The sequence below is a fragment of the Aotus nancymaae genome, unplaced genomic scaffold (assembly GCF_030222135.1).
Source record: "Aotus nancymaae isolate 86718 unplaced genomic scaffold, 86718_ANA_hifiasm-v0.15.2.pri h1tg000059l, whole genome shotgun sequence".
Taxonomy (NCBI): domain Eukaryota; kingdom Metazoa; phylum Chordata; class Mammalia; order Primates; family Aotidae; genus Aotus; species Aotus nancymaae.
The window spans coordinates 26,290,284-26,434,462 of record NW_026988473.1 but is presented as its reverse complement, the minus strand read 5'-3'; the positions used below and the strand labels follow the sequence as shown (position 1 = coordinate 26,434,462).

General features: G+C 37.6%; 2 protein-coding genes and 1 non-coding gene across 3 annotated transcripts; 1 reads left to right on the top strand and 2 right to left on the bottom strand.

Moving 5' to 3' along the window:
- Nucleotides 1-28,001: 28,001 nt before the first annotated feature.
- APIP (APAF1 interacting protein) lies at nt 28,002-59,742 on the bottom strand. The gene is made up of 7 exons (XM_012452338.2): nt 59,592-59,742; nt 39,273-39,373; nt 34,029-34,077; nt 32,316-32,433; nt 31,857-31,992; nt 28,953-29,120; nt 28,002-28,438 (listed from the first exon to the last, which is right to left on the bottom strand). The coding sequence occupies exons 1-7, from the start codon at nt 59,646-59,648 to the stop codon at nt 28,339-28,341; spliced, it is 729 nt and encodes a 242-aa protein (XP_012307761.1). The 5' UTR covers nt 59,649-59,742; the 3' UTR covers nt 28,002-28,338.
- A 224-nt stretch (nt 59,743-59,966) lies between these two features.
- Nucleotides 59,967-136,189, top strand: PDHX (pyruvate dehydrogenase complex component X). The gene is made up of 11 exons (XM_012452337.3): nt 59,967-60,168; nt 80,298-80,378; nt 96,259-96,359; nt 102,576-102,775; nt 104,582-104,680; nt 110,862-111,036; nt 113,995-114,142; nt 120,055-120,113; nt 124,735-124,893; nt 133,021-133,085; nt 135,346-136,189. Exons 1-11 carry the CDS (start codon nt 60,006-60,008, stop codon nt 135,602-135,604), a joined length of 1,509 nt encoding a protein of 502 aa, XP_012307760.2. The 5' UTR covers nt 59,967-60,005; the 3' UTR covers nt 135,605-136,189.
- A 2,251-nt stretch (nt 136,190-138,440) lies between these two features.
- On the bottom strand, nt 138,441-138,604 carry LOC135270351 (U1 spliceosomal RNA). Its single transcript, XR_010338506.1, has one exon. It is a non-coding gene; the product is annotated as a U1 spliceosomal RNA (small nuclear RNA).
- Between the last annotated feature and the right edge of the window lie 5,575 nt (nt 138,605-144,179).

Sequence of the window (144,179 nt, the reverse complement as noted above, 5' to 3'; positions counted from 1 at the left end):
CGCAGTGACACCATCCATGCTGGCTTGCCAACCACCAAGAGAAGTATGCTCCTGAGTGATATACAGTGTTGTCTACTCAGTATGTCTTACTCTGTTTCCCATCCACTGTCCAGATTCCACAAAAGCAAACATTAGCTCCATTCTAGAGAGTATATTGCTACTCTTCTCAGGTACTGATAGGCTTTTTGTGAGAAAGTGGACCAGAAGTCAAGAGATTCCGTTCTGCCCAAAAATAAGACCACACACCTACAGCTATCTAATCTTTGACAAACCTGACAAAAACACACAATGGGGAAAGGATTCCCTATTCAATAAATGGTGCTGGGATAACTGGCTAGCCATATGCAGAAGCTGGACCCCTTCCTTATACAATATACAAAATTAACTCAAGACAGATTAAAGACTTAAATGTAAAACCCAAAACTATAAAACCCTGGAAGACAATCTAGGCAATACAGGATATAGGCACGGGCAAAGATTTCATGATGAATACACCAAAGACAATTGCAACAAAAGCAAAAATTGACAAATGGGATCTAATTAAACTAATGAACTTCTGCACATCAAAAAACAGAAACAAAAAAAACTATCAACAGAGTATACAAACAAGCTACAGAATGGAAAGAAAATTTTGCAAACTATGCATCTGACAAAGGTCTAATATCCACTATCTATAAGGAACTTAAACAAATTTACAAAAAAAAAAACTTCATTAAAAAGTGGGCAAAAGACATGAACAGACACTTTTCAAAAGAAGACATACATGTGGCTAAAAATCAAATGAAGAAAGTTTAATTGATCATTAGAGAAATGTAAATTAAAACCACAAGAAGATACCATCTCCACCTGTCAGAATGGCTGTTATTTAAAAAGTCAAAAATATTAATAACAGATGCTAGTGAGGGTGTAGAGAAAAAGGAACACTTGTACACTGTTGGTGGGAGTGTAAATTAGTTCAACCATTGTGGAAGACAGTGTGGCGATTCCTCAAAGACCTAAAGAAAGAAATTCCATTCAACCCAGCAATCCCATTACTGGATATGTACCCAAAGGAAAATAAATTGTTCTATTATAAAGACACATGTACATGTATGTTCATTGCAGCATTATTCACAGTAGCAAAGACATGCAGTCAACCTAAATACCCAACAATGGCAGACTGTGTAAAGAAAATGTGGTATATATATACCATGTAACACTATGCAGTCATAAAAAACAATGAAATCCCCAGCACTTTGGGAGGCCGAGGCGGGTGGATCACGAGGTCAAGAGATCGAGACCATCCTGGTCAACATGGTGAAACCCTGTCTCTACTTAAAATACCAAAAAATTAGCTGGGCATGGTGGTGCATGCCTGTAATCCCAGCTACTCAGGAGGCTGAGGCAGGAGAATTGCCTGAACCCAGGAGGCGGAGGTTGCGGTGAGCCGAGATCGCGCCATTGCACTCCAGCCTGGGTAACAAGAGTGAAACTCCGTCTAAAAAAAACAAACAAAAAAAAAAACAATGAAATCATGTCCTTTACAGGGACAATGAATGGAGCTGGAGGCCATTATACTTAGCAAACTAACACAGGAACAGAAAATCAAATATCACATGTTCTCACTTATAAGTGGCAACTAAGTGATGAGAACACATGGACACAGAGAGGAACAACACACACTGGGGCTCTTAGAGGGTGGAGAGTGGGAGGAGGGAGACATCAGGAAAAATAACAAATGGGTACTAGGCTTAATACCTATGTGATAAAATAATCTGTACAACAAATCCCCATAACACAAATTTACCTATATAACAGACCTGCACATGTACCTTTGAACTTAAAATAAAGTTAAACAAAACAAAAAACCCAAAACATCCAGTTCTGCACCTTGCTCTGGCACTAAATAGCAAACCAGGGGTGGCGGACTAAGAATGATATTAATGAAATACAATAATTAAAAATAGTTGTGTTTGTGAAATGAGATGATGTTTTTTAAATACTGTTCAGATTTTTTTTTTTTTTTTTTAGACGCAGGCTGATCTCCAACTCCTGGCCTCAAGTGATCCTCCCACTTCAGCCTCCCAAAGTCTTGGGATTACAAACATGGGCCCCCATGCCTGACCTAGGGATGTATTTTTTAAAATAAAATAAAGCAGCTATCACATTTCCAGGTATATAGTCTGTGAGCATCTTGAAGATGAGAACCTGGAGAGTAATATTAATTGTCCCATTTATTAAACATTCTACGCCTGAAATACACTAAGTATTTTTCATTCAGATCTTTGCTCATATGCCACCTCATCAAAGCGGGCTTTCCTAACTATCTTACTATCTTTTCTCAAATACCTTCCCTTCCATACCTCTCCATCCCTAATCAGATTTATGTTTTATAGACTGTATCACTGCCCAACATTTTATTCTATTGTATTCCTGCTTATTATCTATCTCCCCAACTGGAACGAAAGCTCCATGAAGACAGATATTTTGTATGTTTTGTTGTATGTTGTATCCCTAACACCTAGAATAGTGGTTGGAACATTACAGATCCTCAATAAGATATTTACACAAGGAAGTAATCAATGAATGATCTTGTAGAATTCTATCCACAACCCTATCAGCTAAGTCTGTTACTGTCTTCATTTGGTAATCAAGGAGACCAGGCCACAAAGCAGTTATGTCACTTGCTCAAGGACATAGTATGAAGAAGTAGAGCCTGTATTCAGATCCAGGTCTGACTTCACAGCTTCAACCACCAGGCCATTCAGTCTTTTAATGAATACATCGTTGCTTCTCAGAGGCGGTATCTGTACTCCCTCCAGGAGGGAGGCTCATTAAAGTGTAGATATAGTGAAACAGAATGGGTGGAAGGAGAGTAAGCCATAAGGAAAGGGATGAGGTGAAAAGAAAAGAATCATCTGTCACAGATATCAATTCCCAAATGGATGAGTCTGGCTCTTTGACTCCTGTCTGAACCAGAGAGAAAGAGATGCAGAAGCAGCAGCAGAAGCTGTTTTCACAGCAGATTCCATGAGATCTGGGATGCTTTAATTCCCAGGTAGGAAGATAAATACCAGTCTGGTTCTTTTTGAGTTACTGGCTCTGGGACCACCAAGAGACACAGCTCGGGCTGATACTAGATTTACTATGAAGGGCATAGAGGGACTCCCAGGTATCAGACTTCAACACAGAGGCTGGAGTGGTAAACAATAGGGATGTGTGCAAATGCCTATAAAACATCACCTGGGACTCCCGGAAAGCCTTGGAAGGTGGGCAGAATTTGCCAGAATCTGAGTTTCCATGTTTAAGTAAGTGTGGGCAAGTGCTAGCTATGGACATTAGAATTATTATTGTGATTGTGATTTCACTAGTAGTTATGAATATTGCTTTTCCTCTTTCAAGGTCTGTGTTTTCTTCGCATGGTTGAGTCTGGGGTGGTTCTGCTCCCTTGGGCCATACTGGCCTACAGGGCTTTCCCCATCATTTGAGCCAGAAGGGAAAGCCCAAGGTGCAACATTAATCTTTTCTTCTCGAGGACTATCTGTTTTCCTCTGGTGGCTTTAAACAGAAAACACAAAAGCCTTGAATAACAAGTACAGGGGAAAATTCAGAATCCACTCTGAAGTCCCACCTCCTGGTGTTCTATCTCTCTGGACATGGGTGAACTGCAGAGAGAGAAAGGGGCCTTTTGTCCTTCCATCGGTCCAGGCCTAAGCATCTTGCTATGCCTAAATTCCACAGTGTCATAGGATTTGAGTGAAGTTGCCCTTCATTTCTAGTAGCCAAGCTTTCTTGAGAGGCCGCTCCCGAGGATTGAGCTGTTAACCTGCCACTCCTTTATTTATATATCAGTTAGATGAAGTTCACCCACTCAGATTGTGAAACACCTTTCATTGTTTTTGGCAAGTTGCTCTTCAGGCGCAGTTAAGAAGTCTTCGTTCTGAGGGGTTCAAAAGTGTTTCATACCAATGTCAACCCCATAGTTATGGCCTTAAGTAAAAACTGTGACCTGAGAGATGAGAAAAAGTCCCAATAGGCGAGGTAAGTAATTAAACAAGGGACTGCATTTTATTGTGTAAATTGCACTACGTTTACTGTAAAGCTAAACTTCCAATAACCCTTATAAAGTCTCACAGGCAATGACTTAACCATGAATAGTGAGTTCCAAGGCTGCAGAACAGAACACGTTTGTCTTTTAAGTGCTATTGGGAAAGAGAAACTAGATTTGAAAAAGGCATCTTTCCCAGTCTCCAGTCACTGAAGATTTGGCTTGGCTTCAGGGGTGGAATTCTGGTTTCCCCCAAAACCTCCCCAGAACTAAGTTATGCAAATCTTGGGTGTAGCAAGAGTTGGGCATGAATCAACAGTAGTTGTGGACTGTTGGTAGGTTATGTGCGACTTGTTGAATGTTCTTTCTCTTCTTCTGGGCCATTTTGCTCCTTATTTCCCTGGATATGATAGGCGGGTAATGATCACTCTCAGGCCTATGAATTTACAGAACTCCAGGGAGCACCATAACCATAGAATGCAATTCAATGTTGCCCCCTAGAGTTGGACAGTACACCAACCCTGATTCCTTTATAATGGGGCTATTCATATAACTGCCTGCCAAAAGCAATGTCCGTAGCTGGTTGGATATTCCATTCTAGCATGCTTTTCCTACCATCTGGTTCAGGTTAAATGATTATTTTAGCTTCAGTTTTTTTGTTTAACTTTTCCATTTCTTCATTCAGATTGGGACCTTTCATCCAGTACCAAGGGTTATGATATGCAACATATATCACAAAGAAGGTTGGAGAGGGTGAAAGAAAGACTATTTTCTTTTTATTATTATAAGTTCTGGGGTACATGTGCAGATCATGCAGAATGTTACATAGGTATACACATGCCATGGTGGTTTGCTGCATCCATTCCCCCGTCACCTACATTAGGTATTTCTCCTAATGTTATCCCTCCCCAATCCCCCCATCCCCTGCTATCCCTTCCTTAGCACCTCCAACCCCCAACAGACCCCAGTGTGTGATGGTCTCCTCCCTGTTGAACAATGAGAACACAAGAAAGACTGTTCTCTAAGCTTTTCTAAAGAGGACGGAACATTTGACCTGAAAAAGGCATGAGAACTGGCTTTGTGATAGAAAATAGTGTCTTGCATTGAGATGAAATAAGGGCATGGTGTTCCTGGCAGGTGATGGAAAAAGGCAATGTGTGCCCCCATATTCTCCAACCTAGATAGGTTGGTTTCTTCTTGCAGCAGGCCTTTACTTACAGGAACAGCTGGTTTCTTTTAGAAGCATGCATCCAACTAATCCTCCACACAGATACTTGGCTTCAACAGGGAAAATAAGTTTGCCATATTCAGCATTAAACTTGATTGCACTTGCCTCTAGGCCCTTAAACAAGCAGGGTTGCTTTATCTATTAGGTTCTATAGGCATAGTGCCTAGGCTAGGGCCCAGGAACATTTCAAGAGATGATTAAAATACTTGAGACCTGGAGGAGAAAAAGAAAGAAAGAAATATTTTAATTCCATTGAACAATGTGATATCAAAATTTTTAAATGCGTAGTGACATAACTGCAAATTGTGACATATTCCAATTTCATCATTATTAAATTCAATATTCATAAACATCTCATTATAGTTGAAAGCAATTTGTGGATTAGTTTTTCTCATTTAAAACGTCTTACAGGTACCCAATGATTGCTAAGAAATCATAACCAATTGTGAATCAAAGGAATGACTAATACAAAAATAATTTGAAAACCAAATTAGAAAATACCTTTTTTTGCCCCCAAATTATGTTGGATGTGTGTACATCTGAATATGTTTCATAAGATATGGGAGGAGCTGCATAGAACTTAGGGGCCCCCACGTGTTCTGGGTAAAGGTCATTCCCCTTCCCTGCGATGCTCTCTGTAATTGTCTCTATAATCCATGGTCTTTCTCGCTTTAAGCTTTTAAAGGAAATTCCCTTTTCTTTATTCTAATCCACTGGGCTCCTTGACTATTTCTTTAGCAACCAAATGTAGAGAGACTTCACATTTGCTTGTGTTATGCACAACTTACATTCCTATATCTTTATTTTGAGGCCTTTCTTGAATCTATTACATGTATTTATGCCATATTTCAACTGAAGTAAGAGACTTGGATGGAAAATCATTTATTTATTTATTCATGCATTCAATGAAACCACCATGTGTTGGGCACTTGAAATATAAAGTTGAATAAAGCAAAATACTTGGCCCCTTCTTTCTGAGACATTCACAGTCTTGGAAACAAGGTAGGCAGGAAAGCAGATAAATTGCTGCACAATCGCCTCCTGGCGGTTGACTATTTGTTGCTCAGACTGCCTCTGGGCTCAACAAGTTTTGTTTATTTAATAAGCATTTTCTGTGTGTCAGCACTATTCTCAACACAGATGCTGTTTAACACTCATGAATTTACTTCTCAAAGCAGTCCTATGAGGCATTACCATTATCCCCATTTTGCAGATGAGGACATTGAGGCACAGAGAAGTCGAGTAATTTGCTCAGGGTCCTTCATGCAACAAATAAGTAGCAGAGGTGAAATTTGAACCCAGCCAGCCTGAGCCCATACTGCTGGTTTGTAGGTTATGAACTAAACCATGTGATAAATACTAATGAGGTTCAGAAAATGTTTCATAACTAATTAGGCACAGGTGAGATGAAATAGGCAGGGAAGTCTCCACTAAGGAAGTGATATTTGAATTGCTTTGTATGAACAGAAATTTGTCCAACAGCTACATGTGGAGTACACGATTACGGAAAGTCATTCCACGTGAAAAGAAACGCCTATGCCACAGTCTGTATAGATGAAACAAACAGATACCAATATTTGTTCTGAGAAATGCAAACAGTGTATATGATTGGAACTTACTTTGCTTAGAGGGGATTGATAGAGATGAGACACGAAAAGAAACCAAGGAAAATCTAATCTTGCTGATCCTTGTGAGGAGTTTGGCTTTTGATCAGTTTTGATTCGAGTCTGTTAATGTTGATTGCCTCCCCTCCATGTTTACTCCTTCAAAACCATGAAAGAAAATATTGATAAATTTAACTACACAGGAAAAGGCTTTTAATATGAATGGAAGAAAATGCCACAAAGTTATGAGTCAACCAACAAATTAGGATAGAATGTTTATACCACATGGCACAGTCCATTTTTCTCAATGTACTAAGTGTGAAGGCAAATCATTACGAGATTTTTTTAAAAAGACCAACAAATCAAGAGACAAGCACCTAAACAGAATTTTTTTAAAAATGTATTTAAACATCAGTAAAGGTGCTTTGCCTACTTACAATAAGAGAAATGCAAATGAAAACAAGAATAAGACATCATTGTCACTGTTGGTTTGGCAAAGACTGAAAATTTGGTAACACCTTGGCCTGGTCGGGGCTTAAGGAAACAGCCACTGGTATTGCTGGTACGATGTGACCTGGCACAACCTCTGTGAGGGTAATTGGCAGTATCTACCAAAATTACACTTGTAAATATTTTTCAGCCTGACAGTTATATTCCTAGGAATTTATTCTGCAGGTAGATTCACACATGGATATGATATACTTACAAGATACATATGTTATGGCATGATTTATTATAGCAAAACACCGAGGAACAAACCTAAATTAATAAAATAAAAAAATTGGTTAAGTCTGTTATAGTGCATTCATACCATAAAATTCCTTGCTATCTTTTTTTTAAAGAGAAAGGAGGTGTCTCACTTTGTCACCCAGGCAGGTCTCGAACCCCTGGCTTCAAGTCATTCTTCTGCCTCAGCCTCTCCAAGTGCTAGGATTACATGTGTAAGCCATTGTGCCCAGTCACTTTGGTGTATTTAAAGAGCAAGTCTGTCTGATATGCATCAATGTGGCAGAATCTTCAACACCTGATTTTAAAGAGTGGAGTACAGAATGATGGGTTAGGTTTGTTACCATTTATATACATGCACGCTTGGAAGTGCATTAAACACTTCTGGAAGAAGTGTAGGAAACTGACAACACTGGTTGCCTCTAGGAAAAGAAACATTGCAGCTAAGAAGAGAAGGGTGGTGCTCATCTACTTCTTATTTATGTTTTAAAATGCTGATCATCCCCCGCCCTTGCATTGTTCTGCATTTGGTAGGAAGGTCAGTTGATATGTTTCATAGATTTAACCTTCCATAACACTCCAGACTAAGATTCTGGGAAGCAGGAGGAGAGTGAAGAACTTGACCATGATACCCTGGAGCTGCAGGTCAAAGATGGCTCTGGAGGTTACTGCTTCATCCCACCTGCTGTTGTGGAGCCAAGGCACCAGGCTCCCTGCAGGACAGGCAGGTGGAAGAGAACATGCATCTAGGGAAAGACGTGCAGTGGAGCTCCTTGGAAGACTTGTGTTTATATACCTTTCCCAGTGCTGGCTCTCTGTTTAATTAAACCCAGATATAAAGGCTGTGAAACTCCTGTCTGGCCTCAGTTTGCTTACAACCCTGAGTATGTGTCCCCTGACACATTCCAGCATGTAAGTAATCTTCACTGACCCTAAGTGGAACAAAACTTTGGCTGAAAGGAATGAATTATGTACCTATTTTTAGTGAAGTATCTGGTATCCATCTGCTTTGATTTAATATGCTTATGTAACTTCTTTGAAGGACTGATTTCCTCAGTTAATAAGGATGAGTGCAAAAGACCAGAGTGCTCACTTGAAAGAGACTATTTTTAGACCTCTCAAGAAATAATTAATAAAGGGAATCAAGGGCCAAAGATTATTTCAACTGACAAGCCCAGGCCCTTCTCATTAGTAAAAACTGCCCAGTTGCCTTGCAGTATTTTCTTTGCCAGGAGACAACTCCTATCCTAAATGTTTAAGTGACTTCTTGTTGAGCTGGTTTCGGAGGATTAAGCTCAGTGTAATTTCATCCTTCCCAGGTGTGAGACACTTACATTGCAGTAATATGATTCTGTACTGTCAGGGAAAAGAGTGTGTCTTTGTCAGCAGCGTTTCACAGTCAACTCCTGAAGCATGACCTCACTTCCAGGTAATCACTCTTCGCAGGCTTAAAACCCCTGGCGTTACCACTTGCCCTTATGCTGAGAGACTCAAAGGTTTGGCTGCTGGCACGTGGCCTGGTCAGCAGATTGGAGATGATCCGTGCTGGCAGCCAAACTGGACTTCAGAAAGCATTCCCTTCCCAGCTCTTTGGATTCAGTTTCTAAGTGCTGAGCCATACTATCTCTATTTTCAAGAAGGGCAAAAACCACAATGAGTAGTAATTATTCGGATTTGCTTTAGCTGGTAATTAGATCAATTCTTTTTCTGATGCTTTGGGTAATGACCTGAAAAATGATTTCCTACTGAATGTTTACAATTTCGACATGTAATATGTACTCTGGATAAAGTACAAACTCACAAATCACCTGATCAACAAGGTGAATCCTATGTCTATCTTTGTCCACCTGGAGACTAGCATGTGTGATTGACAGAAAGATATGGACCGCATTGTCATTTGGCTGCACCTGTCCACACAATGAAGAATTGGAAATGAAAAATGGTTGTATTCTGAGCTGGGGATTATAGAACTGTGTTACTCTAAGTATTGCTGTCTTACGGTAGCAAGGAGCAAAAAGAGTCTTGAAAGAGTGGAGCCTTAATTATCACATGTGAAGCTCCATAATTTCACAGATGAGCAACTATTGCCTCAGAAACAGAAAGCAACTTACACAAAATCACAGAGAAAATGCGAGTGGCCTTGCTGGGGTTAGAGTCAAAGCTTCCTGACACCCACATTGTGGTCTGTCAGCCACGCCTTTTCATTTCTACTTAGTTTTACCGACCCTTGTATTGAAGAAAAAAAAAAAAGATAAAAGAAAATGGTTTAAGGTCAGTTTTGTTCTTCAGCATCAGCACTTTCAGAAGTCTCCATATGGTTAGCCTGAACCAGATGAAATTGCTGCCTTTATGAGTCAAAAAGTTGAATATAGTAGATTTCAGATGGATCTACCTGATAGTTTTTCATTTAGAAAGTAGCGGTTAACATAGTCGTCCTTAAATTTAGTCAGTTAGGAAATCACACTCTCTACTGGATTATTTATTGAACCAAACCCTGCCCTCTAAACCTATATGGATACTTTCTGCTTCTCCCTTTCCATCCAGAGGGAAACGTGAAGCAATGTAAGAAGAATAGGGGAGGCTCACCATAGCTAAGACTCCCAAGTCTACCAAATATGAGGTATTACCAATGTATTCCGTGTTCCTGGCCATTAAACTTTAAGATATCTCTTCCTTAACTCCACTGTTCATACCACCAAGACCAGGTCCAACTTCCTGATAGCACATTCTCGTAGCACCTCATAGCTCTCTCCTGCAGGACTTCTACTTTTCTACTTACTTCTAAGGTTATTTTACTAACTTCTTCCAGATCCATCAGGGCAGGCTCCTGACTGGTTTTGCTTATGCTGCACTTGGAGCACTTAGCACAGTGTCTAGAAGCAAGTATGTGTTAAATGAATGAACAAAAATCAAATAGTCTGATTTATCTCTATCCACTCCACTGAGTGAACCTAATGTCAGGACATTTTTATTTATTTGTTTGTTTGTTTATAGACAGAATCTTACTCTGTTGCCCAGGTTGGAGTGCAGTGGTACAATCGTAGCTCACCGTAACCTTGAACTCCTAGGCTCAAGTGATCCTCCTGCCTTAGCCTTCAGAGTAGCTAGGACTACACGCACACACCATCATGCCTGGCCAAGAATATTTTATTTACATTTAAATCCAACAATGGAAATCTGTGAGAAAACCCCTCATGTCACTTGGAGAGGCTTATCCTGTCCCAGGCCAGCCAGTGACCAACACCTGGTGCCAATGTACTCAGGAGGCAGGGCTCCCCTTGAAATTTCTTTGTATGTTAATGAGACTAATATGTAGGTTAACTTAAAATTTGAATCTTAAGCTTTCAGGGGCTTTAAAAATCCATCAGCAAGACATCATCATAAACATTTGGTCATGATGCTTTCTGACTATTGGGAAGAGCACTCTGGAAGTTCTTGTAACCCCCCAGCTGGTACATATGAACACACAATGGCCCAAAGGAAAGTCTCTAGCTATGTGGATGTCAGCTGGTAGAGCCACTTCAGCAAACAGAGGCAGGAGTTGGAAGTGAGAAGGGCCTCAATGGAAAGTCTGGTCTCCCCCAGTTCATGAGGGTTAGAGAAGGTTTTGTAGATTGGGTTGGAGTTAGAACCAATTGGGGTATAGTAGAAGGAGCTTTATAACAGATTTGAGATGTGGAGCGGTCTTCAGATTTTTGAGCCAAACCAGAGTCTTCACCCCTTATCACTGACTGGTCCCTCTTTGAAGAAAATGATCTGACCATAAGGCTAATCCACAGACTGCCAATGACCTAGGAAGGCCATATTCACACAGACTAACCTAGATGCTGCCCTACCTGCATTCCAGAGTGAGACCTGATATTATACCTGATGTTCTTGCAGAGAATGAGACTTCTAGTTATTGCTTTGTTTACCTAAGCTCAGGCACAGAGAGAGTGATCTTTTCCCAGCTGGAATAAGTACAGTGTGACCTGGTGCCTTAATTCCTCTTAATTACCTTACACTTTTCTAGTCAAGATCATTATCTGCAGGCTGGGCATGCTAGAATGTGAAGTCTTTCCCACTGACATCTCGGCAAGGATTATGATCCTCTCTGCTTATGGAACATGAGAAAGCCGGGCCTTGGGGAACATCCGAGACAGAATGCTTGCTTGAGAAACCAGCTCATCAAATAGTACTTACTTGAAATAACTGGTCTAGGCTTGGGTTGAAATTGACGGTGGCATAGGCAGAATTCCCTGTGTCTCTGTCTTTTCACTTCCAAACTTCTTCAAGAAGTGGTCCCTGTCGCTTCTCAAGGTTTTCTCCTTAAACATCTGCTTTCATTGTTCAGTTTGTCCTCCCAGGCTGGGCAATCTATGCTGTTGGATCTAGGTTGGTTCGAACTTTCTAAGGTTGCTACTGTCCTTGTCTTCAAAGTTCAACTAAAGGCAAGAGGAAATATTCTGTAGACTTCCGACTTGGGTTGAATCTGTTGCTTGATTTATATGAATGCTACACAGACTATGGGAGAGGCAGAGTCCAACTCAATCCTATGTTCTGAATTGTGAGAACCAAGATACATACCTTGTTTAAATGTCCAACTGTGTGTTGGACTACATTCTCTAAATTAATAGGTAGAGGCATCTGAACACGAAATCATAGCCCTAATTTGTTATAACTAAAGTCCCCTTTGATCGTGCCCTTTCTACATCTTATCAGAGGAACATGTAGTGGAAGATTGCTAGTCTGAGATTAATAAACACTGAAAGGTTGATACACAGACATTGGAAGGTTTTGTGAGAAACTGCATGCTGGATTTTAAAGTTTAAGAACTTTAGGCAAATTTCATAGAGTGTACCAATTCTCCTTTTTGCCAAATTCAAGAGTGAAATAGAAAAAAAATTAAAAACCAAACTACTGTTTATTAAGCAATATACTGGACACTTTGCATACATTATTTTCTTGGTCACATTGCCAATGACTGGTGGAGGTAGGACTCAAAGTTAGGTTTTTCTGAAACTAGAATCCATGTACTTAGCACTACTATACTACACTCCTTTTCCCTCAGTCTTATTCTTGATTTTTTGCAGCAGACGATATTTTACATTGTCTCTTCTTTTTGAAACTCTCACAAGTTAAACTAAATGTTATGCTCCTCTGGTTGTCCACATACTTCCTCTTTCCCCATTTCCTAGGTTGGTTCCTTTTCTCTCTCTTGCACTCCAGAATGTGCCCTAAAGCTTAGTGTTTCTTCACATCTTTGGAAAGATTACCTGTACACATGGCTTCAATTTACACTTCCACATCCCACCAGCCCCTGAATTTCAGGACAATGGAAACCTGGTCTATCTTATTCACTGGGAAATTCCTAGCATCTTGCAAAGTGCCTGACACATAGTAGATGTTTAATAAATGGTCAAATGAACGGATGGGTGAACCACAGATCTGCTGAAAATTCTCAGATACTCTCCCAAAGTCTAGACCCATATTCCTAGACAACTACTAGATCTTCCCTCCTTAGTATCTTGCTATTGTTGTGAAATGGTAGTAAGAGTTTGGTGAAGCCATTGAGGGTTTCAACAATTTGCTGGGGCTACCACACCAGCTGGACTCTCTCATGTTTTCCCAATGAAGGCAGCTTTATTTCCTCTAAGCTGGGATATAGACTTTCTACAGAGGAAAACGGCAGCTTGACTCCTTCCAATGGCATGGGTTTGAGACAGGGTCTAGCTCTGTAGCTCAGGCTGGAGTTCAGTGGTACAATCATAGCTTGCTGCAGCTTCCAACTCCTGGGCTCATGTGATCCTCCTGCCTCAGCTCCCTGAGTAGTGGGGACTGTAAGTGTGAGCCACTACACCTGGCTTCTGATCTTTTTTTCTGATAGAAATGGCTGGCTCCATGCTGTGTACCCAAAGCCATATTCACCTGCTCTAGCACAGGTGCCACATCTGACACAGCAGCTGTAATTGTGTTTGTGTAGTCTACTCGCGTGCTCCAGGAGATCCATCTAATTTCTGCAGGGGGTCCAGATTGGATAATTAAGTGGAGATAAAATGAGGATCTCTACTCTGGCCTCCTTTAGATGCTTGAATGTAGCATTAATTTCTGTCATCCCTCGAGGATATGAATTTATTTTGTATTTAGTATCTTAGCTAGGGGCAGGGTGTGAGTAGATGGAAATTTACTTGGCCTTCTCTTCTATCATAGGCTGCTTTTACCCAACAGGCCAAGGATTCAATGTGCGAGCTGCACCATCTATCAGCTATGTCTACTCAAATTATACATTTGGAAATGATCAGTAGGTAGGCCCACTGTGAGCTAGACCTCAGTTAATAGTTCATTTGTAAACTGGTCCCATATGATTCTGTTATAATGGGGGGATCAATATCACATTTCAGGTCTCCAGCTATCAATATCACCTCATAGTCTACGTCCAACAGTAATCACATGCTTGGGTATTCCCCTGCCCTCAGTGTAGAGTTAGTCATAGGCCCCTCGGGGAGAGGAGTGAATCAACATCTCCTGCCACGGTGTTGCAAAGTCATTTTATCTGGAGACTGTCCTTTCTTTTTCATCAGTGGGTTCTGGGGCCAGATATCAGTTGAGGTCATGAAATTGGATAAGAGATTGTGTTTTTACTGGGGTGACTGCACTCAGCCTCCTGATCATCGGGTCTTGATTTCTTCTGAAGGTACAAGTTGAATTCCAGGCCTCTGAATATTTGTAGGGTTTATTTTGGGGTGCCTTCGTTGACCCTTTGCTCCTGTGGATGCTGGGGTTGTTGTTGTTGTTGTTGTTTGTTTTTGTTTTTTGAAAGAGTCTCATTCTGTCGCCCAGGCTAGAGTGCAGTGGTGCAATCTTCACTCACTGCAATCACCGCCTGCTAGGTTCAAGTGATTCTCCCGCCTCAGCTCCCCAAGTAGCTGGGTCTACAGGCATGTACCACGATGCTCGGCTAACTTTTGTATTTTTAGTAGACATAGGGGTTTCGCCATGTTTGCCAGGCTGGTCTCGAACTCCTGACCTCAAGTGATCCACCTGACTCAGCCTCCCAAAGTTCTGGGATTACATCGCGCCTGTCCTGATGCTGTGTTGTTTTAACCATCTATGCAATTCTGCAGATGAAGTCCCCTTGGCTGTGATCTTGACCTTACTACTCATTATGAAATAATTTTATTACCAGGTTTTTGACGGTAAAAAGCTGCTGACAGGTGTCTATTGTTTTCTATTGTTTTGGTGTCTTATCGTCATTGCTGCCTGTGAGGTGAATGCTGTAATGATCTCTCCTACTGTCACCCGGGGTAGTTAGTAATGCTGGGACCCCTGTCACCAGTGCTGTCTGCAGCCTTGATAAATAGCATGTCCAGGCCTTCCCACAGACTACAAAAATCTAGTGTGCTATCTGGCCTTGCACTGTACATCCACTCCAGCCTGCCCACTTTCCTACTTCTTTTAATCTATTCTTCCACCATGTGCTATGGAAATTCTTATAGCTCAGTTTCACTCAGCATGGGTCCTTGCTTTTGCCACACCTCTAGGAGCCATTTATGTAGCAAGTTGGCCCCATCTGCTGGAATCCTAGCCAAAATGTTAAATCCTTATTTTAGGAAAGTAAATAAACTTTCATAACCAGCCTTCTGTCCCAGCTTTCTTGATTGAGCACCCTTGGGATTCATTTCCATGGACTTCCCCTGGGGCCTGCTGGTACCTGCTAGTTAGGCACTGCAGCTTCTTTGGGGTCCCTTTCCTCCCTTGTCAGACCTAGCACAACCCTGGCTGGGTTATTCTGTGAGTTAACCCTAGTTATGCACCTTGTGGCCAGAAGGGGAAGTGGAAACAGATGCTGGGGGGATTATATGCTGCCCGGAGCTGGAGAGGCGAGGAAGGAGGGCTAGCTTTTGATAGGAAGGAATTTCACTTTTGCAGGTTTGGGAAGTGCAAGAATCTGAGAATTAAAGATTTTCAGAGCCATCAATACTGATTTCCCCATCCCATGTGTCAGAGTCCTATTTTTTCCCAACAAGAGCATTGGCCTTGTCATGGTAGACCTGCCTTAGTTGGGAGTATAACATTCTTCTGAATCGCAGGTATTCTGATGATTTAAATCTTGATCCTGTTCTTCAGCTTTCTCTGCTTTTCTACTGCAGAAGCGTCTTTCGGCTATCAAGGAAGCCCTCGGCTTCCACACCTCACTTTTAATTGCCCATTAATCGCTCTCAGCCTTTTGTTATCTTTAACAAAGCAATAATCACAGTAGTCATCCAATCCCACTGTCCTTATTGTGACTATTTCCTCCGTCATTTCAAATGCCTGATACATGGTGTGTACCGGTGTTTTCCCTTCCTTGGTGTGCTATCCCACTTCATCATCGGTGAAAGTTTCAATAATTGGACCATCACCTTAAACCAGGGGCCATCTACCCCACCCACCTCTAGATGGGGTCCTCAATGCCAACTTGGTGGTAAGATATTCAGCTCCAGAGCTATCTTATCACTTACTTCCTTAGACCACTCTTGCTACTGACTGTCACAGGCTGAGTTCCCCAGGGAGCAGCCCCTGAGAGCAAGTTTAGTGTGCAGGATGTCATTATTAGATGGTGTCAACACAGGTGTATGATAGGGTGACTCATTTGTCCCAGTTTTCCTGAAATAGCTGTAGTTTTAGCACTGAAAATCCAGCATCCTGGAAACCCCCTCAGTCTTTGGAAAACCGGAACTGTTGGCCCTACCTGTGGAAGGGAGGAAGCAGAAGCGGGATCGAATAGAGGGAGAAGTCAAGCTGCAGTAGAAGTCTGAGGGCCTCAGCTGCCCCAGGGAGAGTTCTGGAACTAAATTGGCACATCAGTCACGTCCAGCATCAGGCTGAACTGGCTGAGCCCTCGTACTCTGGTCCCTCAGTCACTGGATATGCTGCTCTGGGAAGGGCATGGCCTTGGGTGAGCGGCTCTGCAGCTGAGATCTCTGAATGGGGAGGACAGCACTCCTAGGAGTTGAAGCAATAAGTCCCCATGAAAAGGGATGTGGGTGGTGAATCCTTGTGTCCAATGCAGATATCTGTAGACATATTTTTATATTTGCATAGACTATCTGTGAAGGGATGTACAAGAAATTAATACTCCGGTTGCCTCCAAAGAGAGAAAGTGGGTGACCAGAACAGGGTGGGAGGAAAAATTACTCTAAGGATATATTTTAGATTTTGAATATGTACATTTTGAATTTTTAAAATCATGTTAAATGTACATGTTTATTACACACATGAATTTAAGTTGAAAAAATCCATGCAATAAATAAATGTAGAAATAACTTAAAAGTTTTAACAATTTTAAATAAAAGTCTCTACCATATCCCTTGTTAACCAACGGAGTAAGAATATTTAAATTCTCCTACCAAATTTATGCTCTTATTTTTAAATATAAACCCAAATAGTCAACCTGATAGCATTGACTCCTCAGTAAGGTTCCCCTTTTAATGAAAAGCTGCCCCCAAATTATTTATTTTCTAACAAAAATAAGTCTGAAAAATTGAGCTGTAGGCATCGATAAGCAAGCTGGAAACTTGCACAGTGAATGCCGGCAGCTCTGCCAATAGAAAGGGCTACCTGGGGGCCAGGCATGCTCAACGTGGAGGCTCCATCTTCCCTTTTCTTTGTCACCACATGTGCAATAAAGGAACAGGCAACATGGTGCTGGCCAGGAAGAGAACACAACTGAATAACAAAATATCAGAGTTGGGTGGAAGGTGGTCAGTTTTTCATGTGCTATGCAAATGGCACACCTGGTCTGACCAATGTCTCGTGACCCATGTAAATCAAACACCGCCTCCTCAATATAGCTCATCTATAAAACCTCCTGCACTTCACCGCAGAAGTAGCAACCCACGTCTCTTCTCTTTCTTTTGCCTATTAAACTTCCGCTCTGAACCTCACTCTTCGTGTGTCCGTGTCCTAGTTTTCCATGGCCATGAGACAACAAATCTCAGGTATTTCCCCCAAACAAGACAGTGTTCAGCATGAGATAATTAATAATAGTAATAAACTGGTTTGTTAAGGAATTGCCACTTTATTTGGCACAAAATCTGAAAAGTTTATCTACCAACACGGCTTTAATTTTGTTTTAGCTTTAACCTCACCCTGCAACTTAAGTATCTATATTTCTATTTCTTCCTTTCTTTCCCTTTTCCTCCCACACCTTAATATGTAAATTTTAATATTATCTTATCCTATATTGTGAAATATATATTTGGTCTTTGTCTCAGGTTTCCTGGCATACAATTCCTGAAAATCCCTGGACTCTTCAAAATGATGTGTCTTTTTGTCTGCTAATGATTGACTGATGGCTGGCAGTCTCCAGGTAGCTTCAGATGGGGGTTAGTCACCAGAAAGACCAAGGCAGGATTAGAGGGTTGAAACTTTCAGCCCCACTCCCTAACCTCCAGGGAGGGAAAAAAGGGGCTGAAGGTTGAGTTGATTACCAATTACCAATAGCCAATGACTTAATCAATCATGCTTACATATTGAAGCACCTATAAAAGTCCAACAGGACAGAATTTGGATAAAATTCCAGATACCCGAACAAGTATAGGCTTCTAGAGGATGGCAAGCCTGGAGAGGACATGGAAGCTCTGCACCCCCTTCCCCTGTGCCTTGCCCTATGCATCTCTTCATCTATGCTCTTTGTAATATCCTTTATAATAAACTGGTAAACATATTTCCCTGAGTTCTGTGAGTCACTGCAGCAAGCTAATTAAACCCAAGGAGGGGAAGGTGGGAATCCCAATTTGTAGCAGGTCAGTCAGAAGCACAGGTTACAACTTGGGGCTTGCAATAGGCATTTGAAGTGGAGGGCAGCCTTGTGTGACTCAGCCTTCAACCTGTAGAATCTGATGCTATTTCCAGTTAGATATTGTTGAAATTGGATTAGAGGACACCCAGCAGGTGTCTGCTGCAGAAGTGACTGGTTACTGATGGGGAAAAATCCCCTGCATACATCTTGGTAACCAGAGGTCACAGAAGTTTTCTGTGTTGTTGTTGAGCAAGAGAATGAAAAAACAGTTTGATTTTCCTCTCTGTATCTTCAGAGATCCTCAATCCTTTGCGGAATGAGTATGGGTATATATAAATATAATATAAATGCTCTAACACAGGGGTTCCCAACCTCCAGGCCGAGGATCTGTACTGGTCTGTGGCCTGTTAGGAACCGGGCCACACAGCAGGAGGTGAGCAGCAGGCAAGAGAGCATTACCACCTGAGCTCCGACTCCTGCCAGATCACTGGTGGCGTTAGATTCTCATAGGAGCAGGAACCCTATTGTGAACTGCACATGTAGGGATCTAAATTGTACACTCATTATGAGACTCTAATGCTTGATGATCTGAGGTGGAACACTTTCATACTGAAACCACTCCGCACCCCCATCTGTGGAAAAATTTGTCTCTACAAAACCGGTCCCTGGTGCCAAGAAGGTTGGGGACCACTGCTCTAACACCATATATGTGTTCCTGAAAAATCTATGCTGTACCAAAAATAATAAGATAAATGGAGTAGACAAGGTTGAGGAAGACACTAAAAACTTATGAACTATGTAACCCGAATACCAATAAGAATATTACTAATAAAAATGCTAGCACAGTTAGCTTTCTTCCAGTATTCATGACTGTTAATCATTTGCTTCCTTATAATTTCCTGGACTTGTGTTTTCTCCTTTAAGATGTAGGTATTAGAAGGCATTTTCCTTTAAAAAACTCAATTTTCATCAAGTTTTAAAATCTTATCCAGTCTGTAGTCTTTCTAATTAATCCATTGTTTTATGTAAGTAGAAATATCTTCTTAGTGTCTTTATCCATGCCTGCTCCAGATGGCTTAACAGAATGAAAAATACTGAAGATCCCTAAAGCTACTAAATCAGCCTTTTTTTCCCCAATAAAAAATAAACTTCTGCAGATTTTCAGCTTTTTTTCAAAAGGTTTTCATATATTTCTAAAGCTTTCTCATTAATTATAAGAAATTGAACACCACATGTTCTCACTCATAAGCAGGTGTTGAACATTGAGAACACATGGACACAGGGAGGGAAGCATCACACACTGAGGTCTGTGGAGGGGAACTAGGGGAGGAACTGCAGGGGGTGGAGAGTTGGGGAGGGATAACATGGGGAGAAATGCCAGATATAGCAGATATAGGTGATGGGGAGGAAGGCAGCAAACCACATTGCCATGTATGTACCTATGCAACAATCCTGCATGTTCTTCACATGTACCCTAAAACCTAAAACTCAATAAAAAAAATATATATATATAAGTAAAAATTAAAGAAGAAATCTTGCCATGATTGCTTTAAAACAATGTGCTGAGAAAAACTGGGTATGAATCCATGCAATTTCCATATTATACCAGTGTACCAATACAATTTCTTTATTTACCAATTCTGTATGAAGTAATATGCATAAAAGACTTGAGTCTCATCAAGATTATTGTGAGTTAGCCTTTTATTTCATACAGTTGCATAGCATTTGGTTTGATATACTATTAGACTACTGTATAAGACTCTATTATGAAATAAATCATCTCAAAATAACTTTCAAAAAAGCAAATCTGTTAATCTCTTCTGACTCAAAAAGCTGAAGGTGAATCCAAAGGTACAAGTACTGAAATGGTGTAGTAGAACTATTTCTATATCTTGGCTCTGCTTTTTATAATTTTCTTTGTGTGTCAGTTTCATTCTCTTCAAACACAGACAGGTTTTCTTTATGTGGTAGTGGAGGTGGGTCCTGGCACCTCTCCTTGAGTTAGGAACCTAAGACTTGGAACCCCTCTGTAGGGAAGGGAATGGTGTGCCATGACTGGCCAGGACTGGCCAGGTCCAGGTCATGTGGTTATGGCTGCAGAGAGAGGGCAGGCAGAACACTGTGACTGACACCATCCCAGGGCCTCATGGGATGGGGGTAAGTGGAGGCGGGTCCAATGAGTGAGGGAAACTGGGTAGATACCAACAGCATCTTACCTCTACACAGGTAACAACACTTGAGCACTGAACAAGTACTGAGTACAAAAGAAGATTTGCTGAAATTTGAAGTTACAAGATCCTTAGAAAATGCCAACCAGAAAATGAAAGAAAGTTACGTGATTCTACTAAAGGTCAACGTAAAATTATTAAAAATGCTAATGATATGGACAGGAGGCAGGGATATACTAGGTAGAAGAGGGCAGTTCCCCGGCAAAAAGCCCCACCCGCAAGCCTGGAAACCCATGGACCTAAATGTGAACAGGCATTCCTATTTTTGCGAGCAAATGTTGCCTTTTCTAAGACCACCCTGGCCTGCCACGCCCCTATCCTGTGCCCATATAAACCCGAAGCTCCATGAGCAGAGAAACAGAAGAGTAGCAGAACAACAGAGCAGCAGAGTGGCATGGCAGAGAAAGAGAGAAGAGAAGGAGCGTGTGAACATCAAGAAGCGTTCCACTGGGGACAGTCAGAGAGGAGATCGGCTGTAGAGTGGCCGAACTCTGGGGGAATATCATCTTCCCACTCCATCCTCTTTCCAGCTCCCTATCTATCCCACTGAGAGCCACCTCTTTCACACAATAAAATCCCTGCATTCACCATCCTTCAAGTCTGAGTGACCTGATTCTTCCTGGACGCCGGATGACATGGTTTGGCTCTGTGTCCCCACGCAGATCTCATCCTGTAGCTACCATAATTCCCACATGTTGTGAGAGGGACCTGGTGGGAGATAATTTGAATCATGGGGGTCTTTCCTCTACTATTCTCATGATAGTGAATAAGTCTCAACGACATCTGATGACTTTAAAAATGGGAGTTTGCCTGCACAAGTTCTCTTCTCTTGTCTGCTGTCATGTGAGACATGCCTTTCACCTTCCACCATGATTGTGAGGGCTCCCCAGCCACGTGGAGCTGTAAGTTTAATAAACCTTTTTCCTTTGTAAATTGCCTGGTCTCAGGTATGTCTTTATCAGCAGTGTGAAAATAGACTAATACACTGGATAAGGACCCGGGTACCAAGAGGGTTGGGTGTAAAAGGCTGTCACCCTAACTTTCCACTGAGCTGGACTAACACTTAGCTGTCCACCAATGGCAACTGCTAAATGAGCATTAATTGTAACACATCCCTAGGCACTACCAGGGCTGAAGCCCAAAAGCACTTGCCCCAGCTCTTGCACTGGCCCATCGGGGTGCTTCCCCTCCTGAAGGAGTTTTAGCCTGCCCTGGCTGAGCAAATGAGCCACACCCCTGCTTTTAAGTCCTTTGAGGGGGATCACAGCACTCTCCTAAGTCCTTTGAGGGGATCAGGGCACTCCCCTGTTTCACTAACATATGCTGAGAAAATGGGTGTCAGGTGAGAAAGTATAAGCTTAAGACAGAAAATTAAAAGAATAAAACAAAGATGTATGTTTAAAGATAGAGAAGAGAAAGGGAGAAAAGAAAGTAATAAGGCAAGAAATAAAATCTCTCAAATTAAGAATAAATTGACAGAAGGAATTGAAGGAAAGAAAAATTAGTAGGAAAACCTCAGTCCCAGGGTGTGAAAGCATTAAGGATTATGAATGATAAGTGACATATAGCATTTTAGATTCGGCTTATCGTACAGTTATTTTATTTCATATTGGAACAATAGATGGTGATTAGTGTCTTTAATACATAGGAAAAATGCCTGAACAATATGTGAATGGTATTGAATTATTGAAGATTAAGGTTCATAGTTAAGGCTTATACTTAAAATCACACTTATTGGTAAGCTTGATGAGTCAGAATCAAGCAGTGGTAAATGGTAAATGGCTAAATGGTAACAATTTTTACCAAGTTACTATGGGCCAAAGTAATATCCTTCAAAATGCCAGCTTTCACAGCATAGCAAGGTTTTTAAACGATGTCATTCTTGGCTGCAAAGGGAGTCAGCAACTTGAAGTATGTTTTGCTTTCTGGATAAAAAGAGGTAAGAAGATCAGAATAAAGTTCTGGAGTTTAGGAAGATAGAGGAAAGAAGTCTTTTTCAGAGTGTTTCTATAAGTGGCACACATTGATTGCTGATATGTCATTGATGAATGTTGATCAAAATAAGTTCATTCTATTGTGTGATAAGTGCACTAGAGATATCCTACAATTAAATTAACTGCAATAATTGCTAAAACAAGGAGAATTAAAGGGCAGAATTATACTTGAAATCCTGTAAATGGTTTTGAAAGTGCCTTTGGAAAGTGTCACTTAGGTGCAAAGCCTTTAGAGGTTTTAATTTAAAGCAGAGTCAATGCATTTTTAAGCTACACCAGACAGGGGTTATCAGGATCTTCAAATCTGTGAAGGACTACTAGAACAAAGTAGAAGAGCAGAAATGTGCAGTCTTATCAGTTTAAGTACATTCCTAAAAATCATAGAGGGAGATAGAGAAATAATTGCTTCTTTGATAATATCCTAATATTCTAACATGGTGATGTTAATCACATCTATGAATATTGCTAAAATATGTATGCAGTTTTACTAAAATGTTAGAACATGCCTGAAATTTATATAAGGAATAAAAACAGATAAATCAACCTGAAAATGTCCCTATGTTTATTATCGTGAATAATTTCAAAATGCATGAATAAAATGCATAGATGTGCATTTGCTGAGAGGGATTCATTCATGCAGGTTGAGAAAATAACACACGATTCAGAGCCAAAGGCCTAGGACAAATTCCCAGCTCTCCTGTTCACAGGTCTTGAGTAAGTTAACCTTTCTGAACCTGTGTCTTATTGTTAACATGAGGGTTTATTCAAAAAGCAAGTATTTTTTGATTGTCTACTCTAAGTAGGCACAGGGCTATGGGAATAGATAGGACATGGCCCTGTCTTGCCAGAAGCTCATGTTTTTTGGTGGATGGTGATAACACTAACATCAGGATTGTTGAGAAGATGACTAGAAGGGTGAAAGTGCTTGCTGAACTATAATAATTTCATGCAATTATTAAACACAGTTAATGTGTAAAGTGGTTCACAGTCTGCTACTGGGAAGACCTGTAAAAATTAAAAGACATTTAGTAAAGAGATATCAGATAAGCTTTATTGGCTCAACAAAATTTTATAATCCTACTCTTTCCAATTCCTTCGAGATGTAATATATTACTGATTTATTTATTAACCACCCCTCCCATTCTGTCCCAAACAGGAATTTAAGACTTTCTCAGTCCTACTCCATTAACAATAACCAATTATGTCCCATAAGATATAAGTTAACATGACATTCATTCCTTTTTACTCCTCAATCCCATTTGCTTTAATATTGCTGGAGGACCAAGAGTCATTCATTCAACATTTATTGGTATCTACTTGCTAACAAAGGTTCACAGCAATATTACTTGAGGGATAAAGATTTCCTACCCCACCATGGGCAGAAATATTCGGCGACCTGAGGATGTCTACTCCATTCTCTTGCCTGTTGTACCCTTCTTGGGGTGTCCTTTCGGTCATTCATATCAAACAGATAAGCTTACAGATGGTCCTCAGGGCTTTGACGGGAGCATTTGCACCAACACAACACAACTTACTGCTTCATGAGTTTACTCCTTACACAATTTTTTTTTTTTTGGTCTAGGGTATTTTGCTTTTCATCTAGTTTTTATAAAAGAATGCAACACCAAATGAGCATAAGATTATACACATGTAATACTTTTATGTTTAGAACATGGGAAAGACATGTTTATTAACAGAAAAGTTTAATCATGCATGAGTAAAGAGAACAGAGCCTATCTAGTGAGTTCCAATCACTGTGTATTGAATTATTTTAAAGTTAACCTAAAGGGACTGCATACCAGGAAAATAGTCCCTTTTCTTTACTTATATTAAAAGCAGTAGATGTAATTAAACCTGAACGTGACAATGAACAACTGTGAAACCAATGGAAAAATTTGTGGATGATTTAAAACACATTATTCAAGATAGATAAATGGCTGGTGATGACTTGATCAACATCCTCAAGAAAAGAAACAAAGTATGATTATTGGAGGACATGGATAAACACTATTGAATGGATGAAACAATCTAAATTCACAAATCACATATACAGTACTATATTTAATGGGTTATTTTAAAGGATTTTTAATGATAATTTTGACTATTGGAAATTTTTACTTAACTTTCAAAGCTCTACTGTATATATATATATATATAAATTCCTGGTTTCATTTCCAAAGATGTGGTCCTTATTGCAATAATGAAGTAGAAAAAGTAAAAGGTACTTACTAAAAGTATAAGTAAAATAACAGAACATATTAAAAATTCTGCTAGAACCCTAAGTCCCTAATACCTATATCAGAAGCCAAATATACTTTGAGCATACTTGTGTTTATAACTTAAGACCACAAAAGAATACCTATTTCAGTGATTATCATCCAAAACTTGATGATTCAGTGCTTATAGATTACAGATCAGTGAAATGGAAACAGAAAATCACTCCCCTCCATCACCCAAGCTGGAGTGCAGTGGCGCAATCATCTTGGCTCACTGCATGCTCCACCTCGCTGGTCAAGCAATTGTAGTGCCTCAGCCTCCCGAGTAGCAGGGACTACAGGTGCCTGCCACCATGCCTGGCTAGTTTTCTTTTGTATTTTTAGTAGAGACGGGGTTTCATCATGTTGGCCAGGCTGGTCTTGAAACTCCTTACCTTAGGTGATCTGCCTGCCTCAGCCTCCCAAAGTGCTGGGATTACAGGTGTGAGCCACTGCACTGGGCTTTGTAGTCCTGCTTTAAAGAAACTTGGTGGGAGAATTCAAATTGCCTCTTGAATACTGATGTCAACATTATTAGTCCCACATCTGACCATCTTGACTAGAACTACTGAGACAAGGCAAAATTTTCTCAAAAGAGAAGTATTTGAACAAATTGAGATATAAAATGAAACACTCCTTAAGATTATGACTTTACCTTTCTGATTTTGGGACACTCTCTGGGGAACTATGCTATTTTGAAGTATCTCTCACAAGAAAGTTGGGTGGGATCAAAAGGCTCTAGAATCGGCCGGGCGCGGTGGCTCACGCCTGTAATCCCAGCACTTTGGGAGGCCGAGGCGGGTGGATCATGAGGTAAAGAGATCGAGACCATCCTGGTCAACATGGTGAAACCCCGTCTCTACTAAAAATACAAAAAATTAGCTGGGCACGGTGGTGCGTGCCTGTAATCCCAACTACTCAGGAGGCTGAGGCAGGAGAATTGCCTGAACCCAGGAGGCGGAGGTTGCGGTGAGCCGAGATCGCGCCATTGCACTCCAGCCTGGATAACAAGAGCGAAACTCCATCTCAAAAAAAAAAAAAGCTCTAGAATCATCTGAGAAACAAATGACAGTCTCTGGACTAAAATGTTAATCCCTTATTCAATATGAGAGTGAATGGCCCGTACTGCACTTAATGAAATAAAAATGTGTTTGATCTAGATCTCTTACCAGTTTAATCATGCATCTGCAACTAAATTTTTCTCTTATTTAAACAAGTTGGAATAACTGAGAGAACAACAGTCACAAGGGCATGTGAAGAATGCCTGCTTCCCGCTTCCTCATTCACTGAACTCCTATATGCCAGGCACTGAGGATTAGCTCCTAGCCTGGATTTGCATTCAGCTTTGGACCTCAGCTCCCAGCAGTCACATAGGAGGGATCATATTCTTAAAAAAAAAAAAAAAAAAAGGGACATTAACTAGGAGATATAGCCTTCCACCAGCTGTTCCCCCACCTCTAAAGCAGGTTTTACAATCTTTTCTGCACTCCAGGGAAGAAATATACAATTGATGATGTGCTGCTACTGCTGCATAGTTTAAATGGTTTACTTGCATAACAATTACTTTGAAGATAGCTAGGTGAGGGGTTTTTGGAAAGGAAGTTTATATTTTGAGTACATACATACTATATGACAGGTACTGTGTTGTTTACATATTTTCTCTTATTTAAATCTATGTATTTATTATTCCTATCTGAGCCTCAATTTTCTCATCTAAGAAAAATAGGGATAATATCTATCTCAAAAGACTATTATGAGGATTAAAAGGGATTTTAAAAAACACTAATTTAATTTATTGAACATCTACCCTGGATTAAGCACTGTGGTTTGTTCCTCGACATACTTTATCTTATTCATTAGGTGCATTTTAAACAAGAAAAATGAAGTTAACCAGAGATAACTAAAACTATTTTTCCCCAGTGGAAGAACCTCTGCCAAGAATCCAGAAAATAGGCTGGGTAAGGTGGCTCACGCCTGTATTCACAGCACTTTGGGAGGCCAAGGCGGGCGGATCACTTGAGGCCAGGCATTTGAGACCAGCCTGGCCAACACGTCAAAAATCCCGTCTCTACTAAAATTACAGAAATGAGCTGGGTGCAGCTACTGGGGAGGCTGAGGCAGGAGAATCGCTTGAACCCAGGAGGCAGATATTGCAGTGAGCTGAGATTGTGCTACTGCACTCCAGCCTAGGCAACAGGGCAAGATTCTGTCACTGTCATATACACACACACACACACACCCAGATGCAGGCAAGGTTGCAGAGAAAAGAAAAGAGAACCCTTACACAGTGTTGGTGGGAGTATAAATTAGTTCAAACATTGTGGAAAGCAGTATGGCAATTCCTCAAAGAGCTTAAAGCACAACGACCATTTGACCCAGCATTCCTGTTACTGTGTCTGTGCCCAAAGGAATAGAAAGCATTCTACCATAAAGATATATGCAGACGAATGTGCACTGTAGCACTATTCACAATAGCAAAAACACAGAATCAACCTAAATGCCCATTAATGACAGACTTGATAAAGAAAATATGGCACATATACACCATGGAATATTATGCAGCCATAAAAAAGAACAAGATCATGTCTTCTGTAGAAACATGGATGGAGCTGGAGGCTATTATTATTAGCAAACATACACAGTAACAGAAAACCAAATACTGCATGTTCTCACTGATAAGTGGGAACTCAATGGTAAGAACTTATAACTACAAAGAAGGAAACAACATACACTGGGTTCTACTTGAGGGTGGAGGGTGGGAGGAGGGAGAAGAGCATAATAACTATTGGATACTGAACTTAATACCTGGGTGATGTAATAACATGTACAGCAAACCCAGTGACATGTGTTTATCTATGCAACAAACCTTCATGTGTACCCCCAAACCTAAAATTTATAACAATTTTAAAGAAAGTACTTGCTGATTACATCACTGGTTTGATCAAGATTTGTTTGGTTAAGGGAATTTGAGTTAATATCACCTGACCTGAACTTCACAACCGATCCCACTAAAAAATGAGCTCCCTACTGTAGACTACAGGGAAACACTAAAACTAATAGGGAAAATCTATAAAATTGTTTTGACATCGACACTGATGGATACATTTGGACTTACTGTTTCATATACATTTTATGATACTAACATTTCAACAAGAAAATGTTCATTCCACAAGGAAGAAATTTTCCAATGAATTTTATTATCACCCACAGCTTTAAAAATTAAGAGGAATTCTCTGAGAGTATACATAAAAAAGAAATTAAAGGTAAATATTTTGCTGTTAAGGATTTAAAAATAAAAACAGTATAAAAATTTCATTTCACTGTCTCATCATTTAAAATTATAAGAATATAGCAAATAACATCCAATGTCAGAGATTTAGGGTAACCACTTACAGTAGTTAGTGGCAAATTAGTAGCATCATGAAAAATTTCAATTTATTTAAAAAAATAGCTTTCATTTAAATAATAATAAAGTTTAGCTTTATCTCTGTATATAATTAGACTTCCTTTTGGTTTAGACAATTCCATTTTCTCCAACTGGTAGCTGTGTAGGATCAAGTCCTACTTTCTTCATTGATACGGCAATATCAAATAAATAGTCATAGCACTCACACCTGTAAAAGAAAAAGCGAAAAGAACCAGTGTTTATTGAAACAGAGTTCTCCAATCCTAAAGAATCACATTTCTCCTCTCTTGCAGTTAACTTTGCTTTGTTCCTAGTACATATTTTCTCTCAATTCTAGGCCAAAATCTTACTTTGCCCTCAACATTTTTAAAACATGGAAAGGAATCATATTAAGTCATGCACCATATTACATACTTCTCAGGTAATAAAAGTTAGTTTAAAATATATACTGCCTACATAAATTTACATTTTTTTTTTTTACTAGATGTCACTTTTTGAAATAAAACTTTTATAACTTGGGATCTGTGTCTCCTTAGTCTTTCTATCAACATTCCTGAGACTTGACAAAGAATAGCTCATCTAATAAATACTTCTTCGTGAATGAATACAAAATAAAAATCAAGTATCTAGAAATAATGATAAACAATTTAAATTTAAACCAACTGACATACTTTGTTCTCTTTCACATTTAGCGGGTGGTAACTTGTTTGATTTACACTCACATGGTTTTGGCTTTCTCCCATGTTTCCCCCCACACATATACTCCATGACGTCTGACCAGTACTGCACAGGAATCTGGGTATTCATTCATTGCATGAGCCATTCGATCTTTGAGGTCCTTCTCCTCAGGTGTATTCTCAATAATGGGTACCACTAACATATCATCATATCTGTAAGACAAAACAAGCTCTTTCTTCCATTAAAACAAATAAAGCATTAATATGTATACAATATGTAATTTTTTCAAGTAACCAGTTAGACGTGCTCTTTACATCTGGAAAGCCACTCCAAATTATGAACAGGATGTTGCATGTTATTCAGTGTATCTTGTATAAACATCTCTATCAAAAGGTATCTTGGGAATGTGGCAGGCTTGGTCTAATCCTAAGTCTAAGTGGCAGAAATCTGTATAATATACCAAAACCTAACAAAGAAATCAACAAGATCATACAAATGTTCCCTTGAAGCAGGGACAAGCATAATATTTATAACAGGAAATGGCAAATGATATATTTCAGAATCAAAAGCATAGAAAAGATTAAAAATTGAATTATATATTAAGAATTTCCCAATAATACAAAATCACTGTATTTCATTTCTGCAGAACCCTAAAGTAGATAGGCAAATCAATAAACACAAGCATGGTTTGTATACTAGGACAACAAGCACCTTCTAGAGATAACTATTAAAGATATGATGCTTTCAGAACATTCTCATATCTGTAGCATTAAATTGCATATATATTATATATAATACACCTATATATATATAATATATATATAGGTGTATAATATATGTGTGTAATATAAGATATATATATAATATATAGGTGTATAATATACAGGTATATATAGTTACATATAAATATGTATATATAGGTATGTATATATTATATATAGGTATATAATATATAGATATATATAGGTATATATATTTTATATGTAGGTATGTATAGTATACATATATAGGGGTGTGTGTGTATATGTGTGTGTGTGTGTGTGTATATATATACACACACACACACACACACACACACAATATGTTTTAAGGTACTATTACGAGAGTCCAAAAGTTAGAAAAAAAAAGTAAAATCTTGATAAACTAAAAAGTTATAGTAAGCTAAGGTTAATGTATTATTAAGAAATGGTTCCAATAAATTTAGTGTAGCCTAAACGTACAATGTTTATAAAGTCTACAGTGGTGTAATGTCCTAGGCCTTCACATTTACTCACGACTGACTCACTGATTCACCTGGAACAATTTCCAGTCCTACAAGCTCCGTTCGTGGTAAGGGCCTTACACAGGTGTGCCACCTTTTATTATTTACATCTTCTATGTTTAGATACACAAATACCTATCACTGTGTTGCAACTGCCTACTGTACTCTGTACAGTAACGTGCTCTGCAGGCTAGTAGCCTAGAAGCAATAGGCTATAATATAGACTAAGTGTGTAGTAGGCTATAGTGTCTAGGTTTGTGTATGCACACTCTGATGTTCACACAGTGATGAATTCACCTAGTCACAATTTCACAGAACATATTCCCATCATGAAGTGACATGCGACTGTATTTTAAAGTTGTTCTTTTTATAAAAGATAAAAAAAAATACAGTAGAGAATTTTAAACTCCATCCTTTCTTACCTCATCCAGCTTTCATTGCCCTTCTTTTGATTAGATTCAGGATTCTCTTCAAATTCAGATAAAATAACACTGCCTCCTGAGCTGTGATAATGACTCTATTACTCATTTCCCAGCTAGGTCCAACAATATTGCAAAGGGCCAACATGCTTGGCCTCTTCACAAAATTGCAAAGGCTCTGTCATATGTTCTGTTCCTCTACCTCACCTTTTCCCTCTTTTCAGAAAAACTGATTCTTCTGATCTATTTTTATTTCTTCACCAAAACAATAAAATTCATATGAAACTGATAACAACCATAAGCCCTCTTCTTCAGCCCCAGATATGGAAGAAGCAATCTGGGGCTCTACTTTCTTCAGTATGTACACTTCTCTTAATTTAAATATTTAACTTTTGTAAATAGGTGTTTCACAGTGCTGAGGAATGCTTTAAGCACACAACAAATATTAACTGAAATCAAATAAATTTCGCGGTGCACTAGTTTAAACATGTACATTCTATTACGTGCAGTAAGAATATGATATTGCAGTAAGAACACTTTAGTAAAACTGGCACGGTTTTCCTCTAAACAAGGCAAGGTAGAATCAAGCCCTTTAGGAAATTAAGGGTGAAGGTTCAGGAATGAGAATGCTAATAAACTCAAAAGAAATGCTTAGCTTGTCCCTGAACACTGAGAACATGTTTCTTCATGCGATTACACTCTAGAATTATGAAGAATTACTACATTTTTGTGGGCTGGTGAATTTATTTAAACTCATCTAGAATGGTAATCTTCTATACTTACTATCCATATGACCTTTCACATTGAAAAATTCTAAAAATATAGAGACCTACTTTAATTAAAAAACTTTTATAAATATGAAAATATTTCCGAAATACTAAATTAAAGCGTCATGAAGTATAAACTTTAGTCACGGCTCACATTTTTGAAGACAAAGTGAAGGTGAAGAGATCTCTGGGTGCCTCAATATAGGAACATAGTCTTTCCATCATGACAGAAATCTAAGCCAAGATTTTTTTCAGTTTACTTATACAAACATTTCATTATTCATACTGCTAATAATTTACCACGGCTGGGGTAGGGGTGGGAAAGGAGGGAAGACATCCCATTTGTGTCATGAGAATAGATCTGGAAGTATAATACTAAATGGAGCATTATTTAACACAGATCCCACGACATCTCATTATATGCATAAAATGATCAGTATTCTGTTCATCAAAGAGAAGGAAGAATTCTTTTCAAATTATTTAAGAAAAAGAAAAAAATACCTATAATACCCTCCGGAAGTACATTTCTTTATTCCTTTTATCATCTCTTGATGTGTAATTTTAAACTCACGTCCTGGAAAGAGAAGGGTGGCCATCACAGCAGCTTTAGAGTGGGTATGAATCACTGCACCTGCTCCTGAAGGAGGAAGAAGAACGCTGCATGTTCAATGAAGACTGAATTACAGCTTTTAAAGAAAAAGTCGATATAGTTATACATATATTTACATATCGTTATGGGATTATTTTTCCTGGCATGGAATAATAAGTTGGTGGTGGGCAGGAGGGTAAGTGGAATAATGGACCTTCCTCATAGGTTGATGTGAGAACCGAGTACGTTTATGCACTTCAAGTTCTTGCATATGGTAGGTATCTAAGAAATGTTAACTGAATAATAATGACCATTATTTAGAGGAGTCTACTCTGCAAAAATGCTTTATGTTGCATACATTTTCTACATACCTCTCATTGTGTAAGCATTCATGAAAAGAGGAGTACACTGGCTTTTTTTTAGCTTCTTAGATGGCGAAGGTCCCCTTATGTCCTTTTCATTTATATCACAAACAAACATGTCTTCAGGCTATTTATAGAGGGAAAAAAAGAACGCCATACAGTATCAATTAGAAATGCTCCTTTTCTTGTGTACATATACAAAAGAATATAAGAAAGTATTTATAGTATACACACTTGTATATATATTTAGTGTACATATACACAGAGTGCTAATATATGTATATATTTAACTTACATTTCGAATACATAATTACAGTTTCTCAAAATAATTTAGCAATTTTGAGAAATAAAAAAGTGATTTCTACTTGTGAAAACACTCTCAAAAGTTTAATAAAAATCTCAAAAGTTAAAAAAATCTGAAGACAAAAAATGATATGGAAAATTACTCTGTATATGATGCTACTGCTGTCATTTCATCAATTTAGCTTCTCAACTTTGCCCTATAATTTCACAACTATATTTCAGAGAGCCTATATAAAGAAATTCCAAAGATGGGTGTTAAAAATTTTTTCCCACATTTTGTAAAATAAAAGCAAAATTTTAGAGTAAAATTTTCTGATCTTTGAGAAATTTAGCTGGTACTCAGAAAGGTTAATCTCAGTAGGGTATATTCTTCTTAAAGTTTAAGAAATTATGTAGATCTACAGGTTTTTCTTTCCTAAAAAAACTTTTATTTTAGATTCAGGGGTATGTGTGCAGGTTTGTTACATAGGTAAACTGCATGTTACGAGACTCTGGTATACAGATTATTTTTCACCCATATAATCAGCATAGTAACTGATAGCAGTTTTTCCATCCTCACCCTCCTCCCACTCTCCACCCTCAAGTAGGCCCCAGTGTCTATTGCTCCCTTCTTTGTGACTATGTTTACTCAGTGTTTAGCTCCCATGATAAGTGAGAATATGTGGTATTTGATTTTTCTGTTCCTACATTAATTCAGTTAGAATAATGGTTTCCAGCTCCACTCATATTGTTGCAAAGGATGTGATCTTATCCTCTGTTATGGCTGCATACTATTCCATGGTATATATGTACCACATTTTCTTTACCCAGTTTACTGTTGATGGGTATCTGATCCACAGGTTTTTCTTAGTAATGCATGTGTATTTCTGATTTGTAGCTTTCAGCTGTCAGAGTTTATTAAAAAAATATATAAATGTTTTATTAACAAAGTAGCTTTTCTTTTTTCTTGTCTTAGAAGTTAAATAATTATGTGTTTGCTTGAACTAGATTTGGGATATTATTCTGGTATTAACACAGAACGAGACCTCTCAAAATTTGAAACAAAGTTTCATAACTTGAAATTAGAATACTTTGGTATTATGAAATATGAATTTGGTTCATCTGAGACCATCAATCTGATTATGCCACCAGCCTGATAAAGATCATAGGCTGCAAAGTTATAATTGCTCTTTACTGTGATTTAAGATTGCACTATTCACTTTTGCTCCCTGTACGTTGAATGAGATTTCAAAACATATCCTGGTTGTATGGAGGATATCACTACGTTAAAAAAAAAAATTTAATAATTACTGAACAAATGCTTGCTGATTATTCAAACTGTTATGATAAAATGAACATTTTCTCCTAAAATTAATTCCATTTCACAAAACAATAATTAAGAAGAAAAGACACTGCGGTTAAAGAATCCATTTACTATACCTGAATACGTTCCTTTTGCACTCCTGAAGGAGCAATGTAGATTTCATTGCTGGCAACAAAAAGACATACAAATTGGTATTTATTTAACTTATTTTCTGCTTTTGCACAAAGAAAAGTATATCTTTGCAGTCCAATCACGCATGTTCTTTATAAATCAAGCAATACAGCTAGTTGCTTCATTTAATTATGGATTTTGGCTGTACAGAAAGAAAGCCAAACTACATTAATGCCTTTGTAGTGCTGGTGGTATAGTAAAATATTAGTTGTTGCTTTTGCCTTCCCTGTTTTCATATGTATTTATTCTTTTTACAGTGCAAAGTTGGTAGTAACTAGGCCTTTATCCAGTTAGGGGTATAAAAAAATCTGAAAACTTGTCTTTAGCATCTTCAAACATGAATAAGCAGAGTTTAACCTATGTGAAATAGTTATTCTAAAATCCAACCTGGAAAACATGCTCAATTGAAGTGTATTTCTGTCATGCAAAGAATCAGGTTTGAGTTATCGTTTGAAATGCTCTTACTAAACCATGAAGTTCAGAGACCTCTGCTGGACAGGTTCTTAAATTACGGCATTAACACTGCACCATGTTTTGGATAGAATCATATGCTTCCTATTTGAAAAGCATACATATCTTGGAAAATATTTAGTAATAAAGCTAAAACAATTACAAAGAGTTCAAAATATAAGAATGGCTACATGTGAAGATCTCTCTGTTACAGGATGTTGTACTAAGGGAGATGCTATAGCCTACCATTTACCACAAGGTGCTCTCAAATTTGATTTGGAAATTAATTTCCAATCTTCTCTAAATTCTCTTCACCCTCAACAATAACTAAATGTCCCTTGGCTCACGTATCAGTCTTTTTTCTCTTCTCGTTGGATATCTTTGATAACTTACCAGTTTCAACTGCTGCCAGAGAGTATTAACAAGCTGCCGCATATATGCAAACCAAGAAAATGCCAGTACCTGCATGCTCGTTTCTGCTAGTAAGTCACAGACATAGGGACACTGAACAAATATAAAACGTTTCATAGTGCAAAGGAGAATGATGGCCTATATATCGAGCTGCTGAAGTTCAAGTTACTAATAAAGCTGTAGGCTTGGAACTGATAAAAATGTAAGGTGAAATCAAAGTTTCTTTAAGGTTCCATTGATAAAGTCTAGGAAACAAATGTCTGATATTGTGAGTGGAAATCCAATGCACTGTAAGCTGCATGCAAGCATCTGCTTTCATGAAGTGGCTACTGTTTCCGAGTTCTGCTACGTAAGGATAACATAAAAGGACACTCCTCTGGAACCAGTGAGAATGGGTTGGGATCATACTATTAACTAGAGCTTTTTATGAATACCAGTGATGCAAATCTTGTGTCCTTGTGTAACATGGTCCACTCACCTCCATATATAAGTGGACTTGTGGGTCTTCTTATGTGGGGAGAAATTTATGCAGTCCTGGGAATAGACTCAAATAAAATACAAAATGGTCTGCTGGTAAGTAAAACCCATCTATCAAGCAGGAAAACCAAGAGTATTCTGTTTATTCAAGTGACTTGGTATGCTGAGTCTGTTTTAATTACTGTCTTTGTAAAATGGAAATTAATTTAGACTTTGACGAACTTTGGGTAATTAAAAGATTAGCCAAACATGTTTTAGAAAAATATATTTACACCTACAAAGAAAGAGCTATCTGGATAAAAATATAAAGATGACAGAGCTTTTCAGGATAGAAACACACCAAATATTAAAGTGAAATATCTACTTGGCGCTTTAAGCCACAAACAGAAAGCATTTTGAATTTCAAATTATTAAATTTTGGAATAAACTTCTCTGTACTCCTGCTCTTCCACTGTGGTAAGCAAGGGTCAAACCCCAAGAGGTCAAAATACATCTATATTCAGTCGCTTCTATTTTTATTTACCTTCTGGTCATTTAAAAAATAATTTAAATCTTACAGTGCCTCAATTATTTTGTCTACAATATGGATTAATTGTAGTCCTAATCGTAGGCAACAGGATCAGTCTCTCTGACACCTGTCAATATTACTCTGTGAAAATAGGAAATTAAACATTTGGCTTTTTTTTTTTCTTTTGACAGAGTTTGTTGCCCAGGCTGGAGTACAATGGCATGATCTCAGCTCACCACAACCTCTGCCTCCCAAGTTCAAGCAATTCTCCTGCCTCAGCCTCCCAAGTGGCTGGGATTAAAGGTATGCACCACCATGCCCAGTTAATTTTGTATTTTTAGTAGAGACGGCGTTTCTCCATGTTGGTCAGGTTGGTCTCGAACTGCCAACCTCAGGTGATCCATCTGCCTCAGCCTCCCAGTATGCTGGGATTATCAGCATGAGCCACTGCATCCAGCAGAAATTATAGATTTGAATAGTAGGGACCCAATCTAAACACAGTGGCTATTGAGTATCCTGGAATTGCCTTGATTACTAATATTTTCTTGGTCCTTTATTTCCTTCTTCTGACTTAATTTTTGGTACTACACACTTGTAGCGTAAGCTGGAATACTCCAGCCAAATCTTGGAATCAGTAAATCATTTTATGTTCCCAAAAAGCTTGTTGTCTATATTATTCTGGAAACATAATTTATTAGGTTTGCACTTTATTCCAAATTTATTTGCCCTAAGCATCAAAGAGCCACACTTTCACTAACAACATGAGAATAATATTGCTGAGAATGGTAGTGATTTATTATATCATTTAAATATCAACATTTTTACTACAAAATTTTCATTTTAGTATGTAAAGCACAAATTTAATAAGATTCCAAATACAGTGCCATATGACTGTGTCTCTTTCCATCCATGACCTCCACACTCATTAAGAACTAATGATAAAGCATTTCACATATATGATGAAACTTTCCTACAAACTGATTGTAGTGCTATAAGAGCCATTTAATTTTAAAAGATGTGCCAATGAGTGGTTTATATGGCCACATACAATGGTAGTACATGGATTAGTAAAATTCTACTAGAAAGAACAGTCCTTTATGTCTTTTTGATAAAAAGAAAAAAAATTGTCTTGAGTTCTGCATTCACCTATTTTTAACTTTGTTGGGTTTTTAAAGAGCCAGTTGGGGCCGGGCGCGGTGGCTCACGCGTGTAATCCCAGCACTTTGGGAGGCTGAGGCGGGTGGATCACGAGGTCAAGAGATCGAGACCATCCTGGTCAACATGGTGAAACCCCATCTCTACTAAAAATACAAAAAATTAGCTGGGCATGGTGGCACGTGCCTGTAATCCCAGCTACTCAGGAGGCTGAGGCAGGAGAATTGCCTGAACCCAGGAGGTGGAGGTTGCAGTGAGCCGAGATTGTGCCATTGCACTCCAGCCTGGGTAACAAGAGCAAAACTCTGTCTCCAAAAAAAAAAAAAAGAGCCAGTTGGAAATGGTTATTTTAGCTCATTTGGTAGAAAGCTTTATTTTGTACATATACAAACTATTTCTGAACATGCAAATAAAAAGCAGTTAACTAAAGGCAGCATTTAGAATATGATTTACTATAAATAATAGAGTTGGGAAACCAAATTGCTGGGACTCAACTTCTAAATGGATAAATGAAACCAAGAATAAATGTTGTTATCATAGGGTTTGCTGTGAACAGGCCAACTTGAAAGTTTTGGCAAAATAATGTGAAAACTTGCGCAATGCTGTATTTACACATTAGTAACTAGGATGATGGTAAGAGAGGAGGCACAGATGGATTTATTGATCTACCACGTGGAATATAATCTTACTAGACTGAGAGAATACTTATATCCCTAACTGTTGATAGTTGTTAACAGAGGCACTTCTTGTCATTTCCCAATGTTCAATGAATACTTCCCAATGTTCAATGAACATTTCATGAGTTTTAAATTAACTCATTAATTTAAAGCAGATAAAATTATAATGGCATCATCTTGTGGTATGTCATAGAATCCCTTTTGTTCAAAATGACTTATATCCCTAACTGTGCTAGTTGTTAACAGAGGCACCTCTTGTCATTTCCTAACGTTCAGTGAAAATTTCATGCATTAACTCAGTAATTTAAAGCAGATAAAATTATAATGGCATCATCTTGTGGTATGCCACAGAATTCCTTTTGTTCAAAATGTTCTGATTATATTTTACATTCCATTCCTTAATATGCAATGCAGCCTCCTTGGGGGCATGACTATATTTATCAGCATATAAATATTTTACTAATCCAATTCTGTTAAAGAAAGTGAATTAGAATAAAGAAATAAATCAATATCACTCAATTTAACACACAGTCTCCAGACAATAATATTCCTAACATATTTTAGGAGGAAAAATAGATTAATCCTATATCAGAAATCCTTGAATGAGGTTCTATAACCTTAATTTCATTGATAGCAAGTTACTTCTTACTAACACTAATACTTTATTTCTTAATCTTCTTGAATAAATGACACTAAATAAATACAATGAGCAATTGAATACTATTTATCCTTTCTGCTTAAAATTAAGTCCAGTACATTTTGTTTTGTCCACTAAGGAATACACATTAGCAGGTACTGTATTCATTAATGATACCAGTGCTTAGAAAGCATATTGCCTTTCTTTTGATTCAATAAAAAATAATTACCAGGATTTTTAATGATTAGTCATCTGTATTTAAGTGACTTTAAAATATGTATCTGGAAGGCCCAGCCAGGTGGATTGCTTGGGCCCAGGAGTTCAAGACCAGCCCACACAACATAGTGAGATCCAGTCTCTGCAAAAAAAAAAAAAAAAAAACAACAGAAAAAATTAGCCAGGTGTGGTGGTGCACACCTGTAGTCCCAGCTACGCAGGGAAGTCAAGGCTACAGTGAGCCATGATGGCACCACTACACTCCAGCCTGGGCGATAGAGCAAGACTCTGTTTCAAAAAAGAAAGTACTTGAACCTTTGAAACAAATCCTATCTACCTAGACAGGATCCTCTAGAATTTCAGGCATATGAGCACAGTTGGTAGCATGTTATTTAACTCTGGTACTCCAAAAACTGAGGACTAAATTATTGTGCTTTGAAATTTTGGTTCTTCAATCTTTAAGTAATTGTTATATCTGCAGCTTTTGTACACTGCTTCCGTTCAGTTATACAAATGTCCACTTGTCCATTTGGAAACGAAATACCTTCAGTATTACATAAAACTGATCATCAGTTGTTCTTTGGATGTAACACATTAGACTCAACTGTGGTCTAATCAAATGGAGAGTTCCCAGTAATAAAGGCTTCCAGAAACTTACCCATGCTTCAAGCTAATTCCTCCTCCAGTCCCAGTGACCCAGCCCAAATGGTAAAACTGTTTGCAAAGTTCTGGGATCAGGTATCTTGGATGCTCCTTGTCCTTAAAAAGAAAGTAATGATTTTTAAAACAGACATCATTTTATCAAGTAACTATTCCAGCTGGTGTTTCTAGTAAGAAGCTAATTTCGGAAAGTTTAAGAAAATATACTATAGAAAGAGCACAGTGAGGGAAAAAACTATTACAAACATATTTTGTTTTTAATGTTTAGAAAGTGGATCTACTATATTATTTGGCAACCTGGGATTATTCAGTATAGGGTCATATAGTCTAACACTAAGGAACAAGCTGCAAAAACAAGGTGGGGAAATGCCCAGTGTACATTACAAAGCATCAACTGAAATGGCTGAAAGAAAACAGAATTTCACGCTGAAGGAAAATAGAATCCCATGCTGAAAGAACAGTCTGTCTAGAACATTTATTTACATAAAACACCTTATTTAATTAAGGCTTGATGATGTATACATGAGATATTATGACAGTTGTATGTTCAACACATACTCTGTGTATTGGTTCAGTTGTATTTTTATACCACAAAAGTCCTGTCTTTTTCCCATAATGATTTTAGTTTTTCTTATTGCAAAAGCAACATATACTCTTTATAAAAAATAAAATGAAGCAAATTACAAAAAACATTCAGAAATGATCTTAATTAATACTTGCTGAACCCATTCTATGAAGATATGTGTTTATGAGTGTGTGTATGTGTGTGTATATAGAGAGACAGATAAATATCAAGCCTTATTTTTATAAGTCCAATGATTACTTCTTTAGAAAAAAAATCTACACCATTTTCTCCTGCTTTTTTGTGGTTTAAATTAATGAAAACGAAAACAATGAAGAAGAAATACAATGAATTCCATTTTGGGCAGGATGACATACAATTCTTACCTTGAAAATAAGTACAAATGCTGAAAAAATTATTTTAAAAATTATTTCGGCCGGGCGCGGTGGCTCATGCCTGTAATCCCAGCACTTTGGGAGGCCAAGATGGGTGGATCACAAGGTCAAGAGATCGAGACCATCCTGGCCAACATGGTGAAACCCTGTCTCTACTAAAAATACAAAAATTAGCTGGGCGTGGTGGTGTGTGCCTGTAGTCCCAGCTACTCAGGAGGCTGAGGCAGGAGAATTGCTTGAACCTGGGAGGCGGAGGTTGCAGTGAGCCGAGATCATGCCACTGCACTCCAGCCTGGCGACAGAGCGAGACTCCATCTCAAAAAAAAAAAAAAAAAAAATTCAAAATAAGTTGTTGAGCTGGCAAAAAAGTAAGGCTTCACAGGGGCCATAAAAAAATGAGAATGAGACTTGGGAGAGAAATGAGCTCCACAGCCAGAAGATTCCTGAAGTATTTCAAAACCCTGGTGACCTTAAGCTTCAATTCTGATAGCCATGTAAGACACTAGAAACACGAGATAAAACCCAGGGCCTGATCAATTCGAGGGAATCTAATGAAAAATCCCCACATAAACTGGAGATCCCAGTGAGGTCTACCTTCAAGGTAAGAGTGAGCAAAACAAGATTCACTGTGGAGAAAATCACAGAAAAGCATGCCTTTATTGATCCTGTCACTCGGCAAAGGAGGAAAAACATCTTTGAGTTCAAAGAGGGATAATTATTTAACAGACAGAATTCTTAGCTACTTAACTGGACACTGAAATTGGAGTGTTTCCCCCAGATTTACTGCTAATGTTCTACTTACTTTAAGTATTACAAACGATGACTGATGGAGTAACCTTCAAAATATAAAACTAAAAACATGAAAGCCTAGAAATTTCTAAAAGTTCTGATTCAACTTAGTCTTGGAGTTAGCCGACTTAAAGGCAAACCACATTACTTGATTTATTACTTATATAACTTTGGGTGTCAATTTACTTATCCATACAGTGAAAATGCTGTAAGGATTAAAATGAGATAAAATGGACATAATACAATCAGCACACTAACTGACCCAGTCAATGTTAGTTTCCTTCTCATTTTAAAGAGCTGGAAATTCTTGAAATAGCAAAACTATTATAGGAGTTATTACTAAATCATTTTAGGCAGATAGGGTAAGGAGTCCTTGGTAAGGTTTTTTTTTCTTTTACTAAAGCAGCTCCAAAAACATTTCTTTTCTAGCAGAAAAGCTGCTTGAAGGGCCAGGCTGGCAAGCTTTGATATGCAAATGCTGGCCAGTAGAAACTGAGTCCAACATGGTGATTCCCACCCTCTTTTCCTTGTCACCACATGTGCCAAGCATCATGGCTGCCCCAGATATCTGCACATGTGCAGAACATCATGGTGGCCTGTATTTGAATATTAAAAGGCTAGTGTGGGAGGGCTAGTTTTTTTGTGGGCTACATGAGTGACATACCTGGTCAAACCAATCCCTTGGGCCCTATGCAAATCAAACACCACCTCATCCAGCCTCCTAATACAACGGATGGATTTCTGCTGCACACAGGACTTTTTCTCTCTGCTTGGAGCCCCCCTCCCTCTATCTCTGTATTGGGGAGCTTCTTTCTTCTTTCTTTCCTATTAAACTCTCTGCTCCTTAAAACCATTCCACGTGTATCCGTGTCGTTTATCTAAACTGGCGCGAGACAAAGGACCCTGTTGTTCCTCCAGTCGTCAGAGCCTATCATTCTGGTGCGTTGGCCTGGAATCCGAGGTACAATATTCATTAGAGTAGTGAGTATAAGAGCAGGCTTACAGTCTGTTCTATCATTCCTAGGTGCTCTTGGCCTCTATTTTAAAATCAAATCAAATCAATCAACAGGCATCCTTCAGCCGTTAAAAATACGCTTATCATGGGTGCCGTTCTAAAGCCTCGGATGTTAGGCTTGCTGGTGAGAACATGGAGAACCCCCCAATACCCACGGGTCATTGGGAATGTTGGCCATATTTTGAATCAGTTTCCTTTCATGGGGAAACCTTACCATTGTGTGAAGCAGGGAAAAGTTCTGAAGCAACTGAGAATTTTTGGCCATGGCACATCCTGGTGTTATCCAAAGGCCTCTGGATAGGACACAAAACTTTCCTTCTTTTTCTATGTGCGGTCTCTTACTCTCTGTTGAAATTTAGTAACGAGGAGTTTAGCACAGGAATGCTGTTGAAATATTCTAGGAACAGAGGGTTCCTCTTCCTGCCACCCACAGCTAGTGTCTCTCTCTCTCTCTGCCCTTGGTCTGGAGAGTGCATGGCATTTCCAGGTCTCTCTCTCTACCCCTTGGATGACAAGCACATAGTATTTCTAAACCAACAGCGCCACCTAGTGGAAATAGAAATCCTCTTCATGAGGTACATTTTTTTTTTCTTTTACAGTAACACTGCAGCTTCCTTTTGCACCACTAGAAATCAGGCTCTAAGCCTCTTCTGTGAACAGGAAAACTCTGCTTTCAACAGTTAGGAGTTACATATCTTCTGTGGTCAAATTTTAGTCTCGATATTATCCCATCAGCAGGAAAATGGCCATTTGGTTCCTATGTTCCTTTAAGTCACCTATTCTGTCTCCAATTAAGATAGTACTTAACTAGTAAGGGGATTTTAAGTCCAGAAGTTAACCAGAACCATTTTTCTAAGGGTAAATGCTTTAGCACGGGCCATAATAGCAGGATATAGAGTTCAATCTAGCACACCCCCTCCATTAAAGGGGACTTGCCCAATTATAGTTTTTCTTGAGATCCATTTTTTTTTTAGGGAGGCACAGGTCACACAAGTCTAGGAGGTCGAAGAGAAATAATAAGAAGAGGACTAGGACTGCTTGGGGAAGTGTGACTAGGCCCAAAAGTCTAGTTCCTCTGGTGCTATGGCTTGGAGGGTCATACCTACAGTCATGGGTGGCACATTTAACAGAGTGGTGGGACCCAGGAACCAGGGAGGGAAAATAGTTGGGGGACGCCCCCACTATTTTCTTCTCAACCCTGGGTCACATACGGAAAGGAAGGAGACTAAAAGGACACTTTTATTCTCACTTTTCTTTCTAGATGGGTTACGAATCGTCTTCAGCATGCACTCCCTTGGAGTGGATTTTAAAACACAGGAACTGCTTCAACCCTGAGACTTCGAAGAAAAAGTGCCTCATAGTCTATTGCACAAGGGCATGGCCTTCTTAACATCTTGGGGACAAACAAACCTGGCCTGCTGGGGGGAGCCTTGATTTTAATATTACCCAACAATTAGCTCTTTTCTGCAGACAGAGGTCAAATGGACTGAGGTCCCCTATGTATAGACTTTCTTTGCCCTGTAAGACAACCCAGACCTTTACAAGGTTTTCACAATCGACCCAGTTCTTTTAGCAGCTTTGGCAGGCAAGCCCACAGGGAATAGTTCCCCAGAGCTAAAGCAAGTTCCAGTGGAGCAATCTGAGACAGCTATTGAATGTCCCAACCCTTCTGGTCCCCCTCCAATTGGACCATCAGCTTCTCCAGCTCCATCATCTCCAGTATATCCTACTCTCCCTACTTCACTCTTACCTCTGCAGGAAATGCTTGATGGGAATGGTGCCATAAAGGTTCAAATTCCCTTCTCATTACAGGATCTTCAACAAATAAAGGGAGACTCAGGCCGATTTTCTGACAATCCAGATAGGTATATAGAAATTTTTCAAAATTTAACTCAGGTATTTGACCTCACATGGAGGGATGTTATATTGCTGCTAAGTCAGACCCTCACTGCAGCTGAAAAGCAGGCTTCTCCAGGCAGCAGAAAAATACGGAGATGAGCAACATGCTTCCTATAGAAGACCAAGGAGAAAAAGAGGAGATAGGGAAGGTGAGGAAGAAGTAGAAACTCCATTCCCATTAGGAAGGAAAGTAGTTCTGGTAGACAACACTGATTGGAACCCCAATAACTCAGGAGATGAATGGAAAAGGGAGCACTTTTTAAGGTGTATATTAGAGGGCCCATGGAAAACCAGGGCCAAACCTCTCAATTATTCTAAACTGTCCATGATAGACCAAAGACCAGCCAGGAATTCCACAGCCTTTATGGAAAGGCTGAGAGAGGCACACCTGTTTATCCCTGGATTCAGTCGAGTGACAGTTATTCTCAAGGACAAGTTTATTACTTGTCCTTGAGAATAAGCAGAATCGGCAGCTCTCAATATTAAAAGGAAACTATAGAAGCAAGCTACAGGATCAGATAGTACCCTTGAAAACCTCCTGAGAAAGCCACTTCAGTCTTTTACAATAGGGATCAGGAGGAGGCCCAGGAAAAGGAAAGGAAATACAAGAAAAGAACAGAGGCTCTAGTAGCAGTGGTACAAGTTTGCAAAGTCCAGGATCCCCGAGGTACATCCACTAGCTGTTATTGATGTGGCAAGTCAGGGCATTTTAAGAAAGAATATCCAGGCAAGACAAAGCCACCTTGACCCTGTCCAGCCTGTGGCAGAGACCACTGGAGAAAGATCTGCCCCCAGAAATGGAGGTCACTGGGTTCAGAACTAGTCTCACAGATAGTCCAGCAGGACTGATGGGTCCTGGGGCTCAAACCCCTGGCTCCAGCAACTCAGACTGCTGTTACAGCACAGGAACCCTGGATGATTCCGGAAATCAAAGGTAGGAACTTCTGGATACTGGAGTCAGTCTCTCTCTTCTCCTCTCTAATCCAGGCCTCCCCTCTTCCTGTGGTATGACTGTAAAGGGCATCTCAGGAAAAACTCTAACCTGGTATTTTTCTCAACCTCTTAGCTGCAGATGTGGGAACCTACTATTTACACATGTCTTTTTAATCATGGCTGAAGTACCATTCCTTTATTAGGTAGAGATATCCTAGCTTGCATTGGGGCCAGCATCCTTATAGCCCCGGGACAAACTCTTTGTCTCCCACTGATGGAAGCTAACATTAAACCACAAGTGTGGGCAACTCAAGGAAGAAAAGGTCGAGCTATAACCACTAGGCCAGTCCAGATCTATCTTAAGGATCCCACTTATTTTTCTAACCAGAGATAGTATCCCCTGAACTCAGAGGCTAGGAAAGGGCTAGAAGCCATTATTAATAACCTAAAGATACAGGGCCTCCTCAAACCCTTTACTGGCCTCTGCAACACCCCAATATTAGGAGTGAGAAATCCAATGGGGAATGGAGACTAGTTCGGGACCTTCGCCTCATTAATGAAGCTCTCATTCCAATCCATCCAGTGGTATCTAATCCCTACACCCTGTTAACTCAAATACCTGAGGGAACTAAGTGGTTTACAGTCCTAGATTTAAAGGATGTCTTTTCTCTGCATACCATTCTCTGACTCTCAATACCTATTTGCCTTTGAAGATCTCTCTGGCCAAACTGCCCAGTTAACATTGATTTTGAGATAGTCCTCATTTGTTTGGGCAGGCACTGTCACAAGACCTCTCTGAGTTCTCTTATCCTCAAGTTAGGGTCTTACATTATGTTGATGACATTCTGCTCTGTGCCCCAACTGAGGAAGCTTCTCAGGAAGGCACTGAAGCTCTTCTTGACTTCTTAGCTAATAGACAACATAAGGTTTCAAAACCCAAGGCCCAGCTCTGCAAAAGCTCAGTGAAGTACCTAGGTTTAGTACTGTCCAAGGAGGCCAGAGCATTAGGGGAAGAAAGGATTAAGCCTATTTCCTCCTTCCCCTACCCCCAAGCCCTCAAGCAACTAAGAGGATTTTGGGGCTACAGGACTTTGTAAACTATGGATACCTGGGTATGGTGAAATAGCCCATCTGTTATATAACTTCATAAAAGACACTTTGGGAGCCCTCTTCTTTTAACCTGGGAACCTGAAGCTCAAAAGGCCTTCACCCAGCTAAAACAGGCCTTGCTCAAGGCACCAGCCCTCAGCCGTCCTGTAGGGAAGACCTTTAATCTGTTTGTATCAGAAAGGAAGGGAATGGCCCTGGGAGTTTTAACACAGGCCTGAGGACCAGCTCAATAGCCAGTGGGTTACCTAAATAAGGAACTTGATTTGGTGGCTAAAGGATGGCCAGCATGTCTCCTAGCCATTGCCTCCGTGGCTCTACTGGTCCCAGAAGCCTCCAAACTAACCCTGGGAAATGATTTAATTGTTTACACCCAACATAATGTGGCAGGACTACTGCACTCTAGGAAGGAACCTTTGGCTAACAGACAGCTGACTCCTTAAATATCAGGCCCTGCTGTTAGAAGGTTCTAACACCCAATTAAAGACTTGTTCTCGTCTAAATCCAGTCACCTTCTTCCCAGAGGAAACTGGGGAACCTGAGCATGACTATGGACAAGTCATAGTATAGACTGTGCAGCCAAGAAGATATCAGGGAAACTTCCCTAGAGAACCCAGACTGGACCCTCTTCACAAATGGGAGCTCTTTTGTAGAACAAGAGTCCGTAAGGCAGCATACGCAGTAGTCACTCTAAATGACATAGTGAAAGTGCATCTCCTTCCAGGCACAAGTGCTTCATTAGCTGAGCTAATAGCTCTTACAAAAGCAATCGAATTAAGCAAAGGAAAGATAACTTTTTTTTTTGAGATGGAGTTTCGCTCTGTCATCAGGCTGGAGTGCAGTGGTGCAATCTCGGCTCACTGCAACCTCTGCCTCCTGGGTTCAAGTAATTCTCCTGCCTCAGCCTCCCGAATAGCTAAGACTATAGGCGCCTGCCACCATGCCCGGCTAATTTTTGTATTTTTAGTAGAGACGAAATTTCACCATGTTGGCCAGGTGTTCTTTATCTCTTGACCTCATGATCTGCCCACTTCGGCCTCCCAAATTGCTGAGATTACAGGTGTGGGCCACCATATCTGGCCCTGAATAGCTAACAATTACACTGACTCCAAGTATGCTTTCCTGGTTCTCCATGCTCATGCTGTCATTTGGAAGGAAAGGCATTTTCTTACTACCAATGGACCTCCTATAAAATATCACCAGGAAATTAACAGGTTATTATCCTCAGTTCCCTTCCACAAGCGATAGTAGTGACGCATTGTAAAGGACATCAAAAGGGAACAGCTAGGTAGCCAAAGGATATAGATTAGCTGATCAGGCAGCTAAATCAGCAGCAAGAAAGCCTCAAGACATCAACACACTTCACACCCCTCTAATCTGGGAAGGCTCCGTAAGAGAAATTAAACCTCAGTACTCCCCTATAGAAATAGAATGGACCACTTCTTGAGAGTATACATTTCAGTCCACAGGATGGCTATAGTCAGAGGCAAAACTCCACTTGCTAGCCTCCAGCCAATGGAAAGTCCTTAAAATCCTTCACCAAGCGTTCCACTTGGGAAAGGATAAAACTTACCAATGTGCCCAGAGATTGTTTTCAGGAGAGGGCTTACTAAAAACAGTCAAGTAAGTTGTTAAGCAAGGCTTGCTTAACAAGCAAAACTTGTGAAGTCTGTCTTAAAAATAATCCCCTGAACAGGTGATTCTTTCCTCCTCAAACCCAAAGACTAAGAAATTATTCAGGGGAAGATTGGCAAATAGACTTCACCCACATGTCAAAGACAAAGGGCATTCAATATCTGCTGGTATAGATAGATACCTTCACTAACTGGGTAGAAGCATTTCCATGCAGTACAGAAAGAATCTCTGAGTTACTAAAAACATTAGTTAATGAAATAACTCCCAGTTTTGGTCTACCTAAGTACCTTCAAAGTGACAACGGGCCCTTGTTTAAGGCAGCTGTCACACAAAGGGGTCTCAAAAGCACTAGGCATAGAATATCCTCTCCATTGTGCTTGGCGACCCCAATTCTCAAGGAAGGTAGAGAAAACTAATGATATTATCAAGAGACACCTCAGAAATTATCCCAAGAAACTCACCTTCCTTGGGTCACTCTTCTTCCCATGGCCTTGCTATAAATAAGAAATACTCCTTCAAAATTAGGTCTTAGACCTTTTGAGATGCTGTACGGATGGCCTTTCATTACCAATGATTTTCTGTTAGATTGGGAAACCTCTGAGCTAGTTAAGCATGTAACCTCTCTGGCTCACTTCCAGCACAACTAGCAAAAGCCCAACCCCAGGAAATTGGACTACCTCTATCAACCCAGGAGATTGGGTACTGGTAAAGGCTCTCCCTTCTCTCTCTCCCTCCCTCAACCCAAGCTGAGAAGGACCTTACACTGTTCTTCTTTCAAGCCCCTTGGCAATAAAAGTTGGCAGGAATCGACTCCTGGATACATGATATTTGAGTCAAAGCCTGGAGAGCTAAGGGAGCAACCCCTAACAGCCCAGAGGAACGTCCTAAATATCAATGTAAAAAAAACAGGAGATCTTAAGCTGAAAATGACAAAAGACAAGTAACTGAATGAGAACTACTCATCTTAGTCTCACCCCCACCTCACCAAATACTTTTTGTCGTCTCTACCTCTCCTTTTGAGATTTGTCGCCAAATATTGTAACTTCTTTTTGATGGAGATTATTTACTACGCCACCCTTGTGGGAATTGCTTTACTCACTCTACTATTTGCAGTAGGACTACATACTGTAGCACTTCAGGGTGGAATATAGGACAGAGAATCTCAATTACTGTAGCATTTTGCTTAATTATTATCCTCATAGCAGGAATAACAGTTACTAAAAGGAACTAAACAGCGTTTCACTAACCCTCAGTCTGCTAGGACTTTTTAATCACTTAGTAATACATCACACCCTTTAGCTCCTGCAGTATCTGCCATGGCCCATTTATACAACAAGACTAATTGTTGGGTCTGTCCTATGTGGTTTGCTTAGTTCAATGACACTAAGGAAACTTCCAATGACCCAGAACTCACCATCTTAGGATTCCCTTTATTGGCTTTACCTTTAACCCTTAAAGACCTATCAGGCATAAATTGGACATGGTATGGGAGCACTTTCAACTAGGTAACTAACTCCTCTCGGGAGAATACTCCGCTCTCAGTGCCAGAAAACACTGTTCTCCCAATGCCAAAGAACACCCTCCTCAAAGATAAGCTTCATATCCTCAGGTTGGGAAAATTAAACCAAGTAATAGCAAATGCCTCTCTCTGCTTTAAAAGCAGCGGGGAAGGGCCATATGTGGGAGATCTCAGATATTGTAACATCATACCTGTAACTGGTAATAGTTCAAAGATTTGGGGAGGAGAGTGCAACAAGGATGATCTAAAAAGATCAGAAGCCCTAGTGGAGGGCTTTCAGAATCTAGTCTCTCATTCTGGTTGGAAGTCCCAACGGAAATGGCATGCTCTAAGTAACCACCTTGACTATATTGTAAAGAATAACACATGGGCCTTTCTGAACATGTCCCTCATTAGATTCCAGACCCTTGTATGATGTTTGCTAATAGTAGTGGCTTACAGATCTGTGGGCAAACTGGAGATATCTGGACTAAGAGCCCTTGCCACAGGATCATCTGAAATATTGACCAGGGCATATTATGTCTCTAATTTTTCAAAGCTCCATTTGTCAGATGGATCCTTCTCATTCGGCATATCAAATCCCAAACGACATCGTAAATATCCTAAATATGGATATCCTCATCCCAAGAATGCCCCTATTATATGTAAAGAAGGAAAACTTTTAAGATATGAGAAAAATCTGCCCGTGTCTCTCACAAGCCACAATTTAGAACTATGCCTTCAAGGAACAGGACTAATTTTTTTTGTGTGTGTGTGTGGCTCCTGGATACACTTAATCCTCCCAAGGCATTGGGAGGGAACTTGTACTACAGTAGCAGTAGCTCCTGACTTATTATTTTTAAATTCTACCAAGATGGCGGCATCATCTGGGGTCCTCCCTAACTCAGGCTCTTTTCTAAAGACTACACTATCTTGAACATGCTGGACAAAGAGATCTATCATTTCTATGCCCTCATATGGAGATTTAACTGAAAGGGCAGACTGGGGAGGGTGTGCACATCCCATCAAAGAAAAACCATGGATGGGAAATTCTATAGCCAGACTCTAGACTGGTTTATGGGGATCCCTCTCCCGATCAGTACTTAATATTTCTATTATGATGCAACGAGGGTGAAAGACAACTGTAGGTGCCATAGAGGCACAATAGCAATCTATAGACTCTTTCACCTCAGTAGTAGCACAGAATAGATGGGCCTTAGACGTCCTTACAGCTGAAGTAGGAGGTACCTGTGCACTTTTAAATGAAACATGATGCTTCTGGATTGCCACCTCTAGTAAAGTAGAGGAAAATCTACTGGTACTTAAAGATCAAATCAAAAATCATTGACAGGCTATGAGAACATGCAAGCTTCAGCCCCAAGAGGCTACAATTCCTCTTTAATGAATTCCAGTCTTCTTTATAGAATTGGTTAGCTACTTTATTAAGGCCCCTCTTGCTTATATGTCTTGTAGTAATATTTGGACCTTGAATACTCAATACTATTACTCAAATTGTTTCCTCTCATCTAGAAGCAATCAAACCAAATAGTGCTCCCAAACTGTGGTGCTCCACACACGGACATGCCATTCTTCCGAGGACCCTTAGATTGACCCCAGGAGGAGCCCTAGCCTTGATGCTCCTTTTCAGCAGGAAGTAGCCAGAAATAGTCCTCACCCTAAACTCCCTAACAGCAGCTGGGGTGACATTTCCTCAGAAAGGGAATATTATAGAAACTATTAAGGAAAAATTATGTTGGTACTTCATATATCTGTCCTTAAGAAATCTAGTCCAAATTACCTATGTGTGTATAATTTGCTATTTCCTTGTTTAGGTATGTGATATTTTAATTACAACTTAAAATACAGCGAATGGGAAGATTCCTGCAGTCTTCCAACCCTTAAAACCACCAATTTGCACAGCAAATTGCAAACATTATAGAAAATGGTCTTTTATTACAGGTCTCCCTTTTCTCTTTTGTCTTTTCCAGTGCTGAGGTATTACCGCAATTATCCAGCTTGAAACTACAGTAATAACAATGACAAGGCAGCTGCTGTTAATAAATTTTCAATCACTGAGACCCATGAAATTAAAATTTCAAAGAAAATTATCACTTAGCAGGCACCAACAGAGATATACTTGGTGAAAATGAAGTCATTTAAACTGTCCAGAAGAAAGTAACTACCACAACATATATTTTAACAAGAATTGACAAGAAGGAAAGGTTTAGTTAGTATCTAGCTCTAACCCAAATGTCAATATTACTTTCCTATTATTGCTAGATCTGGTTTTCAATTATAATAATAATTTTGAAATATGTATCTAAAGATTGATTACAATAAACTATAGTAGAGGTTCTATAGTGAGGAGAAAACATATTTAACAGCATTTTGTACATATCAACATCATTAAAGTCTAACAAGTTTTGATTTGGCACTTTATTTTTCCAATTTTTTCAATCTAGTTATTTTAAGGAAGTCAGCCTGGCTTGTCTCTGAGACACCTACTCACAGCCAACAATGGCTCTAATCCACTGCCCCCAGCACCCTCCATCTTTTCTTTCAACTTAAGCAAATATAGGCACACATTCCTCAGATATAGGTTTTCCTGGGAGATTCTTACACAAGTATAAAAAACATGCATCAAAGCTATTGCTTAACTTATCAATAAATGGGAAAACTAGTAAGATGTTACAACTGATTCAAAAGAGAATGTAAAACATACATATATAAGTAACGAAGAATCCTGACTTAGCAAAATTGGGCGATATCCATGTTAACAATAAAATGAATCTCCACTTTATTTTATTTACTGTTCAGTAAATAATCTTTTTATTTGTTTCAAAGTCTTTCACTTATTTTCCTGACACTGGCCTCAGGGAGGGACTGAATGGAGGCATAGTAAAGATGTGTCATACTTTCTGTCCTCGGTCTTTACTTCGTTCTGCACATTTGTTGCACTTGCCTCTCTGTGCATATTGGTTTTTACTTGAATGCCCCAGCTCTCCTTTCTATCTTCATCGTACTTAAAAACCCTCCTCCTCCTCCTTGTCAGACAAGTGTTGATGAGAAATCAGAAGACATGGAGCCTGTTTTCAGCTTTGACCCCCAGTAGCTGTGTGCCCTAAGGCAAGTTAGTGATATTTTCTGGGCATTAGTATCCTTATATTAATAATCTGGATCAGTGATCTCCAGACTTCTAAATTTCAACACCAGTAGTTTGTTCTATATTGGTATTTCTATTATCTGTCTTAATGAAGGACGGTGGGAGTATACACTGGGTAGGTGAAGAGGAGAAAGGGCATTTCAGTCAGAGAGAATGCTCAGTAGTTGGAAGAGGCTGAGTCTAAGCCTCCTTTTACCTCCATCCTCCAGAACCTAATGCTATGCACAGGGCTTTGGCCTATATTTTACAGATGACTGAAAACCACTGAGGTGTTTGAAACGTAAGATATGTGTTAAGAGTCTGTTTTTGAAACATTTGCACAGTGGCAGTAAAGAGGCTGAAAGGCAGTGGCCAAGAAAGCAGAAGCCAAGAAGAGCAAGGAGGCTGCTGAAAGAGTTTAAGAAGGGAATTGGAAGGGAGGGAAGGTGGAGATGCATTTGGAAGATAGAGGACTTGGGGTGAGAAAACTGAAAGAGAGAAAGGAAAGCTTCAAAGACTCCCAAGTTTGCGGTCAACTGAGTAGCTGAGTGGATGATACCATTCACTGAGAGGTGGGTCAGAAGTATTACTATGTGCTGAACCCTATTCTAGGCCCTGGGAATTCAGTCATAAACTAGACCTGAATTCCCAGGGCCTAACCTAAAAGAATTCACACTCTAGGGAGTTTTAAAAAGGTATACATAGAATACATAAATAAATTGCAAAAAGTGCTAAGAGGGAAACAAACAAAGGACTTGGAGAAAAACAGCAGGGATCAACTTTGATTAAGGCAGTCAAGGAAGGCATCTCTGAGCAGGTGGCATTTAATCTAGGACCTAAAAGTCATGAACTAAACCAGTGTGTGATGAATGAATATGTATGCATGTGCATGGTTTGGTATTGGGGAGAGGCAAGTACTCCAGGCAGAGGAAATAGCAGGTGTGAAGGCTCTGAAATGAGCAAGTACTTCACAGATAGAAGATCAGTTGGCTAGAGCAGAGTGAGGAAGTGCTGAGAGTGGCAGAAGATAAATTTGTAGGGGCCAGATCATGGAAGGACTTGAAAGCTGATGAGAACAGTCCTACCAGAAAGGAAGTGATCCTAATAAGAGACATGGGGAGAGGAAGAGAAATAACTATAGAAGGTGAGAGGGCTTGGAGATCCTGAACTCTTGAGGAGGAACTGGGCTTCTTCCATTTCATGAAATGAGGAGAACCTGGGTTCACGCTCCAGCAGATTGGTAGGTTTTTGTGGTAGGAAGGTAAGGAAGTTCATTACCTAATTACTTCTATTGTCTGAAGTATAAACAAAGACATCAGCTGGGAGTATGGAGGGTGTGAGAAGCTTGACAACAGAATGAAAGGTATAAAATAGTCATCTTGGGGAGTGGAACAGTGAACTACAAGAGAAACAAAGAAGGGCTGTTGGACAGCATTAAGTGCCAATTTGAGGTTGAAATCATGAAGCAAGGCCAGACAACAAAGTTGTGCAATATTCTCCAGCAATGTTCAGCTGCTCAATGCAGGCTCAAAGAAATGGGTGGCAGGGTTCTTCCTGGCTAAAGGTTTGGCTTGGCCAACTACACATGTAAATTAGATCAACCATGATCTTAAGTAACAACTGTTTCAATAGACTGGGTGTGGAAGCCAAATCGCAGTGGGCTTCACTCACTTTCATTTAGAAGTGAATGGAACTTGGAGGCATGGAGTTCTAATGACTGTTTAAATAGTGTTGCTATAAAGAAGGGCTAGACAGGGAAACAGAAGGGAAAACTGGCTAATTAAGAGAGTTTTCTATCTCATGCTAAGGGGTAACATTAGGAGACAGGGAGAGATTAAACATATAGGAGAGCAAAGGTCTGAGAGGTCAGCCTTTGTAGAGATAGAGAAGCTGGCATTAGAAAAACAGGAATGGGAAGAAAGATAAAGATGCAGGTAAGTACGTAATAATATTTATAATGTAATATTAAATACTGTAATAATACCACTGATAATAAGAATTGCTAACATTTATTTATTGAATGCTTATTTTGTGCCAGGCATTCTTTTAAAGACTTTATATGGACTACTTTACTTTATCCTTATAACAACCCTATATTGTACTACGCGAGATTAAGTAACTTGTCCAAGGCCACCCAGATAGCAAGTGGCAGAGCCAGGATCTGAACCCAGGCAGTCTAATTCTAGATCCTATTCCTTAAGCTTTACATTATACTGCAGGTGGGAAGAGGAAAAAATTAAGAAATTTGCACCTAATAGCTTTCACTTTCTCTGTGATTTTGGAGGCGAAGTCACCTTTGAAACAGGTGTGGGGTGGAGGATGGGGTGAGATGGTGAGGTTATGGAACAGCTACTTACGGGAATATAAAAGGAAGCTCCCCAGAGGACTGTCACATGCTACTCAGAGGCCAGGTGCAGTAGGACACCAGAATATTTGTAGGTACTAATTCATATAGTTGAATATACCCAAAAAAGTGTATGGTAAAGGGGTAGGGGTTAGGCAGAGAAGGAGATGACCATGGGAATGAGATGTTAGAGTGAGGGGGAGGTAAAGATGAACAGCACTGATGAGGTCAAGGAAAACAAAGGGCAAGGTGTTGGATGTCCTTGTGTTGTAGAAATATCAAAGAACAGATATATATTCAGGGTCAACATATATAGGACACTGTGATAGTTAAGGTAAAATTGAAAAAATAGAAGTAGTCTCTACCTGGTTTTTGTCTGCAACTAAGCAGAGCTCCCTAAAGGGTAGGGAATGAGCTCTTGGTATAGCCACACCTTTCATAGTACTTTGCTCAACAAACATTGGTTGCATTAAGATCATATCCCTTACATTAAAAAGTCCTGTATCAGAAGTTACTATATTTTGTGGACTGCTTCAGGCTCACAGGAAGTTATTTATTTGGTCTACACAATGCTTAGAAAAGAGTTTGAGGCTATACTTTAAAATCAAGAGATTTCATATAAAATCTGAGTTTCCAGTTTTGTTTAAAATAGCAGAACTAGACAACGGGCATATAATACTCTCACATAGCAAAAAACAATCAGTGTTGTATAGTGTTACCTCTTAAGATAGGGTAAATGCTGGGCCTATTATCTTCTTTTTGGTTCCATCTGGCCAATCTACAATGCCATATTCTCCATATAGCCTTCCATGAGTCACTGTTTGAAATGACCTTCCTCTCCCTCTGTACTTGCAAAATACTTGGTTATCCTCTAAAGGAACTTCGTCCTTTCCTCCAACGCCCCACTGCCCATTACTGGTATATATTAATTATAAATATGCATTTACAACTGCCCAAGTTTCTGAAGGGTAGGAACAACAACTTACTAATGTTTGCATTTTTCAGCCTGGACTTTAATATACGGTTTCTGGGTAAATGCTTTCTCTTTTAAGGAAATACTCCTTGACTTTTGCTGATGTTAGAGAAAATCAGTTCATGGGCCAGTCAGTAGGGTTTTAATTTCAGAAGTGTAAAATCAGTTTAGAGATTGTTGTTATTTCGAGTCTGACCTGAAAATAATACACTTGATGCTTGAAGAATCTTTAGAATTCAAGAAGCAAGTCCATGTAACACAAATCACTTGGGAAAGTTACTGCAAAGGATAATAAAAAATTATTGAAAGGGCTACAGAGGGAGGCAAATAATATAATATGGGTTCAGAAAAGAGTGTCTATCAAAGACAGAATAATAAATAAATAATACAAAGGTCTTGAGAGGGAAAGTTTTGGTGAGCAAGTCTTCCAAATCTTTATCTCCAATCCAGCTCTCTCTCCTAGCTTGAAAGCAATACCCAGTGTGATGGTTAATACTGTCAACTTGATTGGATAGAAGGATACAAAGTATTGATTCTAGGTGTGTCTGTGAAGGTGCTGCCAAAGGAGATTAATTTGAGTCTGTAGGCTGGGAAAGGCAGACCCACCCTTAATCTGGATGGGCACAATCTAATCAGCTGCCAGCGTGGTTAGAATACAAGCAAGCAGAAAAATGTGAAAAGAGAGACTGGCCTAGCTTCTTAGCCTACATCTTTCTCCCATACTGGATGCCTGAGTCTCCAACTCTGGACTCCAAGTTCTTCAGTTTTGGAACTTGGACTGGCGCTCCTTGCTCCTCAGCCTGCAAACGGCCTATTGTGGGATCTTGTGATCATGTGAGTTAATACTTAATAAACTTCCCTTTATATATATATATATATTTTTTTCCCATTATTTCTGTCCCTGTAGAGAACCCTGATTAATACACCCAGTGTATAGTACCACGTTTTGAGCATGTATCTCAAACTCAACATGTCCACAATACGACCATCATAAACTGCTTCTTCCTCCTGTATTCTCTTTCTGGTAGACCACCAGGCCCTAATCACTAGATCAGAAACCTAAAAGTCATTCTTGATTTCTTTTCTCACTACACACATCTAATCAATAACCAAGACCTCCTGATTTTATTTCCTCACTCAGACCACCAGCATCTCTTACTTGGATTACTACTACAACTTCCTAGTCTGTCTCCATGCCTCTAGTCTTTTTAACTCTAGCCAGCAATCTTCAGGCTTTCTTTGGTCATCTTGCTGATTATCTCAGAGCCCTTAGTTTAAAAATCTAAGATTTGCTTATCAGGCCCTTTAGGTCTGGTCCTAGCTTTTCTCTTTAGCCTCATCTCTTCTCAAGTCCCTGGCCACTACTTTATGTTCCAGAACGCCAAACTTAATATGGTAACACACCATGTCCCTGTCGCTGAGATTGTGTACATGCTTCTTCCCCTGCTTGGAACATCCTTACTTTCATCATATGTGGTTATGTCTTCCTGAGTTTTTAGGCCTCAGTAGATACTTTCACTTTTTCCTGAGATATTCTCTAACCCATTGAAGTGCATGCTCCTAAACTACCTTGAACTTTCCCATCTATGTCTTGCTGTCATGTCATACTATGTCATATTGTCATACCATCCTTGTCTCTTTACTAATTTGTATCTCCCACTATACAGCATGTTCTATGGGAGAAGGAACCAGATGCAGCTTGCACTCTTAAATCCACAATGCCTGGCACATAGTAGGCACTCACTAAATATTTTTTGAATTAATCACTTACAGTTGAACACTCCCCTTCCTTAAGGCCAAAGAGACTGTCTCTTTCAATTGTCCAAGACTCCCTAAAACTACAAAATTTTATAATTTCTTAAACTTTTCTTACTGCTGTTTTTATGTATTTGTACAAAACCAGATAAATACAAATATCTAGAGGGGCTCATGTATTTAACTGGATATGCAAATCTAGTGTAAGTAGTGGAAGCTATGGTAATCTGGCCAGCACATACCCTTAGTAAAGGTGAAGGTGGTGTTCACTAGTAAGTGCAATCCAGATCCCATGAAGAAATAAGGGACCAGGCCAGGCGCAGTGGCTCAGGCCTGTAATCCCAGCACTTTGGGAGGCTGAGGCAGGTGGATCACCTGAGGTAAGGAGTTCAAGACCAGCCTGGCCAATACGGTGAAACCCCATCTCTACTAAAAATACAAAAAAATTTAGCTGGGCTTGGTGGTGGGCACCTGTAATCCCAGCTATTCAGAAGGCTGAGGCAGGAGAATCCCTTGAACCTGGGAGGCAGAGGTTGCAGTGAGCCACGATCATGCCATTTGCACTCCAGCCTGGGCAAAAAGAGCAAAACTCCATCTAAAAAAAAAAAAAAAAGAAATAAGGGCCCTATGCAACCATATGTTCTGAAGTTTTAAAAGAGGCTGAAATGGTTCTGGATTTTGAAATGGCCGTGGTGGCTTACACCTGTAATCCCAGAACTTTGGGAGGCTGAAGTGGGTGGATCATCTGAGGTAACTAGTCAGAGAACAGCCTGGCCAACATGGTGAAACCCCGTCTCCACTAAAAATACAAAAATTAACTGGGTGTGGTGGCACGCGCCCGTAATCCCAGCTACTCAGGAGGCTGAGGCAGGAGAATCGCTTGAACCCAGGAGGTGGAGGTTGCAGTGAGCCGAGATCTCACCATTGCACTCCAGCCTGGGTAACAAGAGTGAAACTCAGTGTCAAAAAAAAAAAAATATATATATATATATATATTTAAGCCCATGAAAACTTTAAGTCCATATATATATATATATGTCATGTCATACTATGTCACATTGTCATACCATCCTTGTCTTTAAGCCCATATATATATGGGCTTAAAGTTTTCATGAACATTGAGTGCAGCAAACAAAACATGCCTGTCCACCAAGCTGTCTATGGGTCATATCTAGTTTGACAATCCTTGTTTATTCTCGGGTTCTTTGATTAAGGCTCTTTGATGCTCATTTTGATGACATTACACTAAGATTTACTGATTGAGGGTATGATCCCTTCTCCATACACACCTGCGTAGGAACGATCTCCAATTATCAGTCCTATCTCCAAGATCATCTCTCTCCCATCCAATCTTGCCTATCCAGCATTCTATTTTTAGAGTCGTCTTTGCTAATTTGGGGAAGTCATTTATTCACACAAGTCAGTGGTTGACAAACGTTTAGCAATAAAATCTCCCGCAAACGATTACTTTTTAATTAGGACTTTCAACCCTAAGAAAGATATACATAGGAGGAATAAGACGGGGGGAATAAGGAAGCTAATTTGAGGGGGTTTCCCTGCTTCTTAAGTGAGGTTTATCATATTGTGCTGAAACTGCTTATTCGTCTAGTTCTCCAGACCCGGGCCGTTTGTCTTATGTACCGCTATCTGAACGCGTAGAAGGCGCTCCATAAAACTGTTGGTTTGTGTAAATGGCCGAAAAATACATTCAGCGTGAGGGTGGCTTTCCCTTCGACTTCGGCTTAAGGAAGAATCGTTCCCATAATCATCCCACAATCCATCTAAACGGAGGTAGGCAAGGAGCAACCGCTCAAAGCAAAACGCTGGCTGCTGAGGCACAGCTCTGGTTTGTCAAACGTCTCCCCAAACGCCGAACTGGTCGCCAGGGTGCAGAAAAGCAGCTCGGGGAGCGCAGTCTTCGCCCCACCTCCACTTCGGTCCTTCACGATTCCTTTTCTAGCTGCCTTCCTGATAAACACCCGCAGAGGTCACCTCAACGCTCTCCTCTCTTCCGTTATTTGCTCCTTTCCAATGTTTGGCACCCAGCTCCTGACGTCGGAGCGCCCCGCTCGGGACCACGGATCTCCGGGGGGCCTCAGCCTGGCTTCCGAACCCGAAGGCCGCGGTGCACTCGGGTAGCTAACGGCCGGGCCCGAAGCCCCGCCCCGCAGCCAGACGCCAGGCTCGCGACCCCGCGCCCAGCTCCGGCCGCCGCGTCCCGACTGGGCTCCCTTCGTCGGAATACCGGGCACCGGCGGCCCCGCCCCTACCTGAGCGTCGCATCTCCGAGAACAACAGTCTCCCTCCCGAGCGTCACAGCCAGACATGGCCCAGACCAGGGACCCGCGCGGCCTCCAGTCTCCGCACAGCTTTGAGCGCAGCGCTTAGCCTGGATCAGTCAGCTAGGCCGCAAATGCAATCAGGCGGCGCTGAGGGCAGCCTGGGGGCGGGGCGAACGGGGCTGGAGCCGGGGTCTGGTAAGGCCCCGCCGGCTGGGATATCCAGCGGCGCAGCTGACTGCTCGGGAGGCGTGGCCAATGTGGTTGGAGGCGGGGCTAGGAGGGCCGCAAGTTAGACCCAAAGGCACCGCTAGCGTCTCGGGGCGTGGCCAACGATGCGGGAGGCGGGGCCATGGTGCTGGACATCAGGCTGTGCTGCGGACAGCCCTTCAGAAAGCCTTGAAGATGGCGGCCTCCTGGAAGCTAGGTTGTGACCCGCGGCTGCTGCGTTACTTCGTGGGCCTCCCTGGCCGCCGAAGCGTACCAGGGCTGGTGAAGGGGGCTGTTGGGTGGTCTGTAACCCGCGGATCTAGTTGGAGATGGTTTCACAGCACACAGTGGCTTCGAGGTGAGTGGCCGGGGCTCGCTCAGCTTCTCTGTGTAGTTGAGTGATGGGTCTGGGTCGGGGCAGTCTTGAGGGCCTGCGTCTGGGTGTGGAGGTGCACGGGCTCCCTATTTCCTTCTCTCTTTCTCGGAGTGGGGTCCGCTGACTTGGCCTAATGCATGCCGTGAAGAGCTTTCTTGGCGGCTAGGGGTACTCGACTCTCTCCCGGGCCCCTTAGTTTGTATGGCTTTATGACCTTGCCTTGGAATTTGGGTTGTGAGGCGCGGAGAGGGTTCCTAAACGCTACTCCCTCAGCCCCCTTTGCAATCAAGACTCAGGTTTCTTTAGTTAAGTTGTCAAACGTCTGGGATGAGAAAAAGCTGCCCAAGATTGCCGTAATTGAAAAGCCACTGTTGGAAGTTCTTACTTATTCTCTAAGCCTCTCTCTGTTGGAAAGTATTTTCATCAAGGCCAGTCGAGTTTTACCCCCACGCCATGACTCGTAAAAGACTTAAATGTGCAAGTTCCTACGGCATCACAGAGATCCAGGAGAACGTTTTAAGCAAATATTCGCTTGAAAGAGTGAACATTTAGGAGCTAAATCATACCAAAACGTTTATTATAGGAAATTGTCATTTGGTGATGATACTGATACAGTTAACACGATTCTTGCAGTATTTAACGGTACGTAGAAATGCAGGCCGGGTATTATTTTTCCTTATTTGGGGAGAGGGTTGGAGGGAGGTGAGGATGGAGAATAGGACTGACGTTTTTTAGTATGACGTATTACCTGCCAATCATCGTTCCTGGCACTCTACAGAATGAATTTTAAGTAGTTCTAGTAGACATTGCCTTCATATTCTGAGCTACTGAGGCTCAGAAAAAGAAAATTCCCACAAAGTCATACAGTAAGATGAGTGCATTGGGGTTCCTAAAGATTCAGTAGTGGGAACAATTTATTTCAGTTTTTTTGGTGTAATGTTTCATAACATACTCCTTGGAGCAGTGGTGCTTTAACAGTGTATATAGAATTCCCTCTCTTCCCTTCTCCAAGTTTGTTGAAATTAAACTTTTTTACAGCTCCTAGAGATTCGGTCTGGTCTGGTGTGGGGCTCAGAAATCTGCATTTTACAAATAATGTAGGATGATTTTTGATGTTTTATTTTGACATTTGATTAGAAACATTGATATAATCTTTAACCTTAATTCCCTCTTGCCATGTAACAGCATAGTCATAGGTTGTGGGTATTAGGATGTGAACCTCTTTGAGGCATGGCATTCTGCATGTGAAGCTGTAGAAAGTATTTGGAAATACTAAGTATTTGGAAATTTTGGACTTTTTTCAAATACCAAGCGAAAATTTATCCCCTTCTGACTTTCATCTACATGCAGATTTTTGTTTTGCCATGCCAAAAACACGTGGCAATCCTTGAACTATTTGTTTTACAAAGTGTGAGTTTATGACAGTGTTTTTTTCTCTGAGCTTGGTGGAAACTGTAGTTTCATAAAACTGAGTATTTGGGTTACTGTAGACTCTGTAAATTAAGTACATTTATTGAACTGTTTCCTCTTTCACACAAATATACAGGATTTAAAAATTTGACAGTTGGAACTACCTTTGGAGTTTTGGTTTCCTTAAGAGGTGTTGGCAGTATTTTTATGGGCTGTGACATATGCCATTTTCTTAGCACTTCCTAGAATTTCCCATTCACTTCTCACATAACCAAGTAAAGTTGGCATCATCTGCATTTAGTTGGACAAAAACACTAACACTCAGAGAAATTGAGTCTCCTAAAGGCACACAACTATGTTAATGAACTGAAGTGCATGTATACATTTTTATACATATATTAGTTTGTTTAACAACTCTTTAATTTGTATGATTCTCTCAACAGATTTATTGAGAATGCAGAGACTGTCTTTTTCACCACTTATATTGTTGAAGAATGAGTGAATAAATTAGCATCTGTCAGGTGCCAAGCACATGGTAGCCTGCTTGGGAAGTAGTGGCCAGCTGAATGAAACAGATTCTCAGTGTTTGCCACATGGCACATTTAATCATTCTTAGCTCCTGGACGTACAATACAAACGGTATTTATAGTCTCCTTGGGGACATAAACAATAAAGGCATGATTTCAATAGTGTATACAGTAAGCTCAGAAGGGGTAAGTTTGAGATGATGAGGAAATAATATATAAGGCAGCTTCGTAGAGGAAGAGGCGACAGCCCTTTAGGCTGAAGGAACAGCACAAACAAAGACCCAGAGGTCAGGGTGATATTTATATAATTGACACAGCATCTTAAACAGTTAAATTCAAAGAGTTTATATTGCTGCCCTTTCAGAGTAGGTAGCATGATTTGGAATATAATTAATAAGATGTTAATTAATAATATTGGTTTTGAGTTGTCTCTGAAGAATAACATGTTGAATTTAAAATAACCTGTGAATAGAAAAATAAATGAGGTTCAATCTTGGTGGCAATTTGCCTAATATATAATTATAGGCCTTGCATATTATAGATATTAAATAAACATATCTAAGGAAGCTAGAAACCTAGGAAGTTATAAAAGAACACTAGACTCTACAGTAGGATTGCAAGTTGGCAGCCAGTGAACTGACCCACATTGTTTTAGTAGAAAAATTTATGGCAAAATTTTAAAATCAGGAGACTTTACAGAAAAAGCTAGATTTTTGTTTTAACTTTAAAATTTAAAATTAAACCCTATGTGGTGACAGTTGCCTAACACTGGGTAATGATTGTTCTTTTTAGGTAGGAAGTTACTTCCTACTTTGTCACTATCCCCCCACCCTATATTACATCTCAGCAAGGCTGAATGTCCCTTGGTATTTGCATCACCTCTAGTTGTCTTTTTTTTTTTCTTGTACCCTTATCTCTATGGAAAGCAGAAGACAAATGACCAAGAGAAAGTGGGAGAAAGCAGATATCGTGTATGTATGTAAAGGAGGAAACTGCTTATCCATTTAATATGAAAATAAAGGATGTCAGAATCTAAAGAAAAAACCTTAATATGCTAGTCCTCTTCTCTCACCTGCCTGTTTTTTGTAGGCATCTGAGTTTTTTGACAGCAGTGCAACAAGGAGAGAGGGAACTTCTTTGATAGAGTTAGTGGTATGGTATTTCTGCCAAAACATGGATCCTCTTTTAGGCCTCGTTCTTATTAAGTGCTTATACACTGATAACTGATAAGATTGATACTCTTCTTCAAATTCTCCTTTAACCGTGGAAACAAACACATAGAATAGCTATAGTAAAAGTAGGATTTATTAAAAGGATATAACTTCACTTATCAAGGGGAAACCATAATTATTCCATCTATTTCTTCTAGGGCTCCTATTGTTTGTCTGTGGGGAAACCATAATTCCTTCTATTTCTTCTAGGGCTCCTATTGTTTGTCTGTGGGGAAACCATAATTCCTTCTATTTCTTCTAGGGCTCCTATTGTTTGTCTGTGGGGAAACCATAATTCCTTCTATTTCTTCTAGGACTCCTATTGTTTGTTTGTCTTCTTTCTCTTATTTGTTTTTCTCTGCATACTTACCAGTCTGTTTACTCCTGGCTTTTCTTTCTCATTGTCAGCTTGCCTTGCCTCAATGGTCATTCAGGCCTTTACTCCTGATGCTCTGTCAGTTTAGTTTAAGTGCCCACCATCATTTCCATAATCTCCTTCCAAATTCCTTGAATAAAGAAACTGACCCAATATAGATCAGTTGTGGGACCCAATATAGATCATAGGGGATGCAAGGCTGATTTCTTTCGAAGGCTATGACTTGAATATTTTAAGAAAGTAGTATAAGTTGAAGATCAATGATTGTCATGTTTGTTGCTATGACCATTGACTAAAATAGGCCAGTAGTGCAGTAGTCCTTTATGTTAATAGTTTCTACGCTAAGTAATGACCAAGTAAAATGTATCATCATGTAAGCAAAGCAGATCTAGGCTACTCAGATCAGGATGTTTACCCATCCAAAGAAAATAGGGCAGGGGTAAATGAGATCTTACTATAGGTAGCAACAGGAGGGACTAAGAAGATTTAGATGATCAGGAAATACTTTGTATATGTTTACTTTGTTTTAAAACATTTTATTCTCTATATGAAAGCAGGGTATTAGAGAAGTAGCCATCACATACTGAGCTCACTATATTTGCATTACTTCTAACCATCGTAAAAACCCTGCAAGGGTTTGTCAGGTTTCATAGAAGAAGAAATAGAGAGGTTTTAGCATTTTGCCCAAGGTTAGTGGATAAGTAAATGACCACTTTGGAACTATGCACATGATGATGTCCAAAGGAAGAAAAGAAGATCTTTCTTCTTGGATGTCTTTTTAGCAAAACAAAGAAACATCTTCTACTGTTACCACAGCACAATTTCCTTATATTGTATTGACCAGAATTGGGTCATATGCCCTTTCTTAAGTTAGTCACTGGCTTGACTTCACTGGTGTGAAAAATGGATAGACTTTGGCTAATCAAGGGACTGGGTGTGGAATCACTAACTCTGAGTACATATGCACAAGAAAAATAGATAGCTGAACAAAATTGAGCTCCTACCAGCAAGAAAGAAGTTTGGGAAGTAGGTTTGGGAATAATAAGTAGCATTTATTGAGAGCTTACTATGTACTGTACACCCTTGCAAGCACTTTACATGAATCAGCTCATTTAATATTCACAACTTATGCTATACTCTGGTAAATAGTTCCAGTTTCAACCCAGATCTGACACCAATGCCTGTTTTCATAACCATGGTCTGCCTCAATATCAAGTGATAGTTTGATTATAGATTTCAGCAGAACAGTGTCAGCATGCTGATGTTTTGTTCATCATGTGTACATTCTATAGGAACACTTCTGCTTTTTTTTAAAAAAATGAAATCAGACATTGTAGTAATAACTGCATTGTATGCTAGCATTTCTGTGACAGCCTATCATTTTATAACAATTAAGGACACTAAAATACTTGACTAGATATAAGGGTAGCAGGACTATTTAAGAGTTAGAGTATATATTGACCTCCTCTTATCTGTTAATTTCTAAGATGATGTACTCTTAAATATACCTTTTCATTGTTGTCTTGAGCTTAATTTGCCTTTTACAACAAAATATGTAAGTCCCCAAAGTATCATGTGTGAGAGAGAGAGAGAGAGAGAGAGTGTGTGTGTGTGTGTGTGCGCGCGCGCGCGTGCGCGCTTTTGCTTGGCTATAAATGGAATGGTGGTTTCTTTTTGCTCTTGTCCCAAGATGGCAAAGTAAAGTGAGATTCATGTAGAATTTTAATATAGTTTAATACCAAGAAGGCCAGTATTATAAGCTGAAATCTCTTCTAAAATGTTTGGTTTATTTCATTCAAAGGAAATGCGTTCTACACCATAGGCTATCTAAAAATTCCAGCTAATCTCTTTTCTAATGTGCCATTGGATACTAAGTACAAGTATAAAAATATAGAATCAGTAGATTCTATAAACAAGATGGGGTATATGGTGATTCGTTCATTTTTTTGGTAGGCAGTACATTTACTATAGCTAGTGATCTGCTTGATAACCTTTCCGTTACTCTATAAATCAAGGACTTTATTCTAGTATATGAAACATTTCTAGGGAAAAATTAGGATCAACAAATGTATAATTCAGGAAATATTGCTTGGGAATCTATTGGCCCTGGTTTTTGGAGGGAAACAAATCTGTTAGACAACTGATAAAAGCTATACCACTTCTTCAGGAAAGTGCATACATGTAAAATTTTGTATATAATTCTGAGTCCAGAGGACTTTGATCTCCCTGTAATTTATCCATAAGTAGCACATAGTCTAGAGCCTATTTCCAAAAACATTTTGGTAATTTCCTAGCTTTCTGTTTTTTGGATAATATCCATTCTAATGGATGTTAAGCAGTACTAGTACAGATTTTGTTTTTGTTTTCCTGTCTTTATCAGGTAGAATCTCGGCTCTCATAATTTTTTGATGGTCTAATGGCACTTTTATCTACTGTGTAGTACTTGTGTATTTATCTTATCTAAATTGCAATCCTTTTGAGGTCAAGATTCTGGGCTAGGATAACAGGTACTCAGTAGGCATTTGCAAAATGCCTAATTTGGCTTTTAGTTTTGGGAGTGAATAGTATGACAGCACTGAAGGTAAAACATTTGCCAGTGATTTTAATGAGAGCTTGGTTTTTAAATATGAAATATAGTTAGAACAGAGAACAAGAATTAGTATACATTGGTCATGAGAACACTGCTGAATTAGGTAAAGAGGAGGGTAAAAAGGGAACCTTCAAGTTTAGGCTGGGAAGGTGAAAGGAGCCTGTGAATGCATCTCGCATTACTCCAGGAAGGAACTGAGATATTCTACAATATTGTGACATCCTACAATGTTATAGGATATTGTGATACATCTAGCCAGCTATCCAGATGCCTCCATCAAAAATAAATAGCTGCCCATGAAAAATAAATAGCTAACATTTTTGAGACTTACTCTTTGCCAAGCCCCGTGTGTTACCTTATTTTATTTTTTTATTTATTTTGAGACAGGGCCTTTCTCTGTCACCCAGGCTGGAGTGCAATGGTGCAATCTCGGCTCACTGCAACATCCACCTCCTGGATTCAAGCCTCCCAAGTAGCTTGGACTGTGGGCATGTGCCACCATGCCCGGCTAATTTTTGCATTTTTAGTGAAGATGGGGTTTCACCATGTTGGCCAGGCTGGTCTCGAACTTCCAACCTCATGTGATCTGCCCGCCTTGGCCTCCTAAAGTGCTGGGATTACAGGCATAAGCCACTGTGCCCGGACTACCTTTTTTCTTTACAAAAATCTATTTATGTCACCATTTTAGAGAAGAGGAAGGAGACATAGATTGAATAAATAACTTGTAGGTGGTGGATCTCAAATTTGAGCCTAGACAGTTTGATTCCAGTGTTTGCTCTCTAAATCACTATGGTATTCTGCTTCTCCTTGAGTTTTTTTTTTAATTAAATATTTTACTAAATAATAAGTATTTCATTTAGCACAGTAGTACATGCATATAGTTAAAATAGTACTGAAAGGTTTGTAACAGTACAGTAGATCTCTGCCCCATCTCACCCAACTTCCCCAGTCTTCCTTAGAAGCAACCGGTGTTGTCTCTTAACTTTCTTCTGGCATTTGCCCATTTCCCTGATTCTATTTTAGCCATTATTGGTGGATGACTGCCAGTCAATGCCATCCTCTGTGTTTTCCCTCCCCAATGAAATTGTTTTGTAGTTCTTGATCAAATATTCAGTGTTTACACTAAACAGATATGCATAATTGAGGATTGTCCCATATTTTGATTATTAGCTTTGTTTTTGCTGTAGTTATTGCTGCCTCTTTAATTTTTAATTAGGTTTCTCTGTGATTATTTCTAATTTATCTAGCACTATGTAATAGCTTCTCCACACAGTTTTCTGTAATGTCAGCCACATCAGATACTTTCTCAGTTAACTTATTTTTGCAGTTTTATATATCTCCAGCTGGGTAGATTGAACCTCAGACTCTTCTTTTTGCCCTCTCCAGAGAAAACCAGCTTCAGTCTTCTGTTGAATGAGGGTGGGTTGTTACCACTGGATTAAGAGGGGACATCCAGGTATCTAGTAGCTACTTTTCATACAGCAGCCACCCAAATCCTCCTTGGCTTAGGATACGGCTTTCTGGGGTCTCTATAATTAATTATTATTTATCTACTTACTTTTCTGCTTCCAAAATTATGTGCCATTATTTCTTCTTTTCTCTGTCCTTGTGGGTTTCTGTTTAAAAATAACAAAAACGAAAAGCACATTTTTAAACTTAGGTAAGTTTGGAAAAGAAAGTAAGATTGGATAAATTTATTGTAGAAATGTATGAAACTGTAGGTTATCAGAAATAAAAGCAATAATAAAAAGACCTTATAGTAAGATAAGTAGTAATCATCACTAGCTAGAGATGACTACTGTTGTCATTCTGGAATATTTCATTTCAGTCTTTGTGTGTGTACAAGCTGGGCAGGTAGAAATTGGATGATGCCGTATGCAAGTTTGAGCATCTCTAATCTGAAAATCTGATATCCAAAGCTTTTTGAGCACTGACCTGATGCTCAAAGGTGATGCTCAAAGGAAATGTTCATTGGAGCATTTGGGATTTTGGACTTTGAGATGAGGGATGCTCAACCAGTAAGAATAAATCAAATACTCCAAAATCTGAAAAAAATCTGAAATTCAGAACTCTTTCTAGTCCCAAGCATTTCTGATAAGGCATACTCAACCTATATATTGCTTGTGGGTTATCTTTTTTATGTTTATTAGCATGCCAAGAGCTATAAATGCTGTTTTCACATGAACTGTTGTGCATTCATTTTCTGTGGTCCATTGACATTTTCAGTCTATTTTTACGCCATTACCACAATAACTATTTGAACTAAGAAGGCTTATGTGACAAACGATCATTTAAAAAAAATGCTGTAACTGCCTTTATTCCAAGTGTTAATATTACTCTGTTCCTAGTGCTGATTTTTAAATTACCTTTACTTTATTCTGCTTTATTTCATCCAGCCTGCAGATGGCAGAATTGTTTTATTTGAACAGCAATTTTGAATGCTCCATTTTATTTAGTGTGTTCTGACATTGGAATGAGAAGCGATTAAATGAACAATCTCTTTCCCAATTAAAGAAGAAGCAAATTAATGTTAGAGACAGGGAGCCACACTAAGAAAGTACTGGGTACTTTTTCATTTGGTCTATCTTCATTTCATGATTTTTGCATGCTTGGATTATAGGCCTATAAATGAACTAGAGCATAATGTGTAAGCTGTACCATATGTAAACTGCTGAATTTCCTTAATTACTTTAGTCAGAGGGAGCTTAAATCTGCTTCATATTAACCGTAAAGCAGTTTGTTTTGCATTTGTATTTTAAGAGTTTGCTTGTATTATTATTTTTTTAATCTGGAGACCTTTTAGTGTTCATGTATAAATCATCAATTTAAAGCTTTGATATGATTGAGTTTGCTGAAGTATGAGTGTTTTGTTGTTAGGATAAAAGAAATACTTTAGGGAACAAGAAATTAGAATTAGATTAGTGTACCATATTTGAAATTGAAGTCAGATATTATGCTATAGAAAAATTGGAAGAGCAGATTTGAAGAAATAGAGGAATTGCTTAGAAGAACTACTGTAAAATTCAGTGATTGATAAATTGCTCATGTGGCAGTTATGGCAGGGAAAACAGTAATATACTAAGCAAATATTTTTACTTCATTGTGTCATTCTGTTGATGTTTAAAAAGGTAAAATAGTTCTAATAAGTCATGAGACTTAAAATCACGTTTAAATATAAACTACTGGACCACATACATTACAATAGTCATCTTAAAATTATAAAAGTATTTTGTAACTGCTGTGGAAGGGTAGACTTCACAAGCTGATTAGGTATAATTTGCTAGCTTTATGAGAAGGAGCAGAATACTAAAGTACTACAAAAGTGTTAAATTCTGACTAAATTTTGAGTACCTTGTGAGTACTAAAACCTGTATAATGATTGCAGCAAACGGCTTACCCATAGTTGTGCAAAACTAATATTGGTAAGAAATGTAATTGGTGCATATTTTAAGGCCTTCTTAATTTGACAAGAGAATGGTAGAATGTACTGCTTACTGGAATGAGGAGAGAGTCTGTATATAATTTCAAATGCAAATTAATATTAGGTAAAGGTTAAAATTCCATTCAAAGGCGTCTAGAAAAGTCTACACTATCTCAGTAGAGCCTACTACAGCCATAAAGGGCAGATATTAATTATGTGCAGCCCTGTCACTTTTGAAGCTGATATTATGATTGCGTAATTACTTTCCCATCAGGAAGATACATCTGGAAAAGATATCACATGGTGTTCTAATCAAAAGAGGGTATGATATACTAGAATGAAATATGTACTTTTATTATACATTAATGCTTATGTTATGAAATGATTTTTCTAGCATGAAAGTCTGAGGATAGATTGGTTAGAATAATCAGAAAATATATTGCACATTTAACTCTCCATAATAAGTGAGTATAATCAATCCAGAGATAGTATTGAATAATGGAGATGTCCAAAATAGCTTTCTTTGGTTTTTGTCACCTTCATTTCAGAGTAAAGATAGTGATGAACAGAATTTTTGTATTATCATAATTGAGATAAGCAATTTCAATTCATTTCATGAAGGGTGACTGTATAAGGAATGATTATATCCTTTTTATCTTTAAAATATGAAAATTTTTGAGTTTTTTGATGTGGTAACTTAGAAAATAATAATAAATGCAGAGGTTTCATAATATAGTCCTTAATGTCAAGAATAATGGAAATGTGAAGGTCTCTTAGGTGAGAGATTATAATAGGAGATAGAATTATAAAATAAATATGAATTGTGTCATAACAACTGGAACCAAAGCATACAAACTGGAATCTGGCTATAGAATCATTGAGGTCCGTTTAGCTGCTTCTTTGAAATTGAACACTTTGATATATAAATGTAATTTGCATATATTTATGAAATATTCTGTTCATATTGCCTGGCTTGAACTTTTTGATAGAAGGAACACATTGAGACTTTTTTTTTTTTTTAAGCTTTTGTTTTCAAAAAGAGCTATGGTGCTATTTAAAAGGTAGGAAGTTTTTTTTGCCCACCCTACCTTTTATTTATTTTATTTTTTTCAGAAAAAGTGCATTTGTTATTCTGAGCTTTACAAAATAAATGTTGAGGCTCAGGCTGACGGTACATTCTTTTTCTTTCTTTCTTTCTTTCTTTTTTTGAGACTGAGTCTTGCACTGTCACCCAGGCTGGTGTGTAGTGGTGTGATCTCGGCTCACTGCAACCTTCATCTCCTGGGTTCAAGCAATCCTCCTGACTCAGCCTTCTGAGTAGCTGGGATTACAGGCACCCACCACCACACCTGGCTAATTTTTTGCATTTTTAGTGGAGACGGAGTTTCACCACATTGACCAGTCTGGTCTCAAACTCCTGACCTCATGACCTGCCCGCCTGGGCCTCCTAAAGTGCTGGGATTACAGGTTTGAGCCACCACGCCCAGCCAACAGTACATTGGGTAAGCAACTGTTTTTGATTTCTTCACCAAGCCATGTAAAAAATGAAAAAGGCAATAGATAAACCATATATTGATTAGAGAGCTCATTCTATTATTTCCAAATGCATTTAGTGTGTTAAGCTTTATACACTTTTTTTAAAATTGTACTTTAAGTTCTGGGGTACATGTGCAAATCTTGCAGGATTGTTGCATAGGTACACACATGCCATGGTGGTTTGCTGTCTCCATCCCCTGTCACCTACATCAGGCATTTCTTCCAGTGTTATCCCTCCCCAAACTCCCTGCCCCCTATTGTCCCTCCTCTAGACCCCCATCCCCCAACAGACCCCAGTGTGTGATGTTCTCCTCCCTGTGCCCATGTGTTCTCATTGTTCAACACCTGCCTATGAGTGAGAACATGCAGTGTTTGGTTTTCTGTTCTTGCGTCAGTTTGCTGAGAATGTTGGTTTCCAGATTCATACATGTCCCTACAAAGGACAGGAACTCTTTGTTTTTTATGGCTGCATAGTATTTCATGGGGTATATTTGCCACATTTTCTTTGTCCAGTCTATCATTGATGGGCATTTGGGTTGGTTCCAGGTCTTTGCTATTGTAAACAGTGCCTTAATGACCATAGGTGTGCATGTGTCTTTATAATAGAATGATTTATAATCCTTTGGGTATATACTCCGTAATGGGATTGCTGGGTCAAATAAAATTTCTGTTTCTAGATCCTTGAGGAATCGCCACACTGTCTTCCACAATGGTTGAACTAATTTACACTCCCACCAACAGTGTAAAATTTTCCTATTTCTTCACATCCTCTCCAGCATCTGTTGTCTCTAGATTTTTTAATGATTGCCATTCTGACTGATGTGAGATGGTATCTCAATGTGGTTTTGATCTGCATTTCTCTAATGACCAGTGATGATGAGCATTTTTTCATATGTTTGTTGGCCGCATATATGTCCTTTGAAAAGTGTCCGTTCATATCCTTTGCCCACTTTTTAATGGATTTGTTTGTTTTTTTTTCTTGTAAATCTGCTTTAGTTCTCTGTAGATTCTGGATACTAGCCCTTGATCAGATGGGTAGATTGCAAAAATTTTTTCCCATTCTGTTGGTTGCCAGTTCACTCTAATGATTGTTTCTTTTGCTGTGCAGAAAGTGTTAAGTTTAATGAGATCCCATTTGTCTATTTTGGCTTTTGTTGCTGTTGCTTTTGGTGTTTTAATCATGAAGTCCTTGCCTATGCCTATGTCCTGAATGGTATTGCCTAGGTTTTCTTCCAGGCTTTTTATTGTGTTAGGTCTCATATTTAAGTCTTTAATCCATCTGGAGTTAATTTTAGTGTAAGGTGTCAGGAAGGGGTCCAGTTTCTGTTTTCTGCACGTGGCTAGCCAGTTTTCCCAACACTATTTATTAAACAGGGAATCCTTTCCCCATTGTTTGTTTTCATCAGGTTTGTTAAAGATGAGATGGTTGTAGATGTGTAGCATTGCTTCTGAGGCATCTATTCTGTTCCATTCGTCTGTATCTCTGTTTTGGTACCAGTACCATGCTGTTTTGATTACTGTAGCCTTGTAGTATAGTTTGAAATCAGGTAGCATGATGCCTCCAGCTTTGTTCTTTTTACTTAGGATTGTCTTGGCTATGCGGGCTCTCTTTTGGGTCCATATAAAGCATTTTTTTCCGGTTCTGTGAAGGTCAATGGTAGCTTGATGGGGATAGCATTGAATCTATATATTACTTTGGGCAGTATGGCCATTTTCATGATATTGATTCTTCCTAACCTTGAACATGGACTGTTTTTCCATCTGTTTGTGTCCTCTCTTATTTCCTTGATCAGTGGTTTGTAATTCTCCTTGAAGAAGTCCTTTACATTCTTTGTTAGTTGTATTCCTGGGTATTTTATTCTCTTTGTAGCAATTGTGAATGGTAGTTCGCTCATGATTTGCCTCTCTGTTATTGGTGTCTAGGAATGCTTGTGATTTCTGCACATTGATTTTGTATCCTGAGACTTTGCTGAAGTGGCTTATCAGCTTAAGGAGATTTTGGACCAAGACAATGGGATCTTCTAAATATACAATCATGTCGTCTGCAGATAGAGACAATTTGACTTCTCTTTTCCTAATTGAATACTTTTTATTTCTTTTTCTTGCCTGATTGCTCTGGCTAGAATTTCCAATCCTATATTGAATAGGAGTGGTGAGAGAGGGCATCTTTGTCTAGTTCCAGTTTTCAAAGGGAATGCTTCCAGTTTTTGCCCGTTCAGTATGATGTTGGCTGTGGGTTTGTCGTAAATAGTTTTTATTATTTTGAGATATGTTCCATCGATACCTAGTTTATTGATGGTTTTTAGCATAAAGGGCTGTTGAATTTTGTTGAAGGCCTTCTCTGCATCTATTACCATGTGGTTTTTGTCTTTGGTTCTATTTATGTGGTGAATTATGTTTATAGACTTGCGTATGTTGAACCAGCCTTGCATCTCCGGGATGAAGCCTACTTGATTGTAATGGATAACCTTGTTGCTGTGCTGTTGCATTCAGTTTGCCAGCATTTTATTGAAGATTTTTGCATCGATGTTCATCATGGATATTGGCCTGAAGTTTTATTTGTTCGTTGAATCTCTGCCAGATTTTGGTATCAGGATGATGTTGGTCTCATAAAATGAGCTCGGGAGGATTCCCTCTTTTTGTATTGTTTGGAAGAGTTTCAGAAGGAATGGTACCAGCTCCTCTTTGTATGTCTGGTAGAATTTGGCTGTAAACCTGTCTGGACCTGGACATTTTTTGGTTGGTAGGCTATTAATTGCTGCCTCAACTTCCGCCCTGGCTACTGGTCTATTCAAGGTTTCAACTTCTTCCTGGGTTAGTCTTGGGAGGGGGAAAGTGTCCAGGGAATTTATCCATTTCTTCCAGATTTATTGGTTTATGTGCATAGAGTGGTTTGTAGTAGTCTCTGATGGTAGTTTGTATTTCTGTGGAATCGGCAGTGATATCCCCTTTATCATTTTTTTATTGCATCTATTTGATTTTTCTCTCTTTTCTTTTTTTATTATTCTAGCTAGCAGTCTATTTTGTTGATATTTTCAAAAAACTAGCTTTTTGATTTATTGATTTTTTTGAAGGATTTTTTGTGTCTCTATCTTCTTCAGTTCTTCTCTGATCTTAGTTATTTCTTCTCTTCTGCAAGCTTTTGAATTTTTTTGATCTTGCTCCTCTAGCTCTTTCAATTTTGATGATATGGTGTCAATTTTAGATCTTTCCTCACTTCTCATGTGGGCATTTATTGCTATAAATTTTCCTTTAGACATGGCTTTAAATGTGTCCCAGAGATTCTGGTACGTTGTGCCTTTGTTCTTGTTGGTTTCGAAGAACATCTTTATTTCTGCCTTCATTTCATTGTTTATCCAGTCAGCATTCAGGAGCCAGTTGTTCAGTTTCCATGAAGTTGTGTAGTTCTGAGTTAGTTTCTTAATCCTGAGTTCTAATTTGATTGCACTGTGGTCTGAGAGATTGTTTGTTATGATTTCCATTCTTTTGCATTTGCTGAGGAGTGATTTACTTCCAATTATGTGGTAAATTTTAGAGTAAGTGCGATGTGGTACTGAGAAGAATGTATATTCTGTGGATTTGGAGTGGAGAGTTCTGTAGATGTCTATTAGGTCTGCTTGGTCCAGATCTGGGTTCAAGTCCTGGATATGCTTGTTGATTTTCTGTCTCTTTGATATGTCTAATATTGACAGTGGAGTGTTAAAGTCTCCCACTGTTATTGTGTGGGAGTCTAAGTCTCTTTATAGGTTGTTAAGAACTTGTTTTATGTGTCTGGGTGCTCCTGTATTGGGTGTGTGTATATTTAGGATAGTTAGCTCTTGTTACATTGATCCTTTTACCATTATATAATGCCCTTCTTTGTTTCTTTTGTTCTTTGTTGGTTTAAATCCATTTTGTCAGAGACTAGGATTGCAACCTCAGCTTTTTTTTTTTTTTTTTTTGCTCTCCATTTGCTTGGTAAATCTTCCTCCATCGTTTTATTTTTAGTCTGTGTGTGTCTTTGCATGTGAGATGGGTCTCCTGAATACAGCACAGCGATGGGTCTTGACTTTTTATCCAACTTGCCAGTCTGTGTCTTTTGATTGGGGCATTTAGGCCGTTTACATTTAATGTTAATATTGTTATGTGTGAATTTGATCCTGCCATTTTGTTACTGGCTGGTTGTTTTACCCATTAGTTGATGCAGTTTCTTCATTGCATCATTGGTCTTTACCATTTGGTATGTTTTTGCAGTGGCTGGTACTGGTTGTCCCTTTCCATGTTTAGTGCTTCCTTCAGGAGCTCTTGTAAGGCTGGTCTAGTGGCCACAGAATTTCTCAGCATTTGCTTGTCTGTAAAGGATTTTATTTCTCCTTCACTTATGAAGCTTAGTTTGGCTGGATATGAAATTCTGAGTTGGAAGTTCTTTTCCTTAAGGATGTTGAATATTGGCCCCCACTCTCTTCTGGCTTATAGAGTATCTGTCAAGAGATCTGCTGTGAGTTTGATGGGCTTCCCTTTGTGGGTGACCCAACCTTTCTCTCTGGCTGCCCTTAGCATTTTTTCCTTCATTTCAACTGTGGTGAATCTGACAATTATGTGCCTTGGGTTTGCTCTTCTTGAGGAGTATCTTTGTGGTGTTCTCTGTATTTCCTGGATTTGAATGTTGGCCTGCCTTGCTAGGGTGGGGAAGTTCTCCTGTATAATATCCTGAAGAGTGTTTTCCAGTTTGGATTCATTTTCTGTGTCACATTCAGGTACACTGATCAAGTGTAAATTAGGTCTTTTCACATAATCCCATATTGCTTGGAGGCTTTGTTCATTTCTTTTCCCTCTTTTTTCTCTAATCTTGCCTTCTCGTTTTATTTCATTGAGCTGATCTTCAATCTCTGATATCCTTTCTTCTGCTTGATCAATTCAGTTCTTGAAACTTGTGTATGCTTCATAAAGTTCTCGTGCTGTGTTTTTCAGCTCCATTAAGTCGTTTATGTTCTTCTCTAAGTTGGTTATTCTAGTTAGCATTTCATCTAACCTTTTTTTGAGGTTTTTAGTTTCTTTGCATTGGGTTAGAACATGTTCCTTTAGCTCAGAGAAGTTTGTTATTGCCTACCTTCTGAAGCCTGCTTCTGTCAATTCATCAAATTCATTCTCCATCCTGTTTTGTTCCCTTGCTGGTGAGGAATTGTGATCCCTTGGAGAAGGAGAGGCATTCTGGTCTTTGATGGTTTCATCCTTTTTGTGCTGGTTTCTTCCCATCTTCGTGGATTTATTTACCTTTGATCTTTGAAGTTGGTGATTTTGGATGGGGTGTCTGAGTGGACATTCTTTCTGTTGATTTGAACCTATTTCTTTCTATTTTTTATTTTTCCTTCTAACAGGCCCTTCTGCCGTAGGACTGCTGGAGGTCCACTCTAGACCTTGCTTGCCTGGGAATCACCTGCGGGGGCTGCGGTGCAGCGAGGATTGCTGCCTCATCTCCTCTGGTAGCTTCGTCCCAGAAGGGTACCCGTCATATGTCAGCCAGAGCTCTCCTGTATGAGGCGTTTTTTGGTTATTCAGGGGTCAGGGAGCCGCTTGAGGAGGCACTCTGTCCCTTGTCTGCCTGCAGAGGCACTGCTGGGTTGCCTCGGACTCAGCCTGGCTGCTGTGTAGGCTTCTTCTGGCCTTTGTTTACACAGATGAGATTAGACCCAGCTTTGCAATGGCAGATGCCCCTCTCCCCCACCAAGCTGGATTGTCCCACGTTGAGCTTGAACTGATGTGCTGGCTGCGAAACTCTCAAGTGAGAGGGCTTCAGTTTGCTGGTCTTTGTGGAGGTGGGACCTGCCAAGCCTTATTACCTGTCTCCCTGCTTTAGGCTGTCCCTCTTTCTGGGGGTAGGTAGATCCGCTCTGCAGGTGTGCTCTAGGGGCTAGTCAAACTTCCGCCTAGATCTGTGTGGACAACTCGCAGTGCTGGGCCAGCTGGAGCCGTTGCTCAGATCTGTGTTGGTAACTCGTGGCGCTTTTCAGCCCGGTGTCATTCGCCTGGATTGTGGGTTGCAAAGGCTATGGGAGAAGTGCAGTATCTGAACCGGCGTGCTTAGCGGGTAAAGTTTCCAATCCTCAGGCCAGTTGCACTTCCCGGGTGGGGCAGCTACCCTGCCTTGGTTCGCCCTCCTTGGGCTACACCCACTGTCCAACCAGTCCCATTGAAATGAACCTGGTACTTGGGTTGGAAATGCGGAGATCACTCTATTTCTGCGTCTCTCTCACTGAAAACTGTGCTCAGGAGCTGTTCCTATTTGGCCATCTTGGCGGAAGTCCCCAGCTTTATGCACATTTTAATAGTTCTTGCAGTTAAGTGTAGGATTGTGATGATTTGGATTTGGAGATGCATCAGTAGTGTTATAAGTTTCCCTGTGTGTGTGTGTGTGTGTGTGTGTGTGTGTGTGTTTTCCTTAAGTACACTTCACTAAATTTAGTTCACTCAAGAATTTATTTATCCAGTGCTTTATAGACAAACATTATGGTTGTACATAGTAGTTTGCATTATTTTTTACCTATTTAATATTTTAATGTGCCTGTTTTAATTTACAAGGACTTATTTTACTAAGCAAAAAGTGCAAAAGATTTATAAAGCTATCTTCTAGTTATAATTAGCATTTCAACTAGAGGTAGCTTGGGAATTAAGTGAAACTATTGCAGCTACAGTTATTGAGAGTCGTTGTGGACTGGAGTTGGATGACCTTTGTTCTCTAGCATCTTCCAAAATAACTGTTTCATGATTAGGAGTTAGGAAACTTGCTGTGGCTATTTTTCCTCCTGTTTTTCAATGAATGGTGCTCTTAGAGATAACCTGTTCTCTTATGCATTTGAAATATTCATTGTCAGTAGTAAAAGTGGTTTTTTGTTTTGTTTTACTTTTCTCAGGCAGAGCCTTGCTCTGTTGCCCAGGCTGGAGTACAGTGATCTTGGCTCACTGCAACCTCTGCCTCCCGGGTTCCAATAATTCTCATGCCTCAGCCTCCCAAGTAGTTGTGGTTACAGTCATGTGCCACCATGGCTGGCTAATTTTTACATTTTTAATAGAGTGGGGTTTCATCCTGTTGGCCGGCTGGTCTCAAACTCCTGGCTTAAGTGGTTTGCCTCCTTTGGCAAAAGTGGTTTTTTTAATACAGGAATTCTACATGTGCAAGGTGGGGAAAACGGCTATTAGGATATTTGATTAGACATATGAAGAGTGCTCACATGGATCTGATATGTCTGGTTTGCTATATTTGGATTTCTGAGTGAATATAGGCTATCAACAACCAGTAATTAACTGATGATCCATATTTGTAAGGAACATGAGATGTAAAGTTAGCACAACTTTGAGAGTTAAGCATGCAGATTCACATCCTGTAATCATTCTGAATTGTGGTTTTCTCATTGATGAAATGGGCATGTTTGACTTGGACTTTGGTTTGGGCTATGTCGTTGTTGGGGCATTGGGAGTGATAATTCTACTTTTCCAGCCTTTTTAGAATTTGGTGCCAGTTGAGAGAGAGAAAGAGTAAGACAGATGGAGATCAAATGCTGTTGGTTACATTGGATTGGAAAATGTGACTTAGATGTGTGGCATTCTAAGGTTAGGCTTCTTAGTACAACCCTACTTTAGACTTTGAATTTTCTGCTTGAGAGGGAGACTGTGTGTGTACAAAGCAAACACACATATCCGTGGGCCATGATGGCAAGAGCACAGAGAGGTGGGCCTGTGGAGCTGCCTTTGAAAGGCAGGGCAATGTGTGCCTAGCACGTGGATGGAGGAGCTGAGGGGAAACTGCAGGTTGTCTATAATCGGGAAGTTCTTAAAATAAGGAAGAGAGTGGGGCAGGTATGCATGCTTGCATTCTTTCTCCAGACCTTCAGAGAAGAGTGAAGGAAAAAGGGAGAGGTATAGAAACTTTCTCCTAATTACTTCAAAGAGGTGGACACACCTTTATTGTGAAGCTATAGGAAATCTCCATTTGAAAATGCAGTACAAGTTCTTCAGCTTCCCAGGAGAAATATTTATTCTCATTTAACATTAGTGCTAAATTTACTTGCTTTTAACCCTAAAAGATCAGTGGAGACAAAAGAAGCTCTGTTCTTCCATATTTGAATTATGTTAGCTATGCTACAGTGTTTTGCTTGTTTGGGTCTGGAGAGTTGAATTATCTGAGGAGCGAATAGGGTCTGTGGAAAACTACAGGGGATGTATTTGTTGCCATGGTATTTTATTAGTAAATTGTAATCTAAAAGCTGTGTTGCTCTAGAATGTGATCCTGGACGGTGGATTGGGAAGTGTAGCTGGACAAATATATAGTGTTTCCTTTTTTGATACCTAAGGAAAATGTAGTTATGTTTCACTGGGAGGTCATTCTGGTTTGAGGTCTACTTTTCTGGATCCCCAGTTGAATTGTGGTGTGCAACAAAATGTGAGGTTAATTTAACCACTTAAATTCTCTTGCCTCCTCATCCTTGACAAGGCAGACTTTTCCTTTCACACTTATTAGTAGGAACCTTTGAATCTTGAATAATATAATACTAGAGGAAAATAAAAACAGCCAATTTCTTAAAGTCTGATCTTGATTATTCTGTTGTAGATCATCAACTGTGTTTTTGTAGTTGTTGCTATTTTTTGTTGTTGTTGTTGTTGTTGTTGTTTTCTTATTTGCCTTTTTCTTTGGTGATTTTACCTGTAAGTCTTTTTTTGCAGAGACAAAAGGGAAAGGAAGAGGTGAAACCTAAATCAGTCCTTAATCAATTTTTCTATTTCTTTTTTTGACTTGTAAGCACCTGGCTTGAAAAGATGCATAGACCACTGGGGGATTATGAAAACAGTTTCAAATATTTGAAAAAACAGTTTTATTGTTATAAAAAATTGAATTTTATGTTTCCATACTATTTACTGGACACTTAGTTTACCAGTTGGGAATCTTTTAGACTTTGGAATACCTTCTTTTTCAAACTGAATTTGACGTTAATTTACTTGAACTTATATTGATGCCTCATGAGGTACATTATTTATTGTGGCTAATCTTTCCTTTTTTCAATTTCAGGTGATCCCATTAAGATACTAATGCCGTCACTGTCTCCCACAATGGAAGAAGGAAACATTGTGAAATGGCTGAAAAAGGAAGGTGAGGAAGTACCTTCCTAATGTCCTGTGTGCTTTGCTATTTGGTTATTTTGTTTTTCCTTCTATTTGTCCTATTACACATTATGTCATATAAATTGTGTTTCTTTGGTAGTTAATGTAAGTTTGGTTAAATAAAATTTTCCATGATAATGTAGCAAAGGTTTTTTGGATTCAGCCTGTATCCTTACACAAGCACAGAATGGTAAAAAATATTTTAAGGCTTTTCCCCTAAGTGTAAGTCCTTATACCTATACTAGCTTTTAGTTTCAACATCATAATTTTGACGTTCTCCTTAATTTATAACTTTATCATGATTGTGTGTGCCTGTGTGTTCCTGGAGGTAGACAAGTTCATTATAAATTTCATTGGAAAGAACAAATAAATAGAGTGTAAGGAAAACCCTCAAAAGCAGAGCAGCAAAGGAGGGTTGTAGCCCTGCTAATTATTGAAACATAGTAATAAGGATCTTTAATTAAAACTGTGGGATTGGTGCTTAAAAGACCGACTAGTGCAGCTGAGTAGAGAATAAAGAAATAGAGGCAGTTGCACATGGAATTTAAGTGTATAATAAAGGAAGACAGTGTTAGATTTATTCATACGTGAAGGATAAATTACAAATGAATTATACACTTAGTGTCTAAAAATAAAACTATATAAGTTTTGAATTCCTCTCAACCTGGAAGTGGAATAAATACCCTAACCATAACTCAAATTCCAGATTTTAATACGGGAAGTAAAATTTGATTATAAAAGTACTAACTTTTATATGGCTAAAACTATATGTCAAGTAAAAAAATGACAAATTGAACAAGAGTATTTGCAGTTTCTATCACAAAGGGTTAATATCCCCAAAAGATAGCTAAGACTGTCAGCTCAGCAAGAAAGTGGGCAAGATACATGAACAGACGGTTTACAGAAAAATAATTGCAAATAGCTTTTACTATATCCACAACTGTAAAAACGAATGACGAACATTTCTTTATATTGCTATGGAGTGATCTTCAGTGAAGGATGCAAGGTACAGACAAGTGAGTATAGTATATATTATTTATCAAAGAAAGAGGTGGCAGTGCTAATACTTAAGAAATTAAAAAGGAAGGATAAAATAAAACTTTAAAAACGACAATAGATGGTTATCTACAAAGTAATGGAGGGAAGAGTGTGGGGGAGAAAGTGGAAGCTGGTCTTCTTTGAATATATCTCTTTGACTGAATATATCTTTTGTCTCTTTGACTTTGGGACCATATACATATTTTGCATAATTATAAAACAAAATTAAAGTGTAAAAAAGCTCTAAAGATTGAAACAATGAGACCGGTGATTCTAATTCATTTTCTCTTTCTCTCTTTCTCTCTCTCTCTCTCTCTCTCTCTCTCTCAATTTGCTTACATAACCATAAAGAGGGGCATTATTTCAAATGTCACATATTTGATTATATCCCCCAATAGATTTTAACTGAAGGACAAAGCATCTCCAAAAGCGTAATCCTCAACTGTTAGAGTCATCGTATTATGCTAGTTATGTTGGTATTGTTATTCTAAGACTTTATGTGTATTCTATGGGATAAAGGAAGTAAGTGGTTAAGATAATATCATTGGAAACTTGGATTTTTAGTGTAGTTTAAAGGAGAAGCAGGTAAAAGTGGCTAAGGTTAGGAAACACTCTGTAACGATGAATTTTCTAGCCCTTTCCCTTGGCAATGCCTGGAAACAAGAACCAATCCAGTCACAGTTTGCTCCCCTAGAACCCAGACTGTAGTCTCTAAATATCAGTTCCCACTAATGTAAATGAAGGCTTCTTGGAAAATAGCTACTTGCAAGTCTAGGGCAGGAAATGTGCAGATAAGCTTTTAATATCTTGTCAGTTCAGAAAGCAAGGAAGCTGTCAAAAACTCCTGAGCGCATCTTAAAGGACTTAGGAGCCAGAGGTAAGATAGTTGAGGTTCACTAAAGATAATAAGGATGATATATTTAATGTATTGAAGTACACAACCGAGTCTGATTGGACATATCACTTAATTCTATTCCTCAGTGGAACAGAATATATTTCAATACATTAAATATATTTGAACTCTAAGTTCACAGTAATACTAAAGGAAAAAAATTAATAATAATTGATTAGCTTTAGAGGGTACTAAGAAATTAACTCATTTGAAAACGTAATAAATGGAAGGACTCAAGCTTTTTTCTCTGCCTCTTCTGCTGTATGAACCATAGCTCTGAGTAACCACATAATTGATGAGAAGTTTCTCATTATTAGCATATTACAGTTCTTAAAAAATAGAAGAATCATAGAATGTCACTGTATCACCACTTTGCAGTCTCTAATGAAATAGTATAGCCAGTGATCATTAATAGCTGCTAACATCACAAAAAGAGAGATAACCAGATATTACATGCTTCCCGCTGTGAAGTAGTCTTGTCAAAAAATAGTACGCTCAAGCTTGGAGCTCTAACTATCATTTTCCAGGAAATACAGGGGAAAATATAACGTGTTTAATGACACCATGAGAAACATATCAGGAAAAACTAGACTGAGGAATTCTGCATGCCAGTTTCTTCAACCAATAACTTTCAGGGTGGCAGGGAGGAGCCTGGGGAAGGAGGGTGGGTGAACCTATAGCATACAAGAAATTTGAGACCAGTGCCAATGTAGGGACTTTATTTTAATTATGATTCAAGGAAATAAAACAGATGGGGACATTTGAAAACTGGCTATCTATATTTAATGATATTAAGGAATCTATATTTAATGATATTAAGGAATTTTTATTTTTTTGAGGCATGGTCTCACTCTGTGCCCAGACTGGAGCGTAGTGGTGCGATGTCTGCTCACTACAGTCTCAACCTCCTGGGCTCAGGTTGATTCTCCCACCTAAACCTCTTGAGTAGCTGGGACCATAGGTGTGTGCCACCATACCTGGCTAGTTTTTTATATTTTTGTAGAGACCGAGTCTCACTGTGTTGCCCACACTGGTCTTGAACTCCTGGCCTCAAGCGATTCTCCTGCCTCGACCTCCCAGAGTGCTAGGATTACAGGCACGAGGCACCACACCCAGCATAGGAATTATTAATTTTAAAGGTTTAATAATATTTTGATTATTTTTTAAAAATAATCTTACCTATAAGAGATATGAGATGAAATACTTCTGTATAAAATGACAGTATCTCTGGGATTAGCGTCAGAATAACCTTGGTAAAGGTTGAGAGGGTAGGGAGGGGTATAACTAAAATGAGATAGGTCATGAATCAGTTGGCAGTTGTATAAGTGAGGTAAAAGGTATATGTGGCTTCATTACCTTTCCTCACCACTTTTGTCAGTTTGAAACTTAATGTATAAATTTTTTAAGTATACTTTAAAAAAGTTGTACATAATGCTTTCAGGATATAATTTGAGGTGAGAAACTACTCTTTGTTTAGCTCTTTGGAAGTACCAGATGAACTGGAATATTGATATTATTAAGAGACTATTTGATACAATACCATTTATAATGCTGTATTACCATCACTATTTCTGGGAACCATTTTGCCAGATGTTAAGTACCTACTATCGTGCTTAGAAAATAAGACTATGAATAAAAGGTGAGTACGTTGCAGTGCTCATACAGAAGGACAGAAGAACAGTTAATGTGAAGGAAGCTGAAGAAAGGGACTTGTTTTTCTGGCAGCTACTTTCTTTTCCTAACTCCTTTTTCCTTTGCCATGTGTAGTGGTAGAGTCACCCCTCCAGGTATTGGTCACTGAATAGCCTCTTTTAGCATTCTATGTAGCTGTCTTTCTCTGTGCCTTTGACTCATTCTGTATCCGGTTAAGCTATTGTGGAGGAAATAGGATGAATCTTCAGTACCTGTTAGAAATTGTTAGACAGAAATACAGAGAATTTATAGGTGACAGGATGAGTTCCCCACAGCCATTATTATGCTTCACCTGGAGCAATGGTAAATCGAGTGTTAAAAAGGGAAAGAAAGAAGGGAAGAGCAAGTGGAGAATGAATAACATGGCCTGGAGTGGACTTCTTTAATTCCAGAGACTAGCCCTAGCAAGGACTTCAGGGTATCCTAATGTGATTTAGTGGGCACAGATGTCACTTACACAAATGCTGGTATTGATTGATCCAGTCTAATGCTTGTAAAATAGCATCAAAAGAGTTTAGGCAGCAGGCAGAAACACCAGAGTCTGGAAGGGCTGTGTTGTGATTCTAGGAGGTCTAGCCTTTCATATCATCACTTTTGCCACTAATGACAGGTGTGGGGATCAGAAAGAGGTCCGACAAGTATTTACTTGAGAACCCTAGCCAAATGAGCTTGGGAGTTTGGAACAAGGCCTCACTTCTTTGAGGGAGTCTGGGGTATAAGGAAAGGCAAGAAAAATTGCTGTGGGTTGAGCCATTATGGAGGTTAGGAGGTATGGTGCAGTGAGGTTATGCAGATGAACGTAACTGGTCCTTGATGGACCCAACCAAGTCCGATTGGACATATCACTTAATTCTATTCCTCAGTGAGAAATATGTCTGAGTTTGTTAATGTTTGCGCTTCCCATTATGACTAACATCGTAATTGGAATAGAACTGCAGTGTTGTAAGTAGTCAATTAGTAAAGGTATCAGCAGAGGGGAGAGTAAGCCAAAAGCAGGGTACAGGACAAGAATCTAAGAAGACTTTGTAGATAAGGTTGTATTTGAACTGGTCCTTGTAGAATAAATGGGCTTTTTTTAAAAGTGAGAAAGGAGGACATTCCAGGTAAAAAACAACATGGGTAAAGTCTTGGAAGAAAGATGTCACTGAAACAGCAGGTGGGTCTGGCTGCATTGAGGGCATAATGCCTGTAAGATCACACAGATTATGGGAAAGGATCTTGAATGCCAATCTGCAGTTTGTCAGTCTGTGAGGGGTCTTTATCCTAAAGCCAATATATATCCACATTCATGGTTTCTTAATAGGAAGTCGTTTCTTTTTTTTTTAATTTTTTAAATTTTTTTATTTGAGACAGTCTCACTCTGTCACCCATGCTGTAGTGCAGTGGTCCGATCTCACTCACTGCAACCTTTGCACCCTCCACCTTCCAGGTTCACATGATTCTCATGCCTCAGCCTCCCAAGTAGCTGGGACTGTAAGCGAGCACTACCACCCTTGGCTAATTTTTGTATTTTTAGTTGAGATGGTATTTCACCATGTTGGCCCAGTCTGGTCTTGAAATCCTGACTTCAAGTGATCTGCCCACCTTTGCCTCCCAAAGTGCTGGGATTATAAGTGTGAGCCGCCATGCCTGGCCAGGAAGTGGTTTCTACATGCTTTTCTAAGTCCTGTTAGTAGCATTGTGTTGAAAGGAACAGACCCTAAGAGTAGTCTGTTATCAAGAGATAACAATAGGCAATTGAAAGTAGCCTCCTGGCTGGGAGCAGTGGCTCATACCTATAATCCCAGCACTTTGGGAGGCCGAGGCAAGCAGATCGTTTGAGGTCAGGAGCTTGAGACCAGCCTGGCCAACATGGTGAAACCCCATCTCTACTAAAAATACAAAAATTAGCTTTGGCCGGCACCTGTAATCCCAGCTACTCGGGAGGCTGAGGCAGGAGAATTGCTTGAGTCCAGGAGGCAGAGGTTGCAGTGAGCCAAGATCAGGCCGCTGCACTCCAGCCTGGGAGACAGAGTAAGACTCTGTCTCAAAAAAAAAAAAAAAAAAAAGAAAGTAGCCTCCTTTGCCTGCTCCCACTTGAAAAGCCAACAGTAAGGACTCCTAATCAATGCAACCATCTAAACTGATGGGGTAAAGCTTCTGCTTACTATCAGACATAATATTATAAGTAAATCTTTCAATGTTAAGTGGTGCTGGAATGCAGAGAAAGGAAATCACCAAGTGTCCCCACATTTGGAGTGGTGAATGAGAGTTTGGGCCACGAGCACCACTAGGCCTGAGCTGGAAGGCTGGAGTTGCTGACTTTCTTTTTTTTTTTTTTGGTGGTGGTGGGTGGAAGAAGTGAGGAAGGGAATCAAGAATTAGCTTCAGATGTGGATGTGGTAAGATTTGAGATGCTTATTAGACATTCAGGGGAAGGTGTTCAATAGACAATTCATTATAGGGTTTGAAGTTCAGGAGTGAAGTTTGGCTTGGAGACAAATTTGAGGGTCAGCAGCATGTGGATGGAATTTAATGCCATGTGATAACAGGCAAATTGATTTGCTTGACTTTGAACCTATGTGGAATAAGAATGCCTGCTTCCCTAAAGAGTCCTCCTGAGGCTCAAATTTATAGTACTTGCATTTTCTGGGAACCCCCAGGTAGAAGTGAAGTTTGCCTGGGCTGATTGTCCCGGTAGGTTACCTGGTAGAAGCCATTATTCTGGAAGAATACAGCTTCTAATCCAAATCACACAGAATTTGCAGATAAAGTCTTATTTATCAAAAGTCACAATCCCACATTTAATAATGTATGTGGAAGAAGTCTTTTAGGAGTGAAAGTCAGTAGGCATAACAAGTAACAGGGCTGGACCCCAAGAACTTCAGTTAATTGGAATTACAAAAGTCCAGGCAGATTTGAAAAGAATAAATAGAATTTCTAGTAATGAAAAATGCTGTCCCTAAAATTAAAAGCCCCAAAACCTCAAGAGTGGGCTGAAGTGTGATTAGATAGGACTGAATGAATAATTTGTAAATGGAAGGACAACTGGAGGAAATTAGGTTGCATGTAGCACATAGAGACGGCACGGGAAAATATGAAAGAGAAGATGAGACGTGAACGGTAAAATGAAAATTATCCAATAATCCAATAGGAATGTCAGAAGAAGGAGAAAAAGGAGGGAATGGGGAAGAGGTAATTTTCAAAGAAAAACAATGGCAGATAATTTTTTAGAATTTAAGAAAGATATGTGTAATGTAAATGAAAGAGCCAGTACTCCACTGGAAAGCATTTTGAGCAATTGGCTCTGCATTGCTGCTGCCATCGTTTAAAATAATTGTCAGTATCTAAGAAGGTTTTACCTTTATAAATAATGTAATCAATTGGAATCTATTTTTAGGTTTCTTTTCTCTAATGAATTATAGAGCTTTGGCTATTTCCATATTCAGTATGACAGGGGGTGTTGATGTCATTAAATAATGATTCAGACACAGCACAGTCTTTCAGGATTATTTTTAAAAGATTAACTTTCTTCACACTTTGAGAATTTATAGGTAAGCAGATGAGGAGATTCTTGGGCCACATTTATCTTTCAGATTTCCAGCTCACTGGCAATCTAATAAGTTATCCACACCCATTAGAATATGGGCGGTAAGATAAAGAGCCAGGAGACATATGGTCTCATTATTCTGTTCTTTTTTTCCTTTTGATTACAGTGTGCTATTTTCATGTGAGACAGGCCAGGGTCCCTGGAGCATGTTTCCCTGAATGTTGCTCTTAAAATTCTGTGTTCTACCAACCGAAGGGAAATTTGTTTTTACCAAAACACAGTAAATAATTGAGAGCAGTTTTAATCCTTGGTTCTTAGTAGTTAACTAGCTTCTTTTTTAAGCTCATCACCTTTGTGGTTTGTGATCTTTTGAGTATAATTTGCTGTTATTCATTAACACTTATGTACTGTACACATGGCTGGTTCTTGGTATGTTTATGGTAACTTGGTTCCATCATTTTATGTTAAAAACAAATTTATATTCTGACATGATAGTTTTCATATTTCTTATTTTATTAACCATGTTTTTTGTTTGTACGATTTTTAAGATCTTTTTAAATGTGTGGTCACCATAAAACAATGAGTTTAGACCTTTATACATTAAGAAGATTGATATTTTTCATGAAAAATGATAGTGTTGCATCTAATTATGAATCTAGTTTACTTCTAAGCAAAGACTAGGTATTTGAGAACATTTAATGAACAGCAGTTCAGTCTTAGAAACCATTAAGTTTTCTCAAAAACCTGAGACTAATTCATAGCTTCTTTTACTAATGCTATGTGTGGGTGTGGGTGTGTCTGTGTGTGTGTTGTGTGTGTGATGTTTTACACCAAGGAGACAAGGGTGCAATGAAAAAACTCTGGCTCAGGAATCATGATTTTTCCTTTGGGATTCCTACTCTGCCATGAACTACCTGGGAGTGAGTTGAACTAGATGAAATTGAAGGTACAGAATATCCTGGATTAATAATTCTATGATAACTCACTTTCATTTTCTTTATTTAAGTCACTGAAATATGCAGTAGTATAGCGTATACATTATTTCCATCTTTGTTGAACTAATGAGTCTAAGAAAATAAGTTTTACAATGAGTTTTAGAATACTTCATTTCTGTCAGAGGATTGACGAAAACATTTCATGAAATTATTACAGAAAACACTATGAAAGTGCTAGGTAACACCCACAATTTCAAAATCTTTTGAAAGGCAAAATGAGCTATCATTCTGCAATTTTATTACAAGTTTTTTATTTGGAGGGGGGATGTGCTTCGGATATTTTCAGTTTAAACTGGACCTAGTTTATTTTTTTAATCAACCAAATGCTCAAATCTGTTAAATTAACAAAAAGGAAAAAAAAAATCTTAGTTTCCCTTTCATAAGAGAATATTTGAGGTTATGAAAAACCTTGGTTTTTCCCTCAAAATATGTGAGATTTTTCTGATCTGCCATGAAGCACTATAGAACAAAACCAGGCTGAGGTAATTCCATCAAGCACTTAGCCACAATAGTGCCCTAGAACATATGTAGTAAGCATGCTTAGGAGTGGTGCTTGCTGCTGCTGCTCTAGTATCCCTCAGATACTGTCATTCTTTGTGAGCACTCCTTATGTTGTGAGACAAGGGACTTTTCATATTTCAAATAGTTTTTGTGAAAGTCTTACAATATGTCTAATGTATTGTTACTGTATAAAATTCAAAAATAAAACTGTTTTGAAGAAAGCCTTATCCTATGTCACTAGGTGCCACTAGGGAGTTATATGGGTCTCTGGGTTCTCCTGTAGAAGACACTTTGGTTCTGTTATTTCTGGGAATATGTGTATGTTTGTGGTGCTGAAATGGAAAATTTGAAAAGTGCATTTCACAAATAGCTTCCTTTTTTTGGTGTACATATGGTTTTAACAGCTTTATTGAGGTATAATTTATATCATAAGATTTACCTATTTTAAGTATTCAATGATTTTTAGTAAATATATAGAATTGTGCAACCATACCACAATCCAGCTTTAGAACACATTTCTGTCACCCCAACAAAGATCCTGCTGCCTGATTGCAGTCATTTGTTTCTCCCGTCATCTCTAGCCCTAGACAATCTGGATCTGTTTTCTGCCTCTAAAGTTTTGCCTTTTGTCTACATTTCATATAAATAGAATCATGTAATATTTGGTCTTTTGTGACTAGATTTTTTCAGATTTAACATGATTAAGGTTTATCCATGTTGTAGCATTTACTAGCTGTTCATTCCTTTTATTACTAAATTATATGTCATCATTATGCCTTTTTACATTTATTGCTAAATATTTGTATTATCAGAATTTTAAAATTAGTGAATGGAATTATAGATAATAGGTTTATTTAGTAGAAGTTTCTGTGGTGATGGAAATGTTCTGCGTTAAACTGTCGAATACAGTAGCTACTAGACTTAATGCAAGAGGCCAGAGGGATATGTGGCCGGTTGACCTTGTCTGACAGGCCCCTTCTCAAACTACTACTACTCACGCCTTCAACCGGTAGGGTAGGACCTCAACTGGCCTAGCAACCAGGTTGCCTCGCTTCTTGGGCCATGCAAATATTATCCTTCTTTGTGTGTGTGTGAAGTGAAAAGGGACAACAGACACTGACTAGGGGTCCCTCCTATGTTCCCATTCTGCTGTAGGTACTAATTGGATGGGACTGGCATTGCCTGCTTGTTGTACTCTTCTTCAGTCAGATTAGGAACTTCTTGAAGTGGGTCTGTCTTATTTTATTACTATTTTTACCAGTGTCTCACACAGTGTCGTTCACATGAGGCAGCTAGTAAATATTTGTGGAGTAAACAGTTGAATTATTTTTTTCTCTGATTATGTTGTCATTGTGGTTCAACATAGCACTAAGAAGAGGAATTTTTCTTTAATGTTCATGTTGATCTGATAACTTGGTCTTACAGATAAAAACTAGTTCTCTTCCACTATACCACCATGCATACCTTTTACATAAAGACTTTTATTCTTAATTTTTGGCAAAACAAAATTATTTTGTGAAAGCCTCAGGACTTATTCCATTAATAAAATAAACATTACCATTAACTGTGTTTGACTAAGGCTATACTTACTATCTAGAATTTAAAAAGAGAAAGGGAAGCTTCTGTATACTTCAGTCCTCAGCTCTGGCAGTTGCCCATTGGACAAAGGAACAGGACGATGATGCTGGTGTCGGTGCTGGGGAGCGGCCCCCGGGCGGGCCTCTGCCCCTCCTGGAGCCCGCACTCTAGCTCCGGGTCCGCTCCACTTCCACCACTGACATGGACCACAAGAAGTTGGTGCAGGAACACCCCAGGGCTGCCATATCTTTCTTCAATCAGCTATGCACCCGACAGCTGAGAAGCCATCTGTCACCCTCACGCTGTCCAGGAGCCTCTATCCTAGCTGCTCAGTCTTTTCCACTCTTCTCCGCTTTAAACTCCTTGTCGACAGAACCTTCTCTTTTTGTTGTTTTCATACCCAGTGCTTAGTACAATGCCTTATACGTTAATGTTTGTTGAATGATCTGGTAGAAATGACAGAATGTGGAATAAATCTGTCTTGATTGTGGTAGAAATGACAGAATATGGAATAAATGTGTCTTTATTCTAAATGGTTGTATAGCTAACATTTAATTTTTACCTGGAGATGTTGTAAAGTGTTACCTAAAGATGTATGTGAAGTGTTAACACTTCCAGCCCATGATTTTAAAAATATATATATCTATACATTTAAAATTTTCCTGAGAGTCAGAGAGATTAGGTAACTTGGTCAAGATCACTACTGTCAGAGCTTGGAATCAAACTCATGTCTGAATTAGGAGAGGTTCCTTGTAACTACTTTGCCAAGGAGTCTAAGTTATAGCACTAAATTTTTTATCACTGCTGAAATCAGTAGATTTGGAATATTCATGGCTTATTATTTGGTCTCAGAGTTTTCTTTTGGCATTTACATGATATTTGATTATTGAAAAATAGAACTGTGTTTCCTTGATTAATTGAAGGTAATGCTTCCATATGTAGTGTTGCTATGTATTTAAAACTTCCCTGTGGTTTATTGGTAAAGTTCACGCAATACATAGATTTTTCTGTATTTCTTTCACCCGCCTCCCTCTCTTTTGTCCTCTTCTTTTTTTCTCTCTCTTCCTGCTTTTCTCCTCTCCCCTCTCCCTTGTCATTCTCATATATCTAACATGTATGTCTGTGTTACGTGAATAGATATAGGTATAGTTTTTTTTTTTAAGGCCATCTTTTTAAGTATTAGAAGCATACTACAAATCAAATGTTAGAACCAAAAGAAATGTAAAGTACGGTTTGATATATACCTCATGAGGAAATAAGGATTGGTGAAATTATTATTTTTTTTTCTAAAGCATTTTAATCTAAAATTCACTATGTATTGTGCACTGGCCTGAAGCCTGAGGAATGGGGATGGGAATATAAAACACTTAAGTGTCCTGTCCCTATTGTGAAGAAGCTCATAGTTTAGTAAATAGAGAAAATCAGAATTTTAAAAAGTAATTAGCAGTAATGTAATATTTTATATGCAATTTGTGATTTTTAAATTAATTAGACCTATAGGAATCTGGAATATGAACAAAATTATGTAGGTCGTTACTCAGAGAAACTTATATGGCTGAAGTCAAATCTATAGTTCTTAAAATGTGGTTGGAATTTGAATACTGATGAACACAGATGATATAGCATCATTTTAATTTGTCTATGGCTAGAATCTATTTTCTAGACATCTGAAAGGTATTTAATTGCTGGGTTGACTAGTTCTATAGTTTCTCCCATGATTATAGCAGAAACCTATGAGGGTGTGGTTTTTTCCCTTTTGAAATACAATCTGTTTTAACCACTAAAACATCTGCCATTTAAAGAAGTATGTAAGATTATATAATCTGACACTATAGCTTTCTCTATGACATACAAAGGTCATTTTTGGTCTTTTCCTGTATATCTTACCATCTTAATCTCTCCTCACTTCTCTCCTGTACTATTTGCCAGTTCCTCTGAAGTTTCCTGATCTCTCTGCCTCCAGGGCTATAAGTATACCCCCTTCTAGTGGATCACTGGCCATTTACAGATTGTCTCCTCCCAACCTCTTCAGGCTCAGATTAGGTGGTTATTTTATTCTAGGAATCCTTTTCTCACCTTCCAAAAACTAAATTAGATGCCCCTCCTGAACATTACCAAAGCATCCTGACTTCACTTTATCCTGCTGTATTTTCCAGTTTACTTGTCACTGGATACTAAGCAAACTTCTTGAGGTCAGGAATCTTAAATCTTTGTTGTTATTGCTGTCCATTGCTGTATCCTCAGTGCCCATATATATAGATATAGATATAGATATAGATATAGATATAGATATAGATATAGATATAGATTTTTTTTTTTTGAGACGGAGTTTCGCTCTTGTTACCCAGTCTGGAGTGCAATGGCGCGATCTCGGCTCACCGCAACCTCCACCTCCTGGATTCAGGCAATTCTCCTGCCTCAGCCTCCTGAGTAGCTGGGATAACAGGCACACGCCACATGCCCAGCTAATTTTTTGTATTTTTAGTAGAGACAGAGTTTCACCATATTGACCAGGATGGTCTCGATCTCTTGACCTCGTGATCCACCCGCCTCGGCCTCCCAAAGTGCTGGGATTACAGGCGTGAGCCACCGCGCCCGGCCCCCAATATATTTTTAATAAATATTTGTTGACTAGGGATATCTCTTTGGGGTTAGACGAGGGACCTTTTAGGTGGTAAATAAATATATAACATATAAATTTTTTTTAAAATGACATATATTAGTGTCTCTGAATTATTTTCCCTGAAGATATAACTATCAATTTGAACATCTTGGTACACAATGAAGTACTTTCTATACTGTGAACATTGAGAGCATATTTGTTAATTTAGTGTTTTAGATTTTCTTTCATATTCTTTTATGATGCTTCCCTGTTAATATTGCTATTCTAGCTATTTTTGGTGTGTGAAGAGGTGTATTTATATGTTATATCTTCTTTATCCCCTTGTTTTTTATTCTGTTTTTATGTTAGGGCTATCTCTTGTAAGCTACATTTACCTAGATTTTATTTTTGTATCCATTTTGATAATCTCCACTTTTAATGGGTGATTTTAATCCATTTGTATTTATTGTGATTACTGATGCATGTGGACTTATTTCTACCATTTTTTTTGTATATTTCTGTTTTTATTCTCTGCTTTTTTCTTTCCATGTGCCTGCCTTCAGTTAGATAATCACCTTATTTTCTATTTTTCCTCTGCTTTTTTTTACTGTAGATTATATATATTTTTTAATTTTAAATTAAATTTTGCCAATAATAATGTTATTCAATATTTTCCTCCTATTATAGGCATTGTAGGTTTTGCCATACTTTTAAAAGTAATGTGGTAAAAATAAAATTACCATATTTACTTTTGCACCAACTGAATATATGAAAGTTATTAGGATGCTTTACCATCTAAACATTTCCTTAACTATCTTATTGTTTTCTAGTTTGAGTTTTATACTTTTTAACCCCTCAAACATTACTCTAAAAATATTAGTAGTTAACATTTTAGTAATTTTCACAATAACTTGTTTCTCGTATTCCGTGGGTTCCATCTGCATCAGCTTTCTTCTTAACGAACTGCATCTTGTAAGAGCTTTTTAGAGAGATCTTTAATAGGTGGTAAAATTTCTTAGCTTTATATATCTAAAGAATACTTCTCTTCCATTCTCAAATGATGGTTTGGCAGCATATAAAATTTTAGACAGATATTTTTCCTCAGCTTTTTGAAGATACTGCTTCATTGTTTTCTGACCTTTATTGCAGCTGCTGAGACGTGTGCTCTCGGTCTGTGTCATTCCATTGAGGTAGTCTGTTTTTTTCCCCTTTGATAGCTTTTAAAAAGATTATGTTTTTATCATTGATAGTATGCTGTTTCTTTACAGTGTATCTAATATGGATTCATGTTTATATAGTCTAACACTCTTTTCTCTGTTTAACTTTTTTATCACATTATAACTTGCATAAACTTGAGGCTCAATTAAATTTTATATACATATATACCCACATTCCCACACCTAGATCAAGATTTACGACATTCTTAGCAAGGTATACAGATCCTGTATGCCTCCTGCTAGTCAGTACACCTATCCTAAACTCATTCTAAACTCTTTCATAATGAGGGTATACATCTCCAGTTTGGGGAAATTCTCAGCCACTATTTCTTCATGTATTGCTTCTTCACCAGTGCCTCCAGCATCTCCCCTCAGAACTCCATTAGCAAACATTGCAGCCTCAGTCTTTGTCACTTAACTGCTCTTTTCTGTTTATTTTTTTTAATGTTTGTATCTTTTTGTCTGCCTGTGTGAAATTCTGGGTCATTCCTTAATGCTACCTTTCAATTTACTAATTCATACTTTCACTATTCCTTGTCTAGAATATATTCTTTTGTTTTTTTTATTTCAGTTACTTAACTTTTCATTTTTAAGATTACTTATTAGTTTTTTTCTTTCTACCTTATACTATTTTTTTTAAATTTCTTGTGATGAATCTTTTACTTTCATGTATGTTTTTGGACATCCTCAAGATACTTACTTTACAATCTTTGATGGATTGCACTAGATAAATTGCTTCTGAAATGAATTTTTGTTACAATTATTGATTTTGTGGCTTGCTTTCTTAGCATTTGATTTCTTCATGTGTTTTAGAACTTTGTTTTGCAATTTACTTTTAAGTGGAAAGTTTATGTTTTAATGTCTTCCCTCCTACACAGTCCTCCCTTGCTCCCCTCTACCACCCAAGGAATTTTGCAATTGGTATTGGGGATATTGGCAGATAAAGTTCTGGACCCAGAGGGTGACTTGGCTTTGTTCCTGGTATTGAAGTAGTATTCTGGTCCCTACCTTCCTAGACCCATGGTTTCTGACTAAAATCATAGTCTCAGTCAATAGGTTTTGATTGTGCATTTTATCAGCCTCATGTTATGAGTAGAAGAACCCTGACTTAGTAGCTTCAAGTAGTGAATCTGATTTGAGTCCTCTGTACCCAACAGGCTACTTTTAGTTCCCTTTAATCCCCAAAGGAAACTGTTGTACCTCTTTCTCCCTCTTTACTCCAAACCTGCTCCTAGATCCAGAAGCTAATAAGTCTGTAACTTCAGGTCTTCCTCAATATTTTTGAGTTTCCAGATATGTTCTGTTGCATAGAAGTGGTCCGTATTTGACTTCAGTTGTGTCTTTGATTTTCTCTTTTTATATTTTGTTCATTCAAACTATGTGCTGCCAACAGGTTTTTTTTAACTTGCCCTAAGATGTGAACCCAGAAGTACTGTTAATTGTAAAACTTTTCTTCAGGGAATAATAGTCAAAATGTTTGAAAAAGTAAGGGGGATATGGAGTCTGGAATTGATTTGTTCAGAGGTGAATATCCATTTTTTACTATTGTCTTTAAAGTTGATTTTATTTTTGAGACATGCTCAATAATCTTTGTAATAGCTTTTTTATTATCACATGTATAATTTATGTTCATTATAGAGCTTTTGGAAACTACAGCAAAGCATACACACACACACCCCCCCCCACACATAATGAGAATTATTGTATTTCTACAACCCAGAAATAGCTATGGAATATTTTGGTATTTATTTTTTATTTGTATAACATATATACATAGCAGTATTTATATTTTAAAAAACAGAACAAACCCAGTCTTGTTTTGTAGGTGAAGCAGTGAATGCTGGAGATGCATTATGTGAAATTGAGACTGACAAAGCTGTGGTTACCTTAGATGCAAGTGATGATGGAATCTTGGCCAAAATTGTGGTAAGTTTTTATTTTAATTCTCTTCAACAGGATGAAAATTTCTTGAGTATAAAGTTCCTTATAGTAAACTTACGTTTTGTTTTTGCCTCTTTATTTTTAATGTGTATTGTCTACTGCATAATACATTTTTAATTCAAGTGTTTAAAATGTTTTAGAGTTAAGGTCTAATAGACTATTTTTCTGTATCTAAATCTTCTGTAATGTGTATTATTTTTATAATGGAATATTAGAGCTTATGTGAAAAGTAAGTGAAATAAAATGCTTAGAGCTACATATGGTAAAAACATGACTATTTAGCGTTATATGGCATATTCCCTGATTGAGCCAACCAGCATGTTTGTTTCTTAACTTCCAGAACATTTACTAGATAATATGGTGGAGCAGCTAAGATTAAGACTGTGGATTCTGGAATCACCCCACTGACTGATTCATATTATAGCTAAAAAGTTCTGCCAGTTATTAGTTATATAATGATTAGCAAATTCTTCAACCCCTGTGCCCTTTTTCTTCATGTTAAAGTAGAGATGATAATAATACCTACCTCATGGAACAGTAGGGAAGATTGAGAGAATACATACACGCTCATCTCAAAAACTTACCCAATTGTTACCCAGTTGCTCAATAAATGTTGCTTTTCCCATTATTACAATTGTTTCTTTAGCTTTTGGTGACCATTAGCCCCCAAGTCAGTCTGTATGTTTGCCTAATAATTTGTATTGGTTGGTTGCAACTGGATAATAAGTATCCATTTGTGCCTCTCCAATTTGATTTGTACAGATGAACTGCCTGTCCCTTAGCATTCCCTTGTGGATGTGCTTTTAGTCCTGAGGCATCAACTTACCTCTGCTTTGAGCATAGATATAACACCTTCCTTTGTATATTCTATTCAAAGACTATACTTCAGAATGCTATACTCTAATTAGGTGCAAATATAAAGACAGCTTTTTGTTTTTCTTATAGAAAATCCTCTTTTCCTTTTTTTTCTAGCCACTTATGTTGTGTTTTTAACTTCTGATATGTCAAACTTCCTTTACCTGTCATCTCTAATATTAGATACTAGATATAACATTCCAGGTTGAAACATATTGATAATATAGTTAACTTCCTTGTAGGAAATACGAATCAAAGGCTAAAATTTCTGTACATTTGTAACTGGGAAAATAGAAATATTCATACCAAAAATATTTTCTTGACTAATTTATGCAGCATGTTGAAAAAGATTGCTTGGATTACCGTGTAATAATCCCAGCTACATTTTATTATGTTGCTTTTGGCAAGCTGTGTTCTTGGCCTCAATTCTGGATTGTTTGGCTGTGGAAATCTTCCAGAATTGATAGCATTTTCCATTTAGCTGCTTAGTAATGCATTTCAAATTGCTAACCATGTCAGTGGGTAAGCAGTGCCAATTCCTCTGCCCCCTAAGCTCTGAAAAAGGTTGGGAGTGGGATTGGATATGGTTGATAGCAGCTTTAGTGGCATAGCTATTTTCTTGCCAAAGAAAAGATTGTACATATATTTTAGGGCTTTGTGGCTTTATTATTATTCCACATGCTTTTTGGATAATATTTGAGACTCTATTCACAACACGATGTTGCACTTTTATGGGGGGAAAACTAGTAAATTGTTATACAAAAAAAAAAAAAACACTTCAATCATTATACACTTAGAGATCAATTCATCAGTTTATTCTTAAAGTTAGTATTTAGCAAATTGGACAGCAACTGTTTTAAATGATAATGAAGTAGAATCTTAGGGTGACATATTTGGAGGGTTTATTAGAGGTTCTCTGATTTGACTTCCAGTATATTTGAGGTTGCTATATAATTTGGCATACCAACTAGGATATTTGTGAGGGTGAAAAGGGTATAAAGATGTTAAAATTATTTATACTTTTGTAATTTTTGAAATGTAATTATTGACTAGCAATATGTTTATTGATAGATTTTTTGGTAGACCATTATTCAAAACAATTTTCAAAAATAGAATTTTTTCTAAAATCTAATATCCATGGGTATTAAAGCAAATTTTTTTGAAAAAACTTTTTTTTGTTGATCATCTGGAGATTAAAAACAGCAGAATAATTATTCTCGATACTGTTCACATTATTCAGTTGGTTTCTTTACTGTATCTCATTCAAATACTGTGTCACTGGTATTTTTCTAAATAATATATTTTTAAATATTGTATTTGTTAGATTCCCCTTCCCCACCCTTATATTTTCATTAAGTTGCCCACAGTCCCATTCAAAGTTGCATTTTAATGATTTGAAAGTTTATGGTTGAAATTTGAAGTTGTGGAGCCTTCAATTGATTCTTCTTTTTAAACAATGATATTTTTAATTGAGAAAATACCCTCTCAAAGCTCAGAACAGATTCTGTTAAATGGAAGATATTCTCAACTCTGATTTTTTCATATTGGAATAGTTATGACACATTGTGAGGAAAGATAGTTTATGTTCCCCATGAATCAAAAGCTAAATTGGTATATCCACTTTATGTCTTTTTAACTTGTTTTTTAAAGATACTAGCACCGTCTTGAGGAGCTGCATGATAATTTTGATCTGTTGGATATAATTTACAGATTTGGTAAATTACTGATTTGGTAGGGATTATATTGTTACATTGGATACCATCTCTGATGTCAGACTACATTTAAATCCTCCCTCTGCTACATATTAGTCTTGTGATCTTGAGCAAGTTATATAACCTCTTCATGCCTCAATTTTCTCATCTATAAATTGGAATAATAATAGTATTTACCTTAGAAGATTGTTAGGATTAAATGAGTTAATGCTGTGCTAGAACAGTGCCTGGCACTTGAAAGCCAGGCAGCCATTACTCAAGAGCTTAATGAATGTTTCTTCTTCCCCTCTGCATTTTAGCTTATCATGAGTTTTCATTTTCAGTATTTCTTATGTACTTCCTTATAAACCAAAGTTCATTGTGTGTATAAGATAAACAGTATACATTGAAGAATAAAAACAGTTCAAAACTGTATAATGGTTCAAACCATGATGGAAAATCATAGTGTTGAACCAGATAAGTCAGTCATGTGACTCAGGTCATCTCCACTAACTGCTGCACATGCTCTGTCAGTAGTCTCTTGGTAGCTTTCAAACTGCTCTATTTTAAAGAATAAAAACACTTTAATAATTACTTAATGTACGAATTTTTAAATATCAAAATTAAAACAGACAATATTTCCTTGTACCTTTAATGGAGTGAACCCCCTTAATTTCTCTGTTGGACATACTGCTGAAAATGTTTTGCATCTCATATTCTTGTGTACATGAATGAGCTTAGGTGAGTTGTTTGTAGCATATTTGCAGGTGATTCATTGGATAAGCTGTGAGAATGTCTCTAGTACAGAGGCCTCACACTAGTGACCTGGGCTTGAGGGATGGAAATCAGCCTCTGTATGAGATGAAGAAATAGTTTGTCACAGGCCCTAGTACCCATTATCATATATGTTGATGTTTGCCTTTTAGTGCTGCCAGCCACCTGCTGGACTTTTAGGCATGAATTTCTAACCCATACCAAGGGGACAGTCCCCTGTAGTTTAATCTTCATCCTTGTTGAATGTATTGTTTTAAAAAATCTATAATTTGAAGGAAAACACCACCACAGCAATAACAACAACAATAATAATACCTTTAACAATGAAACTGAAAATGAAAACAAGTTACTAGCTACCAGACGCTATTCTAAGGGTCTTACATGTAACTCATTTATTCCTCATAACATCAATGTAAAATAGCTACTATTATTATTTGCATCTTACAGCTCAGAAAACAGGCATGGTGAGATAGGGAAACTTTACTAATGTCACATAACTAGTAAGTGGTGGAGCCAGCGTTGAAACTCAGGAAGTCTGTACACAACTGGGAGAGAAGGCTAATATTTGAAATGATGGACTTGACATTCAGTATTTCAGCATCGATGAGCTCTAAGTTAATAGAGCTATGTGTAAGAACCCTACATTTAATATGAAGAAATCATTGGCACAAGAGTAAGAGAGGGCTTTGATCAAACAAGCCGAATGCATAGGAAAACTCTGGCATTTGAGGTGTCCTTAGCTCCAAATGCTTTGGTAGATCAGAGTATATCCATGGTGCTAACTCAGAGAGGAGAGGGAACAGTAACAGAGGTCTGCTTGGTTTCTAAACCCAGTTTTGCAAAGAGTATTGTTTACTCTTCTGTTACTAAGTCTAAAAGATCTCTGCACTAAGGGAATAGAAAAAGTTGAAGAAATTATCTTAAATTCATATAGAGATTTTAATGACTTTAAATGGAATTATAATCAGCCATATTTTATCTTTTCTTATATATTCAAGTTGTATGGTAGTATGTCATGTGTCATTGTCCATTGTATTTTGGTTTCATGCTTCATGGTGGCACTCTTTTAAAAAAAAAAAGAGTTCAATTAAAAATAAATTTTATTTGATATTTAGATTCTGGTAAAAATTGAAATGATAAATGCTGTTTATTGCCTACTTGTGAAGGTCTCAATGTTATGTTGGTAGAGTACATATGGAATCATTTATATGGTTTATAGCAAATGAAACAGAAGGTGAGGTATCAGTTTCAGATTTAGTACAATTGTCTGACTCAGATTTTAGAAATCTATTGATATTTTTAAAATAAAACTGAATTAAAACTTTTTTTTAATGCTTTACATTTGAAGGATGTTCTTTGTATTTGGATATTGATCCTCTTTCTGATTCAGTTTTGAAAGGAATTAACATCAAGTGGACTTTGTGTCACTTAATGCTTTCTAGACAAATTTTTAAAGAAAATTCGTCATTTTACTTTGATTTTTGAGTTAGCAATTCATAAGCAGGTAATTAAACACTTTCAGATGGAAAATGTCTAATTATAATCTTAACTCATTTTTTTGACATGGTAAAGACAATGAACTTTGCAGAAATAAATTTTTTTAGTATGTAGCAAACAACTAAGCAACTAAATTTTTCTTGGATTGCTTAATATTTTTCCATAGCTTGTAATTCATTAAACATTTCTATTCAATTTTCTGTACTAATTTCTTATATATATATTTTGCTTCATCAAAGCATTGCTCCTTTTCTTCCTCATTAGTAATTAGTAAACTTAGCTTCCTAAACCCCTTAGAACTTATGCCTTATTAACGATAGTGAACATAACCAGTGAGCATTGAAATTAGTGTTACTCTGAAATGTCAAACTTATTCTAGAAGTTATGCTTTTCCTTATAATTACTATATTAGTGAATGTCCTGCAGCCTATCATTTTATTGTTTATTAAATATATCTAATAAACCTTATTTGGAGTAATTGAAAGGGAATAATAGAAAATTTGAAGGGAATGATTTTTTTTCAGTAGTGAACTTATAAAATATTGTTATCCAAAGTTTTCTAGGGACTTCTTTTTAATAAGTAAATTAGAATCATTCCCCTTTTATATATATATAAATTAATGCTGCTGAAATGCTTAAAATATGCTTATCTTTACTTTTTAAAACACTATCTTTGATCTTATTTAAGTGTTTAATTGGCATTATCTGTGCAAAAAAAGATTTTGTTAACTGAGACACCACTGTGTTTCTGATATACTTACAAAAAACTCATGAGGTTTTATTTTATTTTTCATGTTTTGTAAATAGATATACAGGGAAATAATTAAATGTAAAGAAGTAAACTAAACATTAACCGGAATAAACAGTTCCATCTATACGTTGGAATGTTTATTTTTTCAGACTAAGTTTACTGAAAAGATTTTTGCTTTAAGTAAATTTTAGTAGATTGGACTAAGTTGAGGGACTTAATCCCTTCTGAGCTTTTGGAATTCTGAAGCCATCGCATAGAAACTATCTGGGAAAGACAAATGGTTAAGATATGTAGCCACAGCCTCCTGTTTTGGATTTGTATTGACATCAGAAAGGAAGATGGTGATGATGGATCTTATATATTTGAAGGCTGTCAGAAAGAGGATACTTGCTAGATTTATCCTTTATCTCAGAAGGTAGCATTAGTAACTGGGAAGAGGAGAATGGTGATGGAAGGTGTAAGTGGGAGAAAGTGGAGAGGGTGACAGGTAGAAGTCAGAGGCAAACTGTCTTGGAAACAGCTTTTAGCTCAACTTAAGATGTCTTAAGGGCAGAATGACCCAACAAAGGAATAAACTACTTATTGCAGTCATGGGACTTTCCTTCTCTACAGTTATTTCTTTTTTAAATATAGGTTGAAGAAGGAACTAAAAATATACGGCTAGGTTCACTAATTGGTTTGATCGTAGAAGAAGGAGAAGATTGGAAACACATTGAAATTCCCAAAGATGTAGGTCCTCCACCACCAGCTTCAAAACCTTCAGAGCCTCGCCCCTCACCAGAACCACAGATTGCCATCCCTGTCAAGAAAGAACACACACCTGGGACACTACAGTGAGTATATTTATTCAAAGGCTGATGTAAAAAAAAATGGTTATGGCAGTTCTCATGGGATTTTAATCATTATCGTATTCACACATCTTTGTACATGACGTAGGAAGTTGCTGTTCTCAGCACACTCAGACCTTAGAGTGTTTTTTTTTTACTATCATTGTTCATTTAGTAAATAAATAGTTATTGAATATCTGCTATGTTCCAGGTACTCCAAAAGCCCTGCTTGCACAATGGAAAACCAAACAATGTGTGCAGGGTGTGTCCATGTTGAGCTTGAATTAGGTTTTAAAATTCTAGAATGGAATTCAATATCCCAAACTTCATATTCTGTTCCCATTTATGGAATTCTGACTACTGTTATAGGAATTCCAAGCTCAAATGTCTATCTGATATAAAATAGAATTCGTGTTTTAGCATGCATTCGTTTTCAAACTAGTCTACATTATGAGTTTCTGGCACAGATAGAGCTCTGTTTTGTCTGATTGTTTTGTAACAAAACAGATACTTAATACATACCATTTCACTTTAGTTTTATATTGCTTTAATAGATGAACTCTATAAATTCTAACATTTCATTTATTTATTTTGGTATTCTATATAATTGTACATTACTTTTTCTTTATGAGAAAAAGATCTTCATAAAGTAGACCTCTTGATTTTAAAATATTTTTTCCTTTACTTATGATTGTCAGTTCTTGTCAGAAAAGAAATCCACAGTGCTTTTTGAAATACTGAGTTTTAAGTTCCCTGTGCAAAGTGTTTCTGACTCTGTTGCTTTGACTCTTCTTCACTGTCTCCTCTTTCATTTACCCTAAAAATTGGAAGACAATCTCACTGATGTTTTCTAACTAATGATCTTCTCCCCTTGCAAAGATATTAATGGTGTATACTCTAAGATCAGTGACCATCAGAGACTCACATGAATCTGAGGCCCCACTGTGTAGGTTAAAAACCTACTGACCTGTGAACTCTGCGTACTGTTGGGACCACGCTGTGATTGAAAAAAATTTTGTTTTTGGTTGGTTGCTTACTAATCTTACCTAAAAATCTAAAATTTCAATTTCTCTTGAAAAATCTAAATATTTAATAACACTGGGCCCATATCAGAGTTATTTAATACTTCCTGAGATGCAGCAAGATCCACAGTTGTTTCCGTTTCTTACCTTTAAATTTCTAGACCCAGCCTGTTTTAATTTGTACTAATCTGGTTTATTTTCTTTATGTAGTCATTTGTTTACTACTTTGCTTAAAGGAGAGAAACTGTTAGTCATGTCATCTTGAGTATGCCATATATATATATATATATATATATATAGAGAGAGAGAGAGAGAGAGAGAGAGAGAGAGAGAGAGAATTCAACCCCAGCAATACAACCCAATTAAAAAACAGGCAAAGGACTTAAATAGCATTTCTCCCAAGAAGATAAATAGATGGCCAGCAGGCACACAAAAAAGATGTTCACTGTCACTAACCATTAGCGAAATGAAAATCAAAACCACAATGAGACCCCCCTCCATACTCTTCAGGATGGCTCTTATCAAAACAAACAAAAACCAAACCAGACCCAGAGTATAACAAGTATTGGCAAGAATATGGAGAAATTGGAACCCTTATGGTTGCCTAGCAGAAGTGTAAAATGGTGCAGCTACTGTGGAAAATAGTATGACAGTTTCTCAGAAAATTAGTCATTTTAGGTTTATTATAAGATTTTTTAAAAAATTATTTGCAAAACTGTAGACATTTAGATCTATTTGAATCAAATGTTAGTGTTAATTGGTTCTATTAACCGTCATATTTTTTTCTTAGGTTCCGTTTAAGTCCAGCTGCCCGCAATATTCTGGAAAAACACTCACTGGATGCTAGCCAGGGCACAGCCACTGGTCCTCGGGGGATATTTACTAAAGAGTATGTGTTTGCTTTTTGTAATAACCAATTCCATTATTTATTATGATCTTGTTTTTTTGAACGAATATAAAAAGAGCTTATTCAGTCTTAAGATTTAAAAGGAGGTACACTGTTCTTTTGTGCTTTTAATTGCTTTTATCATTATAAATTGTATTCTACGCAGGGGTTTTGTGAATAATTATAGCATCACTGAAGAACAGCTCTAATTTGATAACTAAGCAAGATCCTCAGAAGTGGTAATAAATGCAGGAAATTAGAGTGCAGAACAGTGAAACTTCTTACAGTGTTAAGTGTATATGAAATCATCATGCAACCTTTACATTTCTGAAATGAGGAAATATATTTTTAAAAAAAATTTTTCATGATATTCCATTTGAATTTTATTCACATGTACTGTTACAAAGCAATCTCCATATACAGTTTGGTCTCTTTTTAGATTTTCTTTTCTATTTCATTGATCCATCTGTCCATGAGTTAGTACCATACTTTTTTAGTACCACACTTTTAATTAGAAATGTTTTATTGTATGCTTTAAAATCTGATAGAGATAGCCTTGCTCTTTTTTTTTTAATTAATCAGTTTTCTTAGTTCATTCTTATTTTATTCTTCAAAATGAATTTTAAGCAGTTCATCTACCTCCATGGGTAAGAATGAGGGGTATTTTTATGAGATTGTATCCCAGTTTAACTTAGTGAGAATGACATCTTTATGATGATGGATCTTTCTATTCAGTAGCACTGGTGTGTCTTTCCAGTAATTTAAATTTTTGTGTCTTTCAAAATAGATGGCCCCTGTTGTGTTGAAACTTAGTCTAGTAGGATAGACAAAGATTAATCAAATAGGCTTATGAACTAATGTAAAATTTCAATAGTGCTATGTGCTACATTTCTACTGGCAGTAATAGTAAATATTTCAAATTGAGTTTATGTTTCAAAGCAATGTACTCATTCCATGTTTATCTAATATTCATAGAAAATAATAAATAATATTGGCCAGAATTTTATAAGTTGAGAGAGAGCAATGGTTATGAAATTATAAATGGCAGTGCTGGTCCAGGCAACTTTTTCTTTTTTCCACTGGGTTATTTTATTCTTCATGAAAACATTGGCTTACTGTTCAATGTTTATTTTATTGAAAGCAGTATATAGCTTTAATTCTTAGATATCCTCATTTATCTGTATTACACTCTTACTGATTTGTTAACCAAGTATGAGTATGTGGTTCTATCACACACGTACTGTAAAGTTTGTGCCACACTGCAGGAGTTGCAAACCAGCTGTCCTGAGAGCTTACTGAAAGGCAGCATCCCAGACCGTGGGATTTTTAGTTAAAGGACTTAAAGGTTATACTTAGCTATAAAAAATTAAAATTAAGAACCTGGTTGCCAGTTAATCCTAGATTTTCCCCCTTACCAATCCCTATTTACTATCTACTATTGGTATCTTAATCTTGTTAGTTTCTACCAGTTTGTGCCTTAGTAACACTCTCTAAAAATGGGAGAAAGCAGCTGTTTTTATAACAGAGTAGACTTGCGTTTCTCATAATTCTGAGGGTTAGGATGAAGAGTCTGTATTTAATTCATTAATCATTGAGGATTTGGTGAAATATAAAATAATTATTGCTACATCTTAGAGGGACCAGTTCTGCAAATTTGTGTAAGATAAACTGGAGCAGAAAAAGATGAGATAAGGAGATAAAGTAATAGACTCCTAAAGTAATCCAAGTAAGAGAAAATGAATACTCAAATGTGGGTAGAAGGAGGAAAAGGGAGATTCCTTATATAGACAACATTTTAAGGATAGAGTCCAGAAGCCTCTGCAGATTAAATGTGGAGTGTATACCAGAGTAGCAACAAGTCAAGGAATGAATCTGGATCTGGTCTGAGTGATGATAGTTTTGGCTCCAAAAATAGAAATAAGGGATTTGGGAAGCATTTGTCTTGGTGGAGTTAGTAATGTGTGAAGCTTTGTCAGGACTTAGAAGCCATGTAGGTATCAGGATCAGTGAGATGAAGATGTATCTCAGGAGATTGTTTGGGATTAGAGAGGTGGATTTGGTAGATAATAATGCAGTAGTTGTAATTGAAATCATCAATAGGGAAACTATTTAGAGGTTAAAATCCTAGAGTTGGAGGATAGTTGGGAAATGGAAAAGTCAAGAACGGTAGGATCTAAGAAAAGCCTCTTAAATTTGGTGATATAGTTACCTTTTGGAGGGCAATTCAGTAGTGTGACAGCAGTGGAATAAAGAAATAAAGTTTTCTTCCTTCCTTTTCTTTCCATGTGTGCTTAATACATATGTGATGCACAAATATCTTTTTTTAACCTGAGTTGAAAGTTATAATATTAATGAAACATTTCTTAAGAATAAAATGGTATTATCTTCTGAATACCATAAGGAAGCAGTATTAAAGAGTTAGGCTTTTAGAATTTTTGCCATCTTTCTACCCTCTTACCCGATTCTCTTCCCTGCCCTTATTCCTTAACTCTCCACCAGAAAGAAATCAACCTCTGATCTTCAAAATAAGAAATGGTACCAAAGATTTCTTGAGAAAAGTGGATCCTGAAAGCATACATTATTGAGGATTTTTGTTTTTCTATACTACTAAAAATGCCTGCATTTTAAGTTTAACATTAAGGTGAGCTTTGGAAAAAATTTTAGCCTAATGTCATCTTCTGACATGGTTGAAAAATTGCAGGCCTTAGCGTAGTTGCCCCCAAAATATCTTAGCATGCTTTCTTATTTTTTAAATTTCTTTCGTCTTTAAGAGAGAGACAGGCTCTCATTGTGTCACTCAGGTTGGGATGCAGTGGTGTGTTCAAAACTCACTGCAGCCTTAAACTCCAGGTATGCCACCATGCCTGGCTAAATTTTAAAAAGAATTTTGTAGAGACAGGTTCTCACTAGATTGCCCAGACTGGTCTCAAGCTCTTGGCCTCAAGTGATCCTCCGACATCAGCCTCTCAAAGTGCTGGGAATCCAGACGTGAGCCCACGGTGCCCGACTGGCACACGTTCTTGACATGGTGAGGACATCCTCCATTCCATGTCCACTAAAAGTGCAAGTAGAGTAGAAAAATCAGTTCCAAATGCTGAAGGAAATGCCTCCAGCCCACTGTATTTGTGAAGAAAATCTTATGTGTCAGGGCTGCTATTTTAATTTTGCCTTAAAACAAACATTGTTCAGAATACATGTTGTACCAAAGCATATAGACTTTCCTTTGCTTGTACATGTGACTATTTTAAGAAAGCAGTGTCAAGGCCACAATTGGAAGCAGAATACATTTAGGTTCTTCACCTGCAGCCCCAATGTCTTTGGTACATCTAGGTCTTAAATCATAGTGGTAGTAATATTTGTATTCATCACACAACATCAGAAATCCAGTAAGTATGACAGGCAAGTACCTAGTGTGTTTTAGTGGTATTTCTTTTCAAAATGAATTCATGTCACACCCAAATGAATTGCTCTCTCAGGGAGCCCAGTAGAGAAGGGTCTACCTGAGTTAACTTGCAGAACATCCTCTGCCTATCTGCAGATTTTTTGTTATGTTGGTTTTTCTCCTATTTTTTGTAGCTTTTAATATCTACCTGATGCTCCAGGTTTAGTCTGATTATTTAATGTACAGAAATCATTGAAACTATTTTCTGTCTTACAAAAAACTAAATCGTTGGCTGTTACTAAACAATAATTAAGATTTATACTTCAAAGGTATGTAAGTATAAAATCAGCAATAAAAAGGCCAGGTGCAGTGGCTCACACTTGTAATCCCAATGCTTTGGGAGGCTGAGGCTGGTGAATCACTTGAGGCCAGCAGTTTGAGATGAGACTGACCAACATGGCGAAACCCCCGCCTCTACTAAAAATATAAAAATTAGCCGGGTGTAGTGGTGCACACCTATAATCCCAGCTACTAGAGAGGCTGAGGGATGAGAATCTCTTGAACCTAAGGGGCGGTGGTTGCAGTGAGCTGAGAGTTTGTGCCACTGGATTCCAGCCTAGGTGACAGAGTGAGACTCTTTAAAAAATAAAAACCAGTGGCCAGAATGAATTTTCTACTTAATTCTTTATGATTAACCTTCCCAAGAATCTTTTTTTTTTTTTTTTTTTTTTTTGAGATGGTGTCTTGCTCTGTCACCGAGTCTGGAGTGCAATGGTGTGATCTTGGCTCACTGCAACCTCTGCCTCCCAGGTTCAAGTGATTCTTCTACCTCAGCCTCCCAAGTAGCTGGGACTACAGGTGCACACCACCACTCCCAGCTAATTTTTGTATTTTTATTGGAGATGGAGTTTCACAATATTGGCCAGGTTGGTCTCGAACTTGACCTTGTGATCCACCCACGTCAGCCTCCCAAAGTGCTGGAATTACAGGTGTGAGCCACCTTACCCAAGAATCTTAACTACTATAGAAATAAAAACTAAACTGCTTTAAAAAAGAGTAGCAAATAATAGTTAGGCTGATAATGAGATAAAAATGTGTCAATTTAGTGTCCGTAACCTTTTTTTAAATAGATGTATTCAAGCATTAACAAGTTACAGTGTTCTGGCTTGTGTTGATATGTTGTTGCATAAGTTACAGTAAACTTACCAGCTTAAAATAACACTTGTTTGTTTTCTAACAGTTCAGTAGGTTAGAAGTCCTGGCATAGCATGACCGGGTTCTGAACTCATGGTCTCACAAGGCTGAAATCAAAGTGTTGGCCAAGGCTGGGAGCTCATGTGAAGCTTGGGGTCTTCTTCCAAGCTCATGCTGTTGTTGGGAGAATTCAGTTCCTTGGGACTCTAGGACCATGGCCCTTGTTTCCTTGCTAGCTGTCAGCAAAGAACCACTGACAGCTCCCAGAGGCCACATGCAGGGCCTTGCCATGTGTCGTCTCCGTCTCTGTAGTCTGTTCACAGCATGCATGTTTGCTTCTCCAGGGCCAGCAGTTGAATCTCTTTATTCAAATCTCTTCTTCCAGGAAGGCCCAATTTCTTTTAAGAGATTACCTGATATATCTGTCCCTTCCAGGATAATTTGCCGTTTGATTAACTCAAACACAACTGATTTGGAGCCTTAATTATATCTGTAAAATACTACCAATTTTGTCACATAATAGGACCTAATCATGGGAGTGATATCCATCGTATTCACAGGCCAGCTACAGTTAAGAGGGATTACATGGGGTGTGTATACTAGGTGCAGGAATATTGGGGCCATCTCAAAATTCTTCTACCATGTTGCAACAAGTAAAAGGGTCTTCTCAAATACGCTCAACAGATGCTAGGTTTTTTCTTTCATCAATTTTTTTGAAAAATAATACCAAAATATTAACTGTGTTTGAGAAATAATTTTTCTTTAGATTTTGTGTCACCCTGAAGTTTTTTTTTTTTTGATTATGTAAAACAGATTTTTTTCTTAAATTGGAAAAAATATAATTAATTATTGGATATTAAAATCTTCTAAAAATTATTTTAAGAAAATATATTGCCTAATACCACTGTAATTTAGCATAGTGTGTTGACGGCTTGACATATTTAGTAATCTAATTACATCCTTTTACAAGGCAAAGATACATTTGTTTTAAAGAATACTACAAAGGCAAGTCTGTAACTAGTTATTTTTTTCATTCTAAAAAATATCATGGGTTAGATTTGTTACATTAGGTTGTACTGATGACATATTGAGCAAAATTTAAAATGCTTTGGTTTCCTGGTCATGAATAAGCTGATTTGTACCGTAATAAACAATGAAACAATAAGTGAACAATAAAATAGAAAATATTCTGGTGAAAGCCATATTTACAATAAACCTGACACTTTTTGAATGCCATGTGAATATCATTTTGTAAGCATAAAGGATGAGAGTATGGTTTAATTGTTCGTGTACCAGATAACATCCACTGCACAGATAAAAGACTGATTTCCTTTTTAAAAATCACTGCCTATATCCAATTTTAATAAAATTCTAACTATTATTTGGTTTTTGAAAATATACAAATATTAAAACGTGACAAATAATGGGAGTCCACAGACCAGGTAAGAGACAGGATTTAATTTTCTAGATCAAATAATTGGTTTTTAATGATAACCTTGACATCTGTATGTTTCTGTATCTTTTCTACACATCTTACCTGCATTTTCTGAAAGCTCTCTTATAATCCTTGTTGCTAATCATGGTTATCTACTTTGCTTTTATTTCCAGGGATGCTCTCAGACTTGCCCAGTTGAAACAGATGGGCAAGATTACCGAGTCCAGACCAACCCCAGCCCCTGCAGCCACTCCCACAGCACCTTCACCCCTACAGGCCGTAGCTGGGCCATCTTATCCCCGGCCTATGATCCCACCAATATCAACTCCTGGACAACCCAATGCAGTGGTAATGTTCTCTAAATGGATTTTTCTTTTTCTTTTTTGAGACAGAGTCTTGCTTTGTCACCCAGGCTGGAGTGCAGTAGCACAGTCTTGGCTCACTGCAGCCTCTGCCTCCCAGGTTCAAGAGATTTTCCTGCCTCAGCCTCCTGAGTAGCTGGGATTACAGGTGCCCACTACCACACCCACTTAATTTTTGGATTTTTAGTAGAGAAGGAGTTTCACCATGGTGGCTGGGCTGGTCTCGAACTCCTAACTGAAGTGATCCGCCTGCTTTGGCCTCCCAAAATGCTGGGATTACAGGCATGAGCCACTGCACCTGGCCTGGATTTTTATTTTTCAAATTTAAATGAAAGAGAAAATAAGAACAATTACTATGTGTTTTAAGAGCAGTTTTAAAACAGATTAGTTTTACTAATCTGTTTCAGTAGTAGCTAAAAGTGATAAAGAAAAAAAACACTCCAAATGCTTCATTTTACAGATTTTCTATCAGAAACCAAAATTTGTATGTTAACTTCCTAATAAACATTAGATAGAACTATAATTCAATTTAAGCATTAGAACTATAATTCAATTTAAAGTTACCACAAGTTCTACAACTTCAATAACATATATATTCTCTATAATCTCATGTCTTTTTTTCTCAAGTGTAATACTATTAATTGGTAGCTGATGCTAGCTCCCTTTTCTGACTATGTTTTACTTTCTAACTAGGGAATTGATAATCCCACTATAAAGAACTATATAGTCATTCTTTCCTTTTCAGATGCATGCAGTATAGCAGCCCCTTTTTGTTTTCAAATTACTCCATTTTGCCTCTCTGTCTTTCCTATTCAGGTTACTTCCTATCAGAAGAAATGTAGGATAACCGAGTTTATTTAAGTGCCCAAATGGGCACTTAAAAAATTAAAAGCAAAATAAATAGATAAATCTATACTCCTTCTAATGGAGAACTATATACTAAATGATATTTTAAAAGAGTTGAAAACAGTACAAGCTTCATGGGAAACAGATTTTCAAATATTCATTCATGATTAATATACTACATACTGGAATAACCTACTTTTAAGGACATGTAATTGGACTATATAATGTATAGTCCAAGAGTGAACTATGCACTCAATATAAGATATGTATAGTCCAATCATATGTCTTTCAAAAGTAGGTTATTCAAGGCTGGGTGTGGTGGCTTACACCTGTAATCCTAGCAGTTTGGGAGGCTGAGTTGGGAGGATTGCCTATGCCCAGGCATTCAAAGACCAGCCTGGACAACATAGTGAGACTTCATCTTTACAAAAAATTTAAAAGTTAGCTGGATGTGGTAGTCCCAACTACTAGGGCAACTGAGGTTAGGGAATCACTTGAGATTGAGAGGTTGAGGCTATAGTGAGCTATAATCATGCCACTGCACTCCAGCCTGAGTTACAGAGGAAGACTATCTCCAAAAAAAAAAAAAAAAAAAGTTATTCAAATTAGGAAGGTAAATGATACTTTCAAATTCTTATAATATGTGGAGAGCATTTATTCTGCTTGACCAAGTACTTTGCTAACATAGAGTGTTTAATTTCTTGATATTTGTAAAAATGAAATCAGTGGCACTCTCAGTTGCTTTGTATTATCTTGAAGTGATTGTAATGAAATCCCAAAATAGAGTTAAGGACAAGAAAGGAATTAGATATAAAGTCTATTGTGCTTTTTTGTCCATGGAACAGAATGGAACAACTATAATGAAGTTACCAGAATATTTTATTATCTCATTCATACTTTCTATTATGAATCCCTAAGAAATAAGACACTCATGTTATTTTTAGAAATTACAAATCAAGATAGAAGTAATTGAATTGCCTGTATAGAAGATCCCCACCTTCTAATATTCCTTGTAATTTCTTTGATCCACGAGTTGTTTATAAGTATAAATTTAATTTCAGAATATTTGAAGACCCTTCAGTTACCTTTCATGATTTCTAGTTTAACTCCACTGTGTTAGAGAATACACTTTGAGACACGCTTCGTTTTTAGAACAATCATCTTCTCAAATTTATTGAGATTTATTTTACATTTATAGTATGGTCTGTCTTGGTGGATGTTTCTTGTGTACTTGAAAAGATGGTTCAACTTACAAGTTTTTGGCTTTACTATGTTGTAAAAGTGATACACATTCAGTAGAAAGCAATACAGTACGTACTTGCAATGCTGGGGAACATTGGCCAGCCACAGCTCCCAGTTAGCCACGTGATCATCAGGGTAAACAACTGCTACTCTGCAGTGTACTGTGTAGCCAGATGATTTTGCCCAACTTTAGGCTAATGTAAGTGTTCTGAGCACATTTACGGTAGGCTAGGCTAAGGCTAAGCTGTGATGTTGAGTAGGTTAGATGTGTTAAATGCACTTTTGACTTATGATATTTACGATGGGTTCATCAGAATGTCACCCATCATAAGTCAAAGGGCAACTATATATTAATAGTTGGTTTCTTGCTTTATTGGCTGTTTTATTTCAGTTGTGTTAAGTGATATTTGTAACAAAATCTGCGTACAGATGGCGTATGTCTGTGTCTCTCTTCTCTCTCCTTTCTTCTCTCTCTCTGTGTATGTGTGTACACACACACATATCTATTGCCCAGTGTGTGTGTATGGTATGTGTACACACACAAACACACCTATGGAGGAATTACTCATTATTTGGTAGATTTCTTTTTTATCATCTTAAACATAGTAACATAAGATATCCCATTCACGATTAAAACATGAATTTTATTACTTTTTTCTGTAGTTATGTACTATAAACCAAAACTTCTCAGATTTTTTTATTTTCTTCCCTTATACTAAGAATTTTAATAGTGCTTTTCTTGTATTAATCTTTAATAAGTTAGATTATTGAGAATTTCATTTATAATGTTGCTTGTTTTTTGTTTATTTTTCTATTCCACTTGTGGTTTAACAGACAGGTTGCTATCTTTTTGCAGGGCACATTCACTGAAATCCCCGCCAGCAATATTCGAAGAGTTATTGCCAAGAGATTAACTGAATCTAAAAGTACTGTACCTCATGCATATGCCACTGCTAACTGTGACCTTGGAGCTGTTTTAAAAGTTAGGCAAGATCTGGTCAAAGGTCAGTGAAATTGAATTTACTTAATACAAAACACATGCTAACTTAATTTTCATGAAATCCTTTACAAAATTCACATTGTGTAGCTTTTGATTTCAATTTCATAATTTACTTGTACTGTACTCTGGGTATATTTGTGCTAGAGAAAAAAATTAGTAATGTTTTCCTATAAAAAGTAAAATGGTTCCACAGTATTAAATAAATCACAGATGCCTTTATGCAGAATAAGGGTTTCTGTTCTACCTTACTTTTATTTCCTCTATGGTCATATTTGAATAATGTACATTTAGTTAACGTTCATTTAGCAGGCAGTTATTGAGTTTAATTCTCTGTTACATACTGAGCTTTAAAAATACAGATTGAGCATCCCAAAACCAAAATTTCAAAATACTCCAAAATTTGAAACTTTTTGAGTGCCAACATGGAGCTCAAAGGAAGTCCTTATTGAAGCTTTTCAGATTTTGGGATTTTTGGACTAGAGATGCCAAAACCATAAATGTAATATTCCAAAATCTGAAAAATTTTGAAATCTGAAACACTTCTGGTTCCAAGTATTTTGGATAAGGGATACCGAAATCTGAATTACTATAATTTGGCTGGTTAGTTATTTTAAAAGCAAAACTGGGCTTCATGTTTTGGTGTGCTTTAGCTTTTATATAGGTAAATTTTTTTGTAAGAACACATGATTTGCTGAGAACAAATGGCTATTTTTTGTTTTGAGTATTTTTTGGTATGATATTTAAACGAAGTAGTCCTTAACATTTCAGTAAGATTAAAATCTAAAACTTTGAAGAATGTTTTATATTAGAAATATCTTAGTTATTCTTCTCTGCTTTCAGTTTACTTTGCTCTTTTATTTCAGGTTTCTTAAGGTGAAAACTTGGATTGTTTATTTGAGACCTTTATTTTTTAATATAAGCATGTAATACTCTTGAGTTCCCTTTAAGCACTGCTTTAGCTGTATCCCACAAATGTTGATATGTTTTATTTATTTATTTTTTTTAGAGACAGGGTCTTGCTCTGTCACCCAGGCTGGACTGCAGTGGTGCAATTTTGCTTCACATCAACCTCTGCCGCCTGGGTTCAAATGATTCTCACGCCTCAGTGCCCCGAGTAGCTGAGATTACAGGCACACTACCATGCCTGGCTAATTTTTTGTATTTTTACTAGAGACGGGGTTTCACCATGTTGGCCAGGCTGGTCTCCAACTCCTGGCCTCAAGTGATCTGCCCACCTTGAAGGATAAGGCCTTAAGTGATTCACCCGACTGAAGTTCTGAAATTACAGGTGTGAGCCACCGCGCCTGGCATTATTTTTCTTTTTATTCAATTAAAAATGTTTTCTCATTTATTAATTTTGTGATTTCTTTGATCAATGAATTATTTATAAGTGTGCACTTAATTTCAAAATATTTGAGGAGTATTCATTTCTCATGATTTATAGCTTAACTGCATTGTGTTTGGAGAACATACTTTATATGATTTCAATCTTAAATTTGTTGATATTTATTTGATATTATGATCTTTCTTGGTATGTGTTCTTGAAAAGAATTTTTTTATTTTTGCAAGGGAATGTTCTATAAATGTCAGGTCAAGCTCGTTAATAGTGTTGTTTATGTCTTTTGAGAGGAGTGTTGAGAGTCCTCATTATAATTGTTTATTTGTATGTTTCTCCTTTCAGCTCTGTCAGTTTTTGCTTCATGTATCCTGAAGGTCTATTATTAGGCACATACACAGTTAGGAATTTTACGTTTTCTTGAACAGACTCATCTTTATGTCATATCCTTGTCTATTCCTTGTAATATTCTTTATCCTCAAGCCTTCTTTATCACATCTGTAGCCACGACAGATTTCTTTGACTTGTGTTTCTATAGTATATCTTTTTGCATCTTTTTACTTTTAAATGTAAATATGTTTATTTAAATAGGTTTCTTGAAGGCAACATGTAGTTGGTTCTTGCTTTTTTATCCAATTCTTTGGTCTCTTAATTAAGGTGTTTAGACCATTCACATTTAATGGAATGGTTGGATTTCAATCTGCCGTTTTGATCTTTCTTTGTGTTCTCTTTGTCCCACCTCTTTTATTCTTTTCTCTTTCTCTCTTTTGGTTATTTATTTTGTTATCATTTCATTGTATTTCATCATTTTATTTCCTTTTTTTCTTCTTATCTGTCTTTGCAATTTTTTTCTTAGTGTTTACAATATAATTCTTTAATTTATCACAGCCTGGGTTCAAATTATATTGCACCCCACTCCATGTTCAACATAAGAACCTCATAACTATATACTTCCATTTCTTCCCTCTCATATTTTGTGCTGCTGTTGTCATGTTTTACTTCTATATATGATATAAGCCCCAGAATACATGCTTAATGTTTTTACTTTAGCAAATCAACCCTTTTGGAGTTTTAAAATGAGGGGAAAAGTGTCTTTTATATTTATCTGTACTTTTTTTCATTTATTTATATAGAATGAAAGTGTTATCTGCTATTATACTTCTTCTGCCTGAAGAACTTCCTTTAATGCTTCTTATAGTACAGATTGACTGGCAATAAATTTTCTTAGTTTTTATCTGAAAAAGTCTGTTTATCTTTCACATTTTTCATTTTTAAAACATTTTTTAAAAAATTGTAGTTGAATATATAACGTGAGTTTCACCATTTTCATTGTACAGTTAGTTCATTGGCATTAAGTACATTTACATTGTTTTGCAACCATTACCACCATTCATCTACAGAACATTTTTTATCCAGCAAAATGAAAACTCATAAACCTCATTCCTCTTTCCCACCACCCCTGACAACCATCATTCTACTTTCTATTCCTATAAATTTGATGATTTTAAGCACATATTAATGGGATCATATAGTACTTGTCCTTTGGTGACTGGCTTATTTCACTCGGCATTATGTCTTCTGGGTTCACTCATGTTGCAGAATGTGTCAAAATTGCCCTTTTAAGGCTGAGTGATACTCCATTATACGTATACACCATACTTTGTTAATTCATGTGTTAATGGATAAATACATTAGGATGTGTTTACCTTTTGTCTATTGTGAATACTACTGCTGTGAAAATGGCTGTACCAGTATCTCTTTGTGTCTCTGTTTTCATATTTTCTGTGTATATCCCCAGAAGTGGAATTACTGGATCATATGGTAATTCTGTTTTTAATTTTTTAAGGAGCTACCATACTGTTTTCCATAGTGGCTATGCCATTTTGCATTCCCATTAACAGCACACCAATGGGTCAAGCATGATGGCTTATTCCTGTAATCCTAGCACTTTGGGAGGCTAGGGCAGAAGGATCACTTGAGGCCAGGACTTTGAGACCAGTCTGCGAAACAGAACAAACCCCATCTCTACAAAAAAAAATGAAAAACTACTTGGGAGGCTGAAACAGGAGGATTGTTTGAGCCCAGGAGTGAGGTTACAGTGAACTATAATTGTACCACTTCACTCCAGCCTGGCTGACAGAGCAAGAGCTGTCCCCAGAAACAAAAACGAAGTGCACAAAGGTTCAAATTTCTCCACATTTTTGCCAATACTTGCTATTTTCTGTTTTTTGATAGTAGTCACCATGATGGATATATTGTCATCATTTTTAAGGATATTTCTGCTGGATATAGCTTTTTGAGTTAATAGGTTTTCGTTTCAGTTTTTAAAGTTAGTATTTCATTATTTTCTGGCTTAAAGAATGTCTGCTGCCATTCTTAATATTTGTTCTCTTGTATGTGATGTTTTCCCACTGTCTGGTTGCTTTCAAGATTTTCTCCGTTAGCAGTTTGACTATTGTATGCCCAGATTTTTTTTTTCTATTGTATTTATTCTGTTTGGGTTTCTCTCAGCTTCTTAGATGTATGGTTTGTTGTCTTCCTTTAATAGTGAAAATTTTCCACTTGTTATTTTTAATGATATCTTCTGTTTCATGTGGTTTCTCTTTGGGACTCCAATTTTAAATGTTAGACTTTTGAATTGTCCAAAGTTCTTAAATGTTCTATTCCTTTTGTTCATTCTTTTTTCTCTTTAGGTTTCATATTGGATAATCTTTGTTTACCTGGCTTCAAGTTCACTGATTTCCCAGCTGTGTCTGCAAAGCTTAGCAAAATATGTATTTTTTTTAAATCTTGATTAGCATGGATTTTCCCCTCTAGATTTCCATTCAAATGTTTTTATACTTTCCATTTCTCTGCCACTAGTCCCCAACTGTTTATGCACATTGTACCATACTCTCTCTTCTTTGCTCCTGTCCTCTGACAATGGTTATTTACTTCCTGTGTTTGTCTCTCCTCTGAATGGACTAACACTCTTTAGCATTCAGTTCACCTGTTTGCTTTGTAACCTCAACTCCCTAATGGGCTCAAGAAAAGTTATGATTTTGTAATTTATCCTGCTTTTTCTTTCACCCTGTCAGGATGGGAACCACTTTCTTTTGCAACTTTCTACATCCCAGGTGAAAGCAGGACTCTTAACAGTTTATATACAGATTTTCAAGATTTCATATAAAGAAAACTTGAGAGCTTTTAAAAGTTCAGGGAACTCTAAATGGAAAGCTATTTTAGAGAAAGTGATAAATTTCTAAAAAATGAACCTTGGAAGCACTCCTATGGTTCTCAGATCACACTTGTTTAGTCACTGTGAATACCTGTGGTTAAGTAGATAAAGTGAGGAGAAGGCTAAGAGAGCCATGAGAGGTAAGCAGAATGATTTCATGAACTGTTACATTTGAATTTGTACAGACCAAATATTTTCTATGTGGTTATCATTAAAAAGCCTCTAAACACTGTAAGTCCATTTATATCTCTATTCCTAAAGGGATTTTAAACAAAAACTTTTGCATATTTCTGGAATTCTGAATTAGAGGAGCTTTGATACTTTGCAGCTGACAGTTACCATGACAAGTTGACAGTATTTAGGATTATGGTAATTCATCTAATCTTTTTCTGAAGTCTCCAGCATGCCTTTGAAATGAACTGTTATTCACGTAAAATTCCATGATACTTTAATAATAGGATAGGTTTCTTGCCACATACCATTGACTAGATCTTGATCTTAAAGTCTAGATCTAGTCAATGGTAAAGTCTTGATCTAGAAGTTTTTGCAAGAAAGAATCAAATATTGTTTACATTTTCCAACACTGTCATAACCACTGGCAAATACAAAGGCATCAACAAATACTTTAGTTATGATTAGCGCTGTAGGAAGTGACAGGACCTCAGCTTTATCTTAAAATAATTATGTATACTGGAAAGAAATTGATTCAAATGCATTCACCATAAAACTATAGACAGAGAACCTCGTTTTATTCATCACACTAGGACCTATGCCAGCATTGCTTCATCTTTGGCTTTTGTTATATCCTGTTTTATTAAGTTAAAAGCAGTTAAATTTTTTTTCACCTACACTCCATTAGTAAAATGAAATTTTTGAACATTCTCTCATATGTGTATATATAACTGTTTTATATAAAGTACCTACATGTATCACTGTTCTGGTATAATTAATGTGTTATAAAGCATACAGAGAATAAGGACATTTAAAAAGAATGAGGAAGAAGATGAATCATCTTGTAAACTTCCTGACCGCACACACCACAGAGAGACCATTGAGTTGGTTCTTTTTTTCTGATTATACTTCTAATGTATCCTTCAGGTTCTTGCGTATGATGTAAAAGCAATTTAAAAAATTGATAACCAAGGCCCAGAAGTAAACTTACATTCATGGTTAATTTTATTTAACCAGGACCTCCTATAATGCAAGTTTTTCTAATCATGAGAACCTTACTGACTAAGCAAACAAAAGGCTGTAATTTTTTGTCATTGTGAGTACATTCCATAATTTACAGGTTTGAAGTTGTAATGTCAGTGTTAAAGTTATATTAAGAATATTAATTTTACTAAGCTTATTTTTCTTTTAGATGACATTAAAGTATCTGTAAATGATTTTATCATCAAGGCAGCAGCTGTTACCCTTAAAGTAAGTAGCAGATTTCAAATTATTTTGTCTTCTAAAGTAGTTTCATGTCATGGAATTTTTATAATGACAAATAGAACTCTAATTTTTAAATCACAAAAATTTTATAATTGTCTTGCTAAAAATATCCTATCATTTGGTCTCACTCCCTACTAATGAAGAAGCTGCAAATCAAAAGAACTCACAACTAATTAGAACAGAATTAAAACCATTTTTTCAGCAAATACTATTGATCCCTTATCTTATGCTACGTGCGTTCTAGGCATTCAAGATACAGCAGTAAACAAAAGCTTACATGATTTTTGCTCTCCCGCAGCTTACATTCTAGTTGGAGGAGACAAACACTATTATATGTCAGATGGTGAAAATGCTGAGGAGAAAACGAAAGGATAAGGGGACAAAGTAACTAGGGGTGCTTTTTCGAAAGGGAAGCAAGGGAAGCCCCTTTGACAAGGTGATAATTGAGATATGGCGTGAGAAAACAGAGGGAGTCAGCCACATAGGTATGTGATAAAAGTGCATTTCACACAGAGGGACCAGCAGACATCGAGGCTGCGAGCAGAGAACTGCGTTATCCAAAGATGTGGTGCTGAGGGTGGACTGTGCCTAGAGTGGAGAGGGTGGGAGATAAGATTTTAACAACGGTGGGAGAGCATGAAGGGGAACTGAAGTACATGAGGCCTTATTGGACATGGTGAGGACTAGGGATTTTATTATGAGTGAGAAGGAAGCCTTTGGAGGGTTTTGAGCAAAGAACTAATGTGATCCAACTTGTACTTTAGAAAGGAAAAGGAGAATCTGCCCTGGGACTGTGTAGAATACGGCCTGTGGAGAGGCAAGGGAGAAGGAGATAATGAGTTCCCCTGGGAGGCTTTAGAAGATGACAGTGGCTTGGACAAATGTGGTAGCAAATGGAGCTAGGGTGAAGTGGTGATTTTGGTTATGTTTCGAAAGTAGAGCCAACAGGATTTGCTGATGGATTGGATATCTATCGGGTGTGAGAAAGAGGAACAAGCATTTTGACTCAAGCAATGGGAAGAATGAGTTTTCCATGTACTAAGATTGGGAAAACTGGGAGAAGTATAGCTTTGGAGTAAGGAATCTAGAGTTTCGTTTTAGACGTGTTAAATTTGAGGAGCCTAACAGATGTCCCAGTGGAGATGGCAGGAAGGCAGGTGAACATACGAGCCTGCAGTTGAGTGGAGGTGATGTAAACCTAGCTGGCTAGAGATGTAAATCTAGAACCCAGGCTTCTTGCCTTCCTGCCTGGCACAATTTTTCATCATGCCTTCTTTCTGTAATGAAGCTATTTTCTGTAATCACTGCTTGTTAACAGATTGTATTTAAAGTACATATATAATTAACTTGTTTTTATTTCTTAAAATATATATTAATAAGGAGGGTTTCATGGTGTAATGGTTAGCACTCTGGTCTCTGGAAAATACATTAATGCAGAACTTAAAAAGCATGCCTTTTCAGCATTATCTAATTATTCATGTAACTTTTCTCTTTTTATCAAATATTTTGAATTAATGACTATTGTGATTAATATCGTTAATTGTGAAGCATTTCATACTCCTTAAATAAATCTGTAATTGGCATAAGCTATTTGTTAGTATTTTATTACATAATGTTTTGTATCCAGAATCACAAGTAGTGGTAATTTAAATTTTGTGCCAACATTATCAGACCCTTTTTCCCCTAATTATTGAATTCATTAAATGAATTTGGATTATTTCTTCTTTTCTTTCCTCTGTACTCATTTCAACAGTATAAAATTTTTTATCTTTTCTAGTTTTATATAATTCACCAGTAAAAATATCTGAACCTGTTTCTATTTTGAGGAGGGGATCTTGACAGCTCCCCCCCGCCGCCACCTTTTTTTTCATCATAATTACTGATCTGTTTTAATTTTCAGCTTTTTTAAAAAATCAATTTTAAAAGCTTATATTTTCCTAGAAAATCATTTAATTTAGATTCCCAAACCTACTAGCCTAGAGTCATTTAAATTTGTTTCTTATAATTATTTTAACATCCTCAATGCCTGGGGTTATTCTGAACTCTATTTCACTTCTATTGCAAACATATATTCTTAGTTTATATGGTTTTGTTATGCATATCTTCCTTTATTTCTCTATATTCATTTTGGTTAGAAAACATGAATGTGTAATTCATTTTATTTCTTTTTTTTATTGTACTTTAGGTTCTGGAGTACATGTGCAGATCAGGCAGGATTGTTGTATAAGTACACACGTGGCAATGTGGTTTACTGCCTCCATCCCCCCGTCACCTACATCTGGCATTTCTCCCCATGTTATCCCTCCCAACCCCTCTGCTGTCCCTCCGTTGGCCCCCCACAAACAGACCCCAGTGTGTGATGCTCCCCTCCCTGTGTCCATGTGTTCTTATTGTTCAACACCTGCCTATGAGTGAGAACATGTGGTGTTTGATTTTCTGTTCTTGTGTCAGTTTGCTGAGAATGATGGTTTCCAGATTCATCCATGTCCCTGCAAAGGACACGAACTCATCGATTTTTGTGATTGCATAGTAGTCCATGGTGTGTATGTGCCACATTTTCCTTGTCCAGTCTATCATCGATGGGCATTTGGGTTGGTTCCAGGTCTTTTCTATTGTAAACAGTGCCACAGTGTACATATGTGTGCATGTGTCTTTATAATAGAATGTTTTATAATCCTTTGGGTATATACCCAGTAATGGGATTGCTGGGTCAAATGGAATTTATATTTCTAGGTCCCTGAGGAAGCACCACAGTATCTTCCACAATGGTTGAACTAATTTACACTCTCACTAACAGTGTAAAAGTGTTCCTTTTTCTCCACATCCTCTCCAGCATCTGTTGTCTCCAGATTTTTTAATGATAGCCATAATAAAAAGGTTTAAGATACAGATTTTTAAGACCGGTGGATCACAAGGTCAAGAGATCGAAGCCATCCTGGCCAACATGATGAAACCCTGTCTCTACTAAAAAATACAAAAATAAGCTGGGTGTGGTGGTGCGCACCTGTAGTCCCAGCTACTCGGGAGACTGAGGCAGGAGAATTGCTTGAAACCCGGGAGGCGGAGGTTGCAGTGAGCCGAGATCATGCCACTGCACTCCAGCCTGGCGCTTGGTGACAGAGCAAGACTCTGTCTCAAAAAAAAAAAAAAGATAGAGATTTTTAATACAGCTTTGACCGTGTCCTGTAGGTTTTCTTTACATTTTATAATTAAATTTATTTGCCAGATGTTCTTCATTCATCAGGGCTTTTTTTGTTTGTTTGTTGTTTCTCTTTTAGTGGTGTCTATGAAGAGTTTCAAATCTTCTGAGGGGTTGGGACTTTATTCTTTTAACATAGTGACATTGTTGAATGAGTGAAGGAACTGAGTCTTGAAAGATGGAAAAATGGAAGAGCAGTTGAAAAGCAATGTGAAAGTAGCCTTGAAATGGAAATGAGCGTAGCATGACAGTGAGCCAAGTGGAAGATTCATCTCAGAGGAGTGGTCACAAGTAAAATGAGATAGATAGAGCGGAATCAAATTGTATATTGCCATGCTTAAATGACGTGCCAGGAGGCCTGGATCTTCTTCATTAGAAAACAGAATTTTTGGTAACAGAAATTTGCTTTTGATTTCTGTTTTTCAGCATCATTTTCACCTATGATACAGGGAAACATTAGTAATAGACAGGGTTTCCAGGCATTTAGTAATTTGATCCTTTTTTTCATCCTCAGTATAGTTGCTTGCATGTTAAATGTATGTATGTTCATATTATATAGTATATGTCATGTGTTTATGAAGCTTATGAAATCTCTTTTAAATAGGGAAGTAATTTATTGAAGACCTGCTTATATATATATCCCAGAGCTGGGCTAGAAAGTAAGATTTCCTTCATGCTGAAGGAATAATGTGATCTAATATCATTACCCTTTTCTACTTTCCTCCTCCCCTTAAGATCTTGTTCGTTGTCATATGAGGTAAGAAGTACAACAGATATTAAATACCTTCTAGCAATCAGGAAAGAAAGCCCTTTTTTTCCCCACCATGATATAAAGAGTTAAAAACATGTACCTCATCAGAATTTCTTCAAACTTGCTTCAAAAAGGTGGTATGATCATTCTCAGCAAACTGACACAAGAACAAAAAAATTAAACACCGCATGTTCTCACTCATAGGTGGCTGTTGAACAATGAGAACACATGGACCCGGGGAGGGGAGCATCACACACTGGGGTCTGTTGTGGGGTAATAGGGGAGGGACAGCGAGGCGTAGGGAGGTTAGGGTGGGATAACATGGGGAGAAATGCCAGATATAGGTGATAGGGGGATGGAGGCGGCAAACCACATTGCCAGGTATGTACCTATGCAACAATCCTGCATGTTCTGCACATGTACCCTAGAACATAAAGTGCAATAAAATATATATAAAAGGTGGTATGTTTAATTATTCTCGGCAAACATGAAAGATAATTGACACAGAAATCCTAACCATTTTTTCAAACCAAATTTTTATTTATTTTCTTTTGTCTAGCTATGTTCACTTTGGAAAATGCACAATGATTTTATTTTTCTGTAACCACCTTGGTCTAAAGCTGCCTTTTTGGTAACATGTTTTTTTCTGTTTCTAGCAAATGCCAGATGTTAACGTAAGCTGGGATGGAGAGGGCCCAAAGCAACTGCCATGTATTGACATTTCAGTGGCTGTGGCAACAGATAAAGGCTTAATTACACCAATCGTTAAAGATGCTGCTGCTAAGGGTATCCAGGAAATTGCTGACTCTGTAAAGGTATGTCTTAAGAAAGACCGGGCTTTCAAAATGTTAGCATATAGTTTTGCATAATTACTTTCTGATAAAGTCTTCACTTAATCTAGTCAGACTGTGATTTTGTGTGTGTGTAAAGGGGAGAGCTATTTCAAATGATTGTCACATATATAGGTTTTTAAAGTTTTTATCCAAGTATGACCCATTATAAGAAAATTTAATATTCAAAAATTAAGAGATATAAATAAATTAGAGAATAATTTCATTCATGCTAAATATGAGCTTTATTTTCCAAAGTCCAGAATTCAACCCTAAAGATGCTATTTCAGGTAGGTTTTAAAGTTGAAGTTAAGCTGAAACTGTATTTCTGTGAAAGTGGTAATAGATAGACCTCAGTGTTAATAACTTTTTATTCTTAAAGTGTATTCACTTCTTCTCTAAAATTAAGACCATTAAAATGACTTCGCAGCCAGGTTCGGTGGCTCACATCTGTAATCCCAGCACTTTTGGAGGCCGAGGCAGGAGGATCACAAAGTCAGGAGATCAAGACCAACCTGGCCAACATGGTCAAAGCTTGTCTCTACTAAAAATTCAAAAATTAGCTGGGTGTGATGGTGCGTGCCTATAATCCCAGCTACTTGGGAGGCTGAGACATGAGAATCACTTGAACCGGGAGGCAGAGGTTACAGTGAGCTGAGATCCACCACTGCACTCCAGCCTGGTAACGGAGGGAGATTCCATCTCAAAAAAATAAAAATGAACTTAGTGTTCTAGAGGCAAAGTTGATATATTTTTTCAGGGTTTCTTAAAAAGCAGTTTTTGTAACTCCAGTGTGAAGGAATTTTATTTCACCAAAAAAACAGCACATTGAAAAGGCAAGAACATAGGCAGTGGGGCAGCTTTGATAGCCTCAGTAATTTCAAAGGGTGTTTTTTGACAGAAGTATCACAAGTCTCAAAGTGATTGCATCGAAAATTTCTGATTCATTGGTTAAGTGATTCTCCTTCCATTTGCCAAGGACCTGTTGTATATATAGCGGTAGAACAATTTATAAATTTAAAAGGGCTATAAGAGGTAGAAGGTAAGACTTCTTTGGGGAGCTGACAGTATATAGATGTGTAAACCTTCTTACTCAAATGAATATGTACAAGTTAATCTAGCTTTAAAAGCATACCCATAAATATTGAGTTTACTTGGAATTTTAGAGGTAGATATAATTAAAAGTGAACCCACTAGAATCAATATTTTTAGGTCTTTATTCACTCCTTCACTCCTCTTTGAAAAGATTTGCAGAAAGTGTTCGTATAGATAAAAATGCAACTGTTAATTGAAAGATGAGGCTGGACATGGTGGCTCATGCCTTATTCCCAGCACTTTGGGAGTCTGAAGCAGGTGGATCACTTGAGGCCAGGGGTTTGAGACCAGTCTGGCCAACATAGTGAAACCCCATCTCTACTAAAAATACAAAAATTAGCCTGGCATGGTGGTGCACACCTATTATCTCAGCTGCTTGAACCTGGGAGGGGGAGGTTGCGGTGAGCTGAGAGCACGCCATTGCATTCAAGCCTGGATGACAGAGCAAGACACTGTATCTCCAAAAAAAAAAAAAAAGAGAGAGAAAGAAAAAGATGGCATTAATTTGGTCAATTCAAAAGTCAAAGTAGTAGAGATTGGTTTACTGGGATATAGTATATTCCTTATATTTATCAAGGGTTTTCAGCAACACTGAGAATACTTGTATCTGTGTTTTTGTGAAGGTTAAATGAGATTAAGTGTTGAAACAACCGGTAAAATATAAAGTACTATTATAATGTTATGGAACTGAACTGCAGAGCTAGAATTTCCTTATTTTTATATACATTAAATTTTAAAAACCATTATAGGAAGATTTCCTTGATTCTGAGCAATTTACAAATTTTGCTACTATAATACGTAACTCTTAAGTAGCTATTCCTTGCATCCTGAAAGACCCTAAGTTTAAGAGGTAAGGAGGCAGTCTCACCAGCCTCTCAGCTGGGCCTCACAGCAATGGGAAGGGCAGTCATAACCCTGTGGAGTGCAGTGGTCTCTGGTGGTCCTTGGGCATTTCCTGTAACTAAAGCAGGAACTCGGAGTTTGCTGAGCTCTGACTGCCCTGTGTGCTTCTCATTCTGCCTGCTTCTCTTTCCCACCCTGCTCTCTGTTCAACACTTCACTCTTGTTCTTACACTGTGCCAGACACTGGGCTAAGCGCTTCATTTAATCCTATTAACCCAGTACAATTGGAACTTTAACTTCTTTTTGAAATTCAGGAGATTGAGTTTTAGCAACTTTGACAAATTTGCCTAAGGCAATACAGCTAGAAGGCAGTGGCAATGAGGACTAGTAACCCAGGCAGTTTGATTCTAGAGTCCCTACTTAATGATCTTTTTATTATACCACCTTTCTCCTTCCTTTTACTGTTTACCTTTTTTTTTTCTGTCTAATCCTTTACTTCTCTACCTCCTCTTTGCTTTTTCTCCCTTAAAGTTACCAAAAAGGAAGGTTTGGTTTGGTCCACGATGTAGTACTTTATTTTATGAAGTATTCTTCTTGCTGGACAGGTCTCTTAGGCCAGGCCAGTGTATCACATGGTACAGGGCATAACAACCTGATAGATATAATCAATCGCCTTTGGTTGTACTCAGAAGAAATATGAGGCCTCCCATGAGAAGCAGTCACCTTGTATGGCCTATTTAGCATAGTAGTTCTCTAGTTTACAGGAGAGAGTGAAAGAAAGAGAGACAGAGCATGTGTGTGCACACCTGTGTGTGATAGAGAGACATTTGAGTGCCTGCAAAATTAGTTTATTGCTGAAATGGTTTATCTTGTAAGCAAGATTATTTTTAAAACTTAAATCTTGGGTGGTTTAAACTGTGGCTTAAAAACTAAATATTTTAGATAGTCTCTATAAAGATATGTTCATTTAGCTGCTGTGGATTAATAGGCGTTAAAAATACATATGCACCAAGTAGAAACCCTGAGAGAGAGCAAGAGAGAGAGAGAGTGTGTGTGTGTTCTTCATATTCAGTGTAAATTTTGACTCAATTCCAAGTCAAGCAAGATTATATTGAATTCAGCTTTACTGTGCAAAAAAAAAAAAGCGTCTGCCTGAGTGTGCAAGTATAGTAGTGAGTTGTAAAGTTGGTAATAAATGGATTTTCTGTCCTGTGCTTTAATGTTGTTATATTTTACCCCTGTCCCCCAAATAGGGTAGGTGGCAAATATTCCATTTATGGAATAGTGCCATTTTATACAGTTTGATTCTTGTCAGTATTTCTACATCAGACTTTGTGCTATGGCTTATTAAAAAGTAGAATGTTTATGTATTTAAACGGATAAAATTTAGAATGATTTTAATTCTAAGGTAAAATCTGCTCCAGCCCAGAGAGAAAAATGGCTATTTCATATATGAATATAGTATTTGTAATCCTCTTATTTAACGACATACAAGTTCTAGAAGTATTTGTACAGTTTAACAATTTTAACAACTCTAACAATAATAGCAGCTGGCATACTTTGTACCAGTTTTTGCTGTAAGCCTTTTATATAAATCCTCTTTAAAACCACCCTGTCAAGTATAAGATAATAATTTGACATGGTTGATGAAGCAACTGATGGGGAAAAAAAGAGAGGTTAAATAATTTGCCCCAAATCTTATACTTATTAAATGATGTAGCCAGCATCAGAACCCAGTCAGACTGTAGACTAGAGCCTGTACCCAACCACTCAGCTTTTCTATTTCTCACATACTAGTTATATAACTAGTAGTGGTCAGGTTATCAACCTTCTAGAATCAGTAATGTTTTCTCTGAAAAAAAAAATAACTTGAGAAGCAGCTCCTGGACTTTGAGAAATAAACAAGAAGAATAGCTAAAGACTCAACAGTTATACCAAATGCACCACAATTAGTTGATTCACCAGATAGAAGAAAAGGAGTACAATCATTGGTTTTCTATGTCTGTAAGACCAACCTTTTTATTTGGAATTTAAGATGCTGTAGTTCTCTGTTATCCAAGGTTTCACGGGTTTTAGTTACCTGTGGTCAACCACAGTTGAAAATAGGTGAGTACTATACAAGATATTCTGAGAGAGACCACATTCACATAAATTTTACATTGTTAAAATTGTTCTGGGGTGTTTTTGTTTGTTTGTTTGAGATAGAGTCTTGCCCTGTCATCCAAGCTGGAGTGTAGTGGCTCAGTCTTAGCTCACTGCAACCTCCCCATCCCGGGTTCAAGCAATTCCCTGCCTCAGCCTCCTAAGTAGCTGAGATTATGGGATTACAGGCGCTCGCCACCAGGCGCGGCTAATTTTTGTTATTTTAGTAGAGACGAGGTTTCACCGTCTTAGCCAGGCTGATCTTAAACTCCTGACCTCATGATTCACCCACCTGGGCCTCCTAAAGTACTGGGATTACAGGCATGAGTCACTGTGCCTGGCCTGTTCTATAATTAGTTATTCTTGTTAATCTGTTACTGTGCTTAATTTTTAAATTAAACTTTATCATAAGTATGTATGTATAGGAATAAATAGTATAGTCATGCATCACTTAACTTCAGGGATGCATTCTGAGAAATGCATGGTTAGGTGATTTTGTCATTGTATGAACATCATGGAGTGTACTTACACAAACCTAGATGTTAGAGACCACTACACACCGAGGCTTTGTGTGGTACAAACCTGCAATACAGTGTATTACTGTACTGAATAGTATAAGGAAATAGTGCTACAATGGTAAGTATTTGTGTGATAGGAATTTTTCAGCTCCATTGTCATCTTATGGGACCACTGTCATATTTGTGTTCTGTCTTTGGCCTAAGTATCCTTATGTGGCACATGACTGTATGTATAGAGTTCAATACTATCTGCCATTTCAGGCATCTGCTGTGGGTTTTTGAAGTATCCCCTGCAAATAAGGGAGGACTACTTATTCCTCCTTATTTTTGCAAGTGGGAGAAAAAAGGGTTAAGAAAGAAGAGTCAAACGGAAGAGTACTCTGCCAAAGAAGCAGTGAGGATTCCGGGAGGAATGTGAGGTTGTGGTCTTAGCAAATAGGCAGTGGACTAGAGAACCTACAGCAACGAGACCAAGGCTTTCTACCTGGTGAGGCAGGAGCAGTATTTTTGAGAAGACTGTGGGATCATGGACAGGTTGAGCTCTGGATTCTCACTAGCAGACATACTATCCAGTACACACTTCCCTCTGATCGTCACTTGGCTGGCTCTTTTTCATCATTGGTTTCTCCGTTCACTTGCTAATTTCTTAGGCCTTCTGCAGCTTCCATAGCTGAAATAGTTCCCTAACACTCTTTTTTTTTTTTTTTAAATTAAAAAAAATTTTTTTTTAAAAGACAGGGTTTCACCATGTTGGCTAGGCTGATCTTGAACTTCTGACCTCAGGTAATCCACCCACCTCAGCCTCCCAAAGTGCTGAGATTACAGGCATGAGCCACCACACCCGGCCAGTTCCCTAACACTCTTATCTCATTACCCTGTTTTACCATCTTCATATGGTTTGTTAGTCTTTGAAAATTACCTCGTTCATTTCTTTGTTCGCCCTTCTGTGTTCCCTACTGTCTCATGCTCACTGTCCATTGCCATTTATCTAATTCTAGAAGAGTGCTTGGAATATAGTCGTTGTTTGATGAATTTATTTTAAAACAAATTTCAGTAAAACCTGTTTTATCGAAATTAATTTTTCAAGAATTTGTGGCTTTCTGCAGATTCATCCATGAACCCCAGGTTAAGAACACTTGTGCTGTGCATTTACTTCTTGACCCTCAGTAATCCCAAGGATGCCAGTGTGGGGGCTGTAGGCATGCCCCAGCCAAGTTCAAGTTGGTATTCCTTGAATAAAGTAATGTAGTAACATGCCTTGGATCCTGTGCTATATCTTAATTCTTCATTACTTGTAACAGTATTAAAAGGCAGAGGCAAAAGTTTACCTTATAAGTACTCAGTAAGTTTTTCTGAATGAATTAGCAAGGCATGTGTTGTATTGTAGAAATATTTGCTGGTCATTTTTTATTCTTTCAGCTAGATGCTTGAAGTAACATATACCTTTGCTTTTAAGTCCACATTGCCAGGAGAGCCCAATGATAATTACAAATTTATAAAATCAATAGTCCTTCTTAGATTCCGTACCTATTTCAGACTCTTACTAGAGTTCACTGACAGGAATTTCCTGTTGATATATTTAGGATCTAGAGAGTTTAGGTTTTGTGTGTGTTTTGTTTTGTTTTTAGTATATGTGTTTGCAATCTAGTTATTAAAATGAATTTTTTTCATTTGTTGCAGTGTGGTAATTCAGGATAAATTGAGACCATCTGCCTGCCCATTGCTTGCTTTTAGGTTTTATTAGCCGATATTTGGTTTTTCACTGTAGGCCACGGTGGACTCTGATGTATTCCAGTCTAGATTCTACACAAAAAGCATTTCTAAACTGCTGAATCAAAACGTAGGTTCAACTCTCTGAGATGAATGCACAAAGTTCATATATGTATCTTTTCAAATCATGTGAACAATTACCTTGCTTAAGGGAGGAAAAATGCATTTGTCAATTATTCTCTCTCCTGTTATTCCAAGAACTATATAAGTCAAAGTTCATCTCATTTTTTACTTTGGATCCAAATAGTGTTAAATAACTATATCTAAATAGTATACACCTGTAATCATTTTCATCTATGAGTTAAAGTTAAATAGTTATCAACTGTGATTGTAATAGTGCCTATGTAATACAAAATATTAAATAAACCCCACATTTATTTTATCTACCCAAATGGCAGTGACTTCATTTTTCTCTATGCTTCCTCTTAATGCATTATTGTTTATATATCATGACTCAACCTCTGTTCCCTTGCTTTTGAAGCACTGAAAAATAAAAATTAACAGAAACATGATTAATTCCAAGTACAAGTGAGAGGAAAATTTAATTAATGTGTCATCTGTCTTGTCTTCTGTAAGATTTTTAGAAATCAATATGATCAAGAGTGATATGAATCAACTACATCCTTATATTCCTTGTGGCAGTGTAAATTGGACTAACTTGTTAAGGAAATGATTTAGCTATAGGATCAAGAACCAAAAGAAGTCTATGCTCTAGGGCACTGCAATTCCACTTCTGAAAATTTACCTGAAATAATTTAGAAGAAACTAGTGAAACAAATTATAACACTGGGAAATAACCAAGTAAATTAGGCAGATGCATTCTTTAGGAACAAACATTTAAAAATCATTTCTGAAGGCTGACAACATAGAGGATACATATAATATTGAATAATGAAATATAAAATTTTATTTTTTATAACCATTGTATGAGATTGAGATTGTGGATAAAAATGAAGCAAACCCAAAAGATAAAAACTGAATATTGGTTGTAGGATTGTGGGTGTATACTGTTTTGGTTGCCATTAGATAATTTATTTAAAACACACTAGATTGGTCAGGCATGATGGCTCACACCTGTAATCCCAGGACTTTGGGAAGCCAAGGCAGTGGATCACTTGAGGTCAGGAAGAGACCAGTCTGACCAACATGGTGAAACTCCATCTCTACTAAAAATACAAAAAATTAGCTGGGCGTGGTGGTGGGTGCCTGTAATCCCAGCTACTCTGAAGGCTGAGGCAGGAGAATTGCTTGAATCTGGGAGATGAAGGTTGCAGTAAGCCAAAGTCATGCCACTGCACTCCAGCCAGGGCGACAGAGTAAGATTCTCTCAAATAAATAAATAAATAAATAAATAAATAAATAAATAACACTAGATTGACCAGAATGGTTTCTTGTATTTTTTCTTACGATAAAAAGTTTTATAGGCAAAATAGAAAATATCATTGCGTACATAGCAAACTGTAAAGCATTCTGCATAGTAATTGATGGTACACAGGGTAATTCCCATATTTGAAAAATTGTTAAAGGAAGTGATTTTTCTAGAGTTTTGATTAACATTTTTAGTTTCTTGAATTATCTGTGCTTTTGTTTGTTCTTATAATTAGAGAAAATTATTTTTATATAGGTAACAAAGTCAAATCAAGGCTTATCAGATTGAGAGTGTACCACATACAAATATTTCAGGTGACAAGATCAACTGTATAACATTTTGATGGTTGTCATACTCTGTTTATATTTTTCTCAGGCTCTATCAAAGAAAGCAAGAGATGGAAAATTGTTGCCTGAAGAATACCAAGGAGGGTCTTTTAGGTAAAATTTAAACTCTTAATTATCCATAGCATCAAACAGATATAAAAGTCCATGTCAGCCTTTCATTTATCTGAAATATTTTTTTAAATTCAGTCTAAAAATACTTTATTTAGACAACAGAATATGGGGAAATATTCTTCAGACTAGTCAGGCTTTCATATTAAAGCTGGTAGGAACCTATCAGTGTTGAACTAAACATTCGTTGGACATTGACTAACATGAAGTGATAAATACTATGTACTCTTTAGTATCTGACCTCTACAATATCAATGTCTGTGATATTGCTATGTGAAACAGCCACTTACATGTTATTATTGCAGTATATAATACTTGTATAAATATACCAGAATCCATTTTACTGTTTATGGGCATTTGTGTTGCTTCCAGTTCGGTGCTATTACAAATAATGGTGATGTGAACATTCTTATTGGTGTCTTATGGTGAATATGTGTACACTTTCTGTTGTATAGACCTAAAAGCAGAATTCCTAAGTTAGAAGCTTCAGTCAATACTGCCAAATAGTTTTCCAAATGGTTATACAAATTTATACTTTCATCAGCAGTCCTGAGAATTCCTATTGCTCCACATTCTTGCCACTGTTAATGTTAGGTTTTAAATTTTAACAATTCTTGGAGTGTGTAGTGGTACTCTTTGTGGTCAGTGATGTGCAAATTAGTGATGTCGAGTACTTTTCACTCATCAGCCATTTGAGTATCTGGTAATTCATGAGATAAAGTACCCATTGCAGTCCGGTGTCCATTTAAAAAAAATGATGTATAGTTCTTATTTCCAGATGCACGGTCCTTTGTAGGATGTATATTGTTTCAAATACCTTTCACACTCTGTGACTTGCCTTTGGGGCTCTCTCTCGGTGATTTTTTTAAATGAATGGAAGTTCTGAATTCTAATGAATTCCTTTTTATCAGTATCTTTCTCTATAGTTGACATTATTTGTTTTCTATTAGGATATTTTGCCTATCCCAGAGTCATGAAGTTACTCTTCTGTGTTATCTTCTGAAAGCGTTTTACTTTACTTTTCACATGTAGATCACAATTCATCCGAAATTGGATTTTGTATATAATGTGAAGTTCAAAGTTGTCTTTTTTCCCCATATGGATACTAAGTTTGAACTGCATCATTTATTGAATATTGATCTCTCCTTTTTCATGGCCTTAAAAAAGTGATTATATAAGTATTGGTCTGGTTCTGTGCAGTTTTTTTTCATCGGCCTGTTTCTCTGTCTTTTGTTTACTGCCACCAAGCTACAACTCTTGAAAGCTGATAATGAAGTCTTCCAATTTTGTTTGTCCTCAAGATTGTGTAGAGATCTTATATATGTTTCATTAGCTTTATTCTTTGGTATTTTTTTTATACTATTATAAATGGTATTGTCTTAAATTTTTATTTTCTAATTATAGCAACTTGGCTATAGAGTCATTTGCCACTTTATGATGGGGATATGAGAAATACATAGGCAGTTTCATCACGCAAACATCATAGAGTATACTTTCACAAACCTAGATGGTATAGCCCACTACACACCGAAGCCTTATGATGTAGCCCATTGCTTCTAGACTACAAACCTGTACAGCATGTTACTCTACTGAATACCATAAGCAATTGTGACACAATGATGAGTATTTGGGTATCTAAACATATCTAAACAGTTTAAAATATACGGTAAAAATATAAAAAATAAAACATGGTATACCTGTTTAGGTCACTTACTGTGAAGGGAGCTTGCAAGACTAGAAATTGCTCTGGGTGAATCAGTGAGTGAATGAAGGCTTAGGACATCACTATATACTACTGTAGACTTTATAAGCACTGTATACTTAGGCTACACTGAATTTATTTTTAAAATAAAGTAATTGCAATATGACATTTTTCACAGCTATGATGCCACTAGGCAAAAGGGAATTCCTCAACTCTATTATAATCTTATAAGAGCACCATTGTATATGTGATCCTTTGTTATGTGAGACATGACTCTAGATATAAAATGGGTTTTTTATATTGACCTTTTATCTGATGACATAAATAAATTTACTTATTACTTTTACCAGTTATCTGCAGTGTCTTATTTTTACTAAGTACACAATTTATTTGTGAACACTAAATTTTTCCTGTTTTCAGTACTTATATATTTTTTTTCTTGCCTTACTACACTACCTAGTAAAATATATAAAATACATGCTTCAGGAAAAGGGGATTTTGATAAGGATGTATCTCCCTCAGAGCTTTTTGTTTTCTCTCTAGTATTTCCAACTTGGGGATGTTTGGCATCGATGAATTTACTGCAGTGATTAACCCTCCTCAGGCCTGCATTTTGGCTGTTGGGAGGTTCCGACCTGTGCTGAAGCTCACTGAGGATGAAGAGGGAAATGCCAAACTGCAGCAGCGCCAGCTCATCACAGTCACAATGTCAAGTGACAGTCGAGTGGTTGATGACGAACTGGCAACCAGATTTCTTAAAAGTTTTAAAGCAAACCTAGAGAATCCTATCCGACTTGCCTAATCCTCAAAGATAAGTTGGTGTTCGGCTCAGTTGATTCGGTAGTTTTTACCAAGAAACATACGTTATAGAAAGACAACTAGGTATTTAAGTATGAAGTGGATGAAATGTTTATTTAAGGTGAAAGTATTTGACCCAAGGTGTCTTCATTTTCAATTTGGGTTTAATGTTATAAAATAAATGATGATAAATTGTAACTCATAAAGGAAAGAGAATATTTGGTTACTCAAATCCATTTTTAACCTCTGGTGCTGTATAAAGGGAATATTAAACTAGATGTAAATCAAAGTATATGTTTGACTCATTTGAGCATTTGAGAATATTTGAGAATGTATGATACATGTAAAATAAAAAAACCTGTTATAACTCTACCATAATTGTGTTGAAGTTAGAAGTGATCTTCAAAGAGATACCCATTAACTTAGCAGTGGGGGACCTCACTTTTACAAGCACTGCTCCAGATATACTTGAAGAATTTAATATGTACAGAAGTTTATTCTGGATAATAAATAAATAAGGATCACACTGTGTTGGGGTTATGGCAACATTATTGAATTTTTATGTACATAAAGCCATATGTTTAGGGTGGTTTCTATCTGTCTTGTTTTTCACTTATATAACACTGTGAACTTCTAAAGTGAAAGAATAAAAGAAGCATGAATGAAAAGAAAGACATTTCAAAAAAATGGTTCAATGAAAAACTATAGTTAAAACATAAAAACATATAGAAAGGTTTACCTTTCTAGGTAAACCGCTCGCCTTCATCTTGAGTTGGAATATATTTAAATAAATTGTGTTATCTCTTGCCAAACATTTTGTTATTTTTTATTTAAACACAAAATGTCGTTTCTTAATGCATTTAGATAGTTTTGTATTGTGCAATAAAATGTGAGAAAATATAAACATTTCTATTGTATCTTAAATGTTCAGACACAAAAGTTTAGTAAACCTTGATTAGTAGTTTTTCTAGAACACCTTAAAAGGGGCTCTACAGGAAGAAAGAAGGAATTTAAAATCAGTATGACATTAGGAAAGTAACTGTTAAAAAACAGAAAAATTTGGAAAGAGAATAGAAGACTTATGAAACCCAACAGATGAGAACTACCCTTTTTATTCCATTAATAATATGAAATTTTCACTAATTATTATAAAGTTTAGAAGAGCTTATTTCTCTCTACCCTTTTTAGTCCATTAATAATAAGAAATTTTCACTAATTATAAAGTTTAGAAGAGCTTATTTCTCTCTTTTGGCAACTCTGCTCTAACTGTCAAGATAACTATTTAAATTGGATGATAATGAATGATAATTTAATTAACTTGTCACAAAAAGGTTCATGTTAGTGTCGGCTGACATGAATCACCAGAAGAAAGGCTATATGGTACAAGTTGTACAGTATGACATGATGAATAAACCCTGACAAAAGAGCCTTCTAAAATATTAGCACCCTAGTGTATTAATTGTGAAGAAAATGCTTAATCCAACTATTCAACTCAGTTTCACAAGCGATTTAAAAAAAAAATAGTCTTCAAAACATTTGTCATATTAGCAATTATACCAAAAATTATAACCAAATGCTATTTTCAAAATAATTTTTATGTTACATTATTTCCATGTCGGTTTTAATTGAAATCATTTGAATTTTTTTTGTTTATTTGGTTTTGCTTTTGTTCTGTTTTCCATCAGACAGTCTTAGTCTGTCTCCCAGGCTTTTTAAGTGCAGTGGTGTGATCACAGATCACTGCAACCTTGACCTCCTAGGCTCAAGTGATCCTCCTGCCTCAGCCTCCCAAGTAGCTGAAGACTACAGGCATGCACCACCATGCCCAGCTAATTTTTGTACATTTTTTTAGAGACAAGGTCTCACCGTGTTGTTCAGGCTGGTCTCAAATTCCTGGACTCAAGCAATCCACCCACCTTGTCCTCCTAAAGTGCTGGGATTACACAGGTATGAGCTATTGTTCTGGGCCATTGTTTTTGTTTGTTTGTTTTAATTTTTATATCTGAGGAACAGAAGATAATGAGGCAGCCATAAATAAGCCTGGCTGAGAGTTCTTTTCATGGACTGACATACATAAACAATAGTGCATCTGTTTCCCTTTAGGTGAAATGGAAGTTAATATTTACTCAGCCTGCCTTAGAGAGTTGAACTGCACAAGGGAAGTAGCTGTGTAAATTTATTTTAATTCTTCATGGACCTCATAACCAGGCTTTTCATATAATCAGCTGCTTCTCATGGTTTGACTTCTCAGCTTTTGGTACAAATTCTTGTTCATTCTAACCAAAAATATTTTCTCTGATATTTCTGTACTGATTGATGAGGTAGTTTATGTAAGGAAGTTTTCATTTCTAAAAATAATTTTGTTGTGGTTTGAGATCAAAATGTAACACTGAGAAAGGAGTATGGTATACTTGGTTTGAACTGTGTGCTATACTGCCAGGCCTCTTCCACATTATACTACTAATTTATTTATAATAGATAGGTATCACACTGAGAGGAAATAAAAATAAAATTTTCTGCCTATTCTTTTTTTTTTCTTGTCTGAATGAGAAAATGAGTAAAATATTGGGTCTACTTCTAAAGAAAAGGCAACACACATTCCAGTTAACACTTGAATGTGAAAATGTCAATGACTATTAGAATTCGTAGGTCAAAATAGCTCTGCTTCTCCCTGATTGCAATTTTTAGTTACATTCACTATTTTGTGCCAAATTAAAGTTGTTGATATACGACTGACCAGACTCCTTGGTTTGAAACATTACTAAGAACTTCATATATATATTGTTATAGGTATTTTATATAGCATCGAATGAAACTCTTTTTTTTCTTTCTTTTTTAACCAGGGGAAAGCACGAACGCAGTCCCCCACTACCACAAATTATACAGTTGAGTTTCCCACATTTGGGGAAATCGCAGGGGTCAGCACATCCGGAGTGCAATGGACATGCCTCACCCTGGGAAAACCACCTTTGTGATCATGGTATCTCCCCTGCCATGTAAGTATATGTCAAATGAAACTCTTATTTTTAGATTTTTAAAAATTTTTTTGCACCTTTGACTTAATTTTATACTAAATTGTATATGCCAGCCTACGGGCATGATGCTAAATATAAACCTATTTCTTGGTTAAGCTTTCATTGAAAGATAGGTGGTGCTGTAAGTTAACATATTGTAGTGAAAGTGTGGAAGAAAAGTTAAAATGGCACTTAAATGTTAGTTTTCAAGGAAAATGTGTCCTCATTACACATACTGTGTCATGATGGACTTTGTCTCCGGTGAAGTGAAGAAGTGAAAGAATCAAGTGTATGGCCAGTAAGAATTAACCATTGATTTAAATAGGATGCTATTAGTGGGAAACTTTTACTGATGTTTGAAGAAGGAAGTAACAGTACAGATTTACTTCTGTCAGTCTGGCCCTAAGTGCAATTGAGTAAGTCAAAACAGGGAGAGGATAGCCATCATCAGAAAATAGCTGAAAGTTTTTGCCATCATGAAAACATAAGTTGATTAGTACTTGCACTAGGTCATTGTCTTTAAAAAAGGAGAAAATAAATAAAAGTTGACATGTTACCATCCTGTGGTGTCTTATGAATATATGGAGTGGATGTATTCAGTCAGATAATGCAGGAACAGTGATATAATTTCCCATCTAAAACACAGTCCTCCATGGCTCACATTCACCAGTATGAAAAGGAGTAAGATTCCAATACGTTATGAACAGCAAACAGTGTATTTCAGTAGACATTTAAACTTTTCATGAATGGAAAAGGCAATGGTCTTCCTATAAAATCATTTTACATAGTTTTATGTTACAGAAACGTGTGTGTGTGTCCATTGGTTTCAGAAGATGGGGGCAAATGGTTGGGAGGATATGGTTTGTCTAGACTTGTCTTATTGAAACAGCATTTAATTGAAACTATAAGGTATACAGATGTATTCTGAAAAATTATTAGCCTCTCTTAACAGCAGTCTTGTTTCTTTGATCATATAAATTTTATTTTCACATTTTGTCCTTATTTTTGTTCGTTTTGTTTTTGCAACAAATCCAAGCAGCTTTCTTCCTGGGAAAATGAATCCTTTGTAAATATCTCCAATTTAACCCTGTTGTATAATACATGTCATTAAGGGAAACGAGTTTTCATTAAAAGTTGAGAAATTTTTAGCAAAATCATACCTAAAATGTGTATTTTAAAATTTTGTAGTTTATGAAATTGTTACTTCTATTAATAAAAGATGGGCATTTTAAATGACTCTAGTGATCAAGTGGAATAACATTGATCATAGCACTTTATAAAGCATAAAGTATTATGGAAATGTAAGATGTTAAATTTAAATTTTTAATCTCATAAATTGCACTTACCAGCTCATCAGTCTGTTTGATTGGGACTGGTATTTATCAGGAACTTATGGGATGGTACTTAATAAGTTATTCATCTTCCCAGTAGAACTACTGGTCATTGTATATAACTTTGTTTCCCAAGTTTGCATACTGTTAAAATTAAGACTATTTTAAGCCTAGTTTCAGCTTTATAAGTTACTACGCTCTCGGCAAAACCTTATTTCTGTGCCTCAGTATTCTTACCTATAAAATGAGGAAGCAAGGGGAAAATTAATCACTGTACTGGTTGCTTATCTTTTTTAATTTCCTCAGTTATATGCAGGAAGTGTTTAGTACTTATCAATCATCGTGGATGATGTAACATTTACCTCCCACATAGAATCTCAGAAATTACACATACAAATTCAGAGATTATGTAAGTTGGCCAAAGCTCGCAAGTACCACAACTGGGATTGGAGCCCAGGTCTGTGTAGCACCAAAGCCCAGACTCACCGCATTGTAATGTGCAGCTTTCTAAGTTGTGCTGCTGCAGCTGAAAGTTCTATATGCAAAGATGGTGTTTTCCACCTAAAATAACTGAAGGTCCTGAGGTCCTGTTCTTCAGAATTAAAGCTAATGTGTTTACTACATAACCACTCTTAAAATTCTCTATATTGGCTCTCTTTGTACCTTTTCTAGTAAGTGTACAGAAAGTACTGAGGGATTTTTTGTTGTTGTTTTCATTATGAACAGCTCTTAACCTGAAATAACTAATGTGTGTCATCACTTGTACCTCTAAATAGAAGGTTTAGAAAAATAGAAGCATGTGGGGCTTACTGCCTCTAGGTATAAAAGAACGTTCTAGAAGCTGCTACTTTCTATAAATAACTTGATTCTTATCCAAGTTAAGACCAAAAGTAGTTACCATAGTTTTCATTTCCGAGGCCCCAGTCTTCTGTATTGATAACTGTATCAGTCATGGTCTAATCAGTTAGGGTTCAGTAGTTTATTGTGGAGAAGTTCATTGGGTCACCAGGCTGGATCTCTTCCTAGTTGCCAAGCAATCAGGAAGCAACCATCCAGGACACAGGTAAGCCTCAGCTGGCACGCTGACAGGGTCAGGGTGCCACTGCAGGTGGGAGGCCTGGGGTATGTGGTGTCTGTTGAGAAGACCATGCAAAGGTGTTGATTAGGCCAAGCTGGGGCTGCTATTCTGGGCAAACAGCAGGGTCAAACACCACTGGATGTGCACCATTTTGAAGCCGAGAGACAGTAAATTTATAAATGGCACAAAAGCCTAACCAGAGAGTCTGGGAAATAAAATGTAATCTTATAATTTGGAATTATACCAGATAATAAGATAGCTTAAAATGTCGAAATATATTATGCATTCACAACTGTGAATATCTGCTATGCATAGCTAACATCCTTTACCCTCTGTCAGTTTATAGGTAAGTGATATTTACATGCCCAAACATAATTCAGCAAATTCTATAATCAAAGCATGTGCATAGTTGAGAAGAAGGCTTTATTGATTAGGTGACATTTGAACCAGCTTTTTGCATTACTGAGTATAACCCACTCCACTTTTTCTCTGGTTTCTCTAACTTCAGTAACTAAATATTTAACACCCAAATACATAAATTCATTAGTTCATTTTTCCAAGACCTTAGCTCAATATCTGTCTACACACCACAACAATAATTCCAACAAAGCCTAAAAACTTTTAGTTGGAAGGAAAATTACTCACATGGCATGTTAGTTGTTCGGAGAAAGCTTTGTTTACATCCTACTATTTGCCAAGAAAATATTTCTTGTCAATTCATTGGGCCTAAAGAAAGGAATAAACACTTATCCTTTGTTTAATCAAAATATATTTCAGTTCTTCAATTCTCCTACCTCTTATCTGCCCCTGGCTTTTTTTTTTTTTTTTTTTGAAGGTGTCTTGTGTGTGCAAATGCCTCTTTACATATCTTGACACCCATTGTTTTGTTCTCAAGGGGACCGTCTTTAAAGTTATTTTCAGAGAATCATAAGCATCTTTGGACTCTTGAGCTAATTGCAAAACTATAGGAGTGAGTGAAAATCAAATTTTAATTTTAACATTCAGTATTTTTAATGCTAAAAATCAAGTTAGTATGCTCTTCATTAGTTCAAAATGAATGTTTGAGATGTGGGAAGCCAACTTATACACCTGCTAGTACCATGTAGCTCATGAATTGCACAGCTCCCACAGTTAACTAGATTTTTTTACTTACTAAATACATTATTGTGGGCATTTTATTTTGACACCATATTGTCTATTACTGGTAAATTAATAAGAAATTAATAAAGTATTCTGTCTTCACCTGTTAAATACTAGTCAGAATGTCATGATGAGTTTCAGGTATTCTCTTTATACTTATTATTTTTTTTTTGAAATGGAGTCTCACTCTGTCACCTAGGCCAGAGTACAGTGGTGCAATCTCAGCTCACTGCAACCTCCACCTCTGGGTTCAAGCAATTCTCCTGCCTCAGCCTCCCAAGTGGCTGGGACTACAGGTGCCCGCCACCACACCCAGCTAATTTTTTGTATTTTTAGTAGAGATGGAGTTTCACCATGTTAGCCAGGATGGTCTGGATCTCCTGACCTCATGATATGCCCACCTCAGCCTCCCAGAGTGCTAGGATTGATTACAGGTGTGAGCCACTGTACCTGGCTCTCTTTATACTTTACATGTTTTATACACCTTTAGAAGAATGAGAATGGACACTTAATATCAATGTACCTATTTTGAGAGCAAACCCTAATTCCGCCTTTTTCAATTTTTGCTATTTTTACTAGAGATTGCTGAAAGTCATTATTTCTATGAACTGAGAATGCATGAGACAGTGACTTGGACAAAATGGAAACTCAAGATTCAGTAGGGTACACGGCTTTTGTGTATTTATTTTCTTATTTACCAAATGACTCCTTGCAACTTAGGAAAATACTGAGAGGAATAGCTTCATAAAACGTCTTTTTTCTTTTCTTTTCTTTTTTTTTTTTGAGACAGGGTCTCTCTTTTGCCTAGGCTGGAATGCAGTGATGTGATCATAGCTCACTACAGCCTCCAACTTCTGGGCTCAGGAGATCCTCCCACCTCAGCGAGTAGCTGAGACTACAAGTGTGTACTATTGTGCCTGGCTAATTTTTTATTTTTTTTGTAGAGATGGGGGTCTTGCTTTATTGTCCAAGCTGGTCTCGAACTCCTGGCCTCAAGTGATCCTCCTGCCTCAGCCTCTCAAAGTGCTAGGACTACAGGCATGAACCACCATCCCCAGCTGTAAAAAGTCTTAAAAATGGAAAAACTGGTACATATAGATTAATAAGTATCATTTTACTTGGGAAATTATAGGACTTTTATTTTCTAGGTAGATATTTCAATATTTTTCTAGTTATCTAATTACTTGGTTCTCATTAAATAAAGACCTTTTCTTCAAATTATACATATGCTGACCATGAAAATGTAATATGATACTAATAGCTAACTTACTGTATTCCAGACATTGTTCTGAATATTTTATACATATTATTAACTCATTAAGTCTTCACCAAAACCCAATAAGATAGATTGTGTTACCAATATTTCACAGAAAGGTATTCGTATTTCACAGGAGGTTCATGAAGTAACTTAAATCTAAGATTACACAGTGACCAGATTCAAGGCAGGCAGTCTGACCCCAGAGTCTCACAAGTCTCCTTTTAAAAATGCCTATTAAGAAATTTTGGAGTTCAGCACGTTAAAAAGATATTTATGAGTTGGGTAATAGCTCTCTTTTGATATAGTGCACACAGCCTGTTGAACTTCTCGGGAGCATCTTCTACAGGGATTGCACATGTCATAGAAATAAGGCTGTGGCTAAAACCACAGTAATTTGACATTTGGTTTCCTTTAGATTTTAATATTAATGTATAGTGTATTCCTTTAATCTTCTGATTCATGAAGGGGAGTGGTAGCTGGTGTGAATTAATAATTAAGAGTCAAAAAGGAAAATAATACCTCAGTGTTCTTATTTAGAGGAGAAGTTATAGGGTGATGACTGAAGAGTTCTTTAGTTTTGCTCTGGGATGACAAGTTACGGGGGGGAAAGTCTAATAAAATTTTAAAAGGAAAATATAATAAATGACCTTGTGGTTGAAATACATGTTCTTTCTATGCAGTTAGCAGAGATTGGCAGGTAGAAATACCTCCTTGGTTTTCCCCAGATTATTTTGCAAGTTTAAAGTATGTCACTTGCC

Bases quoted from the DNA above. Each gene is read 5' to 3' on its own strand.
- APIP (XM_012452338.2), bottom strand. From the start codon at position 59,648: ATGTCTGGCTGTGACGCTCGGGAGGGAGACTGTTGTTCTCGGAGATGC. The intron at 34,078-39,272 runs GTAAGTTTCTGG...TTTTGTTGCCAG, and splicing joins GGAATTAGCTTGAAGCATGG to CAATGAAATCTACATTGCTC. The intron at 29,121-31,856 runs GTATTTTTTTCT...TTTGTCTTACAG, and splicing joins ACTTCCGGAGGGTATTATAG to ATATGATGATATGTTAGTGG.
- PDHX (XM_012452337.3), top strand. From the start codon at position 60,006: ATGGCGGCCTCCTGGAAGCTAGGTTGTGACCCGCGGCTGCTGCGTTAC. The intron at 102,776-104,581 runs GTGAGTATATTT...TTTTTTTCTTAG, and splicing joins CACACACCTGGGACACTACA to GTTCCGTTTAAGTCCAGCTG. The intron at 124,894-133,020 runs GTATGTCTTAAG...TATTTTTCTCAG, and splicing joins AAATTGCTGACTCTGTAAAG to GCTCTATCAAAGAAAGCAAG.